Source organism: Coenobita brevimanus, chromosome 29, assembly GCF_032717465.1.
Source record: "Coenobita brevimanus isolate Jiangsu-jjx chromosome 29, ASM3271746v2, whole genome shotgun sequence".
Taxonomy (NCBI): domain Eukaryota; kingdom Metazoa; phylum Arthropoda; class Malacostraca; order Decapoda; family Coenobitidae; genus Coenobita; species Coenobita brevimanus.
In genome coordinates this window covers 40,084,318-40,228,496 of record NC_136982.1, presented here as the reverse complement: position 1 = coordinate 40,228,496, position 144,179 = coordinate 40,084,318, and the positions used below count along the sequence as shown (strand labels likewise).

The window sequence follows — 144,179 nt, the reverse complement described above, 5'->3', positions numbered from 1 at the left end:
ATAGATTGTAAGTGTGACTGATGGACTGCAGAAATTGGTAGTAGTCAGAATAGTAGTTTGTCTTGAAGTCATCTTAGGAAAATCTCTTGTAGTGAAGGTTGTAAAGGAGATCATTTTTATACCTGAAGGCAAGAGATATTTCCAAACTTGGCAGATTGTATTTTAGTAACCAGAATAAAGTAAACATGCAGACATAATAGGGAAAGCATTGATGATTGTAAAAAGGTATAGAATGTTGTAGGATTTGATGTACAGTGCTCGTCAGAAGTATTCAGCGATGTCCGCCGGGCGCGCAATACTTATGGCCCAAAAAGAATCACCCCATTTTTGGGGGTAAGAATTGAGCCACAAGTTTGAGCTCCGAGCATGACGTCACGGTAGCCTGAGGCCTTCTGACGCGCTGGTTGGTTCCCGCCTCAGTTGCCCACGGGCTGCCTGAGAGAGAGGAACTCCGCCGAGTGTCCCTCTCAAATTGCGCCATTTTTTACCGAGTGTCCCGCAGTGTTTTGGCCTTCAAAACTTTGTTATGGCACCTATCCGTGAACTATCGAGTGAAATCATATCCCAGATCATTGCTCTAAAGGAGGCAGGCCACCAGACAAAGGAAATTAGTGAATTGGTTGGTGTGGGACGATCGACAGTGCGTCGTTGGTGTGCGCGGTTTCGGGAGGAAAACAGTGGTGAAGTTCCCACAAAGAAACCGAGGTCTGGTAGGCCTAGGAAAACTTCCCCAAGGTCTGTTAATGTTTTAAAACGTGCAGTGGAGTTTAATCCTTGTGTGAGTGCAAGGAAAATTAAGGAGAGCAACCCAGAAGTGTTTGGTGAGGTGTCAGTGAGAACAGTGTCTCGTAGGGTGCATGAGCTTGGTTACACAAGTCACAGGCCTGTGAAAAAGCCTCTTCTCTCTAGCAGCCAGAGAATTCGTAGGCTTGCCTTTGCTAATAAATATCTAAATTGGGGTGAGGAGCAATGGTTGTCAGTGTTGTGGTCTGATGAGGCAACGTTTAGTGTTACCTGTAACAGAGGAGCATGCAAAGGTAGTGACCCACTTGACCCACGGTATGTAGAAAGCACAGTTAAACATCCTGATTCACTCATGGTATGGGGTTGTTTTTCAGGGAAGGGTTTGGGGAAGCTTGTTGTACTTCCCAAGAACCTCAGAGTGAATCAGGATGTTTACCTGGAGCTTCTGTGTGATCATTTACCAGACTCCTTCGAGCTAACAGGTGCACGAGTGTTTCAGCAGGACGGTGCACCTGCTCACAAGGCCAAATCGGTCACCAATTGGCTTCGTGACTGCGAGGTATCATTCATGACAGACTGGCCAGGAAATAGCCCAGACCTCAACCCGATTGAAAACCTCTGGTACCTCGTAAAGAAGAGTCTCCAAGGGAAGGACGTGAGCTCTCTGCCTAAGCTGGAAGCCGCCATTCGTGACTCCTGGGACAAAATACCCCTCCAGCACCTCAGGAGCCTCGCCCTTTCACTTCCAAGACGTCTCAGGTCCGTGAAGAAACGTAAAGGCTACCCTACGAAGCACTAAAGGTAAATAAAATGCATTATTTATATGTTTTTTCAATGTTGAAAGGTTTGTTTCTCAGGAGGGACGCAGGGCGCCCCATACTTCTGACGAGCACTGTACATTACCAAAAATTCCCTTAATTTGCAGTAAGTGAATGTTACTAAACTATTCAGAAAATGTTCACTAGATGGTACTGATTATTAAAGCAGCTTTAGCTAAAGGTTCATTAATATGCATTTTTGTACTGACAAGTTTTTGTCCGGTACATTTATTGGTGTATATTGGGGTGGTACTTAAAACTTCACAGAAAATGCACTTTATTACTAGACAAGGATATTCCTGCTGAGATTGAATTTGCAGTCTTTATTTTGCAATGGATGTACAGTATTTACTCTGCATGCCATATTGTATTTGTTGTTAATTTAACCCTTTCTGTCCAAGGATGTATGTCTCATTTATTTCTTGCTATTGTCAGATGATTTTGCTCAGCATGGGAGAAACTTGTTTACCTGGAGGGATTAGACATGGCATTACTTATCCCTTGCATCACTAGAGGCATTCCTTAAGCCTAATACAACTGTCAGAAGGTAGCAAGAATAAACTGATAAAATACATCATTGGATACATGGGGTTATGATATACACACGGATTATCATCTCTCGCATGACTGACAACTGCTCTTCCATCTTTTCAGATATTCCTTTTTATCTTCATAGTTCCTATTTACAACTGCAGAATTTAGCACCAGAAGGCAAGAGAGTGTGCTTGTGCTTGTGTTTGTGTGGGCTTGTGTGGATGATGCTAAACACTGTACTTTACCATTTACTTCTCCTGAAAGTCTACATGAGTCATTAGGCTGTGCATGTTGAGGATTTTTTTTTTTTTTTTCTCAGAGTCTTATGACTCACTCTTAGTGAATGGAATTGTTTAACATTAGCTAGAATATAAGTCAAGAGGTATTCTGATCATGAAAGAGCTAATGGTAACAGTAATAACATTCTTAGGCTCTTGTGACCTGCTCTTGGCTGAATAAAACCATTTGGCATTCATAAATAAAATACTAGACTTGCCCTAATCTTTAGAGAGCCAATTAACTAAATCTGTATTTGGTGAACAGAACTAATGGCCTCAAGTTTTGACATACCCTTTGCCTGGCCCATTTTGTGTGACAGATTTGTGAGAATGTTTTCAGTAACTTCATCTAACTGCATGATGATTTGTCATGTCAGCATAATGCTTCTAAATCTTTAACCTCACCAGTACAGTGATGCATTTTTATACTTATGCTGTCTCCAGTTGCTTTAATTCAGTTTAGTAGTTTTGAAATTCAGAATGATGATTTTATCTTAAACTAATGCAGGTCTCTGGTGGTATTAAAAAAAATATTAATAATAGTAATAATAACAATAATCCAGTGTTGCCCCTTGAGGAGCCTAGGAGCCTGAGGCTAGGCAAGTTGGTCTTGATATTTAAAATGAGAGTGTGACCAGCCTCACTTATCCCTGAGTTGCATTGCATGAGCAATAAACCCCAACCACCCCTTGGATATAAACCTGCACTGGCTCAATCCAATTGGAGCACCCTAATAACCCACTACACCACCAGGCACCATAATTTGGTTATATGGTTACCACCCAGAGTAGTAGTAAATGATTTCCTGGTGTACAGGGAACCATTAGGCTTGTCACTCAGTGTAGAGTCACCCACAGACAGAAGGAAGAGAAAAGAATGGAGGAAAGAAGGAAGAGAGGAAAGGGTTAGCACCCGAGAGCAGCACTAAATCGAGTGAGTGGATAGTGAGTGCCCTTGGCTACCATAATAATAATAATAATAATAATATTAATAATAATAATAATAATGTTTCCTGTACACCAGGAAGCCATTTACTATGCTGGGTGGTAACCATATAGCCATATTGTGGTGACTGGTGGTTTAGTGGGTAATTTAGGCACTCTGATCAGATTGAGCCGATGTAGGTTTATATCCAAGGGGTTGTTGAGGCTCATCACTCACATAATACCACTCAGGGATATGTGAGGCTGGTCACTGTCATCTTGAATGTCAAGACTAACTTACCTAGCCCCGGGCTCCTACGTTCCTCATGGGGCAACGCTGGATTAGATGATGAGTGAATGGATGAATAATATAACTGTACTGTTGGGGTTGTCCTGAGAAACATGGAAATGTAGCAATGACCAGGTAATATATAATAATGTCCCATGATGTTATGTTGTAAAATGAAACTTTTTACCCATCCTCCGTGGAACATAATCTGTCTCCACACACCAAAAAGCACGTAGTCTCATAAGACAATTTCTGCTTATCCTTTATCTTTGGCTGAAAGGATGTCATAGCCAGAGTTATACAATGAATGAAGACCTTATCTGGAATTAAGGTGGTTGTCCCTTTTTTTTTTTTTTAATTTTTTTTATGCAAGGAAGAAGGAACTAAAGGCCAGAAGCCCACAGCGCTGCTTTCTCCAAGAAAAAACAAAAACAAGACAATAGAGAGTCAAATTCAAGGTCTGTTCATTTTGAGATGCCTGGACACACTGCATTTGAAAGACTGGAGGTCATAGGCTGTAAGAAATACAGACAGAGGAAGGCAGTTCCAGAGTTGACTTGTATACATGAAGGACTGGGAGAAACAGTTAATGGTTGCATTAGAGAGTTGGACAGAAAAGGGATGAGAATTTATTGCTAGACAGGTTGCTGCGCACCCGCCATAGTTTTGGAGGAATGCAAGCAGACAGTTCAGAAGAGCAGTGAGGAACAATTTGCCAAGACATTGTGACCTGGAACAGTTTGCTGAGAAAGTGTTACTCGTGCAATCCTGAAACACGTCCACCTTTCAACAACAGGTTTTCATTTGGTGTGGAACCATGGCTACATCTTATCTTCAGTAAGCTATAGGGAGAATTGAAAGTATGGCTCATGAGTGCACTGAGCAGAGTCTAACAGGAAAGCTGGGGGATGAATCAACAGTAGATCTTGTGTGTGTTTGGGCAAGGCTCCATTGTTTTACTTTGGGAACTAGACTGAATTACAGTATCTCCTTGTCAGAAGTCACTGTTCTTTTTTACTTCATTTGTTTATTTATTTGCTCATAAGTCCACTTCAACTCTAAAACTTTGCCTACAAAAGTTCCACCGAAAATTTCACTGCTACCTCTAAAGCCAATTTGCCAGGTCTCCCTTTCTGCAGTACCAGTTTTATGGCAAAAGTTTTGATGATTTGGGATACATCTTTGACTTATAACAAGGATTCCTTGTAGATCTGGTTTTCTTCCTTGACTATTCTCTTGGTAAAGTATTTGAAATTTTAATTGATAAGCACATAGTTAAACATCTTGAATCCAACAACTTAATTAGTGATAGACAATATGGTTTTTGCCACGAAAGATCCACCATTGACATACTCAGTCTCCTGACTTATACCATTCTTCCATTAATTGACCTACATGGAGAAACTCATGCAGTAGCCCTTGATATTTCTAAAGTTTTCGACAGAGTATGGCACTGGTCCCTGCTGTCCAAACTCCCTTGCTGTGGACTAACATCTTTTGTTCCTCTGCTTCCCTCATATCTCAGGGACAGAAAAATAAGAGTAAAAGTAGATTATGTACATTCTAATATCCACTTAATTAATGCCGGTGTGCCACAGGGATCAGTTCTGGTGCCAACCCTGTTCCTGGTTCATGTTAATGATCTCTTATCTGTCACCCACAATCCCATCCATTCATGTGCAGATGACTCAACACTTCATAGTTCAGTCACACTCAGACACCATTTACCAAGTCTAATATCTCTAACTCTCAACTCAGTACAGCCATCTCCATAAATCAAGACTTATCTACGATCAATGAATGGGGACAAAACAACCTTGTCTCATTTAATGCTAGTAAAACCAAATGTATACAATTTACTAATAGACAGATATTGCCAGATTCGGATATTATCTTCAGTGCTACTAATATTCCTATCTCCAAAAGTATTGAATTTCTCGGTGTCTCACTTAACAATGCCCTCAGCTGGACCTCTCTTGTCAGATCACATGCTAAAACTGCCTCAGAGAAACTTGGATTATTGTACAGAGTCCATAACTTCCTCACTGACAAGAAGTTAGCTATAATTTATAAATCAAGTGTGCTGTCAGCTCGAATATTGCTCACCCTTGTGAAGTGGATGTGGTGAGGTTGCATTAAAACAACTAGACAAAATTCAGAACAAAGCTGCTGGAATTATTAATAACCTTGTTATTATAAATAAACTACCTCCCCTACAGGTAAGAAGGAATGTTGCCTCCCTTGCATTATTTTACAGATATTTTTATGGCAAATGCTTAGATGAAGTTGAGTCCATTGTGCCACCTCTCCGTGCCATCCCTTGTGCTACACGGGCATCTGGCGGAGCTCATGACTGGAACGTCACTCAGCCATATTGCAGAACTTCTGCCTATCAGAATTGTTTCATTCCCCGAACTGCATCTCTCTTGAACTTGCTTCCACAGAGTTGTTTCCCTCCAAACTTCAACCTACAGCATTTAAAGTCCAACTGATACAGATACTTTATGAATGGAGGACACCAGTAATCTGGTGTATGGATTATTTTTTTACTTATTTGTTTTTCCTTCCTCTGTAGGGGGGGGGGGGGAATGAGGGAAACTGAAACTTGTCTCATGTTTGTTGACACTACCTGCTTTTGTCAATTGTTTTAAGTCTCACTAGTTGAAAATGTACAATAATCCTCACAGACCTCTACAATGATGCAGTTATCACTAATCAGTATTTTATTTTCACTTCACTGTAGGTGGTGGGAGCCATCATCCACTTACTTGGTGTAGTGCTGCCCACTTCTTTCTTCACCTTTATCATTCTATATGTGTCTGTTCTCCTTTCTTTCTACCTTTCCCAAGCCTTCCTGTCACTTATTTCTCTTATTTCCACTTCTGGTGGCTCCACACTGAGTGACAAGTCTAATGGTTTCTTTAACCAAGGAACCCATTTACAGGGCTGGGTGGTATCCTTATAACTAGCTCATGGGATGAAGTGAAACCTCTTATGGTGCCCCAGTTAACTGGGTGGAGATGCAAATGCAGCATCCACCCAGAAACCAAACCTCCACACTATTCTCCAAGCATTGCTGTGGCAAGGTGCTGTCAACTGCAAGGGAACATTGTTTATTGGTTCACTGCACGGGATGACCCTGCAGGGGCGGTTACTTGCCTCTGGTTGATGGGTCTGCTTGGCCAGACAAACTGGGGTTGATTAACAACAGCAGCAGCAGCTATTCACCGTTTCATTTTATTTCATAACAGCCATTAATTCATCATGCAGAATTCTGGTCATGTGATCTGCCCAGCAAATAATTAAAATAAATCCATTTTTAATGTAAATAAGATTATTCAAAACACATCATATTAACTTGTCATGGAAAACATTAGTTAAATGAAGGAGTGTGTGAAGAAGCAGTGTTGAGGTCATTTCCAGATGATGGGTGCTATGTGTGAGGACCTGTCAGCACTTGTCCTGATTATACTGGTTTGTCATTACCAGATCTATATTTGTGTCTATCATGTATCAGTGGTGTACATTAATGCTTTTTTGGTAATGTTCAATTCTAATACCAACTGTTGAATAACTCAGCAGTGCATTTGGTTTAGTCATTTGGATTACATACAACTTCATTTCAGAGGGGTGTGTGAGTTGGGAGCAGGGCAGTGAAATGGCAGGGACAGGGCGACGTGGAGGTGATTTGTTTGTGGCCACCCCGAACGGGATTGAGGCATCTGGCAATAGATTGATAGATAGATAGAATTTTATTTGATAAAATATTAAGTGTTACACTAGTCACACTTTTTATAGAAACACCTTACCTAAACTGCCATTTCCTTTGGAATCAAAGTGGCTTTCCTATTATAGTCTAGTCCGGTTTTCAGGTATTTGGACAACTCCAGGCATTTTGGAGTCAAAGTTGAAAAATAAGCTTTTCTAGGGTGTTTTTTTGTGCAGAATCCATTTTTGCTGTTTGCCAAGCTGTATCTCTCAAGCTGACACCATCAGACGGGTAAATCCAAGATGGCCGCCTTAAACTCAAAAGCATCATTTTAACAAGTGGTGCCTCGTCCGTATATCATTGTGACGACCGTAAAACCTTATTAAAACCCACTATAAAGTCATTTTACGTTAATTATTTTATTGATATTACTTTTCTCTTAATTAAGTAATAAACATAAACATAAATCCAGGATGGCTGACAACACATTTATATTACAAAAAGTTGCAGATTGCAAATTGATGAACAGGCATAGTGGCAGTGTGTTTTACATAGTGTCATTGTTGGGCTTCGACATTGCTACAATCGTCATCGGATGTTCTACATTTGCATGCTGCTGCTGCTGTACAACGCAAGTGGGACTTTTTACATTTGCAACGTGCACTCATACATCGGTTGGCGCAGTTGCAGGTGATCAGTTCCACACATGAGTCTGGGACTGGGGGTAGGGACATCAGCGTTGGCACCAGTGATGCAATAACAGTTCTTCAATGTCTTCGCTGTTTGCTTTTGCCTTTATTTCAGACCTCAGCCCTTGTGCTTCATTTTGGATGAAGGTCAGGAGTTTTGGCATCAGGATTCTCCACATGGCCTGGATGGTTAGCTTATGTGCCCCCATTGCTTTGGAGTATGACTTGCCTTTGCCCGTGAGGACTTGTTCTGCTGTACCAGGACCAAGGATTTTGCTTTCAACCCAAGCCTCCAGTAGACCAGATGATTGAACATGTTTCCCAATGACCTTCAGAAAGTTCAGCGATTTGTGCAACCTGCCCATTCTGACGATCAGGAAGTCCTGGTATTCGTCCTTTGCCCACTTGAGCTCCTTCAGCTTACAATAAAGGGCTTCATCAACTGTAAGTACGACATGGTGTTGTCCAAGTTGTGTTGCAATGTGTTTGCATCTCTGAACCACCTTATGGAGAGTGTCAAGTTCACGGGCTGGGGCCTGGACAATTGGTATGTAACCAACACTCGTCATTTCAGGATTGGCACTACAGTTGCTTTGGTTAAAATGTGTCCAGCCTGTCTTGATGTCCACATCTTGTTGTTTCAGGAAAAAGACCATGTCCTTGGCAATGGCTTGAGCTGCTGATGGATTGTCATCATTTGATTCATTGTACCATTCTTTGTTGATGCCCTCAGTTGCTCTAGGTTCTAGTCTTCCTGTCACCACTGGAGCAGGTGAAAGTTGATCCATGACTTCGGGAACTTTCAGACTCATGTTTGGGGAAGGTCGAAGGTCCTTCAGTCCTATGTCCGCTTTGGGACCTCTTTGCCATCCAGCGATGTGTGTGGCATGGAAGCTGTTTTTACTGTCAAAACTGTTGTCGTTGATGTCAGTGTTGTCACACGTGAAGTGCACGAATCTGTTTGGTACAAAGTTTGGTGGAATCACTGCTGCTGTTTCTGCATCCATTGTTTTCAGTGTACTCTCAGCCAGGGATGTGTCAACCTGCAGTAGTTTCGGGTAACTTATGATGTGTCCAGCTTTGTGAAATAGTTCAACAAGTTCTTTAGACCGTGTAGCCTGGTGCAAAGTGCTGGCAAGCCTAAGAGTTTAGGAGTCCAGTGCTTACCTCCAGTGACGTTGTAAACCAAGTCTTGTGCAATACTAAGAACTTTTGCTTGACTGTCATCCTGTTTTGTATCATCTGCTACGTCGTCTGGGTCTGCTTCCAAACGACTCTGTCCACCAAACATCAACCGAAGGAACATAAAAAGGCTATTTGGGATGCAGGATATCATTTCACCTTCATTGACAACAAATCCCTTGTACATGGGATGTGCCAGTATATCATCTCTCAGTCTCAAAGCCACATGAATCATCTCAATAAATCCTTCTTGAGCCTGATATTTTGGTATCAGTGTTGGTTCCTCTTTTTCAGAGAGTAATGTTGAGAAAGGGACAAGAATAAAACAAAAACATATCATATACATCGTTTGCAGAAGCAAAGATATCAACAATCAAATAAAACTGCGGCCATCTTGGATTTTCAATGTTTATGATGCTTTATTTATGCACAAAGACACACATTTGACATTTTATTATCAATATGTACATTAGGAGCTTGTGCAATGCATTATATCCATTAATATATTTTATATTTGAAGCAATTCTTCAAAATATGCATTTTCTAGAAAAGTGGCGGCCATCATGGATTTTGTCTGCTAGGAGCAAAACCCCACGAGATACAGCTTGGCAAACAGCAAAAATGGATTCAGCAAAAAAAAAAACACCCTAGGAAATCCTGTTTGCCAACTTTGACTCTAAAATGCCTGAGGATTTTCATACAGCCACATTTTCCAGATATTCCACTAGTCTATTAATGTACAGTGGGCTCGCCTACTGTGCGAGATCACTGTACTAATCGCATTGTGCGCGAATGACCAAAAATCATAACCAAAAACCTTGAATGCGTGAGTTTACCTCACAGAACGCAAGGTAGAGGCAAGGAGTGGCTCAAAAATGCTATTTTCCATTAGTCCACAACCCCCCCCACACACAGTGCATCTATCGTCACGTGTCTTGATGTTGATACGCAGAAATTCCCAGGCATTCTACTGCGCAGCTTGGGGTACAAGGCGGCGGGCGCGCCATTACAGACACGGCTCGTGCACGGCACGGATCCGCTCTGCAGCTAACGTGTCGTGTACGGGTTGCTGTTTTTTTGCTCCATCCTGGGCTGTACCGTACCTCCGCCACACCATGCCACCAGTCCCAAGAGTTAAGAAATTCCTCACGCACGCAACCAAGTTGGAGATTATCAAGCTCAAGGAGGAGGGAAAAGGAAATACAGCTATCGGTAAAGCCCTAGGACTGGCTAAATCAACAGTGAGGACAGTGTGGAAGAACAGCAATGCCATCAGGGCACTAATGAAGACGTGCGGTGCATCTGACCAAGAAGGCCGTTCCCGGGTGGGAAATACTGTAGTGTGATGATACTAATGGAACGGTATCTTGCTACCTTCATAATGAGGAAGGAGATGGAAGGTGTACCACTGAATGGCAGATTTATTCAAAACCAAGCCCAGCTATTATACAAGGCAGCATCTTGCAAGTTAAATGTAGACAAACCTTTCAAGGCATCGGTAGGATGGCTGCACTGTTTTTTGAAACGCAAGGAACTCCATCACATCAAACTGTCTGTTGAACGTGCCTCTACCGACGAGCTGGCCACTAGAGAGTATCCTGCGATGTTTAGAGCGCTTCTTGAAGAAGGACAGTACACCAAGGACCAAATCTACAACATCGACGAAACGTCGTTATACTACAAGGCCATGCCCAAATCAACTTACATTGCTAAAATACAGAAACAAGCCCCGGGTCACGAGCTCCAGAAGTGTAAGATGACAGTAATGTTCACTGTAAACTTGTCTGGGAGTCACAAGATGAGGCCAGTTGTTGTACACACAGCTTCACACCCAAGGTGCTACAAAATCCTCACGAACATGGACGCAAGTGGCGTGTACTGGTACACGTCTGCAAATGGTTGGATGACCAGGAACATTATGGCAGATTGGTTAAAGAAGCACTGCATCCCCGATGCCAGGGCCAAGTGTAGGGAACTTGGCATTCCATTTAAGATGCTTCTTGTGCTGGACAATGCACCAAGTCACCCTCCATACCTAGAAGATCTGCACAAGGATTGTCATGTTGTGTTTCTGCCACCCTGGACGACGTCACAAATGCAGCCACTGGATCAAGAACTGATCGACTGTGAAGCACTTCTGCCACAAGCAAGTGTATGACTACCTATGCAGGAAGACTGACACACAAGAGGAGCTTCATGCCCTACAAGATCACAATGAAGACCTCAATGAGGCACCTGCTCCTGTTCCATCTACGCCAGCAGCTGTATCCCGACCCGCCACGGTTGACATGACTGTTGAGGGATTTTGGTGTCATTTTAGAGTGAAGGACACAGTTGACTCTCCTGCAAGCATGGCACCAGATTACACCTACAACGGTGAACCATGTATGGCGAATGCTCGTGCCTCACTTATGCACAACCCACGAGACGGCCATTCAACCACTGGCCAAGGCTAAGGCAGCAACACTGACAACAACACAAGCTGTACCAGGTTTCGAGGACGTTACATTGGCGGACATACGGGAAGTGCAACCTGCTACTGAGGAACAGCCTCCTGAGGAAGCCACGCACTGGATAGACGAGGCTGACGCAGAGCCTGACGCCAGGCAGAGTCAAGTTGAGCAGCCTAGTGTGCTGGAGGGGAGAACACAGCTGTGTATATCAAGAATAAGCAGGATCCTTGCTGCTGTGGATAAGCTCAAGGAAGAGGTGAAGGAACAGGAAGTCAGCAGCCTCAGAATGGAGGAGGTTCTGGTTGGTATTGACAAACTCTTCCGTTTCTAAACAGACAGGGACAGGCAAGAAATAAACAGGAGAAGACAGACGCTCATAACAAGTTACACACAGTGGGCTCAAGTTAGTGGAAATGAGGAATCAGCTACCTAGTCTGATTCTGTTCCTGTTGAGGATGAAGAGGATGCAATGTCAGATGTGTCAGCATTGGACTTTGAGAGGTTTGTGGTCGAAGTGAGTGACTTTGAGGCTCCTGGGGAAGGTGCTCAGGAGGAGTCTGTGGAGGGGAAGTGTTGGTGCGGCACTGTAAGTGTTGCCGTGCCTCAGAACCCATGTTATTTAAGTCCATCAGGCCTGTTGTCTATTGTTGTTAAGGTGACTGCCCATATTTTTGTTATTGTAGCTATGTTTGTAGTACAATGTCTGAAAAATTTGACCTTTATTATGTCTCTAAGGGATCAAAAATGTCCAGGTATGAGGGGGTACTGCCCATATGTTATTTTTCCCATAAGATTATGTATTCTCAGTGCGCGATTTCGCAGTGCATAAGGACCAGGACCGCCCAATCTCTTGCGCACAGTGTGAGCCCACTGTATTTTAATACTGAACTCATAGCTGTTTAATATGCCAGTTCATACATTTTGACATGGTGACTATCCCTTGATCATCTGATGTTGCATGCCATTCCTACTTATACTTTAACTAATCAGGTAGTTTTCCCCACTACAGCTTTATGTTCAATAACTACATCCAAATTATCTTCCTCCAGGGAAACTTTAGCAAGTTTATTGTATAATCATAAAACTAGAAGATATGGAAGATATAAACAACATAGTTTGGCAGACTAATCCCAGTACATCATTGCAGTATCTGCCATCTTTAGATTGTTCTTTGCATAAACAGAGTATCTGTTGCCAGACACCCTAATCCCATAAGGGGGCCACTGACAAATCTCCACGTTGCTGTGTCATCTGCCATCTGATAGCCCTCCCTACTACTCACATCCCTCTCCCTCATAAATCTCTCCATTCTTCTTTTTTTGTAAATAATCATTTTAACAGGATGAACTTAGTTGTAACTTATTAAGGTAAAACTGATTTTACTGTGTGTCCTGTTTCAAGGTTTGCTTTGTTTGTACTTGATTTTATTGGGGAGTTTTCTGTGTTTTCTGCTGAACCAGTGAATGCGTTTTCCTTTTACCAATTACTTGCATTTTAATAATTGTGTGGTTCATTACACATGTAATATGAGTTCATATATTGCTTTGTTATACAGCATTTAGCTGTGTTTTAGGTAGGACCATGCTATACAATACTGCTACCATCAGCATCTTTATCTGCCTGTTGGTATTCAACTGTAGTGTATGGTTTTGTGTTTTTGCTAATCCCTTCATTCCATTGATATGATTTATTCTTTCTACCATCAGACTATTTTATTCACCTTTGAGTTGACTTCTTGTAGTGAAAGGGTAAATAAAAGTTAATTTAACCTCACCCTTTTAAAAAGTAAAATCTCTTCTTAGCTGAATAAAACTATTTGGTAGCAACAAGAATAATGTAGAAAATACATCATTGGACTGAAGGAGTTAAACTTACAGAGGAAACTTACAGAGGCTGTGGTGATTTTTTTTTTTTATTTTTTATTTTTTTTTTATTTTTTTTTTTAAATACCTTGGTAGTTTAATGCTACATTGTTTGCCTCCTTATCTACAGTGTCTTTAGTTCAGGTTCAAGACCCAAACCATGGCAGAAAAATAGGTGGTTGCTAATAGTACAGTACATTATACCTTTCATGTGGTGACTTGTTTGCCCTCCATCAGTTCATGTCAGTGATATAAACAGACAGGTGTACACAAACATAGCCAGTACAAACTTGACATGCACCACTGTTGCTGAAGACACCTTCCTAAATCATATAGTGCTTTGCCAGCTTGAGGAAGGGTTAAGTATGGCTGTCATTTTACTTCCAGTGAGAAAGTCTGCTTCTTCAGTTGACCTCATACAGGCTAATACACATACCTTGATTGTGAACATACTTATTGATAATCCCCTTTCAATCAAGAAGTAACTTCTTTCTATAACATATCTTCTCTTCAGTATTCTTATGAACTGTATCACTTAAAAAAAAAATGAAGGACAAGTATTACCATGAATAAATTTGTGCCAATCATAAGTAGGGTGTTTGTCATGTATCTGGTGGTGACATTTTAAGCCATAATATTTGTTTTTGTGTCCTGTGGTGTCTGCAGTCATTGATTGCTTTTTATGTGGTCCACTTTGATTTGATCCTTTACATGTTCCATGCAAGTTTATGTCTGATTTTCATACTTTCTTTTTGCAGCTAAGCCAGTGGGTCAGCGGCGTGCACCTCCCCCACCCCCTGTCCCCTCCTCCATGTCCTCTGCTTCCTCCCACTCGTCCCTCCACCGGTTCCCCTCCAACACACACACGTCCCCCCCTCCCCCTCCCCCTCATGCCCCACTGCACCTCCAAGTGGGCTCCAAACTGTATGGGACAGAGGCCTCTCACTGCTAGGACATCGCTTTGGTTAATGTGGATGAAACCTATTTGTGCGCTTGTAGCTGAGAGATGTTGAGTACTTCATGTTTAATGCCATTTTGTATGTGCCTGTGACCAAGAGGAGTCTCGTATGTCTTGTGTGGAGCCCTGTGTGCATATGTTCCATGTGTATCAAGTGCATGTGGCATCACTTGTTCCATTGTGTGCGTCTGATTTCCTATGCAAATTATAATCGTATCCTGCTATTAAGGACAGAAAGGGAGAGTGTGGCAGTGCAACAAAAGGAAATATTTTAGTTCCCTATCTGAAAGTTAATTGCAAAACCATTTGGTTTGATGTCAGAAATATTATACAGAAATGTATTAATATTGACAAAATTTATTAAAATCGTTAGGTTCCAAAGGAAACACTCCCTATACATTTTATATATTATCAGAAGGAGTTATGAAAACCAAAGGCAATATAATTTTACCATAGTGGATGAAACTGGGAAATTTAACTGTGAAGTGCATATAGACAATTGGGGATCTCTGGTCAGCTTCCAGATGGACTTTTATCTCCTATGTCATTAATTAAAATCCTACCATACCACCCCCAAGTGACTGTGACAGTGACAGTTTTGAGTGCAAATGAAAGAGAGCTGCATATAAAGTGCCTTTTTAGTAAGTAATGCCCCTCCCCCCCCTACTTTCCTAGTATAAGAATGATGTAGTGATTCTGGCCCTGTGACAGTTGACTCCTGCTTGGTTCTTGTGATATGTAGCTGAACATTAAGTGGTTGGCAGAGAGAGTATGGTACTCTGTGGAACAGCAAGTGAGTGCAATATTAACCAGAATTACTAACTGTGAAACCGAGTTGATGGAAGGGCCTCACTTTGGTCCTCACTGGCATGGCAATTGTCAAGGGAAAAAAAAAAATAGCTTCCAGGAAAACATAACTTCACCTGAGTGCCAAGTAATCCCTGTTTGTTCACTGTAAATATTGTTGAAGTTCTTCCTAGTATGTGCTCATCTGGGTCAAGCCATTGGGAATGTCTAGCCTAAATAAAAAGAGAGAGAAAAAAGCTATGGTATTGGAATGAGTACAAGATGAAAGTAGAGAGTATTTAGGATGAGGAAGGTTGGCTCTGTAAGTATTGTACTTTAATTTCTTGAAAGTTTACAGATGTTCCTCATGTTTAATATTAGTTGCAGCAAATGATTTCTCCACAACAATTGTTAGTATATGATGGGCTATATTTTATTGCTGCCTTTTTTTTTTTTTTTTTTTTTTTTTTTTTTTTTTTTTTTTAATGTGGTTCATATTTTTGAGAGGGTGTTTTGACTTAGTTGAAAAAATAATCAAGAGTGCCATGGATTTGTGATGGACATTTACTACATACTTAATGCATCTTCCTTGTTTACCTTGTTGTGTGGTGTGAAATTATTCATATATCGGAGTGTATCTTTGCTCATGCATTTCAGCCGTGGAAATTCACATATAATTGGAGTATGAAAACCTCCATTGGTTTTTAGATAGCAATATATATATATATATATATATATATATATATATATAATGTTTTCTTAGCTGAAAGAGCTCTGTATTGATAACTAAAATTAGTGTTTGGATATTCCCTGAATGGAGCCATTCACTCATAAGAAGTGATTTTTACACATTCCTTCTAGGATGTCAACTGTACCTTGTGTTGCTGTGAGTCTGCTAGATCATTTATGTTAAGGAGGCTCAACTCTTCTGTGTGATTGTTTTTAATAACTTTGGACATTTATATTGTACAGGTATTTTGTTTCATTAAGCATTATTAAGAGAGCTTGGTGATTCCATAACATATCAAAGCTTCCATCAGCCTCTAAAATTGTGGTATTTCAGAAGACATCATAAGTAGTTTGGATTCTTGACAGTGTGTATGGATAAGTTGTGATTTTCAGGGCCCTTACTCATCAGACTTCAGCCTCTGAAGTATATAGTCTCAGGCCTTAGTATTTGCTCACCCTCTACCGCCTGTTCCCCTGCCTAAATGGAAGTGATAGCCGGGGTTGCATACTGTGAAGATGTGTTGGTAGATCAAAGCTTTTGTAGACAGCATGAGCAGCAATGACATTGTGAAATGTTCCTTATAATAGTCTAACAAAGCTTTGATTGACAGCCTTAACACTGCAAAATGGGTCTGCATTTGGTGTGTAACCTTGGCTTCTATTCCCCCTTAGACAGGCATAAAACTAGAGGGTGAGCAGAAAATAGTTTATGAGTGTACACCTTGGCAGAGAAAGCCTGGCAAGTGAAATCAGTCTTTTAAAATTGTTGTTTAGGAGTTTATCAAGACCATTAGCTGTTTCCAGCCAAGGTGATGTAATGTGAGGAGGCAAGTGTTCATGGTAGTGGTGACCCTATGCAGTAATGTGAGTGAGGGTGTCCAGGAGTGCTTTGTGCCTTTTAGTGGTGGTTGGAGGGCTGGGGAGAGAGAGAGAAGTGCAGGCCAACCACCTATAAGGCCGTGTTGCTCTTTTCATGCTGCTCCCTTCAACCTGTCCCACAAATTTTATTCCTTTTTCTTAAGTTTATACATGTAAATCCTTGATATATGTCAGTGATGTGTTGCAGAAATCACAGATTTTTACCAATAATAAGTCTGTAAATTGGTAGAACTGGCAAACCAGTTTTATGAGCAGCAGTGGATCTTTAATGGACAGTACAGTATTTTTGTAAATTACTGTGGACATAGGCAAAATAAATGAATAAAATGAAAGATGGCTTATAGTAAGGACATTCTTAGAAAGTCTGCATTATAATTATGATGCTTATATATGTTATAGGGAATTTGTGTAACCAGTGATTTTGTGAAAGAAACACTGATATGGGACATAGTGTGTATTGACATTTTGCCTCCCGGCTTCCTTAGATTACAATTGCTGAATATATTCAGCAATTGTATTCTGAGGAAGCCGCGAGGTGAAATGTCAATACACACAGGCCTACATTGGTGTTAATTTCTCCAGTTTGTCTAAGAACAGAGAATCAATGATTTCATAAAATCCCAAGGGAATTCATGAAATGAGCTTAAATTAGGATGGGTTAATTAAGCTTAGGTTAATTTAGGCTATGGATAGGTTTAATAGGTTAGTCTGGGATAATCTAGGTTAAGTTTAGGTTAGGTTAGACAAGATTAGTTAGGTTAGGTTTGGTTAATTTAGGCAAATGCTTAACATAACTTAGCATTCATCTAAATTAACCTAACCCAACTAGCCTAGCCTAACTTAACCTAGACTATCCCAGCCTAACCTAACCAAAATTTAATCAACCCATCCGAATTTAAACTCATTTCATGAGTTTCCTAGGGATTTCATGAAATCACATTCCCTGTACAGTAATATATTCATTCATTCATCATCTAATCCAGTGTTGCCCCATGAGGAGCATAGGAACCTGGGACTAGGCAAGGTGGTCCTGACATTTAAGATGAGAGTGACCAGCCTTACTCATTCCAGAGTGTCATTACATGAGCAATAGGCCCCAACCATCCCTTGGATATAAACCTGCACCAGCTCAATCTGATTGGAACGCCTTAATTGCCTAGTAATATACATATACAGTATATATATATATATATATATATATATATATATATATATATATAATATATATATATATACACACACACACACACAGTATGTAACATTGTGTGTGTGTGTGTGTGTGTGTGTGTGTGTACTTTTTTTGTAGTTAAGTCTGCAACAAATTACAAAAAGGGTAATCTGTTAAAAATCCATTGCTAAACTTGATTTACCAAAATCTCCAAATTTACCTTATCAAGTAATGAAATTCATCCATGACATAACGAGGATTTGCTTATTTTTTTTCCCTTTTGGTCTTCACTTCTAGTTCTTGGAGTTTACAAGTTATCACCACCACAACTTTCTACTTTTTTTGTCTTATGTCCTTGTTTCTAGTTTTGGCAAATACTTAATTATTAAACTTTATAGTACATAAACTTAAGCCTCACATACTATATACTAATCTTTTCCAATTCCTCAGCATTTTGCCATCATAGTTATAAGGATAATTTTTCATGTACAGTATAGTTTTTGTAATTCATGGGACTCGTTAATGCCTCTTAATATTTATTTATTAACGAACTTGTGTTGTAATCCATTGAGCCCAGGGACTTTTTTTTTTTTTTTTTTTCCCCCCCACATCATTCTTCTTACCTTCTGCTTATTTTATTCAGCTTAGGACGGATTTCTTGACCTGCAGGGGTTCAAGTAAAGCTTAACTCCTTCCATATGAGAGGCTTCTCGTAAATTGGTTATAATTGTCATGTAGCTGGGGGGGGGGGAATAATAATAATGTCAACCAGATCCAATTTGCAAATCTCTTCTATTCAGTTATTATTTTTATTTTTTTCTGTTCATACAATTTGATTCAGCTTTGCAGACATTGTCAAACTGGACAGGTAAGATTTAACCATCATTTAACCTTACACTACAAGAAGTCTCCCAAAAGCAGATTAAATTGCCTAGAAGCAGCAAGAATAATCTAAAATGGATGTTACACAGATTTAAGAGGTCAAAATGCCTTACTTTTACTCCATTCTTGTTACCTCTAGATGATGATAATCATATCTGGAAGGGTGTTTGGCAATGAAAGGCTTTATGAAAGCTACATCTGATCCATCTAGTTAAAAAACAAAAACACTTCTAATCCCTCTAGTATGAAAAAAATTACCCCTAAGCTGAATAAAGTCATCTGGTGGAGGAAGGAGAGTCCCTGGTGAGGCCGACTCTGGCTTTACACTCTAGTCGCATTGCTGGAGAGTTTCTGCTTCTGGCGCCAGAGCTACAAAGTTACTTGTCATCAACTCTTGTTCCATGTACTGATTCTCTCAGTCTCTGATGCAGGAAGTCATCACTATAAACTGCCTTTTATATCTATATACTGTGTATATATATATATATATATATATATATATATAGTACAGTAAACCCTCAATATACAGAACCCTCTTTTAACGAATTTTGGTTTTAAAAACCACCTTGAGCTGGCCGAATGGTATGTTCATGTAACGAATTTTTGTTCAGGAAAAGAAAAGACATGCTGGAAACACTGACTAGCGTGGCACGTGCGCACGCACACACACACACACACACACACACACACACACACACACACACACACAGTAAACCTCAGTAAATTTACTCTCTGAGTCTTGGAGATGCCTCTGTCGTTTTATTCATGTTATTTCATTACAGTTTTATTCAGCTTGGGACATTTTTTTTTAACTGGGTGGGTTAGGTATAGTATTAATAAACCCCCTTCAATACAAGAAGCCTTTTTCAAGTTGAATAAAATCATCTAGTAGCAACACGAACAAACTAATAAGAACGTCACCTGGATTCAAAGTGTTAAGGAAAAATTGCCAGTTAAAGCTCCATTGCCTCCTATATAGCTAGTTTTCCACCTTCTCGCCACTATACAGTAGCAGTTACATAAATATTTGAACACATCCCAATCATATAATGAGGACAGTCTGTACTTTGGTAGGACTCCATGGATCATATTCTCGTCGATTTAGGAGGTTTTCTAGCACTTTTTTTTCCTCAATGAATTATTTCCCATATTTGGCCTCCCCTCCCCCCAAACACACATACAGAAATAAACTGGTCATGGAAGAAGTGCAAGGGAGCCTACTTAACCTCCGAGAATGTGACTGTATTATTGGTTTCTGAATGGAAGTTATTGATTGTCCTTGTATACCTCATATTGTGTTGTTTGTGTGTTGTTGGACAATTCAAAATTCCTGTACCTATGTTAGGAGTGTTGTAATTTTTTTTTTCTTTCCTTAAGAGATCACTTCCTATTATACTGTAATTATCTGTACATGTACTGTACTGTGTTCTGTATGATATTGTAATTTACTTAATCTTTTAAATACTGAATCCCTATTTTTGTAAGGTACTGTGCATGTAAGGATAAACACTGTCTTGATACTGAAGGAACCACAAGGAACTATTTGTTGTAATAATGGCACTTAACAGAGTTCTAGCCTTGCAGCCGTGCCAACCCTACTCACCCTTTCACACAGATACACAGCTACACAAGAGATCCTCATACAGACAGAAGACTTTCCCCATACACCAGTTCTTGTAAATGAACATGTCGACTTGGTTAAACAAATACTGGTACACTTGGAATTAGTTACACAAATACCTGTATTGCCACATGTGGAATTACATTAAGTATGGAACACACACACACACACACACAGTACAGTGAGGTGGCTCAACACATGATACAGTGGGTCCCTCAAAGTCTTTGCCAGGAACTCTGTCAATTTTTTACTAATCTTAGACCTGAGAATAGAAATATGGAATCATGAACAGTTTGTAATTATAATTCACTTTGTGTGTGACAGCATTGCACTGATCAGTAGGTAACCCAATTCTGTATGTTTATCCTGGCCAGTTAGTCTTAGTTTCCTATGAATAAAAATACATTCTAGGATACACTGCATAATGGTTAGTTACAGTTCTTCTTTTGCTCTATTAGGATGGTTAGGACATCATATAATCTAGTCTCCTTATGGGTAAGTTATCTTGGAAACTTTTGAGCCCACTGTATCCTGTTTTATAGTTACGAGACACACCCTGGTCACCTCAGATGGTCTGGTCCAGTTTCAGTGCTTGTTTCTTGAAATATCACATGCCATTGTTTTGAGTACTTCTGTGAATCCTGTGATACTTTACTATCAGTTGATAACAGTTAAACATTGGCACATAAAATCAAAGCATAAAACTTGACATCAGAGAAATATTCTTGAGACCAGTGTGTGCTTCTTATCTCCTCTGGCCATCACTGTAAACACTCCCTTGCTCTTATTGATTTATGCCTGTATGTTATAATGAAATCCCATCAGCTATTTTAATAACTACTATTTTGCCAGATCAAAAACAATGTACATAAATGTGTAAATACTGCCTCTGGGTTTAGGTAAGAGCATCCATATAGTAAAAGTGTTATTATTGTGCTATATTCATAAATATATTAAATAAGGTGATTTTCTTTCCTCCACTTACTCCTCCTCACTGCATTGGTTTATCTACAGATAGGTCATACCAGACTTTATAAGGCTACTTGTGTCAGGGGGTTTCACTCCACCCTTTTTTACTGTTTACCGTGCTCTGCTTAACTACCCACTCTGCAGCCCCCATGAATGCCAAGAATTCCCTTTCTGTTTGTGATTATACTAGCCCTTGCCTTTGATGGATGATTTAGACTAAACTCCTTTGATCCAATGATGTACAGGACTGGTTTATTCATGCTCCTTCCAGGTAAGTTTGTTCAGTCTTAAAATGTTTTCTCATGGTGAATGGATTAACCCATGAACTGGGACACCTCAGCAAAGAATGTGGCACTCTCTGAGACTTACCCTGGTAGGAAAGAAAAGGGACCTGTACTTTGTTTTTGTTCATTTGGAGAAGGCCTTTGACAGAGACCTTAGGGAGGTGGTGAAGTGGGCAATGAGAAAGCTTGGGATCTAGGAGTGGCTGGTTAGAGTAGTTATGGCTATGTATGTGGGTGCTTGCACCCAGGTAAGAGTGAATGGATATTTGAGTGTTGAGTTTTCCATGAATGTTTGTGTGCATCAGGAGTCAGTGTTGAGCCCTTAGCTATGTATTATGGTGCTTGAAGCCCTCTCACGTGACTTCAGAATTGGACTCGCGTGGAAGATGTATGGCGATGATTTGGTGTTGACTGCAGAGAATGAAAGGAAGTGGAAGAAAGATTTAGGAAGTGGAGAGATGGCATAGGGCACAAGGGCCTGAAAGTAAATGCTGTACAGATAAAACTATGGTGATGGTACCTAGAGTTGGCGGTGGTACTGTCAAAGAAGAGGGAGAGTGGCAATGGGCGGTTTGCCACAAGGGCGTGGGAGGTACTTCCATCTTGTGCAGTGTTTGTGATAGGTGGGTGAATAAGAGATGTAGTGGTACTAGAGACAGTGTGAGGTAATGCCAATTTCATGTGTGTGGTGTGTCGGAAAGAGCATGTGGAGATTGTCAGGTGTGAAAGGATTGATTTTGCTGGTGAGTCTCGAGTGTATGGAATAGTTTTGTTATTTGGGAGACGTGTTATGTGCTGGAGATGGGGCTAGAGCTAGCTCTGTGGCTGGGATGAAGAGTGGTTGGAAGAAGTTCAGGGAGCTGTTGCCTCTCCTGACACCAAGAGGGCTCTCCCTCCATGCTATGGGATCTTTGTATGCAACATGTTTTAGAAGTTTAATGCTTTATGGTAGTGAGACCTGGGCAGTAATGGAAGAAGATATTCGCAGGCTCAGATGTACAGAAATGACAATGATTAGGTGGACGTGCAGTGCGTCCTTGAATGAGAGGCCTGGGGAGGCTAGGTTTATGATGGAAGAGTTAAGAGGTAGGATAGGACTGGAGAATATTGGTGTTATGATGATGATAGGTAGACTGAGATGGTCTGAGAATGTGGTGAGGATGGGGGATGACAACTGGGCAAAAAAAGAGATGTGTTAATGTTAGAGGTGGGGATGCGAGAGGTAGATTGAAAAAGCCTCCCTATTCAGTCCCTTATTCCATAAGTCACACCCGGTGACTTATGGAATAAGGGACTGAATAGGGAGGCTGCCAGAGACCGAGATCGAGCAGCATGGAGGGCTGCCATTAGGTGACCAAGGCTGATGCATGTAAGCATGTTGGAGCCTTTATAAACAAAACAAAAGCTAAGTAAAACTGAATTCCCCCTCCTCCTCTTTTTTTTTTTTTTCCATTGTGGCTTAAGTCCAGTGGATACTGACCTGAACTACAGCAGTGTGCCTTCAATTTCATTTCTATATAACTAGCCTTTCCCAAATAAGTTTTTTTTTTTTTTTTTTAGTATACTGAAAAATAATCAACTTTAGGAAGCTGGTGACAAAACTGAATATATATATATATATATATATATATATATTGTAATGCTAGGTGTTATAGAGGTTGGCTTCCCGTCCCGTAAACGCCTAGTGTGTAGCTGGGCTCTCTTTCTAGAACGGAGCTTAGACAAACAGGAGAGAGGCAGGACACAAAAACTCAAGGCAACAACCTTACACATGTATTACTAAGTTGTACAGTAGAACGGGTAGATGTCATGGATACAGATACACTGGACAATCACAACTCTTACGTCTAGATATGGATTATCAGTATCGCGCAGGACACTGCTTGGGTCAAAATGAGTAGCACTTGGGGGCAGAGGTTTATGTATTACTAGTTACAGGAAGCCTAAGTTTTATACATTGTGGAGTAGCTGGTATTGCTTCACTGTTGGTAAGTGTTACTTTAGCACTGGGGTCTGTGTACGGTTTTAGTATTGGGTGTTATCAGATGGTAGCGTATTCACTATAATAGACCCATGTCTCACTGCGTGGCCGTGTTCACGGTTGCACTGTCACTTTTACTCACTCCACCACTTTGATATTATCACTGGTGCTTTCTTACTGACTTCCGTGATGTGGTTAGTTCATTGCTCTGCCTTCATGTCACTGAGTCACGGACACTGTGCTATCACTGTCACTCCTTTCTGATCTGGGTGTTGTGGCAGTCAGGTACAAGGGCGGCGGAGGCGTCACAGCCTTACTACTGAGGGGGCTGGGTTCTGCTGGGGACCTCTGCATCCAGAGGCCACGGGATCATGCGCAGGGGCGTCCCCTCTTGTCCAGGGCTGCGGTTGGCAAAGGTCCCCGAGCTTTCAGGGCTAGGGGCGGGAGTATGACCCTCAGGGCTGGGGCCGACTGAGGCGCCTGACGGAGGACGAAGATCTCCGGCGTCGGGATGTGGGGAGATCCTGCCCAGGGGTCCTGGGGCCAGTCTGGGGTTCCCGAGGGCTGCGATCCCCGGTGCTTGGCGGCGCCGTTAGGTAGGGGCTGCGGCACCGGCCTACGTTGGGGTCCGTCAGGTGGGTCCTCCCCAGAGCTGGTTGCAGGGAGAAGAGGCCGAAGGAAGTCACGGGGCCTCTCTAGTACTCCTCCAGGCTGGAGACTCCCTCTGAGTCGTGGGTTGAGAAACAGGAGTCAGCTTCTGACGGAGGAGCGGCTACAGGCCGTCTCCTTCCATAGGGCCCGGCTACTGGCTGTGGATTTCTAGAGGCACGGTTATCTGCTGTCCCCAAGGCCCGGCTACTGGCCATGGCCTGGGGGAGGGAGTAGCTACCAGCAGACCCAAGGGCACCTTCGGAGCGGCTACAGGCTGCCTGCTGATGAAGGCAGGAGTGACTATAAGCTGTCTCCTGATTTCTCTCAGAGCGGTTACAGGCCGTCTCCTTCAGGAGGGTTTAGCGGATACAGGCCGTCTCGAGAAGGGCATCTTCAGAGAGGCTACAGGCCGTCTCCTGACGAAGGCGGAAGCGGCTTCAGGCCGTCTCCTGGTTCCTCTCAGAGTGGCAACAAGCCATCTCCTTCAGGAGGGTTGAGCGGTTACAGGCCGTCTCGAGAAGGGCACCTTCAGAGCGGCTACAGGCCATCTCCTGACGAAGGCGGGAGTGGCTGCAGGCTGTCTCCCGATTCCCCTCAGAGCGGCTACAGGCTGTCTCCTTCAGGAGGGTTGAGTTGCTACAGGCTGTCTCAGGAAGGGCACCTTCAGAGCAGCTACAGGCCGTCTCCTGACGAAGGGGGGAATGGCTGCAGGCCGTCTCCTGATTCCCCTCAGAGCGGTTACAGGCAATCTCCTTTAGGAGGATTGAGCGGCTACAGGCCGTCTCGAGAAGGGCACCTTCAGAGCGGCTACAGGCCATCTCCTGACGAAGGCGGGAGCGGCTACAGGCCATCTCCTTATTTCCGTCAGAACGGCTACAGGCCGTCTCCTTCAGGAGGGTTGAGCATCTACCGGCCGTCTCAAGGGTGCTGGCAGGAGCTGGAGGAACAGCTCCACCCCGATGTTGGTTGGGGAAGGCTTGCCTGGAAGGTAGTCTGGTATTCCGGCTATGGTGGCGGCGCGCAAGCTCCGGGTCATAGGGGCGCGCGGCCCGGCCAGACTTATGCTGTTGTCACCCCGAGTCCCGGCGCATTGTCGTTGCTCCTCTATGGGCTCCTTGTGGGGGTGTCGGGTCGCCCCCTGTGGCACTATACTGCATTTTATATACATATATATATATATATATATATATTGTAATGCTAGGTGTTTTAAGGGTCAGTTTCCCGTCCCTTAAACGCCTAGTGTGTAGCTGGGCTCTCTTTCTAGACCAGAGCTTAGACAAATAGTAGAGAGGCAGGACACAAAAACTCAAGGCAACAACGTTACACATGTATTACTAAGTTGTACAGTGGAACAGGTAGATGTCATGGATACAGATACACTGGACAATCACAACTCTTATGTCTAGATATGGGTTATCAGTATCGCGCAGGATACTGCTTGGGTCAAAATGAATAGCACTTAGGACAGAGGTTTACGTATTATTAGATACAGGAAGTCTGAGTTTTATATATTCATGGAGTAGCTGGTACTGTTTCACTGTTGGTAAGTGTTACTTTAGCACTGGGGCCTGTGTACGGTTTTAGTATTAGGAGGTGTTATCAGATGGTAGCACATCTGTATAAAAGACCCGTGTCTCACTGCATGGCTGTGTTCACGGTTGCACTGTCACTTTTACTCATTCCACCACTTTGATATTATCACTGGTGCTTTTCTTACTGACCTCCATTATGAGGTTAGTTCACTGCTCTGCCTTCCTGTCACTGAGTCACGGACACTGTGCTATCACTGTCACTCCTTTCTGATCTGGGCGTCGTGGTGGTCAGGTATAAGGGTGGCGAAGGTGTCACAGCCTCACTACTGACGGGGCTGGGTTTCGCCGGGGGCCTCTGCGTCCAGAGGCCACAGGATCACAAGCAGGGGCGTCCTCTCTCGTCCGGGGCTGTGGGTGGCGAAGGGCCCCGCGCTTTCAGGGCTGGGGGCGGGAGTACGACCCTCAGGGCTGGGGCCGAACAACTGCCTGAATTCTCACTCAGGCGCCTGACGGAGGACGAAGATCTCCTGCATCGGGGTGTGGGAAGATCCCGCCTGGGAGTCCTGGGGGTGGTCAGGGGTTCCCGAGGGCTGTAGTCCCCAGTGCTCGGCGGCGCTGTCAGGAAGGGGCTGAGGCACCGGCCTACGCCGGGGTCCATCAAGTGGGTCATCTCCAGAGCCGGTTGCAGGGAGCAGAGGCTTGGGGAAGTCATGGGGCCTCTCCAGTACTTCTCCAAGCTGGGGACTCCCTCTGGGTCGTGGGTTGAGGAGCAGGAGTCAGCTCCTGACGGAGGAGTGGCTACAGGCCGTCTCCTGCCGTAGGGCCCGGCTACTGGCCGTAGCCTTCTAGGGGTGTGGCTATAGGCCGTCGCCATGGCCCAGCTACTGGCCATGGCCTGGGGGAGGGAGCAGCTACCAGCAGACCCAAGGGCACCGTCAGAGCGGCTACAGGCCGCCTCCTGACGAAGGCGGGAGTGGCTGCAGGCCATCTCCTGATTTTCCTTGGAGCGGCTACAGGCCGTCTCCTTCAGGAGGGTTGCGCGGCCACAGGCCGTCTCAGGAAGGGCACCTTTAGAGCGGCTACAGGCCGTCTCCTGATACCCCTCAGAGCGGTTACAGGCTGTCTCCTTCGGGAGGGTTGAGCGGCTATATGCCGTCTCGGGGAAGGCACCTTCAGAGTGGCTACAGGCCGTCTCCTGACGAAGGTGGGAGCGGCTGCAGGCCGTCTCCTGATTTCCCTCAGAGTGGCTACAGGCCATCTCCTTCAGGAGGGTTGAGCAGCTACTGGCCGACTCAGGGATGCTGGCAGGAGCTGGAGAAACAGCTCCACCCCGATGTTGGTTGGGGAAGGCTCGCCGGAAGGTAGTCTTGTATTCCTGCTATGGTGGTGGTGGGCGAGCTCTGGGTCATAGGGACGCGCCGCCCAGGCGGACTTATGCTGGTTGCCCTGAGTCCCAGTGTGCTGTCGTTGCTCCTCTATAGGCTCCTTCTGGGGGTGTCGGGTCGCCCCCTGTGGCACTATACTGCATTTTACCACAGTCTGCTGGGAAAAAGTCACGTCCCTGTGAATAGAGGTGGTAAACTTTGGTGTCGTATGTGTTGTAGACTGGCTGTAGGTGTTAGAGGAGGGCGCGCCAGGCTGTGGTGATGGAGTTCTCGTGTTGTTGCTCATCACAAGTGAGGATGAGGGTGGATGAGTCGGTGGAAGAGCGGAGGAGTCGTAGGAGGTGGTGAGGTCCTGGGACTCGTTTTCGCCCAAGGGGCGGCGCCCAAATGGCTCGCCGAATCCTCATGGCGCTAGGTGTTATCCTTTGTGCAGGGATGTGTCGAATGCTGGAGATGGATGGTGAGTGTGGGGTTTTATGCTGGGGTAATGCGGCGTGGTGCCTCTGGGGAGCGTAGGTGGCCGGGATTTGTGCCTGGTGTATCATGAGTGTGAGATGATTTAGGGCAGGGGTAAGGGTGTGATTTTGCAGCAAGGTGGGTTGGGTGGGAGAGTAAGTGTATCGGGTGGGTGGGCGGGAGAGGCGGCCGGAGTGTGTGATGGTTGTTTTAAGGGTGGGTGTGGGTGGTGATGTGGGTGTGCAGTGTTGGCATGTGTGTGAGGTGCACAGGGCATGCGAGGGCGGCTGTGGGGTGGTAGGGGTGTGGGCGGCGGGGGGAATGGAGTGTTGGGTGAGTCGGTGGTGATGTCATGGGGGCGTGGGTGGCACAGGTGGCGTTGGGGGCGGGCGGGGTTGAGGGGGCGTGTGTGGGAGGCGGGCTGGGAGATGCGCTGGCAGTGGTTGGTGGTGGGGAAGGCGGAGTTGGGATTGGGGAGGGGGTGGTGTATTTTGCGGGTCGGGGTGGAAGGTGGCCAGAGTGGGTGAGGGGAGGTTTTAGGGTGGGAGTGGTGAGGTGAGTGCGTGGCCCTTTGGTGCTGTGGCTGCGTGTGGCATGGCGGTGGAAGTGGTACGCCAGGGTGGGTGGTGTGTGGGGGTGTGACGGTGCTCTGGCACTAGAGGTCAGTAGCAGTGGTGAGGTGGCAGGTGAGGTGGCTTGAGGTGTGGGTGGTGAGGAGGGAGTGCAGTCTTGTGGTGCCATCTCTGTGTTTGGTGGTGGGGTGGTTTGGGCGGTAGCAGGGTTCTGTGCTCGCAGTGTGGGGTGGGCAGTAGGTGCGAAGCCAGGGGATGGTGCGGGTGAGGGGGTGGTGTTGGGCAGTGTGCGGTGCTAGAACTGTGGTGGCTTGGTTGGAGTTGGTTGTATTGGCGGCAGTGGTGGGGTGTTAGGGGCTGAGGAGTGGGGCGTGGCGGGTGGTGTGTGTCGTCAAAGGCGAGGTAAGGCAGAGTGAGGTGAAGGAGCCGGTGGTGGGGGGGAGGTGCAGCCTTGCAGTGTTATCTGAATGTTCGGTGATGGGGCGGTGTAGGTGGTAGCAGGAGTCTGAGCTCGTAATGGAGTGGTGGGTGGTGAGGTGTGGGGTGTGGTGGGCGGCAAGGCATCTGGTGAGGTTATTGGGGACGAGCTGGGGGTCCATGGGGATGGTGAGGTTGAGGGTGGGGTAGGGGAGATGAACGAAAAAGAGGAAGTGGGTGAGGGTGGGTCAGAGAAAGAGGAGGGTAAAAGAGCAGAGACAGAGGGAGGAGAGTGAAAGGAAACGTGTCGTTTCCTCCTGTCGTAGACTGGGGGGGGATGTGAGGTAGCCCCCGCTAGGATAGGGGGGTGCGAGGACGGTGGTGGGTGCCTTCTGTCCTTTTTCTTTCTGTTTCTGTTTCCCTTAAGCTCAGGGCAATTGGCGTGTGGTGGGGTGGCTTGTAGGCATCCTTGGGTCGTTCTGCTGCGCCAGGCAGTTTTGAGCTGCTTGCGGATGTCATGAATGGGGCATCCGTGGCTGCAAGCAGAAAATTCCCACGGGTTAATCGCGATGATGCCCGTGAGAAACTGATATATTGCACTGATGTGTTGAGGGGTGGAGTGGACAGCTAGAAGGTGCCTCGTTACTTGGGTATCTTTCTCCAGGTCTCCTGTAGGGTCATGTATGATAAAATGTTCTTTGATGAAACTGGGGAGGATCCTGATAAGTGTGTAAAACATGAGTTGTTCCCGGGTTTTGTCATCTGCCTCCGGGTAGGCAGTAGTGACCAGGCGTCTCGCCTGGATTAAAGTATCGTCTAAGTTGCCATCGAAAGTTAAACTATCCAGTTGGGACAGTGCCACCACTTTACCTAGTGATGAGTTGATGGCTTGAATCACAAGTTTCGTGAAATTCTGCCAGGTGAGCCCCGGGACGATCTTGGGTGCTATCTTAGCTGCTGCTCTGCGCAGTAATAGGAATGTGACTGCAATTTTCTGCTTGTCATCCTCGAAACTGATATCTAGCAAAGGTTTAATAACTGCCAGGTATGTGTGAACATCATACTGTTCGGGGTCGAACTTAGGTAATTGCACATGCGGTTTGGTTGCCATTTGCAGTATCTTCTGATTACCTCTCTCGTATGCCCAGGTCAAGAACCACCGCTGTCCACCAGTGTAATGCTAGGTGTTTTAAGGGTCGGCTTCCCGTCCCTTAAACGCCTAGTGTGTAGCTGGGCTCTCTTTCTAGACCGGAGCTTAGACAAATAGGAGAGAGGCAGGACACAAAAACTCAAGGCAACAACCTTACACATGTATTACTAAGTTGTACAGTGGAACGGGTAGATGTCATGGATACAGATACACTGGACAATCACAACTCTTACGTCTAGATATGGATTATCAGTATCGCGCAGGATACTGCTTGGGTCAAAATGAATAGCACTTAGGACAGAGGTTTACGTATTATTAGATACAGGAAGTCTGAGTTTTATATATTCGTGGAGTAGCTTTTTTTTTTTTTTTTTTTTTTTTTTTTTTTTGTGACCGACTCTGGGCATAGGCTTCACAGCCTGCTTTCAAGGCTCAGTAGTCCTCCTACGTACCGCACACCTCTACATGTCACCACTTCGGCGCTAACACCCACCGTCCATACTGAATACATGTTAGGGCTGTCTCATACAGGACTGGTGTATTGGTATTAGCGGGGGTATTTTTACGACATGTCGGCGGGCCTTCTGGTAGATCAGTAAAGTCTGATTTTTCTGAAATTCAAATCCTTAAACTGTTCCCTGCCTCAGCGGGATTTGAACCCGGGTCCGTTAGGACTGCAGGCCAACTCTCTACCGATTGAGCCACCGTTTCACTGTTGGTGTTACTTTAGCACTGGGGCCTGTGTACGGTTTTAGTATTAGGAGGTGTTATCAGATGGTAGTGTATTCACTATAATAGACCCATGTCTCACCGCATGGCCGTGTTCACGGTTGCACTGTCACTTTTACTCACTTCACCACTTTGATATTATCACTGGTGCTTTTCTTACTGACTTCCGTTATGAGGTTAGTTCACTGCTCTGCCTTCCTGTCACTGAGTCACGGACACTGTGCTATCACTGTCACTCCTTTCTGATCTGGGCGTCGTGGTGGTCAGGAATCAGGGCAGCGAAGGTGTCACAGCCTCACTACTGACGGGGCTGGGTTCTGCCGGGGGCCTCTGCGTCCAGAGGCCACGGGATCACGTGCAGGGGTGTCCTCTCTCGTCTTGGGCCGTGGGTGGCGAAAGGCCCCGCACTTTCAGGGCTGGGGGCGGGAGTACGACCCTCAGGGCTGGGGCCAAACAACTGCCTGAATTTCTTGCTCAGGCGCCTGACGGAAGACGAAGATCTCCAGCGTCAGGGTGTGGGAAGATCCCACCCGGGAGTCCTGGGGGCAGTCTGGGGTTCCCAAGGGCTGCTGTCCCTGGTGCTTGGCGGCGCCATCAGGAAGGGGCTGCAGCACCGGCCTACTTCGGGGTCCGTCAGGTGGGTCCTCTCCAGAGCCGGTTGCAGGAAGCAGAGGCCGGGGGAAGTCATGGGGCCTCTCCAGTACTCCTCCAGGCTGGAGACTCCCTCTGCGTCGTGGGTTGGGGAACAGGAGTCAGTTCCTGACAGAGGAGCGGCTACAGGCCATCTCCTGCCATAGGCCCGGATACTGGCTGTGGTCTTCTAGTGGTGCGGCTATCAGCCATCGCCAAGGCCCAGCTACTGGCCATGGCCTGGGGGAGGGAGCAGGGCTCTACCAGCAGACCCAAGGGCACCTTTGGATTGGCTACAGGCTGCCTCCTGACGAAGGCAGGAGTGGTTGCTGGCCGTCTCCTTCAGGAGGGTTGAGTGGCTACAGGCTGTCTCAGGAAAGGCACCTTCAGAGCAGCTACAGGCCGTCTCCTGACGAAGGGGGGAACGGCTGCAGGCCGTCTCTTGATTCCCCTCAATGCGGCTACAGGCCATCTCCTTCAGGAGGGTTGAGCGGCTACAGGCCGTCTCAGGGAGAGCACCTTCAGAGCAGCTACAGGCCGTCTCCTGACGAAGGCGGGAGCAGCTGCAGGCCATCTCCTGATTTCCCTCAGAGCGGCTACAGGCCGTCTCCCTCAGGAGGGTTGAGCGGCTACCGGCCATCACAGGGGTGCTGGCAGGAGCTGGAGAAACAGCTCCACCCTGATGTTGGTTGGGGAAGGTTCGTCCGGAAGGTAGTCTTGTATTCCTGCTATGGTGGCAGCGGGCGAGCTCCGGGTCATAGGGGCACGCGGCCCGGGCGGACTTATGCCATTGTCACCCTGAGTCCCGGCGCGGTCGATGCTCCTATGGCTCCTTTTGGGGGTGTTGGGTCGCTCCCTGTGGCACTATACTGCATTTTATATACAGATATATATATATATATCTATATATATATATATATATATATATATATAAATGCTTTGCATATTCCTGATTCCCCTCAGTGTGGCTACAGGCCATCTCCTTCAGGAGGGTTGAGCGGCTACAGCCCGTCTCGGGGAGGGCACCTTCAGAGCATTATAGACCAATCCCAGCTGAAGAGGACATTTTGCCAGCCGAGAGAGATTTGCAGATAGAAACAGGGGATATAACTTTGGAAGAGGCAGCAAAATCTATAAAGGAGTGAAAGAATTTTAAGGCACCAGGAGAGGATGGAATATTCCCTGAAATGCTTAACCCGCCCCGTCCCGGCCACTTTTCGACCACTGGTACCCCCCAATCCCGGGCAATTTTCGACCTTTTTTTTTTTTTTGCTAAAACTTTCGCTTTTGGTGAGAAACATCGAAAATTCATAGAGAAATCGCTCACCTGAGGTTTAAAATACTCATTACAGGTAGGAGAGCCTCCTTACCTTACTGGGTTTTCTATCAGGCTGGCACCAAAGAAAACGAGTTCTATGGGAGGATAACTATTTCACACCACTCATAAACGGTATTTATTTATTTACTGTTACGAATTTATATGTAGTACAAGAGTATATTGGTTTTCAAGCAGTAATATAGGCATTATAAGCATTGGTTCACTCACTAATACCTGACCTTTTTTTGCCACATTACCTGATCATCATTTCTAACTGTTTCTTCCTCTAATGCTATGTAAAGTTTGTCCTCCACATTGACATTGATTGGGGAATCACTCTGGCCCTGAATTTCGTACCGTGGCATGACATGGCTATACTGGCCAGGTCACTGATAACAGGTGAATTGCTGAGAAAAGGGCATGCAGGGGGGGGAGGAGGTCATGCTGGGTAAGGCATTGTCTCTGCCTGGCATCTTGTTGAGGAAGGTGTCCCGTGTATACGTACCAAAAATGACTCGCGAAAATTGAAAATTGTGGAAATTATGAACCTTGCAATTGCAGGACGTTGAAGTACGTCCTCGGGATTAGCTGTGACAAAATGTGAGGACGTGGAAGTACGTCCTCGGGATTAGCTGTGACAAAATGTGAGGACGTGGAAGTACGTCCTCGGGATGGCGCGGGTTAAGGCAGAAAATGACGAGTTGATGAATGCGCTTTTGAAACTTTTTAATGTGGCTTGGGATAATGGTGGAATTCCAGAAGAGTGAAAAAATGAAGTGATTATAAAAATACCAAAAAAGGGAGATTTAAGTGTGTGTGGCAATTGGAGGGGGATAATTTTGACACCTGTAGTTGCAAAAGTCTTTTCCAAAATCTTGTTGAACAGAATAGAGCCAGTAATTGATAAAATTTTAAGAGAAGAACAAGCGGGATTTAGAAAGGGTCGAGGTTGTCTATCTATCTGTCTATCTATTGCCAGACGCCATAATCCCGTAGGGGGTGGCCATTTGACTGAGTTATTTGTTTTTCGGGGAGGGGCACTAACCCTCCACCAACCCACTTGTTGACACGTAGGGAGCACGTATGGGTTGGTTATATGGTTACCACCCAGCGTTGTAAATGATTTCCTGGCTTACAGGAAACCATTTGGCTTGTCACTCAATGTAAAGCCACCTGTAAAGGAAAGAAAAGCAATAAGAAGTGACAGGAAAGATGGGAGAAATAGGAAGAGAGGAGGGCAGGCACTGAAAAAGAATGATAAAGGCTAAGGAAGAAGTAGGTAGCACTACATTAAGTGAGTGGATGATGGTCGCCACCACCTACCACAAAATGATCAGATTTTATTGTAAGGTATCTAATGCAACAAGCTAATGAGATGAAAATGCCACTTTTATGTGTTTTGTGGATTTTGAAAAGACGTTTGACAGTGTTTCACGTGGAGCTATGTTGAAAATTATGAGATTACCAGAAAAGTTTGTAAATATTATTAGAAGCTTGCATGAAGGTACTTTTTGTAAGGTAATGGTGGGTGGTTCTTTGAGTGATCCATTTGAAGTTAGGTCAAGCGTGATTCAAGGAGTTCTTTCGACATTGCTGTTTGTTTTGGTTATGGATTATGTTATGAGAAAGGTTGTAAGGAGAACAGGTGCAGGAATTAACTGGAAAGAAAATAAGAAGCTGATGGATTTGGACTATGCTGATGATATTGTACTGTACTGATTTGCGGAAGTATTTACGAGATGCAGAGGGTGCTTGATTGTGTGGTGGAGGAAGGAGGAAAAGTGGGATTGGTAATTAATTGTGGAGTGAAATTATTAATATGAACGTGGAGAACCAAATCGATTGTGTAATTGAGAATAATGTGGTGAAGAATGTAGAAAACTTTATATCTGGGAACGATTGGAGGAACACTCTGTGATAATTTGCCCATGTGAAAAATATGGAAATAAGCTGACTAGAAGAGTGTAACTGAGGTGAAGGGGGAACGAAAAACCGACGATGAGGTGGAGGGATGGGGTGGAAAGATAGCCTATTAATGTGAGAGAGGGGTGTGTGAGCTAGAGAGGGAAGTCTAAAGAGAGAAGACAGTGAGATATGGAGGCGATTTGTCTGTGGGCATCCCTTACGGGATTAGGCATCTATCTACAAACAGACGGATAGATAGATAGTCCCTTCTTTCCACTGTCCCACGATTAAAAATCTATTCCAGTTTATCCCCTTAACCTGTATTAACCCCTACAAGACGGGCATCGGAATGTTTTGATACACCCTCAGAACTGGAATATTCGGCAGGTGCGATAATGTGGGGGGTGGTGTTGGAGGGTGGGAGGGGTGTTGAGGGGGTTGTGTGGGGGATGGGTTGGGTGGTTGGGGGAGGTGGGGGTTGGTGTGGGGGTGGGTGTGGGGGGTAGGGTGGGGTTGGGTGGTGGGTCGAGGGGTGGGGGTGGCGATGGGGGTTGGAGGGGTGGGGGCATGGGGAGGGAGTGGGGGTTTGGGGGTGGTGGGTGGGGGAGGGTAGGGGGTTGGGGGCTGGGGATGGTAGGGGTTGGTGGTGGAAGGTAGGGGTGAGGATGGTGGGGGGATTGTGGGGGAGTGGGGGTGGTCAGGGGATTGGGGGGTAGTGGGGGCGGGGTGCGTGGGAGGTGGTTGGTGGGGGGTTGAGGTGGGGAGGGTGTGGGTGGTGGTGGGGGAGTGGGAGTTAGGGGTGGTAAGGGGTGGCAGGGAGGGTTAGGAGCAGTGGAGGGAGTTGGGGGGACGGAGGGGAGGCGGCGGGGGGGGGGGGGAGTCGTGACCGCATACGCGGACACCCGTCTTTCTGACCCCACTACCCTTGGACAGCATATGCAGACACCCATCTTTTAGGGGTTAAATATTATTCATGCTACATTCAGAGAGTTTTCTTCAGCTTAGGTAGACCTCCTGTGGTAAAGGTATTAATGAAGGCTATAGGGGAGGGCGGTGATGGTTCGGACACACTTTCAAAAATATTTATAAAAATTCAGGTCTAAGCAGGAATGTAATGTGGTTCATGTTAAAATGTTGCCACATCCTTTCACTCTTTAGGCTGATGATATGAAATTCTTAGCTTTTCAGCTTTAAGCCATAGTTAACGAAACACAAGTAACTAAATCGTCTGAACAATCCCTACCAGGGGTGTTTGGGTCGGACAAAAGCGTGGGATGGTTCGGCCACATGTGTTACTTGGCATATGTTTAAAATTATTGAGTTGGATAAAAACAAATTTATTAATTCAAAGATATTTTATTTTCCTAAAGTATATGCAGACACCCATCTTTTAGGGGTTAAATATTATTCATGCTACATGGCGGGGGGGACTCAACCTGGCCGCACTATGGGGTGGTACTACTACTCTGCGGCCAGGTTGTGTTAGGAAGAATACTGCCACCGTATTCCCTGCGTGTCGTAAAAGGCGACTAAAAGGGGCGGGGTGAGGGGACTAGGGACCCCCTCCTCTGTTTTGTAGTTCCTAAAAAGAGACAGGCCAGAGAAAGGGATGGGGGATGGAGTTATCCCTGTACCCTGAAGATTGGGTCTATGAATGTGCGTGGATGTAGTACGATTGAGGCTAAAAGGGAGGAGATTGGGAGAATGTTTGTGAGAAGAAAGTTGGATGTGTTAGCTTTGAGTGAAACGAAGATGAAAGGGAAGGGGGAATCTATGTTTGGAAGTGTGAATGGAAGATTGTCAGGTGTTGATAGAGGAAGGGCAAGAGAAGGTGTGGCCTTGTTAGTGAGTCCGGAAGTTCAGCAATGTGTGATTGAATGGAAGGAGGTGTCATCGAGACTGATGTGGGTGAAAGCGAAATTTGAACGTGAGTTGTGGGTGTTTGTGAGTGCATATGGGCCTGGTAGTGAAAGGGATGAACAAGAGAGGGAGTCTTTCTGGAATGATGTTGATGAGTGTCTGCAGAGTTTTGAAGCGAATGTGAATGTGGTAATGATGGGAGATCTGAATGCTAGAGTGGGAAATGTAGCAGTTGAAGGTGTAGTTGGTATGCATGGTGTGCCTGGAAGAAATGAAAATGGGGAACGAATGATAGCGATGTGTGTTGAGCGAGAGATGGTGATTGGGAATACGCTGTTTGAGAAGAAAGATATTTATAAGTATACATGGGTGAGACAGGAGGGTGGAAGGGTTGTTGATAGAGCCTTGATGGACTATGTGGTTGTGTCTAGGAATGTAATAGGAAGATTGTTGGATGTGAGAGTTCTGAGAGGGGAGGGTGGAGGTATGTCTGACCACTACCTGGTGGAGGGAAAGTTAAGAGTAGGAAAGAGATGGATGAGAGCTAGGAGGGTTAGGTGTGGCAGGGAGGTTTTGAAAGTGAGTGAGTTGGATAAAAGAGAGAAAAAGATAGAGTATCAGGAGAAATTGAAAGATGAGTGGAACGCAGTGAAAGATCGGGAAAATGGCAGCGTGGAGGAGGAATGGCAGTTGTTTAAGAGTGCTGTGGTGGGGCATGCAGAAGAGGTGTGTGGTGTGAGACGTGTGGGTGGTGGTGTAAGAAAAGGAAGTGAATGGTGGTGCGAGGAAGTAAGTATGGCTGTGGCAGAGAAGAGACGTGCATATGAAGTGTGGCTGCAGAGGAAGGATGAGATGTCATATGAAAGGTATAAGGAGAAGAGGAATAGAGCGAGAAGGGCTGTGCGTGATGCTAAAGTGGCAGCAGATGAGAGGTGGGGTAGGCGGCTGACAGAGAATTTTCAGCAGAATAAGAAAATGTTTTGGAAGGAGGTGAAAAGGGTGCGAAAGGGAGAGTCTGGGAAGGAAGAACGAGTAAAAGCAGAGGATGGAAGGATGTTAATTGAGATGGATGCAGTAAGGAAGAGATGGGCAGAGTATTTTGAAAGATTGTTAAATGTAGAGGAGGAAAGGGTGGCTGAGATTGTGGCGGATGGAAGGGTGCAAGGAATAAATGTGTTGGGAGAGTTGAATGATTCTTTGATCACGAAGGAAGAAGTGGAGAAGGCAGTAAAGGAGATGAAAACAGGGAAAGCTGCAGGTATGGATGGGTGTGCTGTGGAATGCCTGAAGGGGTGGTGGAGTGACTATTGTTGACTGGTTAGTAAGATTGTTGAATGTGTGCTTTGAGAAAGGTATGGTGCCAATTGACTGGGCAAGTGCTTGTGTGGTCCCGTTGTATAAAGGCAAGGGTGATAAGTATGAATGTACTAGCTTTAGGGGTATAAGTCTGTTGAGTGTTGTAGGTAAGGTGTATGGTAGAGTGTTAATTATGAGAGTTAGAGAGGGTACAGAGGGAGTGATTAGTGATGAGCAGTGTGGCTTTAGGGGAGGGAGGGGATGCGTTGATCAGGTGTTTTGCTGTGAGACAAGTGTGTGAAAAGTATTTAGTAAAGGCAAGGATGTGTTTTAGGCATTTATGGATTTAGAGAAAGTGTATGATAGAATTGATAGGGAGGCTTTGTGGACTGTTTTAAGATTGTATGGACTTCATGGTAGGTTACTAAAAGGGGTGAAACGTTTTTTTGTAAATAGTAGAGCGTGTGTAAGAGTGGGAAATGCTGTGAGTGATTGGTTTCCTGTGAGAGTGGGGCTGCGACAGGGATGTGTGATGTCGCCTTGGTTGTTTAATATTTACATGGATGGTGTTGTAAGGGAGGTGAATGCAAGAGTTTTAGGTGGTCTGAGTCTGGTAAATGTTGATGGAGGAGAGTGGAATCTGAAGCAGCTGCTGTTTGCAGATGATACTGCACTGGTGACTGATTCAGAGGAGAGACTGAGACAGTTGGTAGAGGAGTTTGGAAGGGTGTGTGAAAGGAGGAAATTGAAAGTAAATGAGAATAAGAGTAAAGTGATGAAGTGTACGAGGTTGATAGATGGTAGGGGGATGAATATAGTTTTGAATGGTGAGTTGCTTGAGGAGGTAGATTGTTTTAAATATCTAGGGTCACATGTTGCTGTGGATGGAAGAATAGATGCAGAAGTGAAGTTTAGAATAAATGAAGTAGGAAAGGTGCTGGGAGGAATGAAAAAAGTGTTTAAATGTCGTTCGCTTAGAATGGATGTAAAGAGAAGGCTGTATGAGGGTGTATAGGTACCGACTGCATTATATGGGGCTGAAACATGGAATATGGGTGTAGCAGAGAGGAAAAGTTTGAATGTAATGGAGATGAGATGTCTGAGGAGTATGTGTGGAGTGACGCGTATGGATCGGGTGCGAAATGATGAAGTGCGAAGGAGAACTGGAGTTGTTCTGGAGATGGCTGGTAGAGTTGAGCAGAGGGTGTTGCAATGGTTTGGACATATGGAGAGAATGGATAATGAGCGATTGGTGAAAAAGATAACTAGATCTGATGTGAGAGGTGTAAGGCTGAGAGGAAGACCACGAATAGGATGGATGGACAGTGTGAAGAGAGCGCTGGATGCGAGAGGGATGTCTGTTGAGCAAGGAAGAGTGGCTGTGCGTGACAGAAATAAATGGAGAGAAATTGTGAATGAATAAGTGATGACGCAGCCCTGAGGGGATATTCTCCCGCATTTGGTCTGATCAGCTAGTCAAGTCAGGTGCGGGTAAGGGGATGGGTCTGTTATGATGTGGCAGGGGTAAACCAGTTCTGCTGTCGGGCCCTGCTGCGGATGTCACTGATTGCATTGCCCAGTTGACCCTTGTGCGGTGTGGTGCGGTGAGGATCTGTCCGTTCTCTCCCCTTTGGGGCTAAGATGCAAATGAATGTGTTTGAATGGATGAGTAAATGGAGAGTGAGTCGTCCTGTCTCGGCTACCTCCCTTTCCTTGGGGGAAGCAGCCTAGGTATATAGATAGATAGATAGATAAAATTAAACTTCAGAATCCAAATGAACCGCTTGATATTTGTAAAAAAAAATATAAATATATATATATATATATATATATATATATATATATATATATAAAATATATATACTATGTATATAATATATATATATATATATACACTATGTATATAATATATATATATATATATATATATATATATTGAAATGCGTGGCATACAAAATAGTGCCCCCGAAAACGAGAGAGAGGAACAGCATAGTGCCCCCCAAAACGAGATGAACGACAACCAACATAGTGTCCTCGGAAACGCACCGACACCCCCACCCGGACCCCACGGAGTAGCTGCAACCACACTAGGGGATACCATGCGACAACGGCATAAGGCAGCCTGGCCCGTGCGCCCTTATAACACCCAACCATCGCATCGTCACCCTAGCAGGAGGAGGACACTACCTTCGGGGAGTGGGATTGCCGGATCAGCTAGGGGTGGAGCTGCCAAATCAGCTCCAGACAGCGCCCCTCAGGAGACGGCCTACTGCCGCTCCGAAGGTGTTGCCCTAGAGTCGGCCTATTGCTGCTCCTCCCTCCGGCAGAAGGAGACGGCCAATTGCCACTCCCGCCTTCGTCAGACGGTCGATTGTCGCTCCGAAGGCGTTGCCCTTGAGTCAGCCTATTGCCGCTCCTCCCTCCGGCAGAAGGAGACGGCCTACTGCCGCTCCCACCTTCGTCAGATGGCCGATTGCCGCTCCGAAGATGTTGCCCCCGAGTCGGCCTATTGCCGCTCCTCCCTCCGGCAGAAGGAGATGGCCGATTGCCGCTCCCGCCTTCGCCAGACGGCCAATTGCCGCTCCGAACGTGTTGCCCCAGAGACGGCCTACCGCCGCTCCTCCCTCCGCCTGAAGGAGACAGCCTATTGCTGCTCCCGCATTTGTCAGATGGCCGATTGCCGCTCTGAAGGTGTCCAGAGGTGCGCTGACTCCCCCACTCAGGCCACAGCCAATTGCTGGGCCATGGCGCCTTGTAGTTGCGCCCCTGGGCAGCCACGGCCAATTGCCGGGCCCCACGGCCAGAGGAAGGTATTACCAGTGTCATCATCCCTGCGTGAGGCAGATGCCCGGATCCCCAGCGCCGGAGAAACCCAGCAAGGCCTCAAGGCTTCCCCTGGCCTCGCTCTCTACGCCTGGCCCTGGAGAAGACCCACCTGACGGACCCTAGTTCAGGTCGGTGCCGCAGCCCCTCCCTGACGGTGCCCCTCAACTCTGGGGACCGCAGTCCTCAGTCACTCCAGGCCCTCCCCAGGACACCCGGGCGAAACCTCTCCACGCCGACGAAGCGGCGTAAGACCTCCACCTCCGGCCGAAACCTGAGCCAGAGATTCCTGGACCTGTTCGGCCCCAGTCCTGAGGGCCACACCCCTGAACCTAGCCCGGAGACTGCGGGCTCTTGTGCCACCTGCAGCCCTGGACGCGAGAGGACGCCCCTACGAGTCGTCCCATGCCCTCTCGGCACGCCCTCCCCTGGCAGTGCCCCTAGTCCGGCAGAGTAGTCGCCGGCGTGTCTCCCCGCCGCCCCATTATATGAGTAAATTATGTTAAGTGTGGTATTGCCCCAGAACTAGTGGATTGACTTATGTTAAGTGTGACGTTGCCCTAGAAACAGGTACACAGTGATACAGTGACTTAATATATGTTACATATCGGGGCGAGTGAAATCACAGGTGGATGAGTAAGAACGAGTACAGAGAGTAAGTGCTGAGGAATCCAACTCGCTAGTGACGCCCTTGCAGAAAACCAGTAAGACTCTTCCCCCAAGGAATCCTCTACAGTGAAAATACACCCATGTTCGTTGTTACCAGAAAATAATAGAGAAAATGTAAATAATATTCTCCCACTTGTATCAACGTAACCACAGTGAATACCCAGTGCCCTCCACTCCCTCACTTCCTAAAGAATCTTCTCCCAACAGCTAGCGTAAACGTAAAACAAGAGATAGAATCAAATGTCAAAACCCTTTTGTTATCACATGATACTAAGTTTGAATTAATAATACTTACCCTCTCCCAATGTTATGCTGAGTGTTTTTAGGTCGACTCCTCGTCCTAAAAACACTAGCGACTGAGTGGGGTCCTCTTTCCGGACCGGAAGTAAAGCACCAACAAAGGAACAGGACATAAAAACCAGGCAGTATACCTTAACACATCTATTGCCTTAATTCTAAACCGTTACAATATAACACAGAGTGATATTTAAGATACATGATACAGGGACACAGAGTTAGACTTTGATATCACAAAATACAGTTGCACTTAACACACGATATGATACATGTATACCAATGTCTTTAGTTATATATATGGAGATACCCGTATTTCATTTAAAGCCAAAACATATGTTCAATTGAGAACAAGGGGAATAAACAAGGTTAAGAGTCCGTGAGGGAAATACTACTATAAAGATGACAGGGTGCGGATCGCGACACTTGACACAGTCACCTAGTCGCGGCGGCACTTTACACAGGCTTTTGATTCTCCCGCGCACCCTGGTCTTCATTCACAATTACTGAAAGTTCTTTATTCTGGGGCATGTATGATTACTTTCTATGATTGGCGGTCCAAGTACTTTTCTATTCTGCTGGGTATTGAGTTCTTTTAGGTCTATAACAATTGTCACTGGTCTTACACGAGTCGCACTCTATCACTGTTCACTGTTCTTTTTCCCCTGGCTTATTCTCGGTATAAGGGGTGTCACTTATTTACCCATGTTTCCTGGGTTTGGTACACTCTGTCGTCGGGGCATAAGGAGAGGGCCCTAGGGGGAACTCTGCCTGCAATGGGCAACACACTACCCGCAGGGGAGTCACTGCCCGGGTCTTGGTCGTCGGTGAGGTGCAGGGAGGCCCTCCTGTCTGGGGGCCTCGACCTGAGGGGAGACCCTTACCTCGGGGCCTCGTTGGTGGGGTGCAGGGAGGCCCTCCTGTCTGGGGGCCTTGACCTGAGAGGTGGCCCTCGGGACTGGGGCCAAACAGCTGGAGGAGGCGGGCCCGGCGTCTGCGGCTCCGCGGGGTGAGGGAGTCTGGGTCGCCCTCGCCTGTAGTCTGCTGGTCTCGCCTGGGGGTCCTGGGGGTGCAATCGTCTGCTGGGAGAAGCGCCGTCAGGGTTGGACTGCAGCCTCGTCTCCATATGGTGTCTGTAAAAGATAGAGATTTCCCAGGCGTGGGAGGAAGGTCCGGTCTCGGACTTTGCCACCACTCTGGCGACACCTCCGGGGCAACACTCCCAGGTGGTGACGAACAGTTCCCACAGGGGAACGAGATAGGAAGAGGGTCCACGGAGACCGTGTCCTCTCCTAGGTACAGGGAGGGAAGCACAGAGGTGACTCTCTCTCCTGGGTTTGCTACAGCCATGGCTCCAGGTCTTCTCGCCCTGGGACCCACTTCTATCTGTATTCTAGGGCCTCCTGCCCTTGGAGTGGCTAAGGGCCCTCTCGCCCTGGCGCACTCTTCTGGCCGTAGCCTTGGGCCTCCTGCCCTGGGAGTGGCTAAGGGCACTGACGCCCTGGTGCACACATTAGGCCGAAGCCTAGGGCCTCCTGCCCTTGAAGTGGCTAAGGGCACTGACGCCCTGGTGCACACGTTAGGCCGTAGCCTAGGGCCTCCTGCCCTTGAAGTGGCTAAGGGCACTGACGCCCTGGTGCACACGTTAGGCCGAAGCCTAGGGCCTCCTGCCCTTGAAGTGGCTAAGGGCACTGACGCCCTGGTGCACACGTTAGGCTGAAGCCTAGGGCCTCCTGCCCTTGAAGTGGCTAAGGGCGCAAGCGCCCTGGTGCACACGTTAGGCCATAGCCTTGGGCCTCCTGCCCTTGAGGGTGTAACTATGGCCGTCGCCAATACGTTACTTGGGACTGAATCCTGTTCAGTCCCACCCCAATTCTGATGATGGCTGTCCCACCTACAAGGTCATTGGCGTTCCTCGGTCACCTGGTGTCGGGGCAGTTGCGGGGAAGAGGGGCTCAGGTCAGTAGTGGCCCGGTGACCCTCTTGACCTGAGTCACTAGCCCCCCCGTTGTGTCCTCCTGAGGTGGTGGTGTGGTGGTGGCCCGGTGGTGGAGTGGGGGGTGGCGGGGTGGGTGGTCCGGCGGCGGGCATTTTACCCAATATTACTATAACTCTGTTCTGACCCGTCAAGAGTCCGTTCCCCCCCCCCCCGTGTGAGTCTCCCTCCACGCGCTCCAACGCGCGCCCGTGCTTCCTATATACCTGTGCACTAGAATTACTGTATTGGCATCAGTATTAGTTAAGCCAGTATCCTGCGAGATACTAATATCCTAGTTAAGGTTTTATTTCTTTGTCATATATTGTGTTGTAATATCTGCTGTTTTTGTCCTGTGTCTGACTGTGGTAATATACGTGTGAAGGTTATTGCCTGAAGTTTTTGTGTCCTGCCTCTCTTCATTGCACTAAGCTCCAGTCTTGAAAGAGGACCCCGCTACACGTTAGGTGCTTTAGGACCGAGGAGTCGGGCCTTTTGCACCTAGCATTTTATATATATATATATATATATATATATATATATATATATATATATATATATATATATATATAGAACTGAACCTTCACCAGATTTATTAATAACTGACTTAACCTCTTATTTTCTGCTTCAAAATTATGCATAATATTGGCCTCCTCCTCCTCCTCCCCCCCTCACTAGAATACTGACTTCACTTTTGACTTTCTAGACCTTATTTCAGACTTCAGAAGATACTTAACCTCTTGTTTTATTAATGTTATGCTAGGTGTTTAAGGGGAGGCTTCCCATCCCTAGAACGCCTAGTGCAGCTGGGTTCCCTTTCTAGACCGGAGCTTAGACACAATAAGAGAGGAACAGGGCATAAAAACACAGGGCGACAACCTTTCACGTGTATTGACAAATTCTCTACTGTGGAACAGGAAGACTCGTACACAATATACTGATCAAAATTAATAAATAGGCTGGTAGGTGGGTTTGCAGTATCATGCAGGATACTACAGTAGATAGACAGGAGTCTTAACTCGGGTCTGGGCAATACACAACTTTTACAGTCTCTGCACAAGAGGCTCTTTTCCACAAAGGAGGCAAAACACAGGTTTTATGAATTCAGGGGAATTTGTTCTGGCACTGACTGTGGTTCTGGTTTTTACAATAGTAATGAGAGTTATGTCACTGTTTTCTGTCACAGGATGGCTGGACACTGACACTGAGTTATACTAGTAATACTGAGTGTTCGCCTCTCGTCTTATACAAAATAGTTATGCACGGTTTCTGGTGTTTTCCTTATTTCACTGATTCACATTTTTCACTTATATCACAGTATTGGCCTCTCGTTGTCGGTCTGTAAGAGCCATATATCACTGTCACTGTAATGCTAGGTGTTTTAGGTTCAGCTTCCCGTCCCGTAAACGCCTAGCGTATAGCGGGGCTCTCTTTCTAGACCGGGGCTTAGGCAAATAAGAGAAAGGTAGGACACAAAAACTCCAGGCAACAACCTTACACGTGTATTACTTAGTTGGACAGGGGGACGAGTAGATGTCACTGACACAAATACACTGGGCAATTGCAAGCTCTTATGTCTAGATATGGTTATCACTATCACGCAGGATACTGCTCGGGTCACAGTGAATAGCACTTGAGGCAGAGTGTTCTTAATAACTGAAAGTCCGGGTTCTCTGTACTCGTGGAGTTACCAATGTTATTTCCTACCGGTGAGTGTTGTTTTGTCACTGGAGCCTGATTATGGTCTTAGTATCAGGAGGTATTTTCTGATGGTAGCGTATCTACCCTGTTAGACTCGACTCTTACAGGGTGGCCGTATCTGTGTTTATACTGTCGCTGTCACTCACTCCACCACTTTGGTATTATCACTGACTTCTATCAGAGGGGTAGTTCTCTGTTCCGTCTTTATATCCCTTGGTCACAAACACTGTACACCGTAGTTGTTATTCACTCCACCACTTGGGGATTATTACTGACTTCCATTAGGGGGTTAGTTCACTGTTCTGCCTTTACATCATTTGATCACAAACACTGCACTATTGCTGTCACTCCTGTCGGGTCTGGGCATCGTGGCAGTCAGGTGCAAGGGCGGGGGGGTGTCACAGCTCCGCTACTGACGGGGCTGGGCACCACCAGGGGCCTCTGTATCAAGAGGCCACGGGAACGCGCAAGGGTGTCCGTTCTCGTCCAGGGTGGTGGGTGGCGATGGGTCCCGCGCTCTCAGGGCTGGGGACAGGAGTGCGGCCCTCAGGGCTGGGGCCGAACAATTGCCTGAACCTGTCGTTCAGGCTCCTGACAGAGGATGAAGGTCTCCGACGTCCAGGTGTGGGGAGTTCCCGCCCAGGAGTCCTGGGGGCAGTCTGGGGTTCCTGAGGGTTGCGGTCCCCAGGGCTTGGCGGCGCTGACAGGAAGGGGCTGCGGCACCGGTCTGCGTCGGGGTCCATCAGGTGGGTCTCCTCCAGATCCGGTTGTAGGGAGCAGAGGCTGGGGGAGACTAAGGGACCTCTCCAATACTCCTCTAGGCCCAAGACTCCCTCTGGGTTGTGGGTCGGGGAACAGGCGTCAGCTTCAGACGGAGGAGCGGCTACAGGCCGTCTCCTGCCACAGGGCCCGGTTACTGGCCGTGGCTTCCTGGGGGCGCAGCTACAGGCTGTCTCCTGCCACAGGGCCCGGCTACTGGCCGTGGCTTCCTGGGGGCGTGGCTACAGGCCGTCGCCAAGGCCCAGCTACTGACTATGGTCTGGGGGAGTGAGCAGCTCCCAGCAGACCCAAGGGCACTTTTGGAGCAGCTACAGGCCGTCTCCTGACGAAGGCGGGAGCGGCTACAGGCCGTCTCCTTCTTACCCTCAGAGCGGCTACAGGCCGTCTCCTTCAGGAGGGGTGAGCAGCTACAGGCCGTCTCCTGACAAAGGCGGGAGCGGCTACAGGCCGTCTCCTCCAGGAGGGGTGAGCGGCTACGGGCCATCTCAGGGGAAACACCTTCGGAGCGGCTACAGGCCGTCTCCTGGCGAAGGCAGGAGCAGCTACAGGCCGTCTCCTTATTACCTTCAGAGTGGCTACAGGCCGTCTCCTTCAGGAGGGGCGAGCAGCTACAGGCCATCTCAGGGAAGGCACTTTCGGAGCGGCTACAGACCGTCTCAGGAAGGACACCTTCGGAGCAGCTACAGGCCATCTCCTTATTAAACTCAGAGCGGCTACAGACCATCTCCTTAGCGAGGGGCGAGCGGCTACAGGCCAGCTCAAGGAAGACACCTTCAGAGCGGCTACAGGCTGTCTCCTGACAAAGGCGGGAGCGGCTACAGGCGATCTCCTTAGCGAGGGGTGAGCGACTACAGGCCGTCTCAGGGGTGCTGGCAGGAGCTGGATAGACAGCTCCACCCGTTAGCTGGATGGGAAAGGCTCACCCAGAAGGAAGTCTAGCATTCCTGCTATGGTGGCGGCGGGCGAGTTCCGGGTCACAGGGGCGTGCGGCCAGGGCTGACTTACGCCAATGTCGCTCCGAGTCCTGGCGCGCTGTCGTTGCTCCTCTGTGGGCTCCTTGTGGGAGTGTCTGGATGCTTTCGGGGGCACTATACTGCATTTTACCACCACCTGCTGGGAAAAAGTCACATCCCTGTGACTGGAGGTGGTAAACTTTGGTGTCATAGGTGGTGTAGACTGGCTGTAGGTGTTGGAGGAGGGCATGCCAGACAGTGGTGGTGGAGTTTTCATCTTGTTCCTCATCGCAGGTGAGGAAGAGGGTGGATGAGGTGGTGGAGGAGCGGAGGAGTTGCAGGAAGTGGTGTGGTCCTCGGACTCGCTGGTTACGTCCAAGGGACGGTGCCCATACAGCTCGACGTATCTTCATGGTGTTAATTGTTGTCCGTGGTGTGGGGAAGTGTTGAATGCTGGAGATGGACGGTGAGTGTGGGGTTTTATGCCGGGGTAATGTGGCGTAGCGTCTCTGGGGAGTGTAGGTGGCCGGGGTTTGTGCTTGGTGTATCATGAGTGCGAGATGATTTAGGGCGGGGGTAGGGGTGTGATTTTGCAACGAGGCGGGTGTGGTGGGAGAGTGGGTGTATTGGGTGGGTGGGCGGGAGAGGCGCCCGGAGCGTGTAATAGTTGTTTTGAGGGTGGGTGTGGGTGGTGATGTGGGTGTGTGGGGTTGGTGTGTGTGTGTGTGTGAGGTGCATGGGGCACGTAAAGGCGGGCGTGGGGTGATAGGGGTGTTGGCGGCATGGCGTGGGGAACGGGGTGTGGGGGAGTGGGTAGTGGTGTCGTGGGGCTGGGGGTGGTGCAGGTGGAGGTGGGGGCGTGTGCGGGCGGTGGGCTGGAAGATGTGGGGGCAGCAGTGGGTGGTAGCTGGGGCGGGTGTGTGGGGGTGGGGGCGGGACACGTGGTGCTGGGCGTGGGGAAGGGGATGGCAGGTAGGGAAGAGATGGGGGAGCGGCAGGGTGTTGGTGGTATCGGTGGGTTGTCAGGTGAGGTGTGATGCAGCGTGACAGAAGGCGAGGTGGAAGCGGAGGGGGAGGGGAAGGGAGAGGGGGATTGGGAGATGTAGTAGTCATAGGTGGTAGGAGGGGGCGGCGCGGGAGTAGAGGGCAGGATGGGGTGGTGGTGGCAGGAGTGCACAAGGGGCGCACATGCCGGTTTTGGAGGGTGCAGGGAGTGCTGTGGTACTCGACGGTGACCTGATAGGGGTCAGGGATGCAGGTGATGGTGTGGGGTCACGTGAAGCGCAGCGCGAGCTTGTGCGGGGTTGGGAGCTGGGCTATCAGAACTGTGTCACCCGGCTTATAGGGGTTGGAAGCAGTGTCGGGGCTGATGTCCAGGTTGTGTTGGAGGTGGTGTAATGGGTCTGTTGTGGGGGTTGAGGTGGGGGGTTGCAAATGCTGCCGAAGGGGCAGAAGGAGGGGAGTTTCCCCGAACACTCGCTCATATGGTGAAATTCCATCCTCTCGGGGACAGGAGTTGGTGCCCCATTGTATGATTTTTACATGGGCGGGCCAGTCATCATTCTTAGTGGCTTCTATCTGGGTGCGGAGGTGATTCATTAGTGTGCGATGGCTGCGCTCGCATACGGCACTTCCTTGTGGCCACTAAAGGGATGAGTGGGAGATGTTATATTCAAAGATATGGGCCAGCTCCTCCCAGGTCTTACTGGTGAATTCGGGTGCGTTATCTGAGTGGATCGCTTGCGGGATGCCAAAGTAGGGGAACACGTGCCGAAGGAGGACGTCGGCCACTGCGACAGCGTGGTGTTCCTTTGCTGGGCAGGCCACAACAAATTTGGAGTACGTGTTGATGAAAGTGATAACGTACCTATAGCCTGATTTTGGAGGTAAGGGTCCCACCAAGTCAATTGCTAACAGCTGCCAAGGCTTGTGGGTGGTGATATGGCCCGATGGACCTGCGGTATGGGTGAAGTTTTTACCAAGGGCACAGGCACGGCAGGTTTGGATAATTTCCTTGGCAAGGGCGGAAGGATTTGGCGCCCAGTAGGTGTCATTGAAGACCTGCAGTAGCTTTTTTGTACCCAGGTAAATGCAGTTGTGGGTGTGCAGGTGTCATAGGGTGTCAAGGGCAGTGTCAGGGGCTACGAGGATATGGCCTGACGGGGTCAGTAGGTGGTTGCTCTGGAGGTACAGTTTCTTGAAAAGGTGCTGGGGGATCCAAGGGGGCTGCTCCTTGCGATGCCGCTGTTGGAGGAGGTCTGGCTCCGGCTGGGCGGCGTGGATGGGGAGCCGAGAGAGATCGTCTGCATTGGTGTGGAGTTTGCCGGGGTAGTATGAGATTTCGAAATTGAATTCCTCCAGGGTTTCGCGCCATCGGATGAGCTGGGCATTGTGAGTGTCAGACTGCCACAACCACTGGAGGGACTGGTGGTCTGTAATGATAGTGACTTAGGTCCTGGAGAGGTATGCCTGGAAGTGCTCAAGTGCCCAGATGATGCCTAAGCACCCTCTCTTGGTGGCAGCATAATTCTTTTCCGCCTGATTTAGGGTATGGCTGGCACAGTCGATGATGTGCTCACAGCCCTCTTGGACTTGCGCTAACACAGCGCCGATGGCAAGGAGGGAGACGTCAGTATAGAGCCAGAACGGGAGGGCATAGTCGGGAAAGGCCACAATGGGGACAGAAACGAGCTTATCTTTAAGCTGTAGGAAGGCAGCTCATCTCTCGTCCGTCCAGAGGAACAGTTCCCCCTTACGGGTAAGGTCATGGAGTGGTTTAGCAATGTGGGCAAACCTCTTCACAAAACGGCGGTAACAGGACGTCAAGCCGAGGAAGGCCCGGATCCCATAAAAGTCTTGCGGTGGGGGTATGTCCGTGATGGCGTGGAGTTTGTCTGGGTCGGGAGATATGCCTGCCTGGGAGATGACGTGCCCCACGAATGAGACGGTTCTGGCAGCCAGGACGCACTTGGTGGGCCGGAGTTTGAGGCCTGCCTGTCGGATCCTGGTGAAAACCCAGTGGAGGCGCTGCAGGTGGTCGGCCCAGGTCTGGCAGAAAACGATGACGTCATCCAAGTACGCGAGCGGCGAGACAGATCTCCCATGTGAGACCGTTGAGGACAGATTCCATTAACCTGGAGAAGGTGGCTGGGGCGTTACAGAGGCCAAACGGCAGAACATTAAACTCATAATGTTTCCCATTGCTAGTCAAGAAAGCAGTTTTGCCTCTGTCCTCCTGGCACACAGGGACCTGCCAATACTCTGACTGGAGGTCGAGGGTAGAGAACCAGGAGGCTCCATACAGGGAATCCAGGGAATCATCTGTACGTGGGAGTGGAGTGGCATCTTTGGTGCTTACCTCGTTGAGCCGGCAGGAGTCGACGCAGAACTGCATCGTGCCATCCTTTTTCTTCACGAGGACGACGGGGGAGGACCAGGGTTGGTGGAGGGGGAACCGACTCCGGCTTTGATCATCTCCTGTACCTGGCGGTCTTCCTCTTCCCGCTGTTTGGGGTTCTTCCGTCGGGATGGCTGTTGAATCGGTGGGCCTGTCATATGAATCTCGTGAGCCAGGTAAGTGATGTGTCCAATGTCGGCTAGTCCCGCCGCGAACAGATCCTGGAAATCCAGGAGTAGGCGGCGGGTGTCTGACTGGTGAGCAGAGAGATGGTCGGGGATAAGGGGCAGGGGGGTGAGGAAGTGGGAGGGGGAAGAGGCGTGGAGCTCAGCTTTCTCCATCTATCCGATTATGAGCCCTTTAGGGAGGGTGAGGGGCAAGGGAGCGAGGTTGGCAATCCGGACTGCCGTGTGATGCAGGAGAAGGAAAGTTGGGGGCAGAAGGCAGGCCGAGAGGGTTCCAGGCAGCAGGAGTGGGGAGAATAGGCCGGAGGGGCCGGAGGGCCAGTTAAGGGGCACCCAGACTTCATGGTGGGGGAGAATGGTGATGGCGGAGGAAATGGTGGGGGGAAGGGGGGAGGAGGGGAGGGGGGCAGGGGGACAGTCTTCCGGCCGTGGCCATGGCGTGCAGGTACAGATGGCCCGGGGGGGGGGGGGTCGGGTAATTTACAGAACTGGAGCTGTCTGTTGCAGCAATCTATGGTGGCTCCTAACTTCTGCAACAGGTCCAATCCCAGGTATCTCTCGTACCTGCGGCGGGAAGACTCAAATATTATGAACTGATGTTGGGTCGACACCAGTTGATGGGTGTCAACTCTCAGGGTCTGTGTTTCCCCACGGATGGGCAGGGGGCCATCTCCTGCATCCACAAGGTGAGTAGCCGTTGGGCAGAGCGGACCAAAGGTCGATTTGTGACGGGAGAAGTAGTGGCTATAAAGGCAGGATCTGGCTGCTCCTGTATCGACCAGAAGTCCGGCTTTAACCCCGCTCAGCTTCATCTTGTGGTAAACTGGGGGGCGATATTTGGGGGAAATGGCCCCCGCCACCGTGGGAAGGTGCGGGGGTGGTCCTAAAAATCCAACTCTCTGGGGCCTCCTCCTTCTTGCTCCGGCTTGTGTTCCCCGGGGTAGGTCTCCTCCACAGGTGCGGGCTTGTCCTCTGCCACTTCATCCTCTAGAGAGCAAACTTTGCGTTGGCCTGGGGTGGTAGTTTTCCTTCATATAGCTTTTAATTGATCTCTGATATCGTGCAATGGGTGCCTGGATCTGCATGCAAAGAATTCCCAGGGATTTAATAAGATGAGGTTGGGGTTTTCCCTGTGGGCCGGGCGCCGGTGGGTGGGGTGTGCCCTAGGCAGGCTGGGTGCTGGGATGGGACTGGTACGGGGCATAGGCGGACGTGGCTAGACTGGGGGAGCCGGAATCTTGGTGGGAAACTTCCTTACCATGTTGATTTGTTGGGGTGCAGGGTGGGAGGCGCCATATCAGTTGGACGTCCTTATCCATGTCTCCAGTTGGGTCATGGATCATAAAGTGCTCTTTGACTATGCTGGGGAGCACTCTCAGAAGAGTATTATAGGTGTGTTGCTCCCGGGTTTCATCATCTGCCTCTGGGTAGGCAGTAGTGACCAGGTGTCTCACCTGGACTAAAGTATCGTCTAGGTTGCCATCAAAAGTTAAACTATCCAGTTGGGATAATGCCACCACTTTCCCTAGTGATGGGGTGATGGCTTGGATCACGAGTCTCATGAAATTCTGTCAGGTGAGCCCCGGGACGACGATTCTGGGTGCTATATTAGCTGCCGCTTTGCCCAGCACTGGGAGTGTAACTGCAATTTTCTATTTGTCATCCTCGAAACCGATATGTAGCAAAGGTTTAATAATTGCCAGGTATGTGTGAATATCATACTGTTCAGGGTTGAACTTGGGTAATTGCACATGCGGTTTGGTTGCCATTTTTTCAGTATTTCCTGATTACCTCTCCTGTATGCCCGGGTCAAGAACCACCGCTGTCCACCAGTGTAATGCTAGGTGTTTTAGGTTCGGCTTCCCATCCCGCAAACGCCTAGTGTATAGCAGGGCTCTCTTTCTAGACCGGGTCTTAGGCAAATAAGAGAGAGGTAGGACACAAAAACTCCAGGCAACAACCTTACACGTGTATTACTTAGTTGGACAGGGGGACGAGTAGATGTCACTGACACAAATACACTGGGCAATTGCAAGCTCTTATGTCTAGATATGGTTATCAGTATCACGCAGGATACTGCTCGGGTCACAGTGAATAGCACTTGAGGCACAGTGTTCTTAATTATGGGAAGTCCGGGTTCTCTGTACTCGTGGAGTTACCAATGTTATTTCCTACTGGTGAGTGTTGTTTTGGCACTGGGGTCTGATTATGGTCTTAGTATCAGGAGGTATTTTCTGATGGTAGCGTATTTACCCTGTTAGACTCGACTCTCACAGGGTGGCTGTATTTGTGTTTATACTGTCGCTGTCACTCACTCCACCACTTTGGTATTATCACTGACTTCTATCAGAGGGGTAGTTCTCTGTTCCGTCTTTATATCCCTTGGTCACATACACTGCACACCGTAGCTGTTATTCACTCCACCACTTGGGGATTATTACTGACTTCCATTAGGGGATTAGTTCACTGTTCTGCCTTTACATCACTTGATCACAAACACTGCACTATTGCTGTCACTCCTGTCGGGTCTGGGCGTCATGGCGGTCAGGTGCAAGGGCGGAGGGGTGTCACAGCTCCGCTACTGACGGGGTTGGGCACCACTGGAGGCCTCTGTATCCAGAGGCCACGGGATCACGCGCAGAGGCGTCCGTTCTCGTCCAGGGCTGTGGGTGGCGAAGGGTCCCGCGCTCTCAGGGCTGGGGTCGAACAATTGCCTGAACCTTTCAGGCTCCTGACAGAGGACGAAGGTATCCAACGTCAAGATGTGGGGAGTTCCCGCCCGGGAGTCCTGGGGGCGGTCTGGGGTTCTCGAGGGCTGCAGTCCCCAGGGCTTGGCGGCGCCAGCAGGAAGTGGCTTCTGCACCAGTCTGCATTGGGGTCCGTCAGGTGGGTCTCCTCCAGATCCGGTTGTAGGGAGCAGAGGCTGGGGAAGACTAAGGGGCCTCTTCAATACTCCTCTAGACCCGAGACTCCCTCTGGGTCGTGGGTCAGGGAACAGGCGTCAGCGTCAGATGGAGGTGCGGCTACTGGCCGTGGCCTGGGGGAGTGAGCAGCTGCCAGCAGACCCAAGGGCACCTTTGGAGCGGCTACAGGCCATCTCCTGACGAAGGCGGGAGTGGCTACAGGCCGTGGCCTGGGGGAGTGAGCAGCTGCCAGCAGACCCAAGGGCACCTTTGGAGCGGCTACAGGCCGTCTCAGGGAGGACACCTTCGGAGAGGCTACAGGCCACCTTCTTCGGGAGGGTTGAGCGGCTACAGGCCGTCTTCTGATGAAAGCGGGAGCAGCTACAGGCCGTCTCCTTCTTCTTTTTTTTTTTCTTTTTTTTTTTTTTAATGCGAGGAAGAAGGAACCAAAGGCCATGAGCCCGCAGTAACAGTTCCCTCCAAGAGAAAAACAAAATACAATATAGAGCCAAATTCAAGATCCAATCATTTTGAGATGCCTGGACACACTGCGTTTGAAAGACTGGAGATCATAGGCAGCAGGAAATACAGACAGAGGGAGACAGTTCCAGAGCTGACCTGTTGCATAAATGAAAGACTGGGGGTAACGGTTAACTCTTGCATTAGAGAGTTGGACAGAAAAAGGATGAGAGTTTGCTGCCAGACGGGTGCTACGCGCCCGTCGTAGAGGTGGAGGAATGCAAGCAGACAGTTCAGAGGAGCAGTGATCATTAAAGTAGCGATAGAAAAGAGATAAAGATGCAACAGTGCGGCGAAGAGACAGAGGTTGAAGGGAGTCAGTAAGAGGAGGAGAGTTAATGAGACGAAAAGCCTTTGACTCCACCCTATTGAGATTGACTCCACCCTATTGAGAAGAGCTGTATGTGGGGAGCCTCCCCACACATGAGAGTTGTACTCCACACAGGGGCGGATAAAACCCCTGTATAGAGTCAACAATTGTGCAGGGGTAAAGAAAGAGCGGAGTCGGCTTAGCACACCCAATCTCTTGGAAGCAGATTTTACAAGAGATGCAATATGATCTCTCCAAGATAAGTCCCGAGTAAATGAAACCCCAAGCATGTTCAAGGATGATGCAGGATTAAGCTGAATATTATTAAACATTAGTGGGTATACCTGTGGAAGATTTTGTCGGGTTGATAGGTGTAAGAACTGAGTTTTAGATGCATTAAAGACAACCATATTATTTTTACCCTAGTCAGAGATACGAGTCAAATCAGACATTAGGTGTGCCACAGCCTCATCCCTTGCTTGTTGAAGTAACTGTTGAGATGGGCATTGCGGGAACCGAATGGAAAGGTGAAGGGTGGAGTCATCAGCGTATGAATGGATAGGGTTAGATGTACAGCTTAGAAGATCATTGATGAATAAAAGGAAGAGAGTTGGTGATAGGACAGAGCCCTGAGGAACACCACTGTTGATAGATCTAGGAGAAGAACGATGGCCGTCTACAACAGCGGCTATAGAACGACCAGAAAGGAAGCTAGCGATGAAGGCACAGATAGAAGGATAGAAACCGTAGGAAGGCAGTTTGGAAATTAAAGATTTATGCCAGACTCGATCGAAAGCCTTTGAGATGTCAAGTGCAATGGCAAAGCTTTCGCCAAAGTCCCAAAAGGAGGATGACCAGGAGTCTGAAAGGTAGGTGAGAAGATCGCCAGTGGAGCGTCCCTGACGGAACCCATACTGACGATCGGAAAGAAGGTTGTGATAGGAAAGATGCCTTAAAATTTTTCTATTGAGAATTGACTCGAAAACTTTTGAAATACAGGACGTTAAAGCAATTGGACGATAGTTGGAGGATTGGGAGTGGTCACCCTTCTTTGGGACTGGCTGAATGAGAGCAAACTTCCAGCAAGAAGGAAAGGTACAAGTTGACAGACAAAGGCGAAAGAGTTTGCCTAGGCAGGGTGTAAGCACAGAAGCACAGTTCTTGAGAACAACAGGAGGGACCCCATCAGGACCATATGCCTTGTTAGTACTGAGGCCAGTGATGCCAGAAAATACATCAACTGAAGAAATTTTAATGTCAGCCATGAGGAAGTCAGAGGGGGGAAGTGATGGAGGAACAGCACCGGAATCGTCTAAGGTAGAATTGGAGGAGAAAGTCTGTGCGAAGAGATCTGCTTTATCAGTAGAAGAAATAGCTACAGAACCATCAGAGTAGAAAAGAGGAGGGAAGGATGATGAGGTAAAGTTGTTAGAAAGATTTTTGGCAAGATGCCAGAAGGAGCGGGAAGAATTCGAGTCGGAGAGTTGAGAGCATTTAGTATGGATGAAATTATTTTTAGTAGAGCGAAGAACAGACTTAGCACAATTCCGGGCAGAAATGTAAAGATGATGTGATTCAGGGGTGGGTTGGCTCCGGTACCTTTTGTAGGCCCTCTCCTTGTTGCGGACAGCATTAGAACAAGCGTGATTAAACCAAGGCTTTCTTGCATTAGTCAAAGGATATGAGAAAGGAATGTATGCTTCCATGCCCGAGAGAATAACCTCCGTAATGCGCAAGGCACACTCATATGGCTCCCGGCCACGGAAGCAATAATTATTCCAGGGAAAATCAAAGAAGTACTGCCTGAGGGCCTCCCAGTCCGCGGCTCCAAAATGCCACAGACGACGTTTCACTGGAGGGTCCACAGGCCGTACCGGAGTGATAGGACAGGTTAAGGTAATAAGGTTGTGATCGGAGGAGCCCAACGGAGAGAAAAGATTTACAGAGTAAGCAGAAGGATTAGTTGTGAGGAAGAGGTCAAGTATGTTGGAGCTCTCTCCAAGGCGGTCAGGGATACGGGTAGGGTGCTGTACAAGCTGCTCTAGGTCATTAAGGATAGAAAAGATGTAGGCTTGTTCACCAGGTGGATCCGTGAAAGGAGAGGAGAGCCAAAGGTGGTGGTGAACATTGAAATCTCCAAGAATGGAGATTTCAGAGAAAGGAGAAATGGAGAGAATGTGTTCCATCGTAGAAGTAAGATAGTCGAAGAATTTTTGATAGTCAGTAGAATTAGGGGATAAGTAAACAGCACAGATATATTTAGTCAGAGAATGACAGGAAAGCCGAAGCCAGAGTGTGGAGAATTCAGAAGAATCAAGTTCAGGAACACGAGAGCAAGATAAGTCGTTGCGTATATATACACAACAGCCACCTTTGGCTTTGAAATGAGTATAGAGAAAGTAGGAGGATACAGAAAAGGGTTTGCTGTCAGTTGCCCTCAGAGAGGCTACAGGCCGTCTCAGGGAAGGCACCTTCGGAGCGGCTACAGGTCGTCTTCTTCAGGAGGGTTGAGCGGCTACAGGCCATCTTCTTCAGGAGGGTTGAGCAGCTATAGACCGTCTCCCGACGAAGGTGGGAGCGGCTACAGGCTGTCTCCTCCAGGAGGGGTGAGTGGCTACAGGCCGTCTCAGGGGGGGCACCTTCGGAGCGGCTACAGGCCGTCTCTTGGTGGAGCGGCTACAAGCTGTCTCCTTATTACCCTCAGAGTGGCTACAGGCCGTCTCCTTCAGGAAGGGCGAGCAGCTACAGGCCGTCTCAGGGAAGGCACCTTTGGAGCGGCTACAGGCCATCTCCTTCAGGAGGGCAGAGCAGCTACAGGCCGTCTCAAGAAGGACACCTATGGAGCAACTACAGGCCGTCTCCTTATTACCCTCAGAGCGGCTACAGGCTGTCTCCTTAGCGAGGGGCGAGCGGCTACAGGTCGTCTCAAGGAAGACACCTTCAGAGCGGCTATAGGCCGTCTCCTGACAAAGGCGGAAGCGGTTACAGGCCGTCTCCTTTGAGAGGGGTGAGCAGCTACAGGCCGTCTCCTGACGAAGGCGGGAGCGGTTACAGGCCGTCTCCTTAGCAAAGGGTGAGCAAGTACAGGCCGTCTCAGGGGTGCTGGCAGGAGCTGGATAGACAGCTCCACCCCTTAGCTGGTTGGGGAAGGCTCACCCGGAAGGTAGTCTAGCATTCCTGCTATGGTGGCGGTGGGCGAGTTCCGGGTCATAGGGGCGCGCGGCCCGGGCTGACTTATGCCGTTGTCGCTCTGAGTCCCGGCGCTCCGTCATTGCTCCTCTGTGGGCTTCTTGTGGGGGTGTCTGGGCACTTTCAGGGGCACTATACTGCATTTTAGTCACTATTGGGGAATGTCACTCATCAGGCGAGCGGGAAGGGGGCGGCCTGGGGACTCTCAGTCATCTGCCTGGGGTAGGAGTCCCGTCAGGAGTCCCTTCATCCCACGGCCACTGGACCACTCTCAGGGGCGTTGTCTCTCAAGGGTGTGGGCTGGGTGTGGTGAAGGGCCCCTCACTTTCGGGGCTGGGGACTGGGGTCTGGCCCTTGGGACATGGGCAAAATAAGTCTTGGAAGCGCTCCCTCCGGCACCTGGTGGAGGAAGAGCGTCGCCTTCGTCAGGGAGGGGTGAGGTCTTGCCCCAGGGTCCTGGGGGTGCCCTCAAAGGCCCATAGACTGCGGTCTCCTTCTTGTGGCGGCGCCGTCAGGTTGGGGCTGTGGTGTCGCTCCCGGCCGGAGTTGGTCAGGTGGAGGTCCTCCTCAGGGGCTGACTGAATGGAGAAGAGTCCCGGGGATAACATCGGGCCTCTCCACCAGTCCTCAGGGCAGAAGTCCTTCTCCTGGAAGTTGCCTCAATCTGGGAGAACAGAGGGGAGGCCTGTGCTTCTGCCGGTAGGCAGGGCAGACTACAGGTCACCCTCGCGTTGTGGAGTCACAGGGGGCGAGGGGCTTTAGTGTCCCTCCCTGGCGTGGCTATGGGCCGTTGCTTGTTTCCCTTGGGCAACAGACAGAGGGTGGCTATGGGCTGTCCCTTCGCTGTTTGTGCAGCTTTGGGCCGTCACTGAGGCCCGACTCCCTGACGGGAATGCAGACAAAACGCAGCTATGGGCTGTCACTTGCCTGTCAGCGTGGTAGTGGGCCTTCACCAAAGTCCCGTATGGGACTTATGTAAGGTTTATGCCCTTGCCTTTTGAAAATCAGCCAATGAATTCGGAAAATATAGTGCCATGGTTCACTGCACAGCTAAAATATATATACTGCTCAGCTTATGTAAGGGACAGTGAAACAGAAACAGCAAGCTAAGAACAGTATTCCAATTGCATTACCGTGGTGGAGGCAACAAGTGCGGGTGTTTCAATCTGGCGGCCAAAGTTACACGCTCGCTGCGGAGATAGCCCCTTTGTACTATAGAGCTCAGTGGTTCAGACAATGTCCAAACCATTCCCCTCCTCAAGTGCCGAATCATCCCGAGTCTATATAATAAGGACTTTCAGAGTGCTGAGTCATTCCAAACTCGGTCCTACATCAGTATTTTGTTGGTTGCCCTGCTTGTAATAGCCATGGATTATTTTTACTCCAGAGTCGAATTGTGAGATATTGTAATGGCATACGCCGTTGAAATAACTAAAATATTACTTATGTTATGTCTGAGTCCCACTGTGCCACAGGCTCCAAACACAGTAGTACAGGAAGGACGTTGCCCAGTGAGTTGTTCTTCCTATGGGCAGCTTTTTAGTGTACAGTACACAGGATCAGCTCAGGTGTCGTAAATAAACACCATATTCTGAACTTCACTCTATTTTCAAAATAATTACACTTAAAGCTTTCCAACTTCACTGTTTTCACAAATACTGGTACCAAAGATATACACACTTCACTAACTGCACTGACGCTTAACCCGCCCCATCCCGACCACTTTTTCACCACTGGTACCCCCCAATCCCGACCATTTTTGGACCCAAATTTTTTTTTGCTAAAACTTTCGCTTTTGGTCAGAAACAATGGTCAATCACGAAGAAAGTGTTCACCGGGGTCCATAAGTTGCCTAAACAGGTATACCTTCGTCACACCTGGTACCGTGTTCTCTGTAGGTGGTCTGAGGCTCTCACGTTTTCTATGGTATTATAAGTCTGGGAAACCAATGAAAGTAAGTAGATATGTATTTATTACAAACATAAAAACATGTGATACAAGAGTAAATTGGATTTTATACAAAAATAGAGGTGAAATAAGCATTGTACCTTCGGGCGAACCGAGCGAAATCGGCCAAACTGTTCACGATGAATCGCTAACATTGCTGAATCATGATACATATAATTTTTTCTACTTACATAATACATCTCCAATAACATTATACCATTTTACATTTTACTGAACTGTTTTTGCGTATTCACAGGCCTTTCGATAACAGCGTAATGTTAGCGCTTATTTACGTAGTGAGTGAACTCGCTGTGACTGTTGTTTCAACTCGTATTGTGTTTTTTCAACTTACATAATACTTTCCTAATAACATTATACACTTTTCCACTTTAGAGAACTGTTTTGAGATAGTTTCAGGCCTTATGTAAATATTTAGCGTAATAACAGCGCATAATAACACAGAGGGTGAAGTCGCTATGAGTATTATTTCAACTTACAACCTATTTTTGTACTTATATAATACTTCTCCACTAACATTACACATGTTTCCACTTGATATAATTGCTATCACATAATAGGAGACCTTACTATTCTACTGAGCGTCATATTATCGCATATTTACACAGTGAGTGTTATCGCGATATCATGTGTTTCATCTTACACTAGTATTCAACTTATAAATTACTTTCCTACTAACATTACACCCTTTTCCACTTTATATCATTCCTATCACATACTTACAGACCAGAATGTTCTACTGAGCGTAATATTTTCGCAGATTTACACAGTGGGTGTACTCGTGACATCATTTTTTACAACTTACACTATTTTTCAACTTATACGTTACTTTCCTGCTAACATTACACCCGTTTCCACTTTATATTCTTGCTATCACATATTTACTGACCAGAGTGTTATACTGAACGATATATTTTCGCAGATTTACACAGTGGGTGTAGTTTTGATATCACTTCTTTCAACTTACACTATTTCTCAACTTATACATCACAGTAGTGCACCAACTTTCGCTACAGCAGGATTCGCGGAATCCACTTTTGCGGCATGCACCAAATATTCCCTAACTTCCACTTTCGCTTGAAAAAAATCGATTTTCGCGCACAAATTTTGGGTTTGGGGCAATATTTTGAACTTTGAATTTCCTGCACCGCCCGCCCGCAACCCACCGCCATCTTGAATGACGTCATGTCAACACTCTGTCCACCCATTCCCGCCATTGTGTACGAGCGTGCTAGCTCCATTGTGTTGGATTCTCACGGTTCAATGGCCTCTACTATACCTGGTAGTGTGGGGAAAGGGCCTGGTGGTGTGGGGGGAGAGCCTGGTGGTGTGGGGGAAGGGCCGGGAGGCAGTGGTGGTGATAAAAAGAGGCAGAGAGAGAGAGTGGTAGCGAGGCAGCAAGAGGTGGCGCCAATACGTCTGGCGTGGCTAAACAAGCCCGCCACGCGCCTCGGATACTTACCCCCAACATCCATTAAACACCTCAACCTGGTCTCTGTGGTATGTTTCTCCTCATACAATGTGTACTGTACAGTTTTTATTGTTTGTATCTCACAATGCAATGTACAATAGTGATTTGATGTACTGTACTGCAAGTGAAAATGAAAATCTGATGTTACTTTAGGATAACCGGGAACCAATTAGCCTTTTTGCCATAAAGACAATGCCCCAACTTTCGCTAATTCCACTTTCGCGCATTATTTTTGGACCCAATTAGGTGCGAAAATTGGTGCCCCACTGTACTTTTCTGCAAACATTACACCCGTTTCAACTTTATATAAGACTTAGAAAATACTGACTGGCCTTACCATTATACTGAGTGTCATATCGCCATCCCACACAGTTTCAGTAGTGTAGGAAGTTATGGTACTCTCTGAAACATGGCTGAAGGCACAACGCAACATTGGTGGTGGTGGGGGAAGTTGGGGAGGTGGAGAGCGGCGCCTTTCATCACTCGCACTTCTCTTCCCTCTCCCTTTCCCTTCCCTTTCCTTTCTTTCCCCACATCCTGGGGCTGTGGGGAGGAAGTTTGGGAATATTGTGTGGCGAAAGACGTGCTGGGGAGTGGCTCCACCTCCTCTCCCCTAAGCCTACGTGCACCACGTGCTCATGCTGCCTCCCTCACAACACTTTCCCTTTCACCCCGCACTCCCGCCACACCACTTTCCCTTTCACCCCGCGCTCCCGCCACACCACTTTCCCTTTCACCCCACACTCCCACCACACCACTTTCGCCTTCCCCAGACAAAACACTAGGACCATACCTTATTTGCCTTCTCGCCCCACCTTCTGATCCTCGGGGTGAGATTTTTTCCTTCCCCAACCACGAGGCAACATCACGTCCTAAGCCGCCGTCCTCGTCCTCGTCCTCATCAGAATCTCTCTCTAGGGGATGGAGAGAGGTCCGTGCAGGTAGTTTGGGTGCAGGCTGGCCTTCCCTTGCCTTACGATATGTCACACACCGCTTTTTCCGGGGCGAAGGGACCTCCTCATCACTGCTTGTTATTTCTTCCTCTGGCTGGACGTAATCTCGATCCACCACATCATCATCAAGTGGAGAATCACTATCTCCAGTGAAGACCTCCAGGGTGGATGCTATTTCGTCGTCTGAGAGACCTTTCCGCGCCATGTCTGACCTGGGTCACTGCTAACAGGTGAGTGACCGAGACAAGGGCGAGCGCGGGTCACGCGGGGTCTGGGACGCTGCCCGCCTGGCGGCAGATAGGGGAGGATTGGGTAGGTGGGCGAATCGAAAATCTCGCGCGAATTTTGAAAATTGTGGAAATTATGAACCTTGCAATTGCAGGACGTTGAAGTACGTCAACGGGATTGGCAGTGACAAAACGTGAGGACGTGGAAGTACGTCGATGGGACGCCACGGGTTAATGCTTGCCAGCAACACTTCACTATATTCACAAATACCAAAAATATACAAACTGCACTGCACTGACACTGGAATAAACTCAAACTGAACTGAAAACCAACTGAACTTACTCTAGTCTCTTCCCCATCCTTAAATAGCTTCCTATATTCTAGAGCAGTGGTTCCCAACCTTTTTGTCTCCTTCCCCCTTCTCCAACCACATTCTCACCTGTGGACCCCTACAATTAAATAGCTCGAGCTAGCAAAATTGATAGCAGCTATTTCTGCAACAAATACATACATTCACATGTCATATGCCATGCACTGTAATTCTAACATTTTAACATTCTGTTTTAAGTACTGTATAGTCTGAATTTTATACTGGACTGCATGTCTCTTAGCCTAATTCCAGAAGAATAAAAATGTAAAAATATATAGAATCCCTATGGATCTCTTGAAATTCTTCCATGGACCCCCGGTTGTGAACCACCGTTCTAAAGTGTTTTACACTTCACCGCAGTTCTAGTATATTCCTGAGAGAGTGATGATTACAACAGTTACCAACCCAGACATCCAAAACATGAAAGTTTTCTTACACTGCATAACACTCTAAATCTTCTTACACTGCATAACACTCTAAATTATTTCGCATAATCTTAAAATGAATTATATAATTTAACTAACAATCACATAAATAAAACATTATTGAGAAAAAGAGCACAAAAATTAGGGTACAACTTACAAAATAACTATGCTCACAAACAGCAGGCTAACTGGCAACTCTGACTCATAACGGAACTACGGTACAAGAAACATCAGGAAACAGTGAGAAACTTCCACACTACCTAACTACCAAATCCCGCTTCTTAACACTTAGAAAAATCATAACCAATAGGAATAACTGCCTATACAGTAATCCCTGTACTATCCGGTCGCCCACTTTCTGGACACCCCACTTACTGGACGTTTTGGTCCCAGGATTTAATATTCCCAAAATTGCCCAAAAATTAAAAAAAATTCGAAAAAAATCTAACTCCCCCCCCCCCGTAATTTGAACTCGGCACGGACCAGCTGTGTTTTGGTGTGTAGTTCCGCCGCCATCTGCTAGAGCACCCCTGCATCCTCCCCACTTACCACCCGTCTCTTGTTGTGTGTGCACACTTGTCATCATGGCCGCCCAAGTGCTCGCTTTTGTGGTGGTGTCCTACTTGCTGCAGGCTCTCCTGCCTCTTGGTAGCGTGTGTGACGATGACCCCGCTGCCTGAGAAGAGGAAGAGAGTGATTTTAATTCTGGAGAAGAAAAGAAGAGGGAGATATTGGACAAAGTGGATGCGGGATGGTCAACCTCACGCATCCTCTGTGAATTCAACCTGGCCCAGTCTACTTTGTTTGATATCAAGAGATCCCGTGACAAACTCATGCAGTACATGGCTGACTTCTTGTCGAAGAACAAACGCAATGTGGAGAGGAAGATGACGTTTACTCCCCAGTATGCTGATGTCAACCGCTCCACGTTGATTTGGTATCGACAGCAATGTGCTACTGGTGTGCTGGTGTGTGGCACGGAGCTGAAGGCTGCTGCTGAGAAGTTTGCAAGGCTTCATGATGCCCTAGACTTCAAGGCATCCGAGGGTTGGCTCTTCGCGTTCAAGTTACGACATGGCCTTACCAACCATAAGTCTCATGGCGAAACTTTGGACACCAATGAGGATGGAGTAGAGGGGTTTTGGCACAAGGTGAAGGGCTTGATCGACAGGGAGGGCCTCACTCTCGGTCAAGTCTACAATGCTGATGAAAATGGTTTATTCTATCGCTCTTTGCCAACGAACACTCTAGCTGAGGAGATGGAGAAGCGTGTACCTAGCCACAAGCTCTGCAAGCAACGGATATCTGCTTTGTGTTGTGCCAATGCTAACGGCATGCAGCAGCTCAAGCCCATTATTGTTGGTCATGCAAATCAGCCTAGGTGTCTTCGTGGGATGGTGGATGTCCCTCCTATCGTTTGGTACCATTCTGTGAAGGCATGGTTCACTGCCCAGATCTTCAAAGACTGGTTCCACTGCCATTTTGTCGAGGAGGCCATCAACTACCAGACGAAGACACTGGGAATCCTGCGTGACCAGGTAAAGGCCCTCCTTCTCTTGGATAATGCACCTGCCCACCCGTGCGATAAGGACTTGGTGGCTGAGAATGGGTGCATTAGGTGCATGTTTATGCCACCTAATACGACTGCTCTCATCCAACCAATGGACCAAGGAGTGATCGTGGCAACGAAGAGGCTGGACCGAAGGAAGTTTTTGGACGAGGTGATGGTTGTTCTCGAGGACGAGGACAAGCACAGGGAGGGACGGGACATGCGAGGCCAGCGGACTTGGAAAACATTTGCCGCTACAACATCAAGTCTGCAATCGACAACTGGGCCAGTGCATGGAAGGAAGTCCCTGTCAAGACTCCAGAAAATGGTTGGTCTCGTCTGCTTCTCATAACAGATGTGAAGCACGATTTCCTAGGTTTTGACGTGGATGATTTCCATGCACGTCTACATGCACATGGCGACGATGTTCATGTGGACGACGAGGGTGATCCTGGGTATTAGACCATGTCTGATATCGGGATAGCATCTTCAGTTGCAGGTGTCAGTACCCACCTTGAAGATTCCGACGAGGACGGCAACGATGATGCGGACTCCTCTCAGCGTGACACTACTCCAGCCATTTCCAAGCTGAGCGCACTCCGGAACCACGTAGAGTTCGTTCTCGACTACCTGGAACACCCGGACTGCGACAGGGAGATGGGACCCTTGGGACTTGTGGAGGAAGTGCGCACTTTGAGGCAGTGCATCAATCACTAAAATCGTCGTTCCTTGCATCAATCTACCATTGACAGCTTTTTCAGACCCGTGACCCCAGCTCTGTCCAGCCCTGGCTCCACACCATTGCCTCCCCAAGACAGGTCCTCATCCTCAGAGCCACAGCCCAGCACATCAGGCACGGTGGAGTCGCCACTGGACGTGACTTTGCGCCTCTCTTCAGAGTCGTCTGCAGTGGGTAATCCATCATCACGTCCCAGCGATGTACCCCTAGGCCACCTGCATCAGCTACTGACTCTGACAATGAATAAACAGAAGAACTCGCCACTAGACCGCACGGGAATTTACAGTGTTGTGCAGTGAAAAAAACACGTGGAATGTTAAGAAATTAGAATTCTGAGTGCAAAGGCTTAAGTGCAGAGTGCAACACCAATTTTATTGATGTTCAATGGAGCACAAATTAGACTAGAGTGTGCAGTGTTGAGAAAATGGATTTATGAGTGCAAAGACTTAAGTGCAGAGTGCAACACTTATTTCATTAAGGTACAATGGGGCGCAAATTAGACTAGAGTGTGTAGTGTTAAGAAAATGTTTTTATGAGTGCAAATGACTAAGTTCAGTGCAAGACTTCATGTACAGTGTACTGCAGGTGCTTCAGGTACTCCTTTTTACTGTCAAAGTCTGAGAGGAGGCGGGTTATTCATCGAGATGGCCAGGGACTTGTAGTAAGAACCCAGAATGCTTCATATTGTATTGTATTTTCCATAGTTACCTCTCAAACCTCATTTCACTTTTATGTCCCTTATTGGTGTGAATAGGGTCTTAGGTGCTATGCATGTCCTGTACGGTAGGGAGGTGTTTTTCTGAGTTAGGCTAGGTTAGGGTCCATAAGTAACCAGCCCAGGTGCCAGGGACTTGTTGTAAGTACCCAGAATGTTTACTATTGTACCGGTATATACTCACCTCTAAAACCTCATTCTCTGGTTCTTTTGCATTTATTTCAGTCTTTTATGTCCCTTATTGGTGTGAATTGGGTCTTAAATAGGTGCTATGCATGTCCAGTAGGGGGTTGTATAGGTATTTTTCCGAGTCAGGGGAGGTTAGGGTCCATAAGTACAAGTCCAGGAGGATAAGGCCCACTATCCAGACAGGACCACTTTCCAGACATGCTTTTGGCTCTTACGCCGGATAGTGGAGGGATTACTTTTCATAATATTAGAACTTATGATCGTAGACTCAATACCGAAGTGTCAGACCTTCACAACTACTTGCATAAATTCTATTTGGATTATTGGACATTGTAGCCGGTCTCTTATATGCATTAAGGCCTGCCTATTATTTATTATTAATATCAACTTTTGTACTGACAGTCCTTGTATTATCTGCAATTGAATATTTTGTAAATTTAAGCATTTAACATATTGCCAAGAGACTCCAGCATATGCAGTAAAGGGACAGTCCTGAATAGGAGAACAGCCCATACTTGTTCATGCTTGTCTCATCTGTCCTGTGTTAACGTTTGAGAATGAAGCATACTGAATTAAAGGGATTAAATGAAATAACTCAAATCCAGTGGCTGCCGAATTAATTCAAGAACTGCTTATTAGCCTTCTTGATTATCACTACAAATCCTAGTAACATCAACAGATTAAAAAAAATCTCTCTCTCTCTCTTTAAAGCTTTATCTTTTTTCTATCAGCTGATGATCAATGGGTATTAATGGCTTGCACTGGTGTGCCAAAAAGAAAAACAGAATACCTAGTTACTGGTACGGTACTTTTATTGCTGCTGTTAAAGCTTTGCCATTACTCTCTGATTTGTATTTATGACGAAATTATATTACCTGGCCAAGTTTTGCAAAGAGTTGCCACATTAATGTTTATTTAAAATATGAAAACTGAAGGAATAAAATGTATGTGCATTTGAATATTGACAGTTTGCATCATTTAACGTACAGGTGTAATACAGATAGAAGTCATCAAGTCTCCAGTACCATTTTGAATCATGTTCCTTTAATTTTTGGAAGGGATGGTAAAATAAATCATAAAATATGTACCAAATGAAGATCAGGCAAGCCTCTACTCGAGTCTTTGAACGAGAAAGTGATGTCGGAAGCCTAATTTTTTCAGTCCAATGATATAACTATAGTTTTATTCTTGCTACCATATGATTTTACTATTTAGAACACTCTCATATTGAAGGGGGTTAGTGAAGACTGTATCGTCATCCAATTTAGTCTCCTGAGTTCAATAAAATCATCAGAATAAAGAATACAACAATTTACGTCTTCATAGTGAAAAAAGTAGTTTAATCAAGCTCATCTACCAGCACATGCTTTACGCCAACTTATAATTTTCTTTTTATTCCTCACTGTATAAATCAAGATACATTATATGAATCAAACAAATATTGGACTTCAAAACCTTGGTTAATTGCCACAATGGTCTGGTACCAGTAAACACACACGCCTGCAATGGGTGCTGGTGAAAAGTGAACTATGTTTTATCCCACCACAGGGACGGTCACCTATGACATATGGAAACAAATGTCAAGTGGCAGTATTTGACAAATATAAGAATTCATAAAACTAAGGCAATGACAAGCTTCAGGAAAGCACTATTCTTACTCAAAAAGACAATACGAATGTAGACATGACTCATTAGTAATATAACGAAATGGCTGTGTGTAATGTACGCATATGCAAAAAAGCTAGTCAAAAGTATTCATTCATGGGTGTGATACTTTTTATCAACAAGTATCTTAGTGACTTTACTGGCCTGTAGTTTTGCTGACTCTCATAAGTTTATCCAAATAGAACAGTCACAACAGTTATGCTATTTTTTCAGGTCTAGGGCCGAGTTAGGGCTCACCAGCTAGGTACCAGACACCTGAAAGTCACCCTCAAGTTTCACACGAGGGTTTAACATTCATTTTTCACGGCAGTAAGTTCTACATGCAACACAGAGTCACCCTGATAATGCACAGTTCGATGCTTGGCATATAACATAGGAGATGCAAAAAAACAAAAATCTGACCTGCACCAAGAAGTGTTGCGTTGTTTGCTTGGAGCCTCCGTGTGGTCGAAGTAAACAAACTCTCCCACTTTCATGCAAGATCTCGCGGCCCTTGGTCCCATACGTTTCTCAGGAAATGCACTGTCCAAACCATCCCACTGTCCGGATCATTCATCACCGCCCACCCCTACCTAACACCTCCAGTTCGTTAGCCTCTCTGAAGCTGTATATCTTCGTCTGACTCTTAGAGATGGAACCCCAGAGATTTCAAATATTTAATATAAAAAAATACTGGTCGACCCCATTCGAGGAATTAGTGTCAACGGACTGAAGGGGCTGACGCTCTCGATAGGCCTAACACACTGAGCTATACTGTATACCATAGAGCTTGAGTCAGTGGTGTAACATCATTACCTCCGCCAATGAAGTTATATTCACTCATGTTTGTTTGCCCATACGATATGCCCAGAAATTCTCGATAAATTTCAATGAAATTTTGTGGAAGAGTGGGCCAAGAAATAATTTATTAAATTTGGGGACGGATCCGGACTTGGATCCTATGTATCCCGCACAATGTCCGTTCTCAATGAATTTCAATAAAATTCTGTGGAAGGGTGGACCATGGTCCAAGAAAGGGGGCAGATCAGCATCCGGATCTGACTTTGGCAGGGGTATTCTCTCACGAATGATGTGATGTGACGAAACCATCAACAAAATTGTTTCAAGAGTTTGTATTGACTGAATGGAAGAAAAATGATGAAAATGTAGAAAAATTACCCCCCTCTGTAGCATTATGAGACATTATTACAGGATTTTGTAACTGAAAAATAGATAGAATGTATGAGCTTTCGGTACAAGACCAGAAACAAATATATGCCCTTTATTAACCGTACGAGAGATACTGTTTCTATTTACTGATTATAGTTAACAGAAATATGACATTATTATCATGATATTAATTTCAATGGCGGTCTTCCTTGTCCAGATAAGCGTAAATAGCCATCGAATTACAAAGCCGAAAGTACCGAAACCCCTCAATATCGACTATCAACAAGTTTGCTGGGAAGTTTTGGCCCGTCAGCTGTCTGTCGGCCGGTGGGGCATGTGCTTCGTGGATCGTGACTTATAACTATTATACTTAATGGAGGTCGCCGAGAAATTGAGCTTATTGGGTCTGTCGGAGCAGAAGGTGAAGGAAACACTTAAAAATGACGCCTTGGCTACGGTGCTGGCAAACATAGCAGACATGGTATGTTTTACCAGATGGCATTTTTTTTTATACTACTGGTATTTAATTTGGGAACTCTGACTCATTATTTTGTTTCACATAGCGTTTTACGATTGGATGCAAATTAATCTGATCGCTATTTTTATAGCAAGCCACTAGTTTTGATTATACGGTAAGTCCTTTCCTAAATCCCATCACACAGGCATTGTAATGTTAGACACCATTTCCTGTCCATATCCAAATCCCTTCATGAAACCATGAAGTCTCTTGTGAAGTATATATACAGTTTGTGCCGTATAATGTGTTCAAGAAGACTGTTCTGGTCACTGACAGCTCTCTTTGAGAAGTTACATTAGGTCTGATACAGAAGCCAGTTCCTGCCTTGTTCAACACCTTGTCGTCTTCTGCTCCTTTTTTTATCAAGTAAATTATTTCCAACCGTTCAGGAAGTGGGGCAGGCTTTGAAGGGCTGGGAAATGGTGGGTCAAAGCAGTGACATAAACACGAGGTACCGGTACTTAGCTTCAACCCATAAAGCTGGGTGTGGAGGATAAAGGGTATGAACATTGAGTAGTTGCAAGAGGCAGGCCACGGAAGATTTGAGATCAGGGATAAGAGACCAAATACAGAGGCTATTGGAGATTGAGCAGCGTGGAAAGTGCCATGTAGGAAACCAAGGCCAACACATGCAAATATGCCTTAAAAAAAAAAAAAAAAAAAAAAAAAAAAAAAAAAAGGACATCAGGCCATATTGGAAGGTCTTCTCTAACCTTACTTTTAGTTTTTATTTTTTTATTTTTTTTAGTTCTAAACACAGTATTTGCAGTTATTTTGCTGTGTAAAGCTGTTCCAAATCAAAGTTTATGAGCAAATACGTACAAATTAAACACTGTTTCTTGCAGATTTATGTAATGAAACATAACGAACGGAACATCAGAAACTGATATAAAATGTACCGGTAACAAATTCTGAAAGTTGAAAACCCAAGTCAAGTTTTTAAAAAATTTCAGTTCCAGCCAGCCTGAGAAAACCACATCCTCTTGTTCTGACTTTGACATTGCTATGGCACTGCTTGAAGGGTCATTTATGTGCTTTACACAAACCAAATCAAATGGACTAAACCTCTCTGAGAAAGCCACATCCTTTGGTCTTAACCTGGGCATTTCATGGACCTAATTGTGTGTGTTTCATTGCTTCAAATTAGCAACTAAATACAGTAAACCCCCACCATAATGAATTAATTTTGGGAACTGCAAGTCATTAAATCCAAAGGTTCATAGGTTTGATAGTAATCGTAATTTATGAACCTAGGTTTGTTATGTACCTTTAGTACGGTATTTCATTAGATACATCATGGTAGCTATCTTAATTGTTCATTTACCTTGGGCTTTCCTCAGGTGCCTGTGCACTGAATGACAGTCTGGGTGATGACCATATACTGGTATAAAGTAACCAACTCCACATGTTCTCTCTTGTTGTGGAAGCAATGGAGAGTTTGCAGAGGGATAATGACCCACTCATTAAGAAACTTAACCAAAGAAAGAATAAAAAGCCTCAGAGTTAGGCGGACAAACCATTTTTGATGAAGGACTGGAAAGAGGACATTATCCAGGTGGTGACTTGGAATATAAGGACCACAACTGCTGAAGTGAATTAGGATGGCATGAGTTGGAGGGAGAGCAACCTGGTGATAGTGAAGAACAGGGTGGCATGGAGGTGTTTTGTTCATGGCCATCCCTGGAAGCAGTTTGTTTATGGCAACCCCCAGAAGCAATTTGTTCATGGTCCCCTTGGAAGCAGTTTGTTCATGGCCACTCCATGTGGGAGTAAGGGATCAGGGTATAGAAAAATGGATCAGTAGACAACTCAAGCCAAATCATTATTTGGTCAGTCATTCAGTCACGTGCATCCTTTATATATACTGAATCATTTTCAGTAAGTGAGGTGATTGTATGGTTGGCTCAAGGAAGTCATTAAAGGAGAAATTTGGTAAATCATGGTTTATTATAATGAGTTTCCATGGTATTAAGGATACCGGTATATATTAAACTTTCTGGAGAAACATGAGATAATGTAGACACCAAATTAAAGGCTTTTCTTAAGTAGGATTAGGTTGTTATCTATACAGCAAGAGGGTATACAGGACAGTATGGTATCTCATGTTGGTCGGAGTGCCTCGTGTTTAATTCTTAATTAGAAATGAAGGAAACATTTAAGGCTTCCACTTTTAGTCTGCACATATGTGTGATGGTTTAGTATTATGGAAATACTGTATGTGAGATGAATATTAATTGAAGTACTGTAAAACACCCTAACTTAAGACATTTTTTATGTGTTTTAATGAATAATTCTGTGTAAAATGGTGCAATTTTATCCCAGTTGGTGTCACATGGTAGCCAGGGACAGTACCTACTGAATCCGTATAATAAAAAAAAATTAGCCATGCTAAACTCGTTTTTTTTTTTTTTTTTTGTCCGAAGTTAGGAACAAATTTCTTAACTTCGGACAGCTCTTCCAAACTTTGGACATCCATGTATTTGCCCTTTAAACATGAGAATGGTTAATAGCACCTATCTCTGGACACACTGTCCAAACTTCGGACACTTTAGAAGTTTTTAAAAAATGTAAAAAAAAATATTGAGCACTTGTGGCCCGAGTTATACATACTGTATAGGCCTATATAGAGAAATATCCAAAAATATCTTCTTTTTTGAGCTCATAAATTGAGATGGCATGCCACGTTGAGTACACCACTTCCCGTCCGATCAGCGAAGTTAAGCAACGCTGGGTCTGGTTAGTACTTGGATGGGTGACCGCCTGGGAACACCAGATGCTGTTGGCATCCCTACGTGTCAAGTGGGGTTGGTGGAGGATTAGTGCCCCTCCCTGTAAAACAATTAACTCTAAGCCCTTGACCACCCCGTTTGGGATACATGGCGTCTGGCAATGGATGGATGGATGGGATAAATTGAGATCACATTAAGCTGCATCATATCACATTGTAGTGAGGTATTCTGGCCATAAATATAACTAAGAACTATTCAAAAACTTTTTCAGATGAAAAAAATATATAAAAATGCATTGCATATACCCCAAACTGTAAGAGGAACTGGCCTCTTATTCCTTGACAAAACTTCACTTAATTATCAAGTACATACCTCACTAACTCAACAAATGCATACTGAAATAATATAATGTTAAACACTTCTTACTGGTTCTGATAACACCCACTAACACGCAAACAAATCAACAGACACATGCACACACAGGCACATGTTATGAAGGCACCATGGAGCATATTAATGAGCTACACACTTTGGTCTTATGCACACATTAGTAACACACACACACACACACACACACACACACACACACACACACACACACCTATAGTTTGTATTTTTCCAGTAATTTGTCTGTCCAAAGTTAGGAATTTATTCTGTAAAATAAAGAAATATTAAAACAGTCATAGCAAGATTATGCTTCTATGTATTTTTAAATAGTTTACTGCCCAGTACTTACAACACTTTTCCACTTATAATCGTACTAATCACGTTCTTACAATTGAAAGTGTTTGTTCCGTGAGAACAAAGTTTTCTATCTATCTATTGCCAGACGCCTCAATCCCATTTGGGGTGGCCACAATCAAATCGCCTTCACGTCGTCCTGTCCCCCGCCATTTCACTGCCCTGCTCCCAACTCACACCCCCCTCTCTCATATACCTCCCCACCCCATCCCTTCATCTCATCCTCGGCCTCCCCCTCCCTCTTCCCCCCTCCACGTCACTCACATACACTCTCTTTGTCAGTCTTTCACCCTCCATCTTCTCCACATGGCCAAACCACCTCAGTGTGTTCCTCATAACACTTCCTATCACATCCACATCCACACCACAACGCTCCTTTATATCCTCATTCGTCAGCCTGTCTCTCCATATGACTCCACAGGCTCCTCTTAAATAACTCATTTCCACTGCTCTCACTCTTGACTTGTGTCCCTCCAACAACGTCCAAGCTTCACTTCCATACATTAGAGTTGGTATCACAATACTGTCATGTAGTAACTTTTTCACTTCCATGCTCACTTCCCTGTTTCTTATCACTGCTTTCAAAGAACCAGCAACCTTTCTTCCCTGCTGTACCCTTTCAAGCACTTCACCCTCCAAACCTCCATCCTTACTCATCACACTACCCAAGTACTTAAATGTACTCATATTTTCCAATTTCTCACCATCCAACCTCGCTGTACATTCACTGACCTCACCTCTCTCAGAGACCATCACTTTACTCTTCCCTACATTCACCTTTAGATTCCGTTTCTTGCACACTCTCCCAAACTCATCCACCAAGCCTTGCAGCTCCCCTTCGTCTTCACTCAACAACACAGTATCATCTGCAAACAACAGTACAGGGAGTTTCCAAACACTATCCTCTCTCACCAGGGCCACTCCAACATCCACTACCCAACCTTGTACCTCTTTTATTACCCCATCCATGAACAGATTGAACAACCATGGAGACATGACACATCCCTGTTTCAACCCAACCTCCAAAGAGAAAAATTCACTTAGTTCACCATCCACACGCACTGCAGCCTTAGCACCATCATACGTACCGGTACTCTTCACAGCATTCAACAACTTTCCATCTACTCCATATATTCTTAATACTTTCCACAATCCTTGTCTATCCACCCTGTCATATGCTTTCTCCAAAACCATGAAAGCCGCATACAACTTCTTTCCCTTCTCTAGAAACTTTTCCACTAAAGATCTAAGAATGAATATCTGATCTACACAACCTCTTCCCTTCCTAAAGCCTCCCTGTTCTTCTCCAACTAATTCCTCTGTTCTTTCTCTAACTCAGTCAATAAGTATCCTACCATACACTTTTCCTATTATACCGTACTAAGAAGACGAATGCCCCTATGATTACCACACACTTCTTTTTCCCCTTTTCCTTTGTACAAGGGAATAATTATACCTGACTTCCAATCCTCCTGGACTCTACCTTCCTCCCAGGCCAATCTGCACATCTTCCACATCCATTCTACTACTATCTCTCCCCCATGCTTCAGCATTTTACCACACACTCCATCAATTCCTGGGGCTTTCCCCAATTTAACTTTCTTCATTGCTTCCACAACTTCTATCCTACTGATTTCTTCCTGTCTTCTCACCTCCCTCCTTCTCTCAGCCATTCCCCAACCACTTATACTCGCATTACTTCCATCCTGTATGTTCAACAATTCCTTAAAGTGTTCTCTCCATCTGCTCACTCTTTCTCCCTTCTCCACTAGTAATCTACCATTTTTATCTTTCACTCCCCTGCTAACCTCACTTCCACCCTGTCTTACTCTCATCACCTCTTTCCAGAATATTTTCTTACAGTCCCTCCACTTTACACTCAGATTCCTTCCAAATTCCTCATCCACTCTCTTCTTACTCTCTCTTACTAATCTTTTCACCTCTCTCTTTCTTTCTACATATAACACTCTCTTCCGCCTCTCAACTTCTTCCACGCCCCTATTTCTCATCCATTCATTGTATGCTTTCTTCTTTTGTGCAACAGCCTGTCTCACCTCTTCAGTCCACTACGCTGTTCCTTGCACCCCCCTCCGACTTCTCTTCCTCCCACACACCACATCACATGCTGCACATATTTCTTCTGTAAATATCCTGCACACACCTTCCACGCCCCCCATCTGCTCCAGTTCATATTTGCCCAATCTTTCCTCCACTTCTTTCTTATACTCTGCCTTTTTCTCATCCTCTTGTAACCTTTCCACTCTCCTTGCAACTACTCCTTCCTCTCGTCTTTCCCTTCTTCTATTCCTCCATCTTACTTGTATCCTAATTCTGGCCACCACCAAGTAGTGGTCAGAAAGTCCACTCCTCCAACCTCAATAAGCTCTTGCATCCATTACACATCTTCGCATCCTTTCATCCACACACACATAATCAATCATTGCCTTCCTTTCATTCGGTTCACCACCCACCCATCTCATCACTCGCCATGTATACCTGTGGATCATTTTATGCCTGAAGAGGGTATTGGCTATCACCAACCCCCTCCCAGCACAAATGTCCACTAACGCACTGCCATTCTCATCTAACGCAGCAGGCACACCCCACTCACCAACTGTGCCATCCACCTTCACATTCCCTACTTTACCATTCATATCACCAATCAAAAACACTCTCTCATTCCTTCCAGACTTTTCCATGCAGACTTCTACATTTGTCCAGAACTCTTCTCTCACTTTGCTAGCACGATCTTGTGTTGGCACACACACACACACACAGTCGCCCACATTTGGATTCCAACTTTCAACTTTACCCACACAATCCTTGACCCAACTGATCCATACTGTCTTATGCTCTTCTTCCATCTTTTACTCACAACTATACATACTCCTTCCTTTGCCCTCTCATTCTCACCTACTCCTGCACATATACCCCATCCATACTCCCATTCTCTCACACTTTCTCCTCTCCATTTTGTTTCAGTCATTCCACATACATCCACTTTTGCACCCTCAAGCACCTGGACAATCTCTCTCTCTTTCACCTCATCATTTGCTCCTCTTACATTCCACGTAGCCATTACCAAGTCCTTTGTCCGGTCCTGGGTCGTCATCGTTTGGTCAGTCCTTGTCCGAGGCTTCTTGTTTGTTTTTTTAGTTAGTTGTTTTCCGGGGAGGGGCACTAACCCTCCGCCAACCCTTTTAGTCGCCTTTTACGACAAGCAGGGATACTGGGGGAGTATTCTTGAAAACCCCCCCTACTAGTTTACAGTACTTTTCCTGAAATTCCATCATCATGTCATGAAAATGTATCCACTAGCTTAATACTGTCATAAGTTTTGCAGGGTTAAAAAATTCCAATTCTTTTTCCAATTGATTCATAAATTTTTTTCACCCACACATATTCAAGCTAGTTTAATAGGACATGTGTAATAATCTTTGAAGATTACCCTACCTACCCATATCATTATTTTTTGCAAATATAGCAGTCTCTTCTGATAAACTTGAATTATTACATTTTTTGCAAAATGTCCGAAATTTGGGTGCAGTCCGAAGTTATGATGTTTTACGGTATAGTGCTGTAATGTTTTCTTGACTCCAGGCACGGAAAAAGGGTGATGTGAGTAAGGGTGTGGGTAACCTGTTGTACAGCTTAGGAACCAAGTTGCCTCGTCAATTCCACCCTGACCTGCCTCTGCTGGTGGAATATGTGGCTGATGGACGTATCAACCAGGAGGCCAAACTTACAGCAGCCATCAAGTTTATTCAGGTGAGACCACAAATTGTCTTGGAGTGGAGTACCACAACTTACCATACCTTGATTGAATGGATTAAGGACTTATTTGCAAATTACCATGGCTGATTAGATTAAAGAGTTTATCCAAAATTGCAGGGTCCTGAGTTCAGCTCCAAGTGACTTTGAGGAAGTTGAGAATGAAGAATTTCATTAGTACAGTTTACAGTACTTTTCCTGAAATTCCATCATCATGTCATGAAAATGTATCCACTAGCTTAATACTATCCTAACAGTCCTTGATAAATTTCTGTACCTGTAGTGTATCTTAATGTTGGTAGTATTAGCTGCCAAGTTTTGGTATATGCTTTTTCAATTAATGTATCTATAATTTTAGATACATTGTTCATTCTTCTGGTGTTTATTGAACCAGCTAAAATGAGTTAGTATGAGTACTGTATTACTTTACCAGTAACCCAGGTCTGGTACAGAATAATCTCTAACCTGAAAGTTGTTTACTTGGCATAGTAGCAGCAGAAACATTAGTTTGTTAAATGTGACTGGCAAGTTCTAATTTGGAATATTGTTTGGAAGTGTTGAAGAAGTTAAATTTATTTTTTATTACTGCATTTATTAATATTTGACTACTGCCAGAGGACTACTCAGGATATGGTGAGCCACTCCTAGTCAAGATGATTTCCCTCTGTTGAGGTACGCAGAAGAGAATCCTATAGTTCATTCATTGTCTACAAAAGTGGGGGGGAGGGGTCATGCACACTCCTGATTATTTAGACATTTACTGCACAATTTCCTTTATAAGTACTTTATGGGATGGTGTGTTGTAGGTCTCATGGAACAGTAGTACCATAATTATGGTATATTTGTTTATGTCTAAAGTCTACTGTGTTGGAACAATCCAGTTGTAGTAGTCATACCAGAGTATACATGAGATGTACACAGATACACAGGTACCACACATGACTACCAGCATATCAGCACCAGTAGTACTGAAAGTGATTGTTCACACCTTTGCATCTATTTTGAATGTTTAAAGAGCATAATAATTTAACATAGAAATGCTAACAACCAATCCCATATCACCTCCTTCAAGGCATAAGAGATTAAGGTTAGGTTAGGCTACTGTTCTCCAGAACATGTAAGTGTAGAACTTACATACACTCTCCAGGGTGTGCAAGGGTGGTTTACTTTCAGAGATTGCAGTATGTGCAGAAATGCTTTTGAAGGCCATAAGAGAGAAGGTTGTTGAAATACCAGGACTAGACTTCTTGTGGGTTGTGGGAAAATGAATGATCATACAAATGCTAAATGGAGTGGAGATTGTAAATTATTGAGATCCTAAGCTTTAGACTAAGGCAGGAGTACTTTCAACAGAGTGAAATAGTTAAGCCAAAGTAAGATGCAGTTGCTTGTCACTTGAAGTGACCATATTTAAAAGTTGTTTTATTATTAAGTTGCAAATGGATGAACTGTTTTTTTTTTCTTTTAAAGCTGTTAATGATTTAAGTTGATTTGAAGTCTGGTGTGATTTTTTTTTTTTTTAATGCTTATAATTTCTCAGCTGTAAACTAGAAGTATGGTATATAATTAATGTATGCCATACAGAAAGTGGGTGCTTTCATGTATCAGGACATTTTATGAGGCCATCCTCTTGAAGTCAAGTGATATTTAACATGGTATTCAATTACACAGGACAATGCAATGAAGAACTTCAAGAAGACAGATTTTGAGGAAGCCTGTGGTGCTGGTGTGGAGGTAACTCAGGATGAGATTGAAGCAGTGGTGGCTCAGGTGGTAAAGAAACACAAAGATGCTCTTATCAAGCAGAGGTAAATGCCATTAAGGAGACACCTTTTCTAAGAAGAGTCTGAAGTAGATATCGTGAAAATATTTATGAAGATGTTTCACATGAAATATTGTAAAAATAATTCCACTGGATTATTTTTTTCCTTTTAATAAATAGCATATTGACTAGTATAAATGTCATCTGCCAGGGTCAGCATGCTTCTGTGAGAATTCTGTGTGCTGGTGGTCAGTCACATGCACTTGCTGTAATGTAATTTATCCTGTGAGCAGATGACAAGACTTGTGAAGAACTGATGAGTGGGAATGGAAAGGGAGGTGTTAAGCAGTTTTGGGCTGAGTAGTGCTCAAGAAAGTAATCTGGTATCCAAGAGTGTGTTGTGGCAGAATTGAAGAATATTGTGATAAGCTTGGAGAATGGGAAAGGCAATAGGTGTTGATGACCTATGTGGAGATTATAAAATTGTGGTTGAGAGATTGAAATCAGATGTTTCTGAGAATCATTTTTAAAAGTTTGGAGTGGAGTTGTACCACAGAAGGGAAGAAGGCTGTAATTATCCTTTTCTTTATATATAGTAAATGTAATGGAAGTTGTGCAAAAATCACCACTGAATAAGTCTCCGTCAGTGTTATTGATAAGGTATAAGGAACAGCAGTGATAGAAAAGTGTAACAGAAGTCAGAAATTGATGAGTGATGAACTGGATGATTTCTGGAGTTGTAGGGGATATTTGGAATAAATATTTGCAGTAAAGCTGCTTGTGGAGAAAGTTCGTGAGAAGAAGTGTAAGGAAGGATATCTGTGAATCGAGGGGGGGAGGGGAATTTGTGATAGAGAAAAGAGTGGGTTTATTGAAGTTGTTTCATATGTATTGTGGATCAGGAAAATTGCTGAGTAACTACATTCAAGATTTTCTGTGGTGGTAGTGAATCACGTGTAAAAGTAGGTGGATGTTTGAGTGAGTGGTTTAGTAACAATAATGGAGCGAGAAAAGGGTGTGTGAGTTCCCCATAGATGTTTAGTGTGCTTATATATACTAATGAATTGCAATATGAGAGAGGTCAAAGCTTTCAAGAGCTCCAGTGATGGGAGTGAAGATGGTGGTGAATGGTGAGGGATGCAATGTTTAAAATTGCTTGAAGGTGGATGATGCTGCGTTGCTTCTTAATAATGAATTACATCTTTGTAGAGTCAGTAGGAGTTTAGTGAATGTTTATGTTTGGTAATGTCTGATACTAAATATAGATAAAATTAAACCAGTGGTTGTTGAACCAGGTGATGCAGTGTGATATGTTGATGAATGGAGAGAGATATTGGAATGATGATCTAGTTTTAAGTACTGTCCTTAGTTGCAGTAATAGAAAAGATAAGCATATATGTAAAGGAAGTGGAGAATAGGGTGGCTGGTTGCATGAAAGGCTTGATGGAGAATAAAAATCTGAGTATAGAGATTGAAAGAGAAGTGCATGAAAGTGTTACTTTTTGAATGCGTATAAGGATATCAAAGTTTAAAATGCCAAGAATGTCAGATATCAAGAGGGAGCAATTGAAGGTAAGATCAGCAGATAAGGAGTTTACTGTACAGTGTGCAGGTTGTAGAGATGATATAGGATAAGTAATGAAGTCCTAAGATGTGAAATAAGGAAATCTGTTGAGTGGAGGGTAGAAGATTGTGTGAATGGATGGATTGGCAACAATGAGAGGAAAGATAAGATAGGATGGTGACAAAAATATATGTATGGGAATGAGTTTTGGGATAGCAGAAGGAATGGAAAATCAAGATGCTAGAAGGGTATGGTAAATGAATGTGTGAATAAGTGAGGTATGGAAGTTGAGGAAGCAGAATAATGGTAAGTTGGAAATGGATAGCGGTTGCTCGGATCACCTCTGTCACTCTGGCAGTATGAAGAATATTTTTTGTGGATTGTTTGGTCTGTGTAGTGGGGCCAGGAAAATTGAAGGCTTGAATGAATATATAACCCATTTCACTGGATGCCCTTAGTTCTTTTTTGCATTCTTTTTTCTGTTCTGGATCTGTCTCGGCCCATGTGTTAGTGGGAAGCTGAGTTATGGTAATGAGGATGGGATGGTTATGGTAGTCAGTTATGGTCTTCGAGAGAAGTGAAGTCAGTGAATGTACAGTGAGGATGGATGAGGAGGAAATGGAAAATGTGAGTGCATTTAAGTACTTGGGTAGTGTGATGAGTAAGGATGGGGATTTAGAGGGTGAAGTGCTTGAAAGGGTACAACAGGGAAGAAAGGTTGTTGGTTCCTTGAAAGCAGTGATAAGAAACAGGGAAGTGAGCATGGAAGTGAAAAAGTTACTACATGACAGAATTGAGATACCAGCTCTAACGTATGGAAGTGAAGCTTGGACTTTGTTGGAGGGACAGAAGTCAAGAGTGAGAGCAGTGGAAATGAGTTATTTGAGAGGAGCATGTGGAGTCACATGGAGAGACAGACTGACAAATGAGGAAGTGAAGGAGCATTGTGGTGTGGATGTGGATGTGATAGGAAGCATTAGGAGAAACACATTGAGGTGGTTTGACCATGTGGAGAGGATGGAGAATGAGAGACTGATGAGGAGAGTGTATGTGAGTGAGGTGGAGGGGGGGAGAGGGAGGGGAAGGCCAAGGATGAGATGGAGGGATGGAGTGGAGAGGTATATGAGAGAAGGGGAGGTGAGCAGGGAGCAGGGCATTGAAATAGTGGGTGACAGGGTGACATAGAGGCGATTTGTTTGTGGCCATCCCTTACGGGATTGAGGTGTCTGGCAATAGATAGATAGATGTATTCCCCATGTATATATGTGGCAGAAAATATACTACTCATATGTTATCTGTGTGGTATAAGACAACTAAAATGGTGGAAGCAGGGGAGCGTTAACTCATCCTTATTGTGTCCCTAAACTATCCGTGAGCTTTAGAAGGAGCCCTGTCAGTAGGCATACATGGTGGTATCTGTATACATTGTTCATTTCTTTAGTGTGGCACCATACATCAATCTAAAAAATCTTTTGCTTAATTGCACTGCAATCTGTGACCATTGCCCTTTTTTAACTACTAACCATACTTGTCTACTATATGACATCACTCTTCAGGCTCACATAATAATGCTTGTCACACATACTGTTTTGAAAAATTGTAACCATTTTTTAGATGTTAAAGAATGTTAATCATTTATATATGTGTGTATGTGCAGATACCAGTACAACACTGGTCCTCTGATAGGTGAGGTGAGAGGAGGACTGAAGTGGGCTGACAGTCGCAAGGTGAAAGAGGAGATTGACTTGCAGGTCCTCACTCTGCTTGGGCCCAAACATGAGGAGGACCTGGTCAAACCGGCCAAAGGCAAGGCAGTCAAGGCTGATAAAAAGGAGAAGACAGATACAACAGCAAAACCCACAAGTGTTCCACAGCCACAGACAGGTTAGACTCGTTGCCTGTTAATTTGCTGTAAAAACAAAATGCTAATAAGTTACTGATTTCCCTTTGGAAGATGAAGTTGTCCACTGAATAGAGCACAAAATTTATTTTACCAGCACAGTACATTATATCTTTGCCATGGTGGACCTGCAGCTTCAGCCAGAATGGTTTTGACTAGAAAACTTTTTGTACTTCAAGGATCAGACTTCTCTTTGTACTACAGTCGCTGCGCACGACTCTGAGGTTGTTGTCATCGTACCCTGGCAATCTTTCATTCAAAGGTGCATCCAAATTCTTATATTATTCACGAATCATATTATTATGCACAATTACATTATACACGAATATTATTATACACGAACATATTACAGTAATCCCCCCACTATCTGATGTAATAGAGCAAAAGGCATATCTGGAAAGTGGTCCCATCCAGATAGTGGACCCTAGCCTCCTGGACTTGTACTTATGGACCCTAACCTACCCTGACTCAGAGAAACACTTATACAACTCCCTACTGGACATGCATAGCACCTATTTAAGACCCAATTCACACCAATAAGGGACATAAAAGACTGAAATAAATGCAAAAGAACCAGTGAATGAGGTTTTAGAGGTGAGTATATACAATATTAAACATTCTTGGTGCTTACAACAAGTCCCTGGCTCCTGGGCTGGTTACTTATGGACCTTAACCTAGCCTAACTCAGAAAAACACCTCCCTACTGGACATGCATAACACCTAAGACCCTATTCACACCGGTAAGGGACATAAAAGAGTGAAATGAGGTTTGAGAGGTAAGTGTGGAAAATACAGTATGGTGTGAAACATTCTGGATACTTACAAGTCCCTGGCCATCTCGATGAATAACCCGCCTCCTCTCAGACTCTGCCAGTAAAAAGGAGTACATGAAGCACCTGCAGTACACTGTACATGAAATCTTGCACTGAACTTAGTCACTTGCACTCATAAATCCATTTTCTTAACACTACATGCTCTAGCCTGATTTGCGCTCCATTGTACCTTAGTGAAATAGTGTTGTGCTTTGCCCTTAAGTCTTTGCACTCATAAATCCATTTTCTTAACACTACACACGCTAGTCTAATTTGCGCTCCTTTGAACATCAATAAAATCGGTGTTGCACTCAGAATTCTAATTTCTTAACATTGCGCTTTTTTTTTTTTTTTTCACTGCACAACACTGTAAATTCCCGTGTGGTTTAGTGGCGAGTTCTTGCTGTTTATTCACTGTCAGAGTCTGAGAGTAGCTGATGCAGGTGGCCTAGGGGTGCATTGCTGGGATGTGGTGATGGACTACCCACTGCAGATGACTCTGAAGTGAGGCGCAAAGTCACGTCCAGTGGTGACTCCACCGTGCCTGTTGTGCTGGGCTGTGGCTCTGAGGATGAGGGCCTGTCTTGGGGAGGCAATGGTGTGGAGCCAGGGCTTGGCACAGCGGGGGTCTTGCATCTGAAAAAGCTGTCAATGGGTGATTGACGCAAGGAACGATGATTTTGGCGATTAATGATGTGCTGCATGAAAGCGCGCTCTTCCTCCACAAACCCCAAGGGCCCCATCTCCCTGTTACAGTCCGGGTGTTCCAGGTAGTTGAGAACGAACTCTACATGTTCTCGGAGTGCGTTCAGCTTGGGGAAGGCTGGAGTAGTGTCACGCTGAGAGGAGTCCATATCGTCGTCGCCGTCCTCTTTGGAATCTTCAAGTTGGGTACTGACACCTGCAACTGAAGATGTGATCTCGGTATCAGACATGGTCTGATACCCAGGATCGCCCTCGTCATCATCCAACCACTCACGCACTTCGTCCACATCAACATCGTCGCCTTGTGCACGTAGATGTGCATGGAAATCATCCACGTCAAAACCTAGGAAATTGTGCTCCACGTCCGTTCTGAGAAGCAGAGGAGACCAACCATTTTCTAGTCTTGACAGGGACTTCCTTCCATGCACTGGCCCAGTTGTAGATTGCAGACTCGGCGAATATTTTCCAAAGTCTGCTGGCCTCGCGTGTCCCGTCCCTCCCTGCGCTTGTCCTCGTCCTCGAGAAGAAGCATCACCTCGTCCAAAAACTTCCTTCGGTACAGCCTCTTCGTTGCCACGATCACCCCTTGGTCCATTGGTTGGATGAGAGCAGTCATATTAGGTGGCATGTACTTGCACCTAATGCGCCCATTCTCAGCCACCAAGTCCTTGTCGCACGGGTGGGCAGGTGCGCTATCCAAGAGAAGGAGGGCCTTTACCTGGTCGCGCAGGATACCCAGTGTCTTCGTCTGGTAATTGATGACCTCCTTGACGAAATGGCAGTGGAACCAGTCTTTGAAGATCTGGGCAGTAAACCATGCCTTCACAGAATGGTACCAAACGATAGGAGGGACATCCGTCACCCCACGAAGACACCGAGGCTGCTTTGCATGGCCAGCAATAACGTGCTTGATCCGGTGCATGCCATTAGCATTGGCACAACACAAACCAGATATCCGTTGCTTGCAGAGCTTGCGGCCAGGTACACGCTTCTCCATCTCCTCAGCTAGAGTTTTTGTTGGCAAAGAGCGATAGAATACATCAGTTTTGTTAGCGTTGTAGATTTGACAGATTGAGGCCCTCCCTGTCGATCAAGCCCTTCACCTCGTACCGAAACTCCTCTACTCCATCCTCGTTGGTGTCCAAAGTTTCGCCATGAGACTTATGGTTGGTAAGGCCATGTCGTAACTTGAATGTGAAGTGCCAACCCTCGGATGCCTTGAAGTCTAGGGCGTCGTGAAGCCTTGCAAACTTCTCAGCAGCAGCCTTCAGCTCTGTACCACTCACCAGCACACCAGCAGCATGTTGCTGTCGATACCAAATCAACGTGGAGTGGTTGCCTTCAGCATACTGGGGAGTAAACATCATCTTCCTCTCCACGTTGCGTTTTTTCTTCGACAAGAAGTGAGCCTTGTACTGCATGAGTTTGTCACGGGATGTCTTGATATCAAACATAGTAGACCGGGCCAGGTTGAATTCATGGAGGATGCGTGAGGTTGACCATCCCGTGTCCACCTTGTGCAATATCTCCCTCTTCTTCTCCAGAGTCAAAACCACTCTCTTCCTCTTCTCATTTGGCAGGGCCATCATCACACACACTAACAAGAGGCAGGAGAGCCTGCAGCAAGTAGGGCAACACCACAAAAGCGAGCACATGAGTGGCCATGATGACGAACGTGGACACACAATAAGAGACGGGTGGTAAGTGTGGAGGATGCAGGGGTGCTCTAGCGGATGGCGGCAGAATTACACACCAAAGCACAGCTGGTCTGCGCCGGGTTCAAATTATGTGGGGAAATAAAGTCAGATTTTTTTTTCGAATTTTTTGTGATTTTTGGGCATTTTTGAGAATATTAAATCCTGGGACCAAAATGTCCAGTAAGTGGGGTGTCTGGAAAGTGGGCGTCTGGATAGTACAGGGATTACTGTATACATGAATCACATGCGTCTCATATTATACACGAAATCAGATGCACTTCTGAATGGTAGGTTGCCAGGGCACGATAATAACAACCTCAGAGTCGCGCGCCGCGACTATAGAGGATTGAAATATATAATACAGTATTAGTTTACTTTATAGACTCTTTGAAGTACTGTACCATGTACCAAAGATGCATGGAGCATCAAAGGAGCCAAAAATAAGAATTTCATGTGTAATTAAGGCACTCTAATGGGATTGAGCCTGGGCAGGTTCATATCCATGGGGTGGTTGGGGTTTACTGCTATGTAATGCCACTCAGGGATGAGTGAGGCTGGTCACTCTCATCTTTAATGTCTGGACAAACTTACCTAGCCATGGGCTCCTGTGATATATGTATGTATGTTAGTTAATTTTTTGCTGCAAGTTACTATTGATAATGGTCCCAGCTAATACACTATATGAATTATTTTTGACAGAGAAGCAACCACTCACGATGACAGAATTCCTGAAGACTGTGAATTTCCATGCCCCTGGCGAAAACCACAAGACAGATGGATATGTCATCACTCCAAACACTCCACGCCTCCTCCAAGAACACCTTAAAATCACAGGGGGGCAGGTAACACATCAGTGATATGCTACCAGTATTTTATGCAGTTAACCTTCAATTTGATTACCGTATGTATTTTTTGTTTTATTCTTGATGTTTAAGGATGATTAGATTGACCTTAGAATAGACTCTTTGAACTGAAGGAGTTAAATATAGCCCTTTTTAACCCATTCACTTCAAGAAATCTTCCCTTAGCTGAATGAAATTGCCTAGTGGTAGGAATAGTTATAGGAGAAATATATCCTTGAAGTGAAGGGGTTAAGTAAGCTCAGGTGGTTAGTTAAAAATTATATATTTGGCCAGTCCTGGTTTTTATGTGCTTTCTTGTCACGGAGAAATTATGAAGTTCCAGACAGGAGAGATAAAGTTTCAAAGAGGAATAACTAGGATATGAATTGTAGAAGTCAGTAGTTGTAGTATTGGTATATGTGAAAGTTTTTACATACAGTATGAAAGAGAACCCTGAATGTACAGTATGCATAATTTGATAAATAATTTGATGTAGAGTAGCATACTGTGGTGATATGAACTTGTGGAATAACAGCCCCCTCCTCCCCTCAAGAAAAGAAATAAATTCATCCATCCTGCCATCATCCAGTCCTATGTTGTCCCATGAGGAGCTTAGGAGCCCAGGGCTAGGCAAGTTGGTCACTCTCAGTTCTGATAAAGTGAATTCTGGTCTGTTGAAGTCTTTTATATCAAGGTTTTACTGTAATTATTTTTCCCAGTGTCTCTCTCTCCAAGTCCTCTCTGTGATGTCATATCCACTTTCTGTCTGTTTGTAAGCGTTTGTGGCATTTCAGAAGTAGATGTATGTGAGATATTTATGTATTTATTTATATTTGTTTGTATTTTTTTATTTTTTACTCAGTATATTTGATAATTGTTGTTTAGTGCTTGTAAGATCTTAGAGCTGGAAAGCTCCCGATAATGCGTAAATTATCACCCTGTCACTTAGGTGCGAACTCGCTTTCCTCCTGAGCCCAATGGGATCCTTCACATTGGGCATGCTAAGGCCATCAATATCAACTTTGGGTATGCAGCGGCTAATGGGGGTATATGTTTCCTGCGCTATGACGACACCAACCCAGAGAAGGAGGAAGAGAAGTTCTTTGTGGGCATCAAGGATATGGTGGAGTGGCTAGGTCAGTGGGTATAATATCGTTTCTATACCCGTTATATGAGATATGTTCAGAGAGTATTCGATCTTAGGCTCTAAAATAATAAATAGCTAACATGTTGAGCTGGGACACTAATCTCCTTCAAAGTAGGCCCCTTCTGACTTGACATGTGTAATACATCATTCTTTCCACTGCCTGAAACATTTTTCAAAGTCAGTTTTCAGTACAGTATCTCCTGCAGTTCTTCATTGCATTTGTCATGATCTCTTCACTTGGATGAATGTTGCTCAAGACATTTGGAGTGTGCAAATCTCGATCCAGACTCTGAAGTCTGTCATCACTGGAGATGAGACTTCAGTGTATGGTTACGACCTAGGAACCAAAGCTCAGTCATCCCATTGGAAGCATGCAGAGTCGCCTCGGCCGAAAAAAAGCACGACAGGTTCACATCAAGGTGAAATGCACTCGCATGTTGACAGTTTTTTTTTTGGACCACCATGATGTTGTGCATCATGAATATGCACCAGAGGAGCAGGCTGTCAATAAACATAACCACTTTGATATTATCCGTCTTCTTCGTGACGCAGTTTGACGGAAGAGACCAGACGTTTGGAAAGGGGGAAGTTGGAAACTGCACCATGACTGTGCACCTGCCCATTCTTCTCAACTGATTTAGGAATTTTTGGCCAAAAACAACATCCCACAGGTCTGGCAAGTTCCCTGTTCACCAGACATGGCCCCGTGTGACTTCTGGTTATTCCCCAAGCTCAAAAATCTGCTGAAGGGTGTCCGATTTGAGAGGAGAGACCATGACGAATGTGACGAAGCACCTGCAGGAGATACTGAAAACTGACTTTGAAAAATGTTCCCTTCAATGGAAGGAATGCTGGGCTACATGTGTCAAGTAATGAGGGCCTACTTTGAGGGGAATTAATGTCCTAGCTCAGCAGGTTAGCTACTGGTATGTATTTTTTTAGAGCCTATGGTTGGATACTTTCTGAACAGATCTTGTCTTTGTTGTGAAGCATAACTTTACCTCAAAAACACATTGCAGAGATAACCTCTCCAGTTCAGTAGCTTTTTTTTTTCCTGGCATAGGAAGTGTCATTTGTATCGAAGGGATTAATTAAAGCTGTATCTAACCTTTTTAGTTGGAAAAATCTCCTTAACAAAATATAATTATCTAAAAATAACCAGAATAACATGGAAATGAAAAAGTTACCGCATGACAGTTTTGTGATACCAACTCTGATTTATGGAAGTGAAGCTTGGACCTTGTTGGAGGGACACAAGTCTGGAGTGAGAGCAGTGGGAATGAGTTTCTTGAGCATGTGGAGTCATGGCGAGACAGACTGTCAAATGAGGAAATGAAGGAGCATTGTGGTGTGAATGTGGATGTGATAGGAAGCATCAGGAGAAACACATTGAGGTGGTTTGGCCACGTGGAGAGTATAGAGAGCGAGAAACTGATGAGGAGAGTGTATGTGAGTGAGGTGGAGGGGGGGAGAGGGAGGGGAGGCCAAGGATGAGATGGAGGGATGGAGTGGAGAGGTATATGATAGAGGGGGGGGTGTGAGCTGGGAGCAGGGCAGTGAAATGGCAAGGGACAGGGCAGCATGGAGGCGATTTGTTTGTGGCCACCCTGTACGGGATTAAGGTGTCTGGCAATAGATAGATAGATAGAAATTAGAAAATGCATCATCTAGTTGCAGGGGCGAAGGTAACCTGTTTCATACATAGTAGAGAGGTAAATGAGGGTAGGATCTAAGTCCTCCAGTTAAAAAAATATTTCTCATGCAAGGTAAAATTGTGTGATGGTAGCAGGAATTAAATAGAAAAATACATAATTGAACTGAGTGGACTAAATTATATAACATGACTTCTGTACTCATTGTATTTGTTATGCCAGTATAGTTTTACTTCAGCAAGTTAACTGACAACCCAAAAGCTAACCTGTTTTCTAAGTAGCTGTATATAACAATAATGGTAAATGTTCTACTTTAAAAGATCAGTAAATATGCAGTACATTATGAAATAACCCCTAAATACCAAAGTGCGTCATTGTACGTGTTGACCACTTTAGCCATCTCAACCGAATCACATCAATATAGCGCGCCTTGTAAAAAACTGCTTGCATGTTGCTCCGCCCTGATTGTGACGTATATCCCTTTAAGCCAATGAGAACTAACCCCTCTGGCCTCGGGTTGGGTAATCCAGCCACTCTGGGGGCAGGGGGGTCACCTCCCCTCTTGGCCCACCCATTGCCTGAATGTTTCATCATCTGTCACATAATAACCCTCTCTGAAGACCCTCCCACCTCTCTGTATGCCCCAGTAGGACGTTGTTAGTCGAAGTTTACCCCTCCCCCAACCACGAAGCCCATTCCATCCCCCTCCAGCCCCCCCACCTTCCCCCCTACCTTGTATACCCCTACCTACCCTACCCCCTCCCTCCCTTTCAGTCCCATACAACCCTCCTACCCCCACTAAATCATCGTGTGATAGCGAGCACGCAGCTTGACTTGCTCTACCCCCCACACCTCCCTTCCCCCACTCCCCCCACCCCCAGCACATGTCTATCTATCTATCTATCTATTGCCAGACGCCTCAATCCCGTTTGGGGTGGCCACAAACAAATCGCCTCCAAGTCGCCCTGTCCCCCGCCATTTCACTGCCCTGCTCCAAACTCACACCCCCCTCTCTCATATACCTCTCCACCCCATCCCTCCATCTCATCCTCGGCCTCCCCCTCCCTCTTCCCCCCTCCACCTCACTCACATACACTCTCTTCGTCAGTCTTTCGCCCTCCATCCTCTCCACATGGCCAAACCACCTCAGTGTGTTCCTCCTAACGCTTCCTATCACATCCACATCCACACCACAACGCTCCTTTATATCCTCATTCGTCAGCCTGTCTCTCCACGTGACTCCACAGGCTCCTCTTAAATAACTCATTTCCACTGCTCTCACTCTTGCCTTGTGTCCTTCCAACAATGTCCAAGCTTCACTTCCGTACGTTAGAGTTGGTATCACAATACTGTCATGTAGTAACTTTTTCACTTCCATGCTCACTTCCCTGTTTCTTATCACTGCTTTCAAGGAACCAGCAACCTTTCTTCCCTGCTCTACCCTTTCAAGCACTTCACCCTCCAAACCTCCATCCTTACTCATCACACTACCCAAATACTTAAACGTACTCACATTTTCCAATTCCTCACCATCTAACCTCGCTGTACACGTGCTTTATATGTATCGCCTTGATTTTTTTTTTTTTCCTGCGCCTTTTCGTACCTGACCATAATAAATGCATCTCTGTATACTATTCTATACATGCAAACACATGCAATCACAGGCATCTGAACCCCAGCCCTCCCACCACCACCCAGCCCCATCCCCCCACCACCATCCCTCCACCTTGATACATCTATTACTTCCCATATGTGAATTATCTCCCCACACCTGCAAACACACCTGCTTGCATGGTTGATATGCTAAATCACATAAATTTTGTTTGTTTCAACTAGCCGAATTGGTTGTTACTGTAAATGATCTCTCAAGGTTCAGTGTACTCGTTGTGGGCCTTCTCCCCGATCGAATTTTGTCTCCCCACACGTACGAGTACATACGTGTCAACATGTGGGTTGGTGGAGGGTTTATGCCCGTCCCTGTAAAACAAATAACTCAAATGGCCACCCCTTAGGGGATTATGGCATCTGGCAACAGATAGATAGATAGACGTACATACACATCTGTTTTCATAGTAGTTGGTCAAGAACAAACTAAAGTGCTTTACTTTGATGAGAAAAGATGGTTTTATCCAACCTCCTTACCTACAAACCTTCTCCCCACAGGGTACTTTATCTCCCCAAAAGCAAGTAATCTTCCCGCACCCCAAAACACCTTTTCTCGGGCTTGGTGTGAGATATATTGCAATGACCTATTTCAGTAATAGAAATAGTTAGTTATCAAAACAATGGAGGCTTTCAAAAATTTTGGGGAGTAACTATTTATTTATTTTTTTCCAACTTTGACCCTCGATTGTGCAGTAACCATTAGGCCTAGGGGGGTGCCGATTGCGCTGTCAAGTGTGTAAATTCTTCCCCTTTAGCCAGAACATACTGATTTTCCCCTAAGTGAAAGTTGAAAAAACACCCTCGAATTGCGGCTCCAGTGGCAGACAAGCCAGATCGAATTGCGGTATTTAGGGGTTAAGATAATAATAAGAACTGTACAGTATATGTGAAGCTACAGAACTTGGTGAAATTTTGGAGGGCCTATCAGATGGAGCCAGGATTTCGAGGGGTTGACTGATGAGTGAATGGAAACGTGACCCATTGAATCAGGGAAACCAAGGCTGTCTGGACGTTGCTACTCCTCACCCTGCCCTTGGGTGGGAAAGGAGGTCCAGATGATGATGATGATGATGATGATAAGTATAGTATTTATCTGTAGCCAGTTCTTTGATATTTATTTATTCATCCATATTTCTCCATAGTTTATTATTTGTAATTCTGTCCCTCATATCTGTGTATTTATGGGCATGTCTTTAAACGTGGAGGATGTGGTTACAAATAAATTACTGTAGTGCCATCCTGTCCTCTGCCATCAGGCTGTCCTCTTGCCATCCTACACCAATGTCATATACCTCCTACTCCATCCTCCCACCCCATTCTGGTTTCCCTCTTCCACTTTCTCCTTGCAGCTCTATCACATACACTCTTCTAGTCAATCTCTTTCCATTCACTTCCATCATCCTACCCCATCCTCAGTTTCCCTCTTCTCTGCTTTCCCTTCACATCACTCATACATTCATTCAGTTAGTCTTCTCCATTCACTTCACATAGTCAGGCCATCATAGGATATTATACTTTACAGTGCACCCACATCAACACCACAGCTCACCTGAGCTTCCTGGTTCGTCTGTCTGTTTGTCCCTCTGTGCACTCCACACGTGCTTCTCTCAAATTATCTTATTTCTACTCTGCTTACTCTTGATTTGTGTTCTGCCAGCAAAATCCAAGCTTCACTTTCATATGTTAGTGTCATGAGTGTATGGATCAAAGAACGACTTCTTTACTACCCTTGTCAATGCCCTCAGTGTATCTGCAACTCTTCTTCCTTGCTGAATCCTTTCTCACAGGACATCATATGGTGATACCAGATAATGTTTTGTTGCAGGTTATAAGCCAGCCAAGATCACACACTCATCAGACTACTTCCAGCAGCTTTATGAGTGGGCGGTACTATTGATTAAGAAGGGCCTTGCTTATGTTTGCCATCAGCGCCCAGAGGAGGTGCGTGGTTATGACCCTCCACCCTCACCATGGAGGGAACGACCTATTCATGAATCAATCCAGCTGTTTGAGGTGAGCAGAGGATGGGCTTAATATGGGTTTTATGTTGTGTTCAAGTATGGAGTCATTTTTTTTTTTTTTTTTTAAACAATCTCTCAGTTGTTAAGTTGATGTTGTGAAACTGACCAAAAAATGTGGTTGTGGTGGTTTTTATATAGTTAGATACCATATGCCTTAGAAGCGACATAAAACAGGAGAGTAATGCTATACTCATACCATGATTCAGTACATTATGTATATCATTGGGTATTCATTAATTCATTCTTCAGCCAATCCTACATTGCCCCGTAAGGAGCATAGGAGTACTAGATAAATTAAGTGTTTAACACAGAAATATAGAGGTAATCTGTTTTGCACAACTCTGTGTATCTGAACCATTTTAAGAATCCATCCTTTTTAGCACAAGGCCCATATGGTAGTTGCAGTTCTTTGAAGTGTCACAGTCCTTGATATAGATAAGTTATTGCAACAAACATGTGCAATAAAAAGAAGAGTCTGTTTTTCAGCTTTATGCACTGGTTGTTGTTGAGTTAGCTCATTCTGTATAGACAAGCAGACCCATCAACCGCAGGCCCAGACTTCACACCCTTCACTTACAACCAGATGAAGCACATCATTAATAACCTTAAGCAGTCATCTGCCTGTTGCCCAGACAACATAAGCAGCATACTCCTTAAACATCTTGGACCCCAAGTCATTCAAGCACTCACCAACATATCAAACAACAGCTGCTCATACAACATAATACAGTATCCAGCATCTGGAAGCATGGTACTGTCATCACTATCCCCAAACCCAACAAAGTCCCCATGTTGCCTTCCTCACTTCACTCCATCACACTCCTCTGCATCCCCTCCAAAGTCACTGAACGACTAGTATTACAATTAGTAACTCCTCACATCCCCCTAGCCCCGTCACATTATGGTTTTAGGCCGCTACACGCCACAAACACTCTTTGTACATACCTTACACAAAGAGTTTTGGTGGCATCAGTTCAGCTAGGCCACCACACAGAACACTCTAGTCACACTAGACATTAGCAAAGCTTTGATGCCATCCCCTGCCATAACCACTTGAACAAAGTGTTCAACACAAACATGCACCATAACGTAAAGGATGGCTGGCAAATTACTTAGCAAGCAGATGTGTACTTGTAACATTTGCCAGTCAGTCATTGGACATCAGAAACTTCACAAATAACATCCCCAGGGATCTGTTTTGTCCCCTACACTCTTTAACCTATACATGCATGACATACCCACGCCCCACACACCAATGATACACTTAGCTTCCTGTGCAGACGACGTAACACAGGTACACGTCAAAACGCAAACAGTTGCACACATCCTTGGACCTTACCTCAACACACTACACGAATGGTTCACCACAAGCAGACTCAATATAACCCCAGCCAAATCTACAGTGACCCTTCTCACAAACTGGACATCAGAACACAGTCACATTCCACACCTCACCATAAACAGCACCCCCCTACCAGACACACAAACACACAAAATACTTGGTGAAACATACAGTACATCAGTGTCATGAAACATACAATACATCAGTGTCATTAAACAACACATCACAAATATTAAAAATAAATTAACGTCAAGACTCAGTGCCCTAAGGTCACTTGCCCATACAACATTCGGACACAACAAAGAAACCACCACCACAGCATACAAACAATATATATGTTCAGTGATGAATTATGCAAGCCCTCCTTGGGCTTCTAACCTCACTAAGACTCAGTGTAACACCTTACAGACCATACAGAACAAGGCCCTAAAAATATTCATGGGCTGCACAGCTACTATAGGGACAGACCACCTACACCAAGAAACCAAAGTCCTCTGAGTCAAGGATCATCTAGACATGAGAGGCACACAAATTCTTGCCACAGCCTCCACAAACCCACACCATCCAGTACACTGCATGACAACACATGTACACACACCAAGGATTATCAGAACAACACCCAGCACACAATATCATACACAGTCATCTCTCCCTGCTCACCTGCCTCAAACCAGCTTCCAGAAGCATGTCCATGCTCAAATCACTCATTGCTCCAGTCGCTCAAAGACAACACACAGCTATATATATGGCCTCCTGATATCCACCCTTCTGAATCCTACCTCCCTCATAAGGACAAGGTCCACCTGGCCAGACTGAGATGCAGGCATCATCCAGTCCTCTTGAGTTATCAGGAAAGGCTGGGTGACTCAGTCGTTGATGCCTGTCCAGGATGCAACACATCACCTGATACTATTAAGTTCATTATAGAAAAAACTGTTGCACATAATCACCTGCTCCAACAACACAACATACCATACACTCCTTGAGAGCTCGGTGAGGAAACCCGGTCTCGGCCATGGCCTTCCTTAGGGCCTTGGGGCTGTTCGGACAGACTGCCTAGGGAGCAACTACTACTACTGCTACTACAACTACTACTACTACTACTACTACCACCACAGGCAAACCAGTGTCTTTGCAGAGACATCCCTTGCGTTAAACCAATTTTCCCTTGTGGAAGACTGTGCCTTGCCACTGTGTGATGGAGGGAAGAGTGTGGAGGTTTGGTCCCTGTATGGACGCTGTATTTGCATCTCCCTTTTCAAGTAACGGGCACCATAGTAGGTTCCACACAACCTTGTTATTTGGTTATGTGGTTACCACACCACATTGTAAATGGTTGGGTTACAGGAATCCACTAGGCTTGTCAATCAGTGTAGTGCCACGTGAAGTGAAAAGAATAGTAAAAGTGACAAGACGAATGGGGGAAATAGGAAGAGAGGAGGGCAGACACAGAAAAAGGATTATAAAGGTGAAGGAAAAAGTAGGCAGTATAGTACTACATCAATGAGTGGATGATGGTTATCACCTCCTACCACCATTTATACAGTTTACTGGTGTACTAATGAATATCGCAGCACTCAGTGCTGTTTTGCAGTATAACCATGTACACAAGTACAGTACCGGTATATATCCACTACAGATTTCTGATTTAATAGTGTGTTAAGGCTGTTTTTCTGTAACTGCCGGAATATTTTAAAAGTTCTGTTCAACATGAATATATGTATACAGTCACCACTCACACAACGCAGAAATATTGTACCCTGAAGCTCCCGTTTTATGAGAATTCTTCTCTATAGGGCCATATGTTTACATGTTAAAGGGCTTCAGGCCACCCCCAGGTTCAGCTTTTGGGGCAGTTTTCAATTTTTTTTTTTTCCCAGGACATTTACCTACCTAATAACGACTTCATTACATACAAACACAAGAGGATCCCTCTCCTTGAATGGAAGAGGTTGTGGGCTTGCTAGGGGGAGGTGGAGTGGGGTTCCATGGCCAAAAAAGAGCAAAGATCATACAGAGCACATGTGCAGCTAGAGCGAGGGGAGAGAGTAGGCTTAACTGGGGCAGGAATGCTCAGTGGACTGTGACGACACCCTGCACAGACACATGACAGCCATATGTCATAGGCTGATGCAACCTGTGTAACCATTTATAATAATATGTAGTATGTAAGTATACCATTATAGTGCATTGTTTACATTCTGCTTTTGCATTTATTAATACTTATCACCTTCCTTGCCTTTCCAATATGGCCATGTACTGTAAATATATTTCTTCTTTATCGCATCCAACTTCGTACATTATGATATAGTAACCATTTTATTATTATACTTCCATGTAGTCCCCAGTTGACTGTATTATCTGTCCAGGTACACTCTAGCCATATAATGATTTAATGCCTCCACCACTGTGTCAGAAGACATGCTTTTGTTTTTTTAATGCGGGGGAAAATTGTAACCATTTGTAATAATATGTAGTATGTAAGTGTATTGTAAGTGTGATCTAAGTAGGGCGCCATGATCCCTTACTAAGGTCTGGCCTGATTCAAATTCTGCTGATACTCTGAGTTTAAGAGCGCACCAGCCCTAGCCGGCTGTCTCTCTAGCCAGTTGGTAACAGCCTGGGGACGAGTAAGGGTGGAGATTATACGGCTGTGTGGAGGTTATATGACTGTGCTTAATACATTATCAGAAAACCACTTCAGGACTTTGAATTCACCTACAACTGACGTCTAGGGAGTTTAACACCCGCGCTATAACATAGGCTGATGCATCCATGCTATGACTATCACTGGCAGCATTATGTCTGTTCCCACCATGTTTTGGCCCTAGTTTGCCACGTTATGACTGTTTGAACCATATTTTGGGTCCCCTAGACACATAATATCTATCATTGCTGTGTAGTACAGTGTTACAAAAAATGGGCAGCTTCCTCCACCCACATTACGTCTAACGTTTTTGCGTTGTGACAAAATTTTGGCATTGGATTTTGCCTTCCTTGTTATGTGAGTTTCGTGCTATTGGATCGCGCATTGTGCGAGCGTGACCACATATACCGGTATATATATATATATATATATACAGTGTATGTATATAGTCAAGTCACCTAAGGCACGGCTAATTGGTTCTGGGCCGTACCCATGCCATAGAAAACTATGCCTTACAAATAAGTGAACCTATGGGAAAAATGGAATTTGGTTCTGGATGTTCACCCAAAGTTCCCCTTTTCACTCCACTTTTCCTCAATTTTCCCCACTTTACACACGCACAGACTTGAGGAGCTACCGGACTAAATTCCTATATGTCGGAAAAAGTCTGATAAAGTCAGAAGCAGTCTGGACTCCCAGGCCTCTTCAGCTGTGTTCACCACTAAAAGGCAAACAAAAGACATGTTTATCAGTGTACTGTACAGTATTAGTATATATATTACCGGGTATACCATTTGATCAATGTAGTGAAGTTATAACTCAATACAGTACAGCAGTGGTAGTCAAAACAGTTTAAAAACCGTTCATGGGATCCAGACTAATGTCTGATATATCGGAAAAATTCCAGTTTAGCAGAGGGAAGTCCGGATATCACTTTTATTGGAATTTCTCATTTTTTGGAATGGTTTGGGCCCCAATTAGTGTGTTATAATGAGGTCTTACTGTGTATATACATATATCTATCTGTCTATCTGTCTATTGCCAGATGCCTCAATCCCACATGGGGTGGCCACAAACAAATCGCCTCCATGTCGCCCTGTCCCCTGCCATGTCACTGCCCTGCTCCCAACTCGCATACCCCTCTCTCATATACCTCTCCACTCCATCCCTCCATCTCATCCTCGGCCTTCCCCTCCCTCTCCCCCCCCTCCACCTCGCTCACATACACTCCTTGTCAGTCTCTCACTCTCCATCCTCTCCACATGTTCATAATAAATAAATAAGAATTTTGTATTTTTGTTGTATTCTGGATTGATTTTTTATTGCACCCATCTGATAAGCAAAGGAGGAAATGCTATTCTCATGAGTGAGGTTTTAGTACACCCCACCATATTCTATGGCAGATGTCAGGAAAAGGGATTGAGATTTATCATTATCTTGTTTTCTCTTATTGTGGTTGGATGAACTGCATGATGTGGAGCACATGAAAATTTAGTATCCCCTTTTAAATATGGTAGTTGATGGATTTTTCCATCTGGCTGATGTAGGTAAGGTGCATGTATAAAGAAAAATGCTGCCCCCCCCCCCAAAAAAAAAAAAAAAAAAAAAAAAAACGATTAGGCCTGTGAGTTGCAACTAGGATTCTGGGGACTTGGAAGATATGTGAATGATTATCTGGACCATTTTCAGTTGGTAGCTATGCTGTTTATAGTTCTTCCATTTTTGTACTTTCTCCTTCATTAGTTTTGGACCCTGCCTCACCCCAACTATAGGTGGGAATATAGATCAGGATGATGATCATGATGATTATCTTCCTGTCCAGTTTGTAATGGTGTATGATGCTTTTCAATTGTAGGACATGAAAAATGGGAAGTTTGATGAGGGTGAGGCAACCTTACGGCTGAAGACAACTCTAGAGGAAGGGAAAGCAGACCCTGTGGCTTACAGGATCAGATACGTAGCCCATCACTGCACAGGGGCGGAATGGTGCATATACCCAACCTATGACTACACTCATTGCCTCTGTGACTCCATTGAGCACATAACACATTCCCTCTGCACAAAGGAGTTTCAGGCAAGGTAGGAGATTTATCAGTTGTAGTAATTTCTGTATGCTTTAATACATAATTACCCATCCAGGTGGACTTTTTGGTTAAAATATGTTTTTATTTTAGTTGTAGCCATCTCTAGTTCTGTTATTCCATATCAACCTTCAACATTTATGCTCACCTTTTTAGACTGTTTACCGTGTTAGCTAGTGTGGGTTCTGTTCTGTTACCATATGGCAGCACTCCATGGTTTGCGAGCAGTAACCATGCGAGGCTCTACCATGAGGGTGATATGTAACTACAAGCATAACAACTAGCCACACAGTCATCACTTTGAAACTTAGCTATAAGGAAGCAGAAAAATTAGCTATAAGTAAACATTCAGACTCCAAGCTGAGATTTGCATAGTTACAAATCATGTTATAGTATTTGTCTGAGATATCTCTTTTCTCAATAATTAGCCTCCAGTTCATTGAAAGTATCAGTTGTACCATGGCCAACCACAGTATGGAGATTTGTTTAGAAGAAATATGGTATCATTTGGGTGATTGAGTGAATAAATAATTGATTGCTTTACCAGGCGGTCATCATACTACTGGCTGTGCAACGCCCTGGACATATATTGCCCAGTGCAGTGGGAGTATGGTCGCCTCAACATGCACTACACTGTTGTTTCAAAGCGCAAGATTGCAAAGTTGATAGCCGAGGGACATGTCAGAGGTGTGTATACCGTGACATATTCCTGTAGGAGTACCATAACTAACACAGACATTCCCTGGGTTAAACAGATCTGTGTTTTTGGAAGTTCAGCCTTATGGAATGATTTTCATGTGTATTCAGTATGTTTATTTTATACTACAAAGTGTTAAGTATGTTTATTTTTGTTTTTACAGTCTATGGTATGTGTGTTTACAGATTATGCATATTTATCAAAGTAAATCAGATGTACAGAAACTTTAACTCATGCAGAGACTACTGGAATGTAATGTATGTGTAACCCAAGAGTATTTGTCCATAGGTTTTTATTCAGTTAACTGTCTTGAGAACTACATATTTATATTTCTTAGCAGGATGTGTAGAGAGTGGCATATTGATATACTGTACACTGCACCTGGAAATTGAGTAGAAGGAAGTTCCATTTCTAATGTCCCCTTTCTCTTTCATTGTTGAAACTTGAGAACAGCTGTCACAATGGGTGCTGAGTGGTGAAGTTTACATTACTTACATGTGTGAGTTTATCTCCAAGTCTGGGACTGCATACTGCTGTTGTCTTTTATAATTAATGAATTTGCTTTTATTTCCCATTTTCATCATCATCATCATCATCATCTGGACCTCTTTTCCTACCTTAGGGCAGGGTTAGGAGTATGAATGTCCAGACAGCCCAAATTTGCCCAGTCCAATGGGCCACACTTCCAATTACTCACCATTCAAGCCCCTAGAATCCTGGCTTTATCTCATACGCCAGAAACATTCACCACATTCTGTAGCTTCACGTACACGTATCCGACAGAGTCAGTCTTGATGCTGCCACGTTAAAAAGGGGCACCAAATCTCTGATTATGCGCTTCTTCTTACAATATTCATCCGGCCAGCTTGATCTCTTGTCAGTCTCCTAGCCTCACCGACTTCTAAACCTCTCTTCCTCACACTGTAATCCACCATATCCCTCCACCCTCTCCTTGGCCTACCTCACCTCCTCCCTGCTTCAAATTCACTCAGATATACCTTTTTCACCACTCTGTTGTTATCCATTTTCTCCACATGACCATACCATCTGAGTACACTGTCTTGGATTCTGGTGTCCACAGACTTCCTCACTCCACATCTTTCGTGAATCACACTGTTTTGTATTCTGTTCACACTCTGTTCTCCGCATAAATTCCTCAGCAGTCCCATCTCCACTGCTGTCACTCGTGACTTTTCGTTTTCATGCCACACCATAGTCTCACATCCATATGATAAAGTTGGCACTAACACTTCTTCATGCAAGCCTTGTGCAGCTGCAACACTCAAGCCTCTGTTTCTTATCAAGACCTTCATTGCTCCAGCTACTTTCCTTCCTTGTGTCACTCTACTTTCCAATTCTTTTGCACATTTTCCTCTTTTTTTCTATCACTGTACCGAGGTATTTGAACTCTCACCAATTCCAGTCCCTCGCCATTCACTGTAACATCTCACTGGGAGTCACCTTCTCTCTCAGTAACCATCACTTTACTCTTTTCTACATTTACTCTCAAGGCACAGCGCTCACAGACATCAGCAGAACTCTGCACTAGTCTACCAAGTTCTTGTCCAGTATTTGCAAGTAGTACTGCATAGCATATAACATATTTGAAATTCCATCCATCACCATTCATTACCAATGCCATCCCTCTCTCCAATACTCATGTTTTTGCTTCTCTCATTACCCTATCCATATATATATTGAACAGCCATGCGGATATCAGACAACCTTGTTGCTCGCCCACATTGATCATGAACCATTCACTTAAATGCCCATTTACCCTTACACATGCTTCACTACCATCATAAAAACTCTTGACGGCACGTAGCAGCTTACCATCTACACTGTGCGCACGCAAACCTTCCACAATGCTTCTCTGTTTACTTTGTCATATGCATTTTCCAGATCCATAAATGCCATAAACATCCTATAGTCACTCTCACAAGCCTTCTTCACTGTCTGTCTCACTGCAGATATTTGATCCACACATCCTCTGCCACTCCTAAAGCCACGCTGTTCTTCACTCTTGCTTTCTCTATAATTCTTCCATATACCTTCCATACAACACTCAATAGACTTACGCCACGATAATTGCTGTGCTCACATCGCTCACCTTTATTTTTGTAGAAGGGTACAGTCGCTGCCATTTTCCTCTCTAGTGGCACAGTTTCACTCGTCCATGCCTTACATATCTCCAACAAGCACTTCATTCCACCCTTTCCGCCACGGATAATCATCTCTGCATACTCCTCATCAACCCCAAGTTGCTTTCCCATTTTTCAGCCGCATCACAGTGTTCTCCACCTCTGCAAGCGTCACATTTCCTGGAACTGCATTCCTTCTCTGTACACCCCCAAAAGTAGTCATGTTAACAGTTGCTTTGCTCTCTCCATTCCCATTCTTCAGACCTTCAAAATATTCTTTCCATCTGGTCCTTCTTTCATCCCCATTTATTTAATCTGCCACTTACATCCTTCACACTTACACATTTCATTCCATTGTCACTTCTACATTTCTGCACCTCTTTCCAGAATAACTTCCTATTTTCAGAGTAATCTGCATTTATTTTTCCATTTCATTCCAATTCACTGATTCTAACACCTCCCATACTAAATCCCAGTACAGGTATGCCCCAGTTTAACGATGCAGTTGGTTAGGTAAAAACCCATCGTTAGGGGGGGTATCTTATATCGGGGTAGATTTAACATGTAAAGTAATGGGATGCGTTTTTCAGCCTTAGGTTTCCCCCCAGCAAAACCCACCCAAATGAGCCCAAAAACAAGTTTAAAGCCAATCTAAATGGCCCAACAGCTGTAAAAGTATCTAACGTAAGCCTAACACCTGTAAATAACTTACTAAAACCAACAAATAAAATCTGAAAATCGTCAAATATAAGTCAGGAAAAAAATCAAGCTTAGTAAACTGTACCCCAAACTTACAGTGTTCACGCCACCTATGGCTAAAACACATAAGTCTAAAAACAGTTTATAAATCAACCTAGACATGCAGTTTTAGTCTAAAATATCAAAATCGGTAAAAAAAAAAAAAAAAATTTTTAAACTGGGATTTGGCCATCGTTAGGCAGGGTATGGTGGTATTTCTACCCCCTTTGTCAAGCCGGGGTATCGCATCTAGGGGTATTGTATGTCGAGGCATACCTGTATTCATCTGCCACTTCTTTGATCTTCAGCTTCTCGACTCTCAGTCTCTCTCCCTGACTGCTCCTCTCTCTCTCGGTCCATCTCACTTCTCTCAGCTTGATCCTGTTTACCACAATCATATGATAAAACAAACCTCCACGTCGTCCTCTAACTGCTCTCGTATCAGCATCATTTCCCAGCTTCAATTTCTTTACAAGCACATGATCAATCGGGCTCAGGCTCCTTACAACATGCTTTCCATTTGCTCTATACCATGTATATTTATGTGCATCTTTGTGTTGGAAATAAGATTTACAGATGCACAACCTCCTTTCCTGTCACATGTCCTTCTGTTGCTTCCCATTATCATTCTCTCCTGGTACTCTATTATTACCCATTATATCATTCAGAGGACCAGGGCCTCTTCTTCCTTTCATGTTGCCCATTACAAACACTTTATAACTCCTGTGCATTTCTCCTACTACTACATGCAGCTCATCCCAAAACCTGTCTTTCTCTGTCTCCTGTCATCACATTGTGCATATTGTACAATCACTGCCACCTCCACCTTCTCAAACATGAACTTGACATACATACAGCTCAAACTGACACATTTGTAGTCTCTCATTCCACTCTGCTACATTTCATTCATCAACAAAGCAACTCCTTCCTTGCATCTTCCTCATCCATTCATGCCCAGCCTTACACATTATACACCCTACCACTCCTCCACTCCACACCCTTTCATCTTTGTTTCACACAATGCCATCATGGCATATCTCGCATTCTTGAACACATTCACTACTTCCACCCTCTTGCTGTCCTCATTCACACCTCTCATGTTCCACGTGGCCATGCAAATCTGCCCATTTGATTGACGCCCTGGACAGGTATTGGGCCCTTCGAGGGTCTCCAAAATGTCTGCCATGATTTAAGTGATTTTAGATAGAGGTATCAGGGGGACGCTTAACCAGGCCAAAAACCCTGGTTATGTGGTTACCACCCAACGTAGTAAATGGTTTCCTGGGAACAGGAAACCATTTAGCATGTCACTAAGTGTAGCAACCATAAGGCAACACTACATTGAGTGAGTGGATGATGGGCGCTGCCCCCACCTACCACCAAGTGTATCCATCCATCCATCATCCAATTCTACGTTGCCCCATGAGAAGCGTAGAATCCCGGGGCTAGGCAATTTGGTCCTGACATTTAAGATGAGAGTGACCAGCCTCACACATCCCTGAGTGGCATTACATGAGCAGTAACCCCAACCACTCCTTGGATATAAACCTTCACTGGCTCAATCCGATTGGAGTGCTGTAATTACCCACTAAACCACCAGGTGCCATAATTTGGTTATATGGTTACCACCCAGCATAGGAAATGGTTTCCTGGTGTACAGGAAACCATTAGGCTTGTCACTCAGTGTAGAGTCACCCATAGGCAGAAGGAAGAGGAAAGAAAGAAAGACAAAAGAGGGAGTGTAAAGTCACCCGTAGGCAGAAGGACGAGGAAGGAATGAAGTAAAGAAAGACAGATGAGGAAGGAAGGAATGGAGAGAGGAGAGGAAAGGGCAGACACCTGAGAGCAGCACTACATCAAGTGAGTGGATGGTGAGTGCCCCCACCTATCACAAACCGAGTGTATTATAATAATAATAACAATAATAATAATAATGATAATAAAATGAGTGGTAGGTGGGGGCGCTGACTATCCTCTCACTCGATATAGTGCTGCTCTCGGGTGACTGCCCATTCCTCTCTTCCTTCTATCTTTCCTTCCTTCCTCTTCTGTCTTTCTTTCCTTCCTTCCTTCCTTTCTGTCTTTGTTTCCTTCTTTCTTTCCTCATCCTTCTGTCTACGGGTGACTCTACACCGAGTGACAAGCCAAATTGTTTCCTGTACACCAGGAAACCATTTTCTGCTCTCGGTGGTATCCATATAACCAAACTATGGTGCCTGGTGCTTTAGTAGGTAATCTAGGTCCTCCAGCCAGATTGAGCTTTATATCCAAGGGGTGGTTGGAGTTTATTGCTCAGGTAATGCCACTCAGGGATGAATGAGGCTGGTCACTCTCATCTGAAATGTCAGGAGCAACTTGCCTAGCTTAGAGTTCCTATGCTTCTCATGGGGTAACACAGGATTAGACACATTTGCAGTGAGTATAATAACACACTTCATCATCATCATCATCATCATCATCATCATCATCTAATCCTGCACTGCCCCATGGGGAGCATAGGAGATAATAGTAATAATAATGCTAATCCATCCATCCATCATCCAATCCTATGTTTTCCTATGAGGAGCGTATGAGCCCGGGGCTAGGCAAGTTGGTCCTGACATTTAAGATGAGTGACCAGCCTCACTCATCCCTGAGTGGCATTACATGGGCAATAAACCCCAATGACCCCATGGATATAAACCTGCACGGGCTTAATCTGGCTGGAATGCCTTAATTACCCACTAAACCATCAGGCACCATAATCTGATTATATGGTTACCACCCAGCATAGTAAATGGTTTCCCGGTGTACAGGAAACCATTTGGCTTGTCACTCACTGTATAGTCACCAGTAGACAGTAGGGAGAGGAAAGACTGAAAGAAAGACAGAAGAGGAAGGAAGAGAGGAATGAGCAGTAACCCGAGAGCAGCACTACATCGAGTGAGTGGATGGTGAACACCCCCACCTACTGATAATTATTATTATTATTATTATTATTGTTTTGTGGTAGGTGGGGTGCACACCATCCACTCACTCGATGTAGTGCTGCTCTTGAGTGTTTGCCCTTTCCTCTCCCTCCTTTCCTTCCTTTCTCTTCTGTCTGATCAGCTAGTCAGGTCAGGTGCAGGTAAGGGGATGGGTCTATTATGATGTGGCAGAGGTAAACCAGCTCTGCTGTCGGGCCCTGCTGTGGATGTCACTGATTGCACTGCGCAGTTGACCCTTGTGCGGTATGGTGCGGTGAGGAACTGTCCCTTCTCCCCTTTGGGGCTAAGATGCGAATGAATGTGTTTGAATGGATGAGTAAATGGGGAGTGTGTCGTCCTGTCTCAGCTACCTCCCTTTCCTTGGGGGAAGCAGCCTAGGTATATAGATAGATAGATAGATTCTTTCCTCGTCCTTCTGCCCACGGGTGACTTTACACTCCCTGTTTTGTCTTTCTTTCCTTCATTCTTTCCTGTTCCTTCTGCCTGTGGGTGACTCTACACTGAGCGATAAGCCAAATGGTTTCCTGTACACTAGGAAACCATTTACTGTACTACGCTGGGTGGTAACCATATAACCAATTCATGGCATCTGGTGGTTTAGTGGGTAATTGCAGTGCTCCAATCAGATTGAGCCGGTGAATGTTTTTATCCAAGGGTTGGTTGGGGTTTATTGATCACGTAATGCCACCCAGGGATGAGTGAGGCTGGTCACTCATCTTAAATATCAGGACCAACTTTCCTAGCCCTGGGCTCCTATGCAGGATTGAATGATGGATGGATGATGATGATGATGATGATGATGATGATGATGATTATTATGAGTTTAATGGTGGGAGGCAGCATTGTAAGCCAAGAAGAAGGTGGATAGGTATGGTAAATATTTGTGAGAAACTGGAGTACAGGGGTTGATGAGGTCAGGGAACTGACGAGGGAGCAGTCTAGTTGGATGAATTTTATGTGGAGGAGTGCATGACAAGGACTTGGCACCTGTTTTGTAACTTGATAGTCATCAAATTGGTTTGTATGTGATAGGTCTTGAGTTGTGAATGGATCTTGAATTTGGCTGTCAGTTATCTTGTTTTTGTTTTTCTTGGAGGGATCAGTCTTGTGGGCTCCTGGCTTTTGGCTCCTTTTTCTTTTCATTATAAAAAGAAAATAAAAAGAGTGAAGTGCATGTGTGTCGATAGTTATGCCTGTGAGGTGAAATCAGGATTCCATGGGTTTGAATGTTGAGTGAATGAGTGAGCGGCTCATTTTTATTTTTCATTCTCTTGATTTTTTTTTTTTCTCTCTCTCTTTGGACCCTACCTTACCCTACTCAAGGATGGGAGAAAAAAGATTCAGGATTATGATTATTAAAATTTTCACTGTGTACCCATCAAACTAAATGCCTGCTGAATAATGAATAATGAAACTGTACCCTTGCTCTGCAAGCTTGCAGTCCATTCAATATATTGCATTTAAACCATCAGATTGGGATGATCCTCGGCTGTTCACCCTGTCAGCATTGCGTCGGCGAGGGTTCCCTCCTGAGGCCATCAATAACTTTGTTGCCACCTTAGGCCTCACAGGAGCACAGATAGTTATTCACCCTGATGCCCTCGAGGCCTGTGTTCGCAATGTCCTCAACACCACAGCTCACAGGTATGATAAAGACTCAAGAATCTTTTATTTCTCTAGAAGTGGATTTTCCCTGTACACATTCTAGACTTCAAGTGAAGACTGATGCTACTTATTTCTTTTCACCATCAGAGCTATGGCAGTTCTTGAGCCACTGAGAGTCATCATTACCAACTACCCTAAAGATAAACCCACGTTAGTGACAGTACCCAACATCCCCGGTAATGATGCTGCTGGGACACACACCGTCATACTCGATAAGGAGCTGTGGATTGAGCAGTCTGATTTTCGAGAGGTATGGTTCGTTTGTTCGTTTTTGAAAGCTCCAACATGCTTGCATGTGTTGGCCTTGGTCACCTAATGGTGGCTGTCCATGCTGCTCGATCTCTGGCAGCTTCCCTATTCAGTCCCTTATCCCTGAGATCACACTTAATGACCTTGTCTCATGTTTTTTTTTCAGTCTGCCTCTTGCAACCCTACCCCTAACATTAACACTTCTCACTTTCTACACCCACTGGGGGACTTCTGGAAATCATCTGCCACCAGATGTCTCAATGTTAACAGCTTCTTTGTCCCGAGCACATTTTCAGTTACTGTGATTTTTCTCTGTTGATGTGAGAACCTGTTTGGCAAAATACCATCATGCACTGTTGAAGTACTGAAAAAGCTTTGTAACAAAATTTTAACAGAGGAGAATACAGTACATTGCTCTTGTTGTTTTATTTCCCCGAAAACGAAGCCCAAAGTTTGAAAACCTGGCACTAATATATTTATTTACGTCATTTTTAACCCTTACACCGCGGTCGTGTTTTTGCGCTCCTTGCATGTCCCGCGAGGATATTTGCTTTCCAACTGACTTTTTAAAAATATTTGCCAAAAATCAGGTATTAATCGTAGAATATTATAATTATATGTGTATATGGCACATACCTTCGGCTTTCTCCTGGGATGTTTGTTGAGCCTTCGTCGAGTACTGTAGGCCTTGTGAAGACTTCTGAAGTTGGGTAACGAATTCTCCACTTTACACTTCCTGACACCCCGTAATATGATTACCACAGCCTGATATTATCACTAGAAACACTATTCTGTGATTTTCAAGTAGTTTGGAATCCATACACCAAAAAAAAAAAAAAAAAAACCTGTGAAAGCAATGAAAATTACGAGCATGTACGAGCTTCCCACTTGCGCTCGTTCCCCGCTGGTATTCAGTCATTTATTATTCATAAACACACTCACACTTTATATTCCTATTACTTTATTACTCTTATATATACTGTACAATATTAATCCATACGTTTCCTTCAGGAATAGTAGTTTATTTTCACTCCAGGTAATTAACTTTCTCGTTCAGTAAACTAGCATAGAGAGCAAAGCTTTGACTGTCATTACTCCAAGTATTTGTACTCATATTCTTATATTAGTAATTGTTTACATTTCTATTTTATTTACACTATGTTATACACTGTCACTTCAAGTAAATATGGGCTCCTTTCCCTTGGAGCCAGGATGAACTTGGGACACTGAAGCACTCGTAGTTTATCACCATTTCCTCCAGTGGCTCATCACACAATTCACCAGAAAGATTGTAGTCACTGTCCATCATTATCATGGATAAATTAGCCAGTTCACGCAAAACAGCAGAGTCATTTAGTCCTTTACCCCTTCCCACATGGGGTTTAGTAGGGGTAGAGGTCTCAGGGCCCTCTAGAAGCAACGGAAATGGAGGGGCGCGAGTGCTATGTGCTTTCATCTCAAGAAACAACACTGAACTAAATGACGAGGAGGATATGGGGCCGCCAAGGGTTGACAACGTCAGCGAGGTGACAGCTGCTAAGTTATATGCTGTGAAATGATTGGCAGGAAATTAGGTAGTTCCAGGTGAATGTAAATATCACTTAGGCTTCTCTCTTCCTTTCTTATATATATTTTTATTACGAGAATTATATGGCATATTTCAAGGGGAAATTACCAGGGAAAATTAGCGAACAAGTGCACGTGGAGAGTTGCCAGGTGATAATTAGCCAACTCCAGGTGTATGGCACTATCACTTAGCTTATTTTTTTTTTGGTATATATTATTTTGTATAAGAATAGGGCATAGGGCTTATTTCAATGGATGAAATCAGTGGAAAATTCCGGGGGAAATTTGCTTAGTGCAGCGCGGCCGGGCAGTCGAGAGGAGAGGGTAATGGAGGGGAGGTAGGGAGGGGAGTCAAGAACAGGGATAAATAGCTAAATTGTCAACAGTGGATGGGAGTACAGATGACATTAGCAGTGCTGACTATTGTTGGACACTGGCAGTGCTGATAGATGATACAATCCACCACTTGAAAGCCCGGGAGAATTCAAAGTAACACAGAATCTCAAAAGTGATGCCCCGCAGTATGATCCATTGCGCCTGACCATCACAGAAGTGACGCCCCGTGGTTAAGGGGTTAATGAAGCTGCTACAAAGCTGGGTTAATTCTTGCCTTCTGAGATGTTTGATAAATACCGGTATTATAGTTTTAGCCAAGCACTTGTTTTGTTTGTATCAGTCTCTCTTTTGGCAGAAATTTAGTGATGATGTATTAAATTATTCTACATCAGCCATCTGAGCTCAGAGACTGTCCTCATTCCAAGATTTGGTCATAATTTATCCCCCTAGGAAAATGCACTACCACCACTTTCAGATAAATCATATCAAATCTTGGAATGAGGAGAGTCTCTGAGCTCAGATGGCTGATGTAGAATAATTTAATATATCATCATTTACAATGCTGGGTGGTAACCTTATAAGCAACCAACATGTGTTCCGTACATGACAACAAGTGGGTTGGCGGAGGGTTAGTGTCCCTCCCCGGAAAACAACTAAAAATACAAACAAGAAGCCTTGGACGAGGACTGACTTAAAGGTGACGACTAAGGACCGAACAAAGGACTTGGTACGGATAGCTACATGGAATGTAAGGGATGCAAATGATGAGGTGAAAGAAAGAGAGATTGTCCAGGTGCTTGAGGGTGTGAAAGTGGATGTATATGGATTAACTGAAACTAAATGGAGAGTTGAGAGTGTGAGAGAATGGGAGTATGGATGGGGTATATTCACAGGGGTAGGTGAGAATGAGAGGGCAAGAGGAGGAGTGTGTATTGTTGTGAGTAACAGATTGAAGGAGAATATAAGAGAGTATGGATCAGTTGGCCCAAGGATTGTGTGGGTAACATTGACAGTTGGACTACAAATGTGGGCAATTGTGTGCGTATATGCACCAATGCAAGATCATACAAGCAGAGTGAGAGAGGAGTTCTGGAAAAATGTGGAAGCGTGCATGGAAAAATTTGAAAGGAATGAGAGCGTTTTTGATTGGAGATATGAATGGAAAAGTAGGAAATGTGAAGGTGAATGGAGTAGTTGGTGAGTGAGGTGTGCCTGCAGAATGGCAGTGCTTTAGTGGACATTTGTGCCGGGAGGGGGTTGGTGATAGCCAATACCCTCTTCAGGCACAAAATGATCCATAGGTATACATGGCGAGTGATGAGAAGGGTGGTTTGTGAACTGAATGAATGGAAGGCAATGATTGATTATGTGTGTATGGATGAAAGGATGAGAAGGTGTGTAATGGATGCAGAAGTATATAGAGGTTGGGGGACTGGACTTTCTGAAGTCCAAATGAAATGGAGAAATAGAAGAAGGGAAGGACAGGAGGAAGTAGTGCATACAAGGAGGATGGAAAGGTTGCAAGAGGATGGAAAAAGGCAAAATATAAGAGGGAAGTGGAGGAGCAATTGGGAAAATATGGACTGGAGCAGATGGGGGACGTCAAAGGTGTATGCGAGATATTCACAGAAGAAATCTGTGCAGCATGTGAGGTGGTGTGTGGGGTGGAGAGAAGACGAAAGGGGTGCAGGGAACAGCTTTGTGGAATGAAGAAGTGAGAGAGGCTGTGGCACAAAAGAAGAAAACATATAGTGAGTGGATGAGAAACAGGGGCATGGAAGAAGGTGAGAGATGGAAGAGAAAGTTATATGTAGGGAGGAGGCGATGCAAAGATTGGTAAGAGAGAATAAGAAGAGAGTGGATGAGGAATTTGGAAGGAACTTGAGTGTAAAGTGGAGGGAATGTAAGAAAATGTTTTGGAAAAAGGTAAGGAGAGTTAGACAGGGTGCCAATGAAGTTAGTTGGGTGAGTGAAAGATAAAAATGGTAGATTACTAGTGGAGAAAGGAGAAGAAGTGAGCAGATGGAGAGAAAACTTTAAGGAATTGTTGAACATAGAGAATGAAAGTAATGCAAGTATAAGTGGCTGGGAGATGGAGGGATGTGAGAAGAGAGGAAGAAATCAGTAAGATGGAAGTTGTGGAAGCAATGAAGAAAGTTAAAATGGGGAAAGCCCCAGGAATTGATGGAGTGTGTGGTGAAATGCTGAAGCATGGGGGAGAGATAGTAGTAGAATGGATGTGGCAGATGTGGAGATAGGCCTTGGAGGAAGGTTGAGTCCTGGAGGATTGGAAGTCAGGTATAATTAATCCCCTGTACACACTCCATCAATTCCTGGGGCTTTCCCCAGTTTAACTTTCTTCATTGCTTCCACAACTTCTATCCTACTGATTTCTTCCTGTCTTCTCACCTCCCTCCTTCTCCCAGCCATTCCTCAGCCACTTATACTTGCATTACTTCCATCCTCTATGTTTAACAATTCCTTAAAGTGTTCTCTCCATCTGCTCACTTTTTCTCCCTTCTCCACTAGTAATCTACCATTTTTATCTTTCACTCCCCTGCTAACTTCACTTCCACCCTATCTTACTCTTTTCACCTCTTTCCAGAACATTTTCTTACAGTCCCTCCACTTTACACTCAAGTTGAAAATTGGAGGCGGGTGTTCCTAGGGAGAAGATAATGGAAGATTTTGGTGTGAGCTGTTCCACTATATATGACCTTAAGAAACAGAAGACCAATGTAGTGCTTAAGGTTGACCAATAATACTTGCTAGACACTGTAATTGCAGTGGGGTGACCGACCCCGATTGCTAGAAACTTTTTGACAGGTTTTCCCAATCATTCAGCAGTTTCAGCTCTTTCGGCACCTGCTCGGCCCTGTAGATGCCGAATGAGAGGACTTTACTGTACAGTGTTAGTCCAAAAATTTTAAGATAGCCATTTAATGGCTTGCCCCATTTCACTGGCATACTAATTATGGTAATAGTTGTTCATAAGTGATTCCTCACGTTGTTTCTGGCTCCTACCACACCACATCTTTAGGAGAGGATTAAGGTTGGGATGATGATGATGGCTAGGGGAGTGGTTGGTAATAAAAGTCACGTAAGGGTTCATTTGAAGTTTATATTCATTAGGGGTCTATAAAAAATTTGAAGTGTATATCCATTGGGGTTCTGTAAAAAAGTGTTGGTTATTTCATTAGTGAAGCAGTTATTCTTTTTTTGTATGAACCAGTGTTCTAGTGAGTGTATGTATTGTTAGGGAGAGTTTTCTTGCTGAATCATTGGCATAGGATTGGACTCACAAGAGGAGGCTGAATATATTTACTTTCATTATAAGTCTGAAAGGTGATTGAGATTTATGGCTATATTTAAGTCTGAAAGATAATTGGGATTTATTGATCTCGTAATGCCACCAATGATTGTGTTGCTGGTCACCCTTGCCTTAAATGTCTAAAATATATAACAGAGCCTTGGACACATACATGTAGTCCTGATAAAACGGGGAGGATAAGGGATTGGATGATGAACTGATTTTTTTAAAAAGCTTACATTACTGTACTATATTAAATGGTGACCAAGTACAGTTTCTATAGGTTGAGGAAAAGGGATACCGGAGACTGACACCTGAGCAGAGTGTTGGACTGCGTCACTGTGGTTATGTCATCACAGTGCAGGAGGTGGTGCGAGGGGAAGATGGGTGCATAGACCACCTCAGGGTCACCTGCCATCCAGCCACTGAAGCCAACAAACCTAAAGCATTTATACACTGGGTTGCCCAGCCAGTGAAGTGTGAAGTGCGCTTGTATGAAAGATTGTAAGTACAATACAGTATCAAGTGGGGTGTGCTTATATTTGAGAATAAGTTTCATGCAAAGTACTCCTTTCATGTATCCTTATTCAATATTTTTGCTGCACTTGGTGCATTTGTTATTTGTTTTTTTAATCAGGTTAATAAATGAATGACTTTTAATATCAGGAGATTTTGTTCAAATGTGGGAAATCCTGGCATTCATTCTTCGAAAACAATCTCAGGTAGTCATTGCTCTGCAAGTGGTAAACCTAGAAATTTTATTTAGGTTAACACCAGATGAATTTATTCCAGTGAGGGAAATCCTAGTAAACATAGGACTAACAAGTGGAAATGTTTTTTAATCCTTACTAAAGATTAGAGGTATTACTTCATTAATAAAATAATTTTTCTGTTATGCAGTAAAATAGAGAAACACCACTAACAATAATAATACTCCTTCCCCCTATAGATTCAAGCATGAGAGTCCTGAGGATCCAGCAGTGGTGCCTGGTGGCTTCTTGACTGATATCAACCCCAACTCGCTGAGTGTGGTGTATGCACTGGCTGATATGTCTGTCAAGAACGCGAAGGTTTTCACTAAGTTCCAGTTCGAACGCACTGGATACTTCTCAGTTGATCCAGATTCTTTACCTGACCAGCTTGTGTTTAACTGTACAGTTGGACTTAAGGAAGAAAAGGGGAAAGTTTAGTGGGTTGCCATATTCATCCTAAACTTTTGTATCAGAAATAAAGTTGCTGTTCCTCTCTCCTCTGTCTTCTCATTTTTCATGGATTTTGTGGTGAAGTAATACCAGTTAAGATATTTGTATGGAAGGGTCAGGGAGTCTGTATATCCGAGATTAGTTGTCAAAGTGCTGCTTACAGCTCATTTACTAAAGTAATAATGTTTCATTTTATTCGGATTGAAACCAGTTTTTATTTAGTTTAGGAAAGACCTTTTCGACTGGAAAATTAAAGTGTAGTTTGCAGCTCATGTGGCAAACAAGGAAAACTACCAACATAGTGCCCTGTAAGGAAAATTACCAGGATATTGGCCAGTGAAACTGGCAACAGTCATTTACTCATAATTTGTCTCTGATTTTTTTCTTTAAACTTGTAAAAAACCATCCATGCATTTTGTTTATTTTTTCTTTTTGGGTGCACTGTACAAGTGCCTGTGGGACAGAGGAATTCATTGATCACCTAGTAAAGAAAAAAGGGTGGGGAATGCAACTCTTGTCATGTGCACCTTGATACTTCATCCATCCATTTCTGATCAATGTCAAGTCTTGCATCCTCAACTTCAGTATCTTTCTTTGTCACATTTATGGAACTTTTCATTGTGACATTCACTGACCTTAACCAGCCACCTCTTCCTTCCATAAAGTCCTCTCTCATATACTGTACTTATACCATACACAGACACTGCACCCATACATTGATTTGGTCAGTAATGCACCTAGCTGCAGTCCTTATGCAACCACTGCTAAGTTTTATCTGTTGTATCATGACCTTTGTTGCACTGAGCACTTTTATTCTGAGTCACCTTGCTTCCCACTACTTTTAAAACTTTCTTTTTATATACCTGAAACAACATACTGTATTTCATAGAGTATCATAGAGTATATATAACTGAAACACCTTAGAGTATATATAACTGAAACATCATAGAGTATCATATTCTGTATACTGTATATATTTGTTATTAATCAACAAGGATAATATTTTATATAATATTTTTATCTTTGAGTGCAACAAGAGAAATGAGTACATTATCAACTGTGTGTAACTTCATCGTCACATTTATGTAGTCATCATCATCATCATCTGCCATTCCCATATGTTGTATAAGTAATCACGATTATTTGGGTGCTCCGTATCTGGACATGCTCAGTCTACGGACATTAGGCCTTAGATCCATTATTTCCGTATCCAGTTTGTCCATATCCGAACGGCACAGTGGCTCAGTGATAGAGCGCCTAACTCAGGATGGAAGAGTTGCGAGTTCGCGCCGTGCCCGGGTAAGCTGTCATGCCGGGAGAGGTAGCGCTCTCCAGTCACCTAGCTGGTTGTAGCAGCTGTGGCTCACAGCCTCACAGGGTTACAGCACTCTGACCGAAGGGTCAGAGGTTTGAGTCCACCCAAGGGTCATTGGTAGACATCAGGGAGGGCATCTGATCATAAAAGTGCTACATGCTCCAAAATCTAATTTCTTTACCCAGCAAAAGGGGACATGACATAAAAAAAGAAAAAAAAAATCTAAATATAAAAGTTCTGACATCGGGAGCTGTGTGGCTGACAAGTTAAAAAAAATCGGTTGGGTGGCTCGCCAGCCTCTCTGTTCGTGCGAAGGTAATAGACTGTAACCCACAAGCTGAGCTAAAAAGGCTATCTGGACCCCCAGTGAATGGTCAGTCTCCTGGCCACCGGATTCACAGGCCACTCATGGGTAATGGACAGTAACCCACAGACTGAGCCTAATTGGCTGTCCGGATCCTTACCGAATGGTCAAAGTCCCTTGGCCACCCAAATAACTTGGGTGCAAATGGCTGTGCGTGAGTAATACAGAGTAATACAGACCGTAGCCCACATGCTGACTGAAAACACCCATCCGGCTCCTCACCAAATGGTCAAAGCCTCCTGGCCTGCCGGATCAGCGGGAACATTCTGGTCTCACGCGAGCAACACAGAGCCTAACCCACCAGCAGAGCAAAAGTGCCCGTCTGTCTCCTCACCGAATGATCAAAGTCCCACAACACTGAATGGTCAAAGACCCACAACAGCTCTTGCTCTCCTCCCCCATCCCTCCTCCGTTCCCTCCCACGCTTACCGCTGCTAGGCTTATCTCCCTCCCCCGTCCCTCAGTCCTCCCCCACCCTAGCATCACTTACCCGGCCTTCCACCCTTCCTGCATCGCCATCAGTGAGTTTTTTAGTTTTTGGTGATTTGTTCAAATACTATTAGTAGTATCGAAATTCCGAAAACACCACAAGAAAGCTCAAGAAATTCTCCATCTTTTCACGTGCTTAGCTCTTGCACAGTTTGGGTAAAATTTTGCACTAAGGTGTTGGGAAGTTATTTGAAGGTATTTTTAACTCATGAACAAGTTTATTCTTATTGCATTTCTGTACATTTACTCATTAGTTTTGTGTTTTTATTAGCTTATCTTTGAATAAAACACCAGCAAAGGTGATGGTATGCAATTTATACCAATATAACCATTTGCTAGGGGCATATTTGGCCATGGGAAAGTTTTTCTTTGTGCTACAAAAGCAGCCATCACTCCGTTGTTGTCCCAGAAACTTTTTGAAAACTTATGGTTCCTGAGATGATTAAATATACTTATATCAACCATTGTCTTCACTGATTTTTTTGGTGGACTTTCATTGATTTTTATTTGTGGACTTTTGTTGTTTATGCATTACTTCCTTAGTGCCTAGGATTATATTGGATTTTCCCATGTATGTTTTGATGTCTAAGTACAGTTGAAAGACTGGAGAACACTGCCAAAATTAGGAAGAGTACTGTATATTATAGGTAGGATATTTGTGGATTTTTGTTGTTTATACATTGCTTTCTTAGTGTCTAGCATTACACTGGGTATTCCCATGTGTGTTTTGATGTTTAAATACTGCTGAAAGACTGGAGAACACTGCCAAAATTAGGAAGGGTACTGTATTGTATATATAGGTTTGGTACAGGTAGTCGGTTGGGTATGGACAGGGTATGGGTACCGTAGATGATATTGCTCCATATCCAGATTTTGTCCATATCCAGACATGCCTTTGGCTCTTTATATTGGATGATAGAGGGATTACTGTATTTCTATCTTAGGATGCAACAGTGTGGTAGGTGGGGGCTTTCACCATCCACTTACTCGATGTAGTGCTACTATGGGTGTCTGCCCTTCCCTCTCTTCCTTCCCTCCTCTTCTGTCTGTTTTTCCTTCATTCTTTCCTCTTCCTTCTTCCTATGGGTGACTTTACACTCCCTCTTCTGTCTTTCTTTCCTTCATTCTTTCCTCTTCCTTCTGCCTATGGGTGACCCTACACTGAATGACAAGCCAAATGGTTTCCCGTACACCAGGAAACCAGTTACTACGCTGGGTGGTAACCACGTAACCAAATTATGGTGCTTGGTGGTTTAGGTAGTAATTAGGGTGCTCCAGTCAGATTGAGCTGGTGCAGGTTTATATCCAAGGGGTGGCTGGGGTTTATTTGCTCATGTAATGCCACTCTGTGATGAGTGAGGCTGCTCACTCACATCTTAAATGTCAGGACCAACTTGCCTAGCCCCTGGCTCCTACACTCCTCATGGGGCAACATAGGATCGGATGATGGATGGATGCAACAAAGGAAATCAGTGCATTATCAGCTGTATGTAACTACAGTATTGGTCAAATTTATGTAGTCATTATCATCATCATCATCATCCGTGATCCTCACAACCCGAACTCTGTGAGTTACGTTCCACAGTAGCCAGTGCTTGACTATGACTTACTGTACATCACAGAAGCCGAACCATAAATCGTGTTTTCTGCACTTTCTGATACAAATCATGGGCAGCTGTTCATTTGTAAGCCAAATGGAGACATCTAATTTACCTTCTCATACAGTAACGGACTGTCTTTTGATCTCAGGCCTAAAATTGGTTTCCAGTGAAGTGGCTCCTATATGTTTTTTGGGGCATGGTGCCATGGCATTGTTGCTTCAGACATCTGTAGTGCCTAAACTGTAGCACATAATGACCAAAAAATTTAGGACCATAAACTTCACCATATTCCATATCAGTCTGCAAATACTGAATTGGAATCCTAGAAACTTCGAAAATCAGTGTTTTTTGTGCACCACAGAGATCCTCTCAAATCTTAATTGTGCAGTTGTTGGTTTAAAAGGTGGGGTGAGGTAGGGTTTAAAAACAAAGAAAGAGAAATCACGAAGTGAGAGAAAATAAAACGTATGCCAGTGAAGATGTGCCATTCAGTCATTTACACATCATTCAAGCTTAGAAATCCTTGCCCTGCATCACAAGCAAAACCATCAGCATATATTTTCCTTGTATTTTTCTTCATGGATTTTGCATGTACCCCATTCCGTCTTTATAAAGTGAACTCTTTAAATCTCATGATTTATTTTTCTGTTCTCCCTACCTCTGGACGATTTTGTTAACTACAGTATGGAGAAACCATTTTTGGTGACAGGATTAGAAATAGGCTTCATTAACCCATTTACAATCTGATATCTCTACCTAGCTGAATATAATTAAATTGTCTAAGGGTAGCAAGAATAACATTAGAACCAAATCATCAAGATGAGTGGGTTAAAAATGTGCCAATCCTTGTTGTGTGCATCCTCATACATACTTGTACTGTACCTCATCCATATTTTTTATCACTCGTGACCTTTCCAAGCTTATTTCTAGTGCATAATGATGTTCATATCCTACTTAGTTACCCACTGATGTTGACATATTCGGAGTTAACAGTAGGCATCCACAATGTTCCCATCTCAGTTCCATAACCCCTTTAACCCAGTAATTTATTTTGCAATTTATTATTGCTACCTCCAGATATTTTACACAGGTTAGGGAAAACCTTTCAGCTGGTGAGGTTTGAAGTAGCCCTCTTGAACACCTCACTGCTAGACATCCATGCAGTTGCATAAAACCATCTGGAGGAGGAAAAATAAAATATGCCATCGGACTGAAGAGGTTAATTACTTCGTGCAGAGTACAGTACATCAGTCCAAGACACTCTTTCAGTCAGGCTGCCATTATACTCTCCCTTCAGTCCAGTGTTGTAAGTTTCTAGCTTATTCTTGATGCTACCAGACAATATTACTCAATTTCTGAGAGCCTCCTTATAGAGTGTAAAAAGTTTGTGCTATGCTGGATAAATGTGGAGGTAGCAAAAATAAAATTAAGATGACCTTTGTGGATGGTAGGGGTCAAACGGACATACATCAGTTATGTTGAAGTTTTATAGCCAGTTAACCCTTTAACCGCGGGTGTCATTCCAGAATGACATCGACAAAACTGGACCAAACCGCGGGTGTCATTCCAGAATGACATCGACAAAACTGGACCAAACCGCGGGTGTCATTCTGGAATGTTCGTGAATATTTTGAACCGCGCGTTTTTCCTGTGTGCAAATTGTCTCACGCAAGAGTAGCTGTTGAGTTCTTTCACGCCAGCCATCCCACAACTCCCTCCTCCCACCCCGAGGGGGCCTCACCCACCCCTGCCCTGACACGCATCAGTCAGTATCTGTCCAGCTCTGTGCGTGATAATGGCGCTCCGTCCCAACTCATCGTCGCTCGCTTCCTCCTCGCAAATGATTAGTGCTAGTGTGCCTTCGACCTCTACACCGGTGAAGGAGCTGCCGACGGCGAGGCAGAAGGGGTTGAGCACTCCAGAAATTAGAACAGAGCTGGACAAAACTGTAAGTACAACTCTGGATTGTGGCAGTGAGAGTGATACACTTACAGCAAGTAGTGATGATTTTGCAGTGATTGGTGGTGAACCCTTTACCATTGACAGTGACAGTGACGAAAGTGAGCGTGTAGTTTCCCCCCCACCACCCCCAACTTACTCTCCCCCCCACCACCCCCAACTTACTCTGGGAAAGGGAAGGCGCCTATGGGGTAAATTGGTGTTGCACGTGGGAAGGGAGTGAAGCGCAGACTTACGTCTCCTACACCAGGCCCTAGCAAGCATTTCCCACCACTTTCCCGTTCCCCTAGCCCTATTGCCCTCACATCATCTTCATCTTCTGCCGTGCCCTCTCCTCAGTCTACATCATCTGAGGAATATGAATTCCCAGAGCCTGCACAGCGAGGGAAGGCAGGCCGTGCAGGCAGGGTAAGCAGGGCAGGCCGGCCTAGAGCAAAGGGGATGCGTGGCAGTTGGAGGGCAAAGCTGGGCGATAAGCGAGGTGATAAGCGGGGAAGAAAGGGTCAAATTTCAACATGCACCAGGTCAGTAACCCCCCCGCCTGCCCCCCGCTCAGCTCCCTCACCCTCGCCACCCCCCCACTCACCGCCCCCGCACTCACCCCCCTCCCGTTCGCCTCCTGCCTCACCCATTGCCTCACCCATTGCCTCCACCTCAGCTCCTCCTCACGGAGAAACGAGTGCAGTGCGACCTGCCACTTCCACTGAACCACGCACAGGGAAAGTTGATGCATTTGTTTGGTCTGACGGTGCAGATTTTCAGCCACACAATCCGCCGTTTGATATGACAAATGCTGGAATACAGCCTGCCTTTCCATGCAACGCAGGAGATGATTTTGTTGACTACTTCCTGGCCTTCATGGATGACGAAATCGTGCAGCATGTCAGCGATGAGACCAATAGGTATACAGCTCAGTGTGCAGCAGAAGGGCTGGGACCTATTGGCTCACCAAAGCAAGTGTCGTGGTTGCCTGTCGGGATCAGAGAGCTGTATGTGTTCTTTGCATTGATGTTCTTGATGCCCCATATCAAGAGACATGAGTTGGAGGAGTACTGGCTCGTGGATGACATTACTTCTATCCCAACATTCGGGAAGTATATGTCACGGGATCGGTTCCGACAGCTGCAAGGATACCTGCACTTCGCTGACAATGGAAACCCGTCCCAAACTGACCCTTTGTGGAAAGTGAGGGATTTTCTCAACAGGATTAGGGATCGATTTATGCGATTTTTCCGTCCTATGCAGAAAGTCGTCATAGACGAATCCCTGGTATTGTTCAGAGGACGTCTCAAATTCATGCAGTACATCCCCAGCAAACGCCACCGCTTTGGGATAAAGTTCTTTGTGCTGTGTGACTGTGAGACGGGGTATATCCTTGATTTCGTCATCTACTCTGCAAGCACAATGGACGTGAACAGGAAAGACCCCCTTGGCTTCTCTGGCTCCGTTGTAAAAGTGCTGATGGAGAAGTATTTTGGTGGGAATCATGTGCTGTACACAGACAATTATTACACAGCACCGAAACTCTCCAAATACCTGGCTGAACACGGCATTGGCACTGTTGGCATTGTACGGAGCTATAGGAAAGAGTGGCCAAGTTTCCCAGAAGCATCATCCTCATCCAAGGGAGATGTGCACCTGAAGAAGTCAGACAAGCTTCTGGCGATCAGGTGGCATGACAAGAAGGTCGTGAATATGATCAGCACCATCCACAAGGGGGAATTGCAGAGAACTGGGAAGGTCAGCTACAGGACGGGAGAGCCAATCATGAAGCCTGATGCCGTCATTGATTACAATGTGAACATGAGACTTGTTGATAAGTCTGATATGATGACTGGCGAAATAGATTGTCTCAGGAGAAACACCCGATGGTACAGGAAGGCTTGCCTGCACTTGCTCGATATGTGCATGCTCAACGCCTTCATCCTCTACAAGACACAAGTCGGAGGCATAAGGCAACCATCCCTGAGACAGTTCTCTAAGACTGTCGTGCAGCAGCTGCTTGCACGATTTGGTCAGGTGACGGCATTGATCCCGAGGCGACACTATGACACACAACCTGACCGTCTTGAGTGCCGCAATTACATGAGCCGGCACCAGCTTGTGAAATTGCCTCTTACCGCAGGCGGCAGGTTGTCACAGGGCCTCTGCAGAGTATGTCATAACACCACACGGAGGCCTCGGACGAGAAAAATGAGCACACACCAGTGCCAGGAATGCCAAGTCGCTCTCTGCGTGACTCCGTGCTTTGCCGAGTACCACTCTCTGAGTAAATACTGAAAGTGACGGTGATATACAGTGATGCGACAGTGACGTGCTTTACCAATAATTGTATAATGGATAATGTAGTAATAAGGGATATTTTGCCTAGAAAAAAATGTAAATATTGGCCAGTATAATAAGTGATATTGTAATAAGAGAATCTGCGGCACTTGTGTAATTCTGCGGCACTTGTGTAATTCTGTGATGCGACAGTGACGCAATATAGTAATAAGTGCAGTGTAAATATAATGTATATTGCCCAGATTATATGTAAAATAATATTAGAAGTTAGAAATAATGAAAAGATCGCCGCTAACCAAACGTCAGTGAGCGGGTGAAGCCGCAGTGAAGTGCGGGCGCAGCCGCAGTGAAGTGCCTTTTACCTACCTCAGTGAACACAGAGTGGGTGTTTATCGTATGTGCAGTGTTCATATATGTTTATATTACTATTATCAGAGAGTGGTTGGCATTTGGTACTGGTGTGTGGGGCGTAAAATAGTGATTTTACACCCCTCACTTCTAACGGCACTGCCCGTCCTGTGAAAGTCAACAAAGTCATGAAACCTACATCAATGGAAAGCTGAAGGTTAGTACTTTCTAATGGTACCTTATTTTTTTCTCTAGCTTTATTCTGTGCAGAGTTATTAAGGTTTAAAGGTTTGTTTACATTTGGCTGAAACCCTCGCGGGAGAGGACAGTCAGGCCAAAACAATGCCCGCGGATAAAGGGTTAAGCATAAAATTAGTATGTAGTTATTTTGTCTTATTTGGTGCTTACATTGGGATCATTATGTTTGTGAAGAAATTTTAGCATCTACCGTGACCAAAAGATGAGGGAGCCACTACATCCTGGCTAAGAACAGTGTACAGTACTTTTTCGATTGTTGAATAACTTGGTCACTCTTTATCTGGGGTCTAGGTCATTCTTTATCTGTGGCCTAGTGGGTCTGCTGTAGACCAAGGGGATGTGTGTTTGATTCTATCAAAGGGCCATGTACTGATGCTATGAAGGCATCTAGTTCATTCACTTTATCTTGGTAGAAGTTTTTGCCCTTTTGCAGCTTATTTTGAATAGGTTAACAGCAGAATAAGAATACAGTACTATTTGGCTATACTGTACATCCTTTCCATAGCACTGCTTCATGACTAGCACCAGGTTGTCAGCCTGGTGTGGCGAGAGGTGTTCTGGTAGGGGGGGTAGGGTGGCAGGAGAGGAAGGGGTTGTGTGCACGGTTCAGCTTCTTCCATTTCACTGACCACTAATCCTCTGGGGAGGGTGGGGGGAGTGGTGGATATGTTGGCGATGCATACCGCTTCGAGGTGTGGGAGGGAAGGAAAGTGGGGGAGAGTAGACAGGAGATGGTTCCAGAAGGCAGGTTAGGAGATAATAGGATAGAGGTTCCGAGTGGCCCTATTCACGTGAAGCCAGGCCTTGTGCTGAGGGGCAATAGTAAGGGAAGAGGCGATGGTAGCAGGGAACGTGGTGTGTGGAGGAGTGGGAGGGGTAGAAGGGATATGGGGCAGGGTAGAGGACATGGCAGGGGGGAGGGGGGGCAGGGCGAGGGAGAAGGTAGAGGTGTGCACGTGCAGAGTGGCTGGGAGGGGAGGTCTGGAGGCTTCTGGAAGTGGAGACGTCGCTTGTGAGAGTTGATGTTGGTACGTAACTTCTGCAGGAGGTCCAGCCCTAAGTAGCCATTGTAGGCACGGCAGGTCGAGTCAAAGATGATGAATTTGTGCTGGGTTGATACTTTCTGGTGGGTAGCAGCATGCAGGGCCCAGATTTCCCCACGTATCGGCAGGGGGCCATCCCCAGCATCTATGAGGTTAGCTGAGGTGAGGAGAAACGGGCCGAAAGCAGCATGGCAGGAGTAGAAGTAACTGTAGAGGCAGGAGCTGGCAGCTCCCGTGTCGACCAGTAGCTTTGCTTTTACCCAATTCAGTTTCATCTTGTTGTAGACTGGGGGGCGGTATTTTTGTGAGGTGGTCCCCGCTACTGTGGGGAGCTGCGGGGGCGGTCCTAAAAATCCAGCTATTGTGGGGCGTCTTCTTCTTTGGGCTCCACTTCCCTGGGATCCGTGTAGTCGGCGGGTGGGGCGTCGTCCTCAACGCACTTGTTGTCTAGGGAAGAGACTTTGCGGCGCCCTTGGATGATTGGTCTGTGCCGGGCAGCTTTTAGCTGTTCACACATATCGTGAATTGGGCATCGGTGACTACAGGAAGAGAATTCCCATGGGTTGATAGAAATGAGCTTAGTATTCTCCTTAGGGGCAGGGTGTCTCTTGGTAGGGAGTGCCCTCGGTACAATGGGTGTTGTTGAAGAGCTTGCGTGGATGGGGGGCATCCGTGGTTTGGGGTGTGGTGCCCTCTGTGTTGGGACTTTGCTGACTGCGCCGATATGCTGTGGGGTGGTGCGAGTGGTTAGAAGGCGTCTAACCAGCAGGACATCTTTGTCGAGGTCTCCTGTTGGGTCATAGATTGTGAAATGTTCGCTTTTGGCGCTGGGGAGGATCCTCAACAGGGTATTGAAGATATGTTGCTCCCAGGTGGCCGTGTCGGTCTCCAGGTAAGCGGCGGTGACGAGTTGCCTGGCCTGGATGAGTGTGTTATCCAGGTTGCCATCGTAGATGAGGGTGCCAAGCTGAGGTAATGCGATGGCTTTCCCTAGGGATGACGTGACTGCTTGGGTCATGATTTGCATGAACTGCACCCATGTCAGCTCACAGGACGATCTTCGTGGCGATGCTTGACACCGTTTTTCCCAAGTATAGTAGAGTAACTGCTATTTTCTCCCTGTTGTGGTCGAATCCAGTGTCCAGTAGTTGTTTGATCATGTACACATATTTGTTTATGTCTCACTGTTCAGGATCGAATAATGGCAGTTGTATGTGCGGTTTGGTCGCCATTTTGTTAGACTTTCCCTTTAGTTCCTCGTTCCTCTCTGACCGGATCAAGAACCACTGCTAACCACCAGTGTTATGCTACGTTTTCAGAGCTCAACTCCTTCCTCTTTGTGCACAAGCGACTGGTCTGGGGTTCCCTTCGAGACCGGGTCTAAAGGATGCAACTAGAGGAACAGGTCACAAAAACTTGGGTCAACCAACTTTTCACGTATATTAACACAAAGATATACAATGCTGGACACAATACAATGTACAGATTAAATACACTATCAGAGACACAGAGGACCCGGGTTGGGCTACTGGTGACTGGGCAGCTGCAGGTGTCGTTCAGGTGTGGGAGGGATCCTGTCAGGCGTGCTCTTTCGCAGGAGACACAGGACCACTGTCAGGGGCCGGGTCGTCCGAGGTGGGCTGCTGGCCGGTGTAGAGAGAGGCCTTTCCCTGGTGGGGCCTCGATGGGTTGGTTGGCCCTCAGGACTGGGGCCGAGCAGGGCGAACAGGCACACTTCCCTGTGCCTGTTCCTGAAGGAGGACTGTTCGTCGCTGGGGCTGGGGAGGTCTTGGCTGGGAGTCCTGGGGATGCCTCTGGGTGGCTGGGGGCTGCGGCCTCACTCAGGTTGAGAGGCCATCAGGGGCTGACTGCGGCATCTCTTCCTGACAGTGAGGGGCAACATATGGGCGCTGGCTGCAGTGAGCGGATCTCCAGACTCACTACAGGGACACTCCAGATCCTCTCCAGCTGCAACTCCGCTGGGGGCTAGCACTGTGGAGAGAGTGAGAAGGGTGTCCCACTTGGCCTCTGAAGGGGTGAGGTGAGCAAGAGATGTTACCCTTGAGGGGCATCACAGGGGTAGCGGACGAGGGAAGGACGGTGGCCGTTCCCTCCCTGACGGGCACAGGGGGTGCCGCCACAGTTCTGCTTGTGCCTGTGGGGGTGGAAGGTGAGAGAAGGATAGCGGCAGTTCTCTCCTCAGCAAGGACGGTGGCTGTTGCTGTGTTTCTGCCTTGCCCTTGGACAGCAGGTGGGAGAAGGACGGTGGCCGTTCTCTCCCCGGCGAGGACTGTGGCCGTCGCCATGGTTCTGCTCCCAGCAAAGGCTGCAGGTGATGGAAGGACAGTGGCCGTTCTCTCCCCGGCGGGTACAGTGGACGCTGCCGCAGTCCTGCAAGGGATGGTAGATGAGAAGCGTACGGTGGCTGTCTTCTCCCTGACGTGGACAGTGACCGACATCACGGTTCTACCCAAGACTGTTAAGGAACAAGTCGCACCCGATCCTGCCGAGTGCTGGTCTGACCTGAGAGTAGTGCGGCGGGGTGGCATACTTCCCACGGGCTCCGTTGAGGGGAAGAGGGGCGTCTGGTGATAGGGGACGTATGCCCGATTTGCTCGGGCCCTTTCCACGCCTCCCTGTGATGTCCCCTTGGTGCTGGTCTTCCCGGTGCTGGTATTTCACCACTAATTAATAATTATTAATCCATTACAGTATTAGGTCCCAGGGCTCTTGTTTGTATGTGTTATGCTGGATGTTTTTAGTCCGACTTCTCGTTCTAAAGACACCAGCGACTGAGTGAGGTCCTCTTTCTAGACCGGAAATAGAATGCTTACAAAGGAACAGGGCATAAAAACTTGGCAAGACACCTTAACACATATATTGCCTTAATCCAACTTCTTTACAATATACATACAATTGGGCACTGAATGTGGAATGGGTATAGTGATCGGTTAGTTAATATTGGTACACTAAGTTACATAGACACTGTGGTTACACCTGAGTTACTGCACAAGAGAATATCACATAGGGGTGGTGACACTGTTCATTCACTTGGTCCCTTGGACTCTGCGTTGTACACTGGTCTATTTGCACTTGGGTATCACCACACACTTGTATATTGCTCTAGTCCTGGGAACTTAGGTACTAACACAGCACTCTGAGTAGATTAGGGTAGAGACACTTTACGGGTGGTGTTCCGGTCTCACTGTTTCTGTACCACACACAGTCACTGTCACTATTGAGTCTCTAATACGACACTGGGGTCTCACTATGTCGTCACTGGGCTGCCGAGGTCAGGACTCATTTGAGGTGGAGCCTGGGAGTCGAAGGGAGCCCTACTGGTGAGCCCTCCTGCAGAAGGCAAAGGACAGCTCTCGGGGGCATCATAGACTGGGTGCGTTTCTGGTCTGGGGTGCAGGGAGGCCCTTTCCTGTCAGGGCCTCTACCTGGTGAGGGGCCCTCGGGGCTGGGGCCAAACAGTGTCAGGAGTCGGGCCTGCCGCTTCTTACTCCGAGCAGAGGGCCGGCAGTGAGTGGTGCCAGGGCGGGGGTCCAAGGGCTGGCCCTGGGAGGCCTTGGACTGTGGTCGCCTCTAGGTTGGGGCGCTGTCAGGGGTTGACTGCGGCACCTCTCCCGCGAGGCGTCCGTTGAAAATCCGGCGTTGTCCAGTGGCAGGCTGGAGGGCGTGGATCCCGCCTTCAATGACAGGGCCTCGCCACCACTCCTGGAACGGCAGCACTGCCGGGGAACCACGCCTGGAGAGAGACAGAGGGGCGTCCCATGCAAGGTGGAGAGTGGGCCGTGCAAGGGACCTTCTCCTCTGGAAGAACCTTTGGGACTGTGGATGAAGGGTGTACAGTGGCCATCATCGCAGTTCCACAGGCCTTTGGGCTAGCAGCAGAAGGATGTACAGTGGCCGTCCCTTCCCCGGCGTGTACAGTGGCCATCGCCGCGGTGCTGCTCCTGAAGGAGGAAGAGGCAGATGAGGGACGTACAGTGGCCATTCCCTCCCCAGCGTGTACAGTGGCTGTCACCGCGGGTCTGCCTGCCCAACGGGAAGTAGCTGAGGGATATACAGTGGCCGTTCCCTCCCCGGTACATCCTGTGGCCGTTACCGTGGTGCTACTCCCGTAGGAGGAGGTGGATGAGGGACGTACAGTGGCTGTTCCCTCCCCGACACGTACAGTGGCCGTCATTGCGGTTCCACTCCTGCCTTTGCCTGTCGGTGCGCACACAGTGGCCGTCACACCGAGGCGGGCTCCAGATGTGGCTGCAGCAGAAAGGCATAGTGGCCGTCCCTTCCCCGGTACGTACAGTGGCCAATACCACGGGGCTGCAGGGGGAAACAGAAGAAGGGCGTACAGTGGCCGTTCCCTCCCCAGTGCGTACAGTGGCCGTTACCGCGGTGCTGCCTGGGACTGTATCTGGAGTAGTCCCACCCCAATCCTGACGAGGGCTGGTCCGGCCGAGAAGTAGTCTCGCATTCCTGCGACGTCGTAGTTGGTCCGGTTGAGGGGAAGAGGGACTCAAGGTCGGGGCGCACCTGAGCCCGTCTCGCTCTGGGCCAGCGTCTCGTTTAGCTGGCCCGCTGTGGTATCCTCCTGGGGTGGGGGTGGAGCTGCGGCTCCGTAGCGGGGTGGGGCTTCCGGCGGCGGAAGCGCGCATTTTAGTAAGATTGCACTGGAATGGTGGCGCACCGCCATCCGTCTATTGGCTCATAGTCGCGAAGTTCAGCGGTTCGTTCCCTGAAAATGTCTAATCTCTCCCTTTTTAATGGACCCTAGGCACAGTAGGCTAACTTAAATTTATGAACTACTCTCCAGTGGTGTGCCTTTAATCAACTTATATATTGTGCATGGAAACCATGGCGACCAGTTTTTCATTTTTTTTTTCCAGATAAAAGGCAACGCGACACCCAAGCACACAGCAACAGTGAACCATCCGATAACCGACTTACCACTTGTACTGCTCACGGGGCTAAAGCAATCAGAAGTAGTTATCGTTTCGCCACTTGCAAACAAACACGGTGATGGAGCTACATAAAATACATGGCTGCAAATAAATAAAGAAAATACGATAAAGTTTACAACAGATACAGTTCTTAAAGCGATGTCAATAAACCTAAATGTGCCGAGTATTGCGCCACGGGACGTCACACTCCCGTGCCAGCTACGTCAACACCGCCGCACTCACCATACACACGCACACGCCTCCGCCACCACCACCACCACCGTCCGATACAGCTCAGTTTCGCCCCAGCTCTGTGATTTCACGGCCACCTCCACCCTGAATAGTCGAAAGTAGGTGGCTCGATAGTTACGTTGCTGTACTGTGAATGGTGAAATTCGGTGATATAACGTTCTTGTGGTGTCTGATCACGCACAAAGTTTTCCAACTTTAACTCCTTTACAAACATCTTGATTATTGAAATGAAGCGGTGAAATAATCATCTGCCAATGGCAGTTTCATTATATCTCGCAAATCCGGTAAAATTCGTCAGCTTCAAAGTAAGTTTATTGTCATATAGGTTACGACGACATTGGTTTGCAGTGTAGCCTGTACTGCCAACAACTATACAGCTGCGCAGGTAGGAAAAATTGTCATAATGTGGTCATACACAGCGTAGAAAGCTATTGGACCTATTTTCAAATTTATTTTCCAGTCAAACTATTACGAGTAACTTACCATAACTATCGTTAAAAATTGCGACAGTACGTACGGCTAAGCATAGGAAGATTTAGTGGGGTTTGTGTTGCGCGGTTGCCAGGTATAAATAGTTGAACAGGCGTACCGAATTCCTCCGTGATTATTATAAATTCCTCATGAATATATTTCATACATTATCATGTGCATTTTGTGATAGTGTTCAAGTAACATGTTTGAAATGGGTTTCATAAAAGTGGTTAAATTCATAAAATGAGTCATTGCTGGAATTAATAAGCATGTCAACGGATTGCGTCATTTGTTTCTCTTTGATCATGTAAAAAGCTTAGTGACCGGTTCAGAAATTACACGATCAACCTACCGGTTCTGAAATATGAATAATGCCATCAAACTTTCTTTATGTATAAACCATTTTATGATGTTAACGGTCACGTAATTTAGAATAAAGAATGGCAGACAGTAGTGCAAACAAAGAGACAACAAGTTTAACTAAGATATGAATCATATAAATTTGAGAAATAAGCCCGTGTAAATTACCTGATCAGTCAGAGATATCCTTGCATTTATTGTGATAAACTATACATAATACAAAGTGCTGGTATCCTTAACTTCTTGTTCTATAGTTTTCCCATTTATTAGTTACAGAAAACTGGTGTAACTTATGTTACGTCAAGTCGGGCGGTTTCTTGGGTAACTCAGTTGGCAGGTAGTTGTGAGCTATTGCGTCATTAATCAATAAGTATAAATTAAATACCAGTAGTTTTCTCTGCTGATTTTTCATTCACTTAACTGCCCTCAATGTCCCTGCGCGTAACCTGATGTACATATTTTCATTTTTCACTTTTGTAATATACCATTGCTGTATTGTAATACCATGTGAATAATGAGTCTTCACTTTATGTGTATTTGCTGAAGATTGTGTGTGGGGCAAGACCCACTACCTTTTGTTGTTTATGTGCTTTGTATACTTTTAAAATAAATTTTTCAGTCAGTCATTTGTATTATAACCAGATGACAAACAGTGGTGTAATCAGTATCCCTACTTAACCATTGCTTTTTGCATGATGTAACATGTTGGTAACTGCGTTAATATGAATGTTGCAAAGTTATATTCATACCGGAGAAATGTTTACTATCTTGCAGGACTGTGGTGAATGCAGGAGTTCAAAGGCAGGAGAGTGAGATGGGTGTATCCTGTAACAAGGGCGAGCTGCCTGCCTCGCCCTCACGACTAGACACTGCTGCCCCGCCCTCCCGCCACCCCGTTACTAAGGGCGCCAGGAACCTGACGCCGATCAGTGAAGAGTCGGCGGGCGAGAGTGTTGAGTTGGGAGCTGAGAGGACAGTATCACGTGAGAATAATACCTCTGTGCGATCAAGTGAGGAGTTAGGTGCGGCTAGCGAGGCGGTGGGCGAAGCGATTGACGAGTCAGCACAGGCGGGTGGTGAGTCAGCAGTGAGAAACGAACTGCAGGCGGTGAACAGCGAGGTAGTGACCCGTGAGGCGCCTAGAATAGCCTTAGACGAGGCCGTGGTGATTAGCGAAGTGTCAGAAATGAACAGTTCAGTGTCTACAGTGAACAGTGAAGTGTCAGAAGTGAGCACTGAGAACTTAGCCGGGGTCAGGGGTGGTTCAGCAACAATCAGTGAACAGTCCTCATCCTCCAGTAGTCAAACAGAGGGAGGAGAGGGAGAGAACAGCAAAGTTAGGCAGGAGGAAATGTTAACGACCCACGCAGTGTTACCCGATAGCCTTGAGCGCGCGCACCTTGACGTCACTCCGCCCAAACACTACCAGGAAAATGAGCGGGAATATGACAGCGATAATGAAGAGAGAGACAGTAGTGAGCATAGGGGTAGCAGTGATAGTGAGGATACGCTGCAGGAAAATAACAGTAGCGAAGAGGGGGAGACGGGAGCAAAGCTGGAAAATGAAGACGGAGAGAGGGAAAATGATGATAGTGATGATACGGAGCAGGAAAATAACGCTAATTCTGAAGAGGGCGATGCGGGAGCAAAACAAGAGAATGAAGACACAGAGAGGGAAGAGGATAATAATACTCCTAAGGAAGGCGATAGCACATTGAAGAAGAATAATAAACAAGCCCTGGGCGAGAATGAGGACGACGAGTATGTGGAGGAGACTGAGGAGGAGGAAAGGACGGAAAAAGATGAATCTCCAGGGGTGGAGTGGGTGATGAAGATGGAGGACAGAGATAAGATGACGAGGTCCCTAGAGGCCTTGTATCTGGTGCTGGAGATCAGGTCAACTGTGCCCATCATGCATCGACACATTGATCTCACACGTGCTCATCTCCACAGGTGTGTATTAAGTCTGTAAATAATGTAACGTGCGGGTACATAAATAATGTGCAAATAAATTAGATATGTAGTTTGGTTAATATTGTTTGACCTTAATTAGGTACGATTTATTTTAATATACCTTTTCTTAATACAGCCCTAATATATAGGCATAATTAACCCAAAATATCTTAAAAATTTAGATTACCAAGTCAACGATGTAGTGCTTTGATTGTGATGGCATTATATTTAACCACGTCGATGACAATAAATTTGACAACGTTCAGTTAATATATCCAACTTTGGAGTCTTCTCGAAGTGGAGCGGTTTGACAGAGCCGTGAGATCTTTTTGAGATGAATGAAAGTGTCAGGAGGTTGCAAAAGTAATCTGTAAATTCACATGTTGATAGGATTAAGTTGCGAGGTCATGACCAAGGCCATACCTATTAGGTGGAGAATTTTACTTGATGGTAACTTTCAAGTGTTTGCTGAGAGTAAGGTACGATTTTTCAGTGTTCAACGATACTGACCGATTCTGGGCAGCTTTTATTGACTTCCCTCTTGGATGCGCATTCAGCTGTGGGTTGGAGCAATTTTTTTTTTTTTTTTTTTTTAGTGGTTTTCGTGCTTATACAATTTGTGATCAAGTATTTACATCCATCCATCCATCATCCAATCCTACATTGCCCCATGAGGAGCGTAGGAGCCCGGGGCTAGGCAGTTGGTCCCGACATTTAAGATGAAAGTACTATCCACTTTTTTGTTAGAAGGAGGCAGCACTGGACTCAGGGTTGTATTGCTGATGTGTGATTGCCGGTAAAGATGTTATAAATATGTATTGTCTTGTTGCTAATGTGTTGTTACGGAGTTTTGTTTTACTTATGTTTGGTTGCATTGCAGGTGGTGGTGGTGGTGGAGCCTGGGTATGCGACGGAGGACCAGAGCAGGTGATATGTGGATATGTGTCCTTCCACCTCCTGCTGTGGATCAGGTTAGTGCCAACCTTGACAGTGCTAGGTACCACCATTGACTGTGTCAGGTTAGTGCCACCCTTGACAGTGCTAGGTGCCACCATTGACTGTGTCAGGTTAGTGCCACCCATGAGAGAGCTAGGTGCCACCATTGACTGTCAGGTTAGTACCACCCTTGACAGTACTAGGTGCCACCACTGACTCTCAGGTTAGTACCACCCTTGAGAGTGCTGGATGCCACCATTGACAGTGTCAAGTTAGTGCCTTCATTGACTGTGTCAGGTTAGTGCCACCCTTGACAGTGCTAGGTGCCACCATTGACTGTGTCAGGTTAGTACCACCCTTGAGAGTGCTGGATGCCACCATTGACAGTGTCAGGTTAGTGCCACCATTGACAGTGTCAGGTTAGTGCCACCATTGACAGTGTCAGGTTAGTGCCACCATTGACAGTCAGGTTAGTGCCACCATTGACAGTGTCAGGTTAGTACCACCCTTGACAGTGCTAGGTGCCACCATTGACAGTGTCACGTTAGTACCACCCTTGAGAGTGTGAGGTGCCACCATTGATAGTGTCAGGTTAGTGCCACCCTTGAGAGTGTGAGGTGCCACCATTGACAGTGTCAGGTTAGTACCACCCTTGAGAGTGCTAGGTGCCACCATTGACGGTGTCAGGTTAGTGCCACCCTTGAGAGTGTGAGGTGCCACCATTGATAGTGTCAGGTTAATGCCACCCTTGAGAGTGCCAGGTTAGTGTCACCCTTGACAGTGCCAGGTTAATGCCACCATTCACAGTGCCAGGTTACTGCCACCATTCACAGTGCCAGGTTACTGCCACCCTTAAAAGTACCAGGTTAGTGCCACCCTAAACAGCACCAGGTTAATGCCACCCTTAACAGTGCCAGGTTAATGTCACCCTTAACAGTACCAGGTCAGTGCCACCTTTAACAGTACCAGGTTAGTGCCACCCTTCACAGTGCCAGGTTAGTGTCACAATTAACAGTACCAGGTTGGTGCCACCCTTCACTGTGCTAGGGTAGTGTCACCATCAAAGTGCCAGGTTAGTGTCTTAACAATGCCAGGTTAGTGCCACCCCTCACAGGGTCAGGTTAGTTCCACCCTTCATTGTGCCAGGGTAGTGCCACCATCAAAGTGCCAGGTTAGTGCTAACCCTTCACAGTGTCAGGGTAGTGCCACCTTTCACATTGCTAGATTAGTGCCAATCCTTCACACTGCCACGGTAGTGCCACCTTTACAGTGCCAGGTTAGTGTCAGGTGAGTGTTACCTATCACAGTACCAGGTTAGTGCCACCCCTCACAGAACCAGTTTAGTGCCATCCCCCTCACAGTGTCAGGTTAGTGCTGACCCTCACAGTGTCAAGTTAGTGCCATCCCCTTCACAGTATCAAGTTAGTGTTGCCCCTTACAGTGCCAGGTTAGTGTCATCTTCTAAGTACCAAGTTAGTGCTGCCCTGTACAGTGCCAAGCTGCTACCATCCCTCATAGTACCAGATTAGTGTCACTCCCCCTTAGTACCAGGTTAGTGTCACTTACTCATAGTACCAGGTTAGTGTCACTTACTCATAGTACCAGGTTTGTACTGCTCTCTCGCAGTGCCAAGTTGATGCCACCCCTCACAGTACCTGGTTAATGCCACCCCCTCAGTGCCAGGTTAGTTCCACACTCAGTGCTGCTCCCTCAGTGCCTGGTCAGTGTCCTTCACAGGGCCGTAATGAGGCACTTATTGACCTGATAAAGTATTCCTAGCCGTGAAATAATTGTATCTGTCCTTAAAACTTATGTTATTTATCACTTATGTCAGAAGGTATACTGAGGTTTAGTTTCATGTAATTATGCCACAGTAAATGTACTGAGGTTTCATTTCACTTATTTGTTCACATATTACAGGAAACAAGTGGATTGTTATAAATATTTATTGGAGGATTCCTAATACCCATGGATAACGATATTTGTCAAGATATATCAAAGTGCAAGGATACAGTTGCACTTTCAGTAAGCAGTTAAGTATCAGCTGCACAGCATCGTGAAAGATATGCACTCTACTGAATACGCCTCTAGAGAAAAAAATGCCCATAATTTGGGCAAAACAAGTGAAAAGATAGTCATGGGTGAAGGTAACAGCATTAAAGGAGTCAGTCGGTGGGTTGTAGCTTATTTGATTTGCAAAATATTGTGGAGTCCTGTTTTGCCCACTCTTCTTTTCAATTCACCCACTGTCTGTGACACCGATAATGTTTGGCTAGACTTGAGGCGTACTGTAGTGTACTGTATCTCTGTATTTAGTTGCTCAGTTTTAAATCAGTTTCTTATCTGGTAATGTATAACACTTGAAGCAAGTACAGTGCAGGTACCAAAGCAGCTGCAAGAATATAGTAGTTCTGTAGCTGTAGGCATAAAGATATTTTAGATCCCCCCAAATAATTATATGGAATAAATACTTCTCTTAAAAATAGTACTTTAAGGTTCTTTTAACAGGATATGCTTTTTTACCAATTTGTTGTCTGAGCATAGTAGGAAACGTGGGACTTACGGGTGAACAGGGGAGGAATGTTGGGGTTGGGGGGAATTTCCTAGGGTTTGGTATGAAGTTTGATCTGATCTCAAGTCAAGAGTCATGCATAACTCTGTTTTTTGTTAACTTTGCATTCATTGCCCCTTATCCTGTAGCATGTGTTGATGGTTGCTTGTGAAGTTTATCAGTTGCCAGAAAAAAGACTATATTCACACAATGCCTGTCTGTGGTGAGTACGTAACTCTTCACACTCTCTTCAGTGTCAGGACTGAATAGCCTAGCCCGAGTCCCTATACCCCTGATGGGGCAGTAAGTGATTGGATATTACCGATATAGTCTTATCCACAAAAGTCTCTTTTTTACAGAGCAAAGATGATGATGACCACAAAAGTAACGATGATAATGATGATGACGACGACGACTATGATGATGATGACTTCAGTGATGGTGACTACTCCAGTGAATCAGAAAGTGCATGGCTGGAGGTGGCCGAGCAGTTGGAGCGGCAGCGGAGGAGCAGGACTGGTGGGCCACTCTGCTTTCTCACACACCTGGGTAGCCAGATCTTGCCGCCTGGCTCACCTACTCAAACTACGGGACCGGCCACACCCAATCCTTGCACCACTAATAACACCACATCTAACCGTTTCACCAGTGACTCGCCTAATCCATGTGTCATAGATATTACCAGACCTGTACAAACTAACAACGAAACTAGTGATGAAGACCGTCCTGATGCCACTGCCAAGCATGTTGATAATGCTTCTGGCTCCCGTGTTACTGAATCTCAGCACACATGTGATGGCTTAGCTGATCAAAACAACTGGGGTACCCCAGCTGATCCCACCACTGCTACAGCTAACACCTCCATTCCTGAGAGTGAGGTAGGAGGATGTAGTGACAAGACTGATTCAGTGCCTGAGTCCTGGCGCTATCGAACATATCTAATATTATCCTTCCCTCGTGTCTTCCTAGATGGTCTGTCACCTAAAACTTTGTGTGAGTCAATTGTGGCACAACTTGATCGCGTCACGGGGCAAAAGGGCACTACAAAGGATCATAGGCAGAGGGTGAGAAGCCAGGAGGTAAACAGAGAGGATCAGAATCAAGGAAGCTTAGATCAGGAGCAGACTGGGGAAGATCAGAGACAGATAGCAAGAGACCAAGAGCAGACTGAAGATGAAGAGAGGCAGAAAGTGAGAGGTCAGGAACAAACAGAAGACCTTAGGTTGAGCCTGAGAGACCAGGAGCAGACAGATGGGCCAAGGTGGAGGTTAAAAATCCAAGAGCAGAGACAGAGGTTGCGAGGTGGGGAGCAGACTGAGGAGGAAGAACAGAGGCAAAGGGTGAGAAATGAAGGGCCGGGGCAGACTGATGATGCAGCTGGGATGGAGGATCAGCGTTTGACTTGGCTTCAGGAACGACTGGCAACCATGATGGGAGTAGACCAGGATGTGAACACAACCGCTACTGACCACAATAATGACACTGACAGTGAGGGTTACCACCAAAGAACTCTTGATAGTGTCCTGAGCAGGAACTTTATTAACTTGTGTAAAGCTAAGAGGATCAGTTATGTCAGTGGGTTCACTACTTGTGTGAGCATTGCCACGGCTTCCCTGGTGGAGGCAATGAGTGAGACTGGGCATAGTGGTCGAGTGGTGACACGTCAACGAGTGTGGGTGAGGCGTGAGTGGCCGGCCCCACCTTATGGGTGGCGTGAGTCCCATGATGGCAGACCACGCCATCGTCAGTCCCACAAGAGGCCGGATATTCTCCTTTGTTGTCCTTGCAGGAAAAACATTACTGACTTCTGGGAGGCAGCCATTGAGGTACACCGGCAGCGATGGGAGACTCCGGCTGTCTCTTGGACAGGCTCACCAGAGTTGATCCATTGGGCCCAGCCTAGTGATGACAGTGAGGACTATTTTCGGCCTCCACGGTTCCCTTATGCTGAACTCCGGCTGGTTGGCGTCACAAGGGAAGACGGTGAAGAAATGGCAGTTAGATGGACAGGACAACGATTAATGCATATGGCCACCCACACCCTCACACCGCTGAGACGCTTCCTCTTCACACACATTATTAACCTTCAGGTGCAGGAGGACACACATGTCATCAGTTTTAGCATCAGCTACTCACGGCTTGTTCCTCCAACCATTACTCGCCGCTTTGCTGACGAGATCCTGGCAGCTGTCAAAGACTCATTGGCTGCTCGGTGACCTATACACACACACACACCCACTTCCGTGCATACCATAGACACAGATGCAGACAGACATAACCACAGCCACCATTATCCAAAGTTGTGCCAATATAAACTACTTACCGCATTGTTAAGCATGTTAACATGGTGCTACAGCTGTTCAGTAAGTGAATAATTACCAAAGCGTCACAGTATTACTTCTACATGATAAATACATTTTCCAGAGCAGATGGGTTGCTCTATTGGTTACACAATATTTACCCTTCAGATGCTAAACATTATTCCCACGCCAGGTCCTTTGCTCAGTAAACAAAAAAACTTCATAATACTACTGTAAAAACGTAGACATATATTACTGTGTGTATCCAGTGATGAGTGTTTGTAGTACTGTACGTTTTCCTATAACTTGTGATACATGCTGTGATAAAGAATGCACTACAGAACTTACACAAGTTGCCTTTAATGGAGTGTTTTAAGTTACTGTGATATCTAAGACAGGTTAGCCTTTTTCTTTACATTCAGAGTTGGTTTTCACATTCAGATTATCTGCATTAGGACAACCCGTTCAGTCCGATGGTGTATTTTCATTTTATACCGTCTCCAATTTTACTCAGCTTTAGAGAGGCTGTGTAAATGAAGAAGTGAAGCATAGCCATCATTTGCAGCACTTCTTTACTATAAAAGATCTCTCCAAAAGTGAATAATATCATGTGGAGTTAGTATGAATAAAATATGCCATGGAACTGAAGGGTTCAAGCTTTGTGATGGCAGGAGTGAATGGTTTACCTCAATAATAGGTTTTATGTATAATGGTCACACACTGCTTTATTTATCAGTGATTTTTATGTTTTCTATTGACTTAGGTAAAATTAAGGATGCTTGATTTTATAAAATAAAAGTGTAACTTACAGAAGGTTTCATGCGTATCTTTCCCCTTGAGTTTAGTAAAATCATCTGGAGGTAGAACAATGAAATAGCTACATCACTGGATTGAAGAGGTTAATGCAGATGTAGTACAAATCTGAATGGTGCAGTTCTATAGGCATGGTGATAACATGACATCTACAAATAGTTATAGCTGACCCTGGACTCGGCTGGTTCTTCCTACCATCCTTGAATGAGATGTGCGCAGTAACATCAGCAAATTTCCTCATGATTAGAACATTTATTACCGGGAAGATTCTGTACTCTTCCTTCGTCCCGCCTGCAAAAAAATTCTTGATTAAAACAAGTGATGATAAGAGTGATGGTGATAAAAATTCCTGGCCACACTAACTTATATGGACACAGAACGTTTGATGTGCATGACAGAAAACCTTTTGTAGAGTGGCAAATCTCGATGAACAACTATGGTTATTCAACAGATAACTGTCGCTTTATAAAGTGAATTAAGTACAGGAGTACAACCTGTATATCGTACATGCAATATACTCGTAGTGTCTTAGAAACATATTAAACATAGCCACACCTGTACAGGTCTTGGAAAATACTGTACCATGCAGACATTTCTCAGCACAATACCCACAGAGCTTACAGAAGAGCTCATACTAAGAAATCTGATGCCTCACTGTAAATAAGAGCATCCATTTTCATAAGGCTGTCTCAGTCAGCAGCGTAGCCAGGTCTTCACAACTGGGAGATGCAAAGCCCTATGACTACTGCACAATGTGCATGCACTGAATACCCTGAAATTTCAAATGGGACGGCCAAAGATCTGTCTGTAGGGGCTTGCTCCCCCCCCCCCTGCTTCCCCAGACACCCCCATAGATATGCCACTACTCTCAGTATAGTTACCAAACAGCAATAAAAAATTACTGGACAGCGTTAACTTCACCAATGCTTGCAGGAGAAGTAAAATAATGGCTTTCTTTGGACAGAGATCCCATCCCAACTGACTCAGCGAGAGATTGGACATTGGCTTGGAAGGGGAGCGGAGTGGGAGAGAGAATTGCTCTGATGCGTTCGGACAATGAGAATTAAAAACCTCAAAAACAATTATGTTGCAGACAGTCGCCAAGAAAAGGTTCAGACCTGAGGATACGGATTTGAATTAGGGAGAAATTATCCTTACCCCTCCATGAGGAAATGTCAGACAACTTTTGATAAGATGAAACTTGTGGACTCAGTAGTGAATAAGAACATGGGAATGGATATGTATTACCTTATGGTCTGGAGCATGACAAGCATCACTGACTCTCCTGACATCACCTCGGCAGTAATATGAAAGACGAAGAAAGGAGAAGATACGAGACAAGTGCTAAAAACTAGAGAGACCACTTGGCTCGTCAAATGTTGACAAGAACAATAAAATACACCAACAGTCAGTCTGTTTTCCTCTGGCAGAACTACGCCACTCCCACAGCTTGAATACTAAGTCGTGATTGCACATGACATTCACTGAGCCTTAATTATGAGGCAGGAATAAGTCTCCTTGGTTACCGGTACTAGTCTAATCCACCCTGCAGTTAGACTACACCTGGCTATCGTCTGAGCTGAAAAGGGTTAGGAATCCTTTTCAGGTGAAAGTAAACCGACTATAGGAGGGTCCTCCAGGCTTCCAGGGACGAGGAGAAAATTGCCTTCTCCGTCCTTCTTGCCCAATTTTGATATATTAATTCCTTCAGTTCAGTGACATATTCTGTTTTATTCTTGCTACCCTCAGACGATTTACATCAGGAGACTTTTCGATACTGGATGAGTTAGATATGGCCTTCATAAATCGCTCCACCACAAGGGGTCCGTCCTGAACTGAATAAAAATAGTCTGGTGGCAACAAGAATATAATACAAAATACGTCACGGGAATGAAGAGGTTGGAGTAGATGTAGTAGTAGTAGTAGTACTACTACTACTACTACTACGACTACTGTTACTACTACTACTACTAGTAGTAGTAGTAGTAGTAGTAGTAGTAGAGCAGTAGTAGCTGAAGTCCCATGTTCATCTGAATGTGAGCTCAGTGGACTGTTGGCTGAAGTTGCCCCAATCATGCAGTTCACCAACCTCCTCTAGTGGTAAGTGGTGGCGACCATCATCCATTCACTTTATGTAGTGCTGCCCTCTTCTTCCTTCACCCTTATCGTTCTTTTTCTGCGCATGCCCTCCTCTCATCCTATTTCCTTCATACTTCCTGTCAGTTTTTCTTCTAACCACTTCAGGTGCTTTGCACTGAGTGACTAGCCCTATGCTTTCCTGTAACGTAGGAAACCACATTATACAATGCTGGGTGGTAAACATATAACCAAATAACAGAGTGATGTTGAGCCTACTATGGTGCCCCTATTAACTGGATGGAGAGACGCAGATGCGGCGTCCAGCCGGAAACCAATCCTCCACACTCTTCCCTCTCCCGTCCTTCCTGCCACTTTCATAACTCTTCAGGTGACCCTACACTGGGTGACAAGCCCGATGTTTTCCTGTAACCCACGCAACCATTTACAGCAACGAGTGGTAAGCATATAACTATATAAATAACGGGGTGATGTGGAGCCTGCTGTGGTGCCCCAGTTACACGTAGCTAGGTGAAGAGACGCAAATGCGGCGTCCGTCCGGGAACCAGACTTTCCATTCTTCCTTGCGCCTTGCTGTGGTGAGGCTTTTTCTACAGAAAGGGAAAACCGATTCACCGAAGGAGTGGTTGCTTATCTACGGTTGATGAGTCTACTCTGCCAGACAGACCGGGGTACTCAACAGCAACAACAATCCTCCTCCCCTCCGGGGATAGAGTGGGAGCTGAGGGGGCGTTTGTATAACCTGGCAATTCCTTCACCTGGTTAAATCGGTGCCACTACGTGAAGGCGTGCGTCTCCAGCACCACTGCGGGGTCAAAGAGACTGGAGACAATGCCCGCTTCCAGGTCGTGTTCTAGGGGAAGATTTTGTCTAAGAAAAGAACTAATTGTCTTAATGACTCGTGCAGTCGATAGGCATTACATCTTCATAGACAACAGAGAGAGAGAGAGAGAGAGAGAGAGAGAGAGAGAGAGAGAGAGAGAGAGAGACAGACAGAGAGACTGAGACAGAGACAGACAGAGACAGAGACAAGCCAATTGTAAGGATTAAGTAAACACCTTTAACATAATTACACATATATATTAATGAATACATGCTCTCCAGATATTAAAATACACGTAACTGATGTCAAAGGTACTCTAAGCAACAAATAAGTATCACAACACACTAATACACTAGAAACTAAAACGTAATACAGAATAAATCAGGAGGAGTAAATTTAGGATACGTCGATCAGTTCTGGAGTGTATTTCTGTTGAGTTTCGAATTCTAGGTGGTATTAGGAGGCTCCGTAGCACCTTTTCCTCGGCGATTTATTTATTTACTCTTATGTATTACCCTCTAGCATCTCTTGTTTGGTATTAATATCGTTTTAATTTTCGACTAGTTTTCACGTACAGCATACAAGGGGGTACTGAGATGTAATAAACAGAATAAATCGCTAAGGTAGAAGTGTTACGATATCTCCAAAGCCACTAAGAATACGAGTTAAAGCTTATATCCAACAAGATCTTTTTATCTTAATTTCATGGGACAGGGGCGGATCCAACAGACAGCAAAAGGGGGGATGGTGGTTCCAGAATTTCTTTACTCACTGATGGTAATGTTTTCTAAGTTGTGTCAGATGCATACAAGAAGTTACTGGATAAAATGCCTAGTTTATTCCTTTATTTACTTTGCTTACTTACTGCTGGTTGATGGGATAGCTGTCTGGACGAACAAAAGGCGATTTATTTTTCCTCCTGGCGGTTGGGAGAGAGAGAGAGAGAGAGAGAGAGAGAGAGAGAGAGAGTGTCCGGATCCCCCAGTCCCACCCTGGATCCGCCTTTGTCGAATCGTATTGTCGTTGATATTGTAGACTTTGTAACATTTCTTCCTCTGCAGAATATTTAGCATGAAACACCTTTACATCCTCTTGTGTTACATCTTTTTAATATAACGCATTGATATTCTATTAAATACTTTTAAATGTAACACTTTTATATCCTCTTGTATTAATATCTTTTAAATATCAGTATAGTTTGCATCCGTAACACAGAAGAGGATATTGAGGTACACTATGGAAAATAAATCGCTGAGGAAGAGGTGTCAGAAATCTTCCCAGCCGGGGGGAATACGGCAGACATTATCAGTGTGGAAGACAATTTATATACGGAAATTCTCCATAACTCTTTCATTACAAGTACACACTCAGTTGGTCTCTACGACACGTCCCTCACAACACAGCGATACCAGCAGTTACCACAATCACTGCCATAACACCCGCCACTTCCTGAAAATGCAGCAACTAAACACACCATCGCAGTCAATCATTGCAACACAATCTAGTTCCCTAGATGTAAGAAAGTTAATATTCTGATTAAAAAAAAAAAGGAAATCAGATATTACTTTTCAATGTTAATACTTTCACGGGAAAGCTGTTATGTGCTATGGAGCTAAATTTACACTATAGTTAATTTCATACGAAGAATTGCTGTACATGGGGATTTTTTGTGCTGCTCAATTGTACCACAAGGAGCTCAGCGTGGCTACTTTCTTGTGACGCAGTATCCTCTTGTAACATAAATAATGATAAAACTTTGTTTCATAGGTAAGATACCGAAACAGTAATAAATACCTGCAAACTATAAATACAGTGTGCATTACATATGCGACCGGACCATGTGCCCTGTTCAGGGAAGATGGACGCCCCTGCCCTGCATAGTCCCGAGTCACCCTCGGACAAGGTGTAGCACCCTCTAGCCCGCCAAAAATGTGCTGGGTGTAAGGTTACCGTCCTCTCGGGAGCTACTACCATGGGAGTGTCGTGGGGCCGAGGCCCGGTAACTGGCCTTGCACAGCACTCCGAAACAGGAAACTCAACTAGATTTACCAAGTATTAAAAATTCGAGTTGAGACTATTTATACAAATCTCCGATTCACAGCTCATCCTCTTGGGGACCATACCACCTCCATTTTTCCTGCATCTCACTAAGTGGAAGGTCCCTGTTCCTGCCACACTGAAGAGGCTGCATGTGCTGCAGAATAAATGTTTGAGAATGTGTCTTGGAGCCGTCCGGTGTACACGTGTAGCTTGAAATGGAAGTGGAGGCGGATGTGCCTTCCCTCCGTATTCGTCACGACCACTAGGCCTGTCCTATGGCCTACGGACACTTAGGAAAGGTAATAGCGGCAAAGTGGCCTGTACTCCCCTGCGTCAATACCACCATCCTGTGCGGGGGATTCGTCGGCCACTTGCCGTTCGCCTCCACTTACTGACACAGGAGCTTAGCGTGGACCTCAGTGACTGTGACAAGTTGGTGTCAAAAAATATAGCACCTTGGGAGCCACCCAGCTTTACAGTTGATGTATCATGGCTCCCAGCACCAAAGACCAAGGCGCCGGGGGCGGAGGTCCACCACTTGTTTCATAACACCATCGTTCGTCACTTGGGGTCCCACCAATTGTATACCCATGGCTCCAAGTCGAGTGAATGTGTGGGTGCCAGTGTGTGGTCGACTGAATGTGCCCTCAGGTATCGGTTGCCGAGTCATACATCTGTGTTTACCTCCGAACTTTTTGCTATTGACAAAGCCATAGACTATGCTCTCAGTTCTAGGCATGACTCATTTGTCATATTTTCAGAATCGAAATCACCCTTCAGGCCACTGCTGCATGCACTACGGATTCTAATGAGATCCAGGGCCGCATCGTTAATAAACTGCATTCATGCAACAAGTCCTTCACGCTGATCTGGGTGCCTGGTCATTGTCGTATTTATGGCAATGAGCAGGCTGACTTACTTGCAAAGTCGGCTGTAGACCTCGAGGAGACTTAATTGGGACGTTCCCCTTGATCTACGGTCGAGTCTCTCTCCCGGAAAGAAATCAATAAATCTTCTGTGGCAAGGTCAGTGAACCAGACAAAACATTCCAACATGTAAGCCGCACCTGGACGACTGGGATACTGCCAACCGTCCCAGTCGCCTTGAGGAAAAAGCATTGGCGCGATTACGGCTTAATGCCACCGTTTTAACTCATATGAAACCGTATATGGGAAGACGATTCCCACCACACTGTGACATCTGTGATGCGGTGTTATCTAGCAGTCATATCATCCTGCGCTGTCGGCGATATATTCGTGAACGTGCTTCACTTACAAATTACTGCGGCGCAGCAGACGTCCCCGTCACCCTTTCCACCATCCTGGGTGATGAGGACATTGTTATGACTGATAACTTGATGGCTTTCTTGAGAGAGACCGGATTGATCAGAGTAATGTGATTTTTTACTATATGGTTATGGTTTTTATCGACTGTAAATATGTATATATGGTACTACTAATTAGGGTTGATAGTTGACGTATTTGAAATAGTTCCTGCTTACGACTGATCTCTTTCTAATATAAATGTCCCCTACATTAAACTCTGTTCCTCGCCAGCTGATGAGTGCAAGTGTGCAATATACAGTAGAATGATATCGGGCATTTGCAGTCGATGGTGTTCTGTTGGTTGAGGTCCTTCACTTTTTGTGTATATGTAAATTATTTACAACATCCTGTAACAGTTATCGTAATTCGGATCGACAGTTGACTTATATGGAATAGTTCCTGATTCCTCTGGTTCACCTTCATATA

The 144,179-nt window shown here is 45.4% G+C and overlaps 3 protein-coding genes and 1 pseudogene across 5 annotated transcripts in view; all 4 read left to right on the top strand.

Moving 5' to 3' along the window:
- Positions 1-14,433, top strand: part of LOC145395059 (uncharacterized) — a 288,850-nt gene extending 274,417 nt beyond the window's left edge. Inside the window, exons 12-13 of the mRNA XM_080268814.1 lie at positions 2,217-2,273; positions 14,240-14,433. Coding sequence (XP_080124940.1) covers positions 2,217-2,273; positions 14,240-14,433 — 251 coding nt within the window. The remainder of the gene's footprint in view (positions 1-2,216; positions 2,274-14,239) is intronic.
- A 54,654-nt stretch (positions 14,434-69,087) lies between these two features.
- Positions 69,088-113,560, top strand: GlnRS (Glutaminyl-tRNA synthetase). 3 transcript variants are annotated; one of them, XM_080268811.1, is made up of 13 exons: positions 69,088-69,236; positions 76,343-76,510; positions 78,185-78,321; positions 81,497-81,723; positions 85,653-85,795; positions 86,745-86,931; positions 92,085-92,272; positions 98,125-98,348; positions 98,898-99,037; positions 106,368-106,539; positions 106,648-106,810; positions 112,305-112,525; positions 112,971-113,560. In XM_080268811.1, the coding sequence occupies exons 1-13, from the start codon at positions 69,129-69,131 to the stop codon at positions 113,209-113,211; spliced, it is 2,319 nt and encodes a 772-aa protein (XP_080124937.1). In that variant the 5' UTR covers positions 69,088-69,128; the 3' UTR covers positions 113,212-113,560. The 3 variants fall into 3 exon arrangements, with proteins under 3 accessions (XP_080124937.1, XP_080124939.1, XP_080124938.1); XM_080268813.1 differs by lacking the exon at positions 112,305-112,525 and having other exon boundaries at positions 112,971-113,115; XM_080268812.1 differs by lacking the exons at positions 69,088-69,236; positions 76,343-76,510 and having other exon boundaries at positions 78,200-78,321; positions 81,526-81,723.
- Positions 71,940-72,057, top strand: LOC145395086 (5S ribosomal RNA; annotated as a pseudogene).
- Positions 113,561-127,991: 14,431 nt separating the features above from the next.
- LOC145395019 (uncharacterized) lies at positions 127,992-137,465 on the top strand. The gene is made up of 4 exons (XM_080268763.1): positions 127,992-128,182; positions 129,690-130,868; positions 131,749-131,839; positions 134,715-137,465. The coding sequence occupies exons 1-4, from the start codon at positions 127,992-127,994 to the stop codon at positions 136,569-136,571; spliced, it is 3,318 nt and encodes a 1,105-aa protein (XP_080124889.1). The 3' UTR covers positions 136,572-137,465.
- Positions 137,466-144,179: the final 6,714 nt, after the last annotated feature.

Bases quoted from the DNA above. Each gene is read 5' to 3' on its own strand.
- GlnRS (XM_080268811.1), top strand. From the start codon at position 69,129: ATGGAGGTCGCCGAGAAATTGAGCTTATTGGGTCTGTCGGAGCAGAAG. The intron at 69,237-76,342 runs GTATGTTTTACC...TCTTGACTCCAG, and splicing joins TGGCAAACATAGCAGACATG to GCACGGAAAAAGGGTGATGT. The intron at 85,796-86,744 runs GTAACACATCAG...CCTGTCACTTAG, and splicing joins TTAAAATCACAGGGGGGCAG to GTGCGAACTCGCTTTCCTCC.
- LOC145395019 (XM_080268763.1), top strand. From the start codon at position 127,992: ATGTCAATAAACCTAAATGTGCCGAGTATTGCGCCACGGGACGTCACA. The intron at 130,869-131,748 runs GTGTGTATTAAG...GTTGCATTGCAG, and splicing joins ACACGTGCTCATCTCCACAG to GTGGTGGTGGTGGTGGAGCC. The intron at 131,840-134,714 runs GTTAGTGCCAAC...TCTTTTTTACAG, and splicing joins CACCTCCTGCTGTGGATCAG to AGCAAAGATGATGATGACCA.